Source organism: Somniosus microcephalus, chromosome 6, assembly GCF_052327205.1.
Source record: "Somniosus microcephalus isolate GS21.2 chromosome 6, FLI_Smic_1.0, whole genome shotgun sequence".
Taxonomy (NCBI): Eukaryota; Metazoa; Chordata; class Chondrichthyes; order Squaliformes; family Somniosidae; genus Somniosus; species Somniosus microcephalus.
In genome coordinates, this window is record NC_140992.1 from 189,840,161 (window position 1) to 189,984,339 (window position 144,179).

Genomic DNA, 144,179 nt, shown 5'->3' on the forward strand with positions numbered 1-144,179 from the left:
CACATTCCAGATCTGGAAAGCATAATTTGTTCCGAGAACCCTGCAGTGGTTTGCCCTGCTGTTATTTTTATTGTGTGCAGGTGAGGATGTTGGTGCTGGGCAATGGAATACTTTATCTATTTTGGACACTTCAAAGCACTCTCTTTTATCCAAAAAGCTGAGCCATACAGGCCTGTTTGATCTCGGGTCTATGCTGAATTATGTGATCTCAGTCAGGGTGGCAGCAGAGTTGCTACAATTGGACTCAACAAACCTGGGCGAGAGAAGGGAACATCAGCCACCGTGCCTGCTGGAAAGCGCATGGGTAGACTTTGAGAGCAAAGTTGACCTTGGCTATGGTGCACCCTTCTGTCTAATAGCTTTCTAGTGCTCACTGTCCTGCCTCAAACATAACAGTCACTTGGGCAAGGTGTTGAAGGGCCTTGTGGAACAGGACCTCTTCAGAATTGGCAAGCCACAAAAAGTCTAGCACAGAAAGGCAGAGTAAAGCTACCTCCTTCAGTGTGTCTTACTGCCAACCTCAACACCCCATACTGCACAAGTGTGACACTGGTCTATTTCCCACACCAACTTTCCTGTAGCCTCAGGAAGTGAGACTGCCATTGTTAGTGAGTGTCAAATTAGGGAACCAGCAGTACCAATGCAAATGCTTACACGTTTTCTCTCTCTAGATCTTTGTAGCTGTTTTGTTCCTGCTTTCTAAAAACAACAACTTGTATTTATATAGCGCCTTTAACATAGTAACATCCCAAGGTGTTTCACAGGAGTATTAGACAAAAAATTGACATCGAGCCACCTAAGGAGAAATTAGGGCAGATGAAAGAGGTAGGTTTTAAACATAGAAACATAGAAGATAGGAGCAGGAGTAGGCCATTCAGCCCTTTGAGCCTGCTCTGCCATTCAATGAGATCATGGCTGATCATCCAAATTCAGTACCCTGTCCCTGCCTTCTCCCGATATCCCTTGATCCCTTTAGCCTTAAGAAATATATCCAACACTTTCTTGAGCATATTTAATGAACTGGCCTCCACCGCCCTCTGTGGCAGAGAATTCCACAGGTTCACCACTCTCTGGGTGAAGAAATTCCTCCTCATGTCAGTCCTAAATGGCTTACCCCTTATCCTTAGACGATGACCCCTGGTTCTGGACTCCCCGGCCATCAGAAACCTCCTTCCTGCATCTAGTCTGTCCAGGCCTGACAGAATTTTATAGGTTTCGATGAGATCCCCTCTCAATCTTCTAAACTCCAGTGAGTATAAGCCCAATCAACACAATCTCTCCTCATACGTCATTCCTGCCATTCCAGGTATCAGCCTGGTGAATCTTTGCTGCACTCCTTCCATGGCAAGAACGTCCTTCCTCAGGTAAGGCGACCAAAACTGCACACAATACTCAAGGCGCGGTCTCGCCAAGGTCCTGTACAACTGTAGCAAGACATCCCTGTTCCTGTACTCGAACCCTCTTGCTACGAAGGCCAACATACCATTTGCCGCCTTAACCGCCTGCTGCACCTGCATGCTTACCTTCAGCGACTGGTGCACAAGAACACCCAGGTCTCTCTGCACTTCCCCTTCTCCCAATCTATTGCCATTCAAGTAATAATCTGCCTTCCTGTTTTTGCCACCAAAGTGGATAACCTCACATTTATCTACATTGGGCAGAAACATGGCAAATGCACTAATCACCCAACCTGTCCAAATCGTACTGGAGTTTCATGACATCCTCCTCACAGCATACCCTCCCACCCAGCTTTGTGTCGTCTGCAAATTTGGAGATATTACATCCAATTCCCTCGTCCAGATCATTAATATATATTGTGAACAGCTGGGGTCCTAGGACCGATCCTTGCGGTACCCCACTAGTCACTGCCTGCCACTCGGAAAACGACCCATTTATTCCAACTCTTCTTTCTGTCCGCCAACCAGTTCTCCATCCAAGTCAATACCTTGCCCCCAATCCCATGTGCCTTAACTTTACACGCTAATCTCTTATGTGGGACCTTATCGAAAGCCTTCTGAAAGTCCAAATACACCACATCCACTGTTTCTCCCTTATCTATTTTACCAGTTACATCCTCAAAATTCCAGTAGATTAGTCAAGCATGATTTACCTTTTGTAAATCCATGTTGACTTTGTCCAATCCTGTCACTGCTTTCCAAGTGCTCTGCTATTACATCTTTTATAATGGACTCTAGCATTTTCCCCACTACCGATGTCAGGCTTACCGGTCTATAATTCCCCGCTTTTTCTCTACCACCTTTTTTGAATAGTGGGGTAACATTAGCTACCCTCCAATCCATGGGTACTGTTCCAGAGTCTATCAAGTTCTGGAAGATGACCAGCAATGCATCTACTATTTCTAGGGCCACTTCCTTAAGTACCCTGGGATGTAGATTATCAGGCCCTGGGGATTTATCGGCCTTCAGTCCCATCAATTTTCCTAACACCATTTCCCTACAAATACTGATTTCTTTCAGTTCTACCCTTTCATCAGACCCTATGTTCCACGGCATTTCTGGGAGGTTATTTGTGTCCTCCTTTGTGAAGACAGAACCAAAATATGTATTTAATTGGTCTGCCATTTCTTTGTTCCCCATTATAAATTCCCCTGATTCTGACTGCAAGGGACCTATGCTTGACTTCACCAATCATTTTCTCTTCACAGATCTATAAAAGCTTTTACAGTCAGTTTTTATGTTCCCTGCAAGCTTACTCTCATTCTATTATCCCTTTCTTAATTAATCCCTATGTCCTCCTTTGTTGAATCCTAAACTGCTCCCAATCCTCAGGATTATTGCTTTTTCTGGCCAATTTATATGTCCTCTCCTTGGATCTTATGCTATCCCTAATTTCCCTTGTTAGCCACGGTTGAGTCACTTTTTTGTTTTATTTTTATGCCAAACTGGGATGAACAAATTCTGTAGCTCATCCATTTGGTCTTTGAATGTTTGCCATTGCCTATCCACCGTCAACCCTTTGAGTGCCATTCCCCATCAATCCTACCCAACTCGCTCCTCAGACCATCGTAGTTTCCTTTATTTAAATTGAGGACCCTAGTCTCGGAGTCAACTACTTCATTCTCCATCTTAATGAAGAATTCGATCATCATATGATCGCTCCGACCCAAGGGGCCTCGTACAACAAGATTACTAATTAATCCTTTCTCGTTACATAATACCCAGTCTAAGATGGCCTGATCTCTGGTTGGTTCCTCGACATGTTGGTCCAGGAAACCATCCCGTAAACACTGCAGGAATTTTTCCTCCACAGTATTGTTACTAATTTGGTTAGCCCAATCTATATGTAGATTAAAGTCACCCATGATGACTGCTGTGCCCTTATTGCACGCTTCTTTAATTTCCCTTTTAATGCCATCCCCAACCTCCGCCTCACTGTTTTGGAGGCCTATACACCACTCCCACTAATGTTTTTTTCCCCTTAGTGTTCCTCAATTCTACCCATACAGATTCCACATCATCAGAACTAACATCCTTCATTACAATTGTGTTAATCCCTTCTTTAACCAGTAATGCTACCTCACCTCCCTTTCCTTTTTGCCTATCTTTCCTGAATATCGAATACCCCTGGATGTTGAGTTCCCAGTCTTGGCCGTCCTTGAGCCACGTTTCCGTAATCCCAACTAAATCATATTCGTTTACCTCTTTGAGCAGCCAATTCATCCAGCTTATTACAAATGCTCCTTGCATTAAGACACAAAGCCTTCAGGCTTGTTTTTTTAACACTCTTAGACCTATTAGAATTATTATTTACTGTGGCCACGTTTGATTTAAACCGTTGATTTCTCTGACTGCCACTTTTTCTCCTTCCTATCCTTTGCTTTTACCCTTGTTTCCCTTTCCTCTGTCTCCCTGCTCAGGTTCCCAACCCCCTGCCATTTTAGTTTAAACCCTCCCCCACAGCACTTGCAAATTCTTCCCCTAGGACATCGGTTCCAGCCCTGCCCAGGTGCAAACTGTCTGGTTTGAACTGGTACCACCTCCCCCAGAACCGCTTCCAATGTCCCAGGAACTTGAATCCCTCCCCTTGGCACCATTCCTCTAGCCACGTATTCATCTGAAGTATTCTTCTATTTCTACTCTGACTAGCACGTGGCACTGGTAACAATCCTGAGATTACTACCTTTTTGAGGTCCTGTTTTTTAATTTATCTCCTAACTCCCTATATTCTGTTTTTAGGACCTCATCCTGCTTTTTACCTATATCGTTGGTGCCTATATGCACCACGACAATTGACTGTTCACCCTCCCCTTCCAAGATGTTCTGCAGCCGCTCAGACATCCTTGACCCTTGCACCAGGGAGGCAACACACCATCCTGGAGTCTCGTTTGCGGCTGCAGAAACTCCTATCTATTCCCCTTACAATAGAATCCCCTATTACTATAGCTCTACCCCTCTTTTTCCTCCCATTCTGTGCAGCAGAGCCACCCCTGGTGCCAGGAAGTTGGCTGGTGCTGCCTTCCTCTGATAAGCCATCCCCCCCAACAGTATTCAAAGTGGTGTATCTATTGGAGAGGGGGATGGCCACAGGGGACCCCTGCACTACCTGCCTGCACCTAGTACTCTGCCTGTTGGTCACCCGTTCCCTTTCTTCCTGTCCAACCTCTACCTGCGGTGTGTCCAACTCCATAAACGTGCTATTCACGATGTCCTGAGCATTGTGAACGCTCCAGTATGCATCCAATCGCAGCTCCAGTGCCCCAATGCGCTCTGTCAGTAGCTGCAGCTGGATGCACTTCCTGCACATGTAGTTGTCATGGACACAGGAAGTGTCCGAGTTCCCACATATCGCAGGAGGAGCATATCACATGGCTGGGCTGTCCTGCCATGACTTGCCCTTTAATTGATTTAATTTAAATTCAATTAATCAATCCCACTAATTACACTACAGTCCCCACTACACCAGAGAGACCTTCGAAACTATAAACCACAGAGTTAAAGTTTTAAAAAAAAAGAGAAATACTAACCAACCAATCACTTAACTGCTTCCTGGTGATGTCACACTTTAAGGAGCGTCAGAAAGAGAGGTAGCAAGGCAGAGTGGTTTAGGCAGGGAATTCCAGAGCTTGGGGCCTAGGCAACAGAAGGCACGGCCACCAATTATAATCAAGGGCGATTATAATCAAGGATGCTCAAGAGGCCAGAATTAGAGGGCAGTTATCTTGGGGGGCAGGGGGGGCCGGGACCAGGGTGGGGGGCGGTTGTGGGGCTGAAGGAGATGACGGAGATAGGGAGGGGCAAGGCAATGGAAGGATTTGAAAACCAGAATGAAAATGTTCCTCCACCTTCATTGCTATTCTCTCACTGTTGTACCTTTCCCCCTGTTGTCCTTCCATCCTAAAAGCCACTCTGTACTGAAAGCTTTATTCCTGCTATGCTTACTGCCCTATTTCCTTTTTTGGGCCTCCTGATCCCTCTCGAAGGTGAATTGTGCTCAAGGTGTGGGATCTTGATGCTTCAGTTCACCACAGTTTAATGCAGTATATAAAGCTCCCTCTGCCCAACAGTGTGCTTTAGTAATACATGTCAGTTCCTCCACTGAACCAGTGTGACATGTTCTCGTTTTCATACCAGCATACTGTGGCCTGTCCAAGATTGCCAGTTTAGAATGGTGTTGTGCTGTATGCTGATAGGCTGTCTCCTCACGAGTAGCAACCTCAACTGTCCCATCCTACTCTCACCGACCTTTCCATCCAGCGCGCCTCGGGGGGGGGGGTGCTATTCTTGCCAATCTCCTCCCTGTCCAACTCACCCCTCCAAGCGATGAACCTGTGGACTCTGGCAGTGGATCAGCCATCACCGACCCTCTCTGCATCTTCCTGCAGAATGTCCGTTCACTTGCAAACAAGGCCCTTGCCATCCATGAGCTCATCGTGGATGACTGCATCAACATCATGGCTCTGACAGAAACTTGGCTGAGGGGTGATGACACCTTACCCTTAAATGAATCCTCCCTGCCTGACTATACCTTCCACCACTTGCTCTGACCACACCGCCATGGTGGCAGTGTGGCTCTCATCACCAAATTACCCCTGGGTCTGTCCCCCTACATCTGCCACTTTCTCCTCCTTTGAGCATCTCGCCTCATTTAAAATTGTCGTTCTCTACTGCCCACTCAAGTATGATAAATTTTATCACCGAGTTATCCTCACTGCTTTCTTCCCTCAGCCTGTGCACCGAATGACTTCTCATCCTTGGTGACTTCAACCTCTTTCCTTAATCTCTCCTTCCATATGAACTCCCCAACCCATATTCACAGCCACCCCCTTGGCCTTGCCATCTCTCGTGGCCTCGCTACTCTAACTATCAATCGAAGATAAGGCCACCTCTGACCACTTCCTTGAATCACTTTCCACCCACATCCTCCTTCCCCCACCTAACTCTACTTTTTTCTGTGTCCGCCCCTGGAAAAACCTCAACACCCTCACAATTGCGCTTACGAAATCTCAACTGTCCAACCTTTGGCCCTCCACTCACGACATTTTTGCAGCTACCGATCTGCTCAACCACACCCTCACTACCACCTTTGATGTCCTAATCCCTATTAAAACCATTACTCTCTCTCATCCTGGCTGTTCCCCCTGCTATGGCCCACATCATCGCTCCCTCAAGTCCAAGGCATTCAGACTTGAACAGATATGGCCAGACAACTGGTTTAGCCATTCACCGCCAGATCTCGCTGGACTACATAAAGCAGTATCAGGTCCTACTCTTGTCTGCCAAAACTGCTCATTATTCCAGGATCATTCTGGAATGCAAAGATAACCCCCAGCTATTATTTTCTACTGCTAACCGTCTTAAACCCCTCTCCCCTGTCTCCTCCACCCTCACCTCCAACAAGAAATGTGAGGAGCTCATGGACTTCTTTCTCTCTGAGATTGAGACCATCCGATCAGCTGCCTCTACCACTTCCCTTCCTTCCCCCTAGCCCGCCGGGCTAAACTTCCTCTAAGGTTCACCCTGCCCTAGCCCTGAATTCGCATCTTTCTCCAGTTTCTCTCCGATCTCCCATCTTCACCTCTCCACGCTCATCCTGTCCATGAGACCCACTTACTGCTCCCTCAACCCTATTCCCACTAAATTGCTGACCACCCAACTTCCCTTTCTGTCTCCCATGTTAGCTGACATTGTTAATGGTTCATTCTCCTCAGGTACTGTCCCCCTCTCCTTCAAATCTGCCGTCATCACCCCTTTCCTCAAAAACAACCCTTGACCCCTCCGTCCTTGCAAACTACTGCCCCATCTCCAACCTCCCTTTCCTCTCTCAAGACCTTGAATGTGTTGTCACCTCCCAAATCCGTGCTCAGCTTTCCCGAAACGCCATGTTTGAATCCCTTCAATCAGGTTTCCGCCCCTGCCACAGTACCGAAACGGCTCTCATCAAAGTCACAAATGAAATCCTTTGTGACTGACAAAGGTAAACTATCCCACCATTATCCAGCTGGGTGGGACTGCCCTCGCCTGGTTCCATTCTTATCTAATTGTAGCCAGAAAATCACCTGCAATGGCTTCTCTTCCCACTCCCACATCATTACCTCTGGGGCCCCCCAAGGATCTATCCTATTTCTCATCTATATGCTGCCCCTTGGTGACAGTTTCCACATGTATGCTGACGACACCCAGCTCTACCTTAGCACCACTTATCTCGACCCCTCCATGGTCTCTAAATTGACACACTGCTTGTCCAACACCCAGTTCTGGATGAGCAGAAATTTTCTCCAATTAAATATTGGGAAGACCGAACCCATTGTCTTCGGGCCCCGCCACAAACTTCGTTCCCTGACCACCGACTCCATCCCTCAAGCATTTGTCTGAGGCTGAACCACACTGTTCGCAACTTTGGCATCATATTTGACCCCAAAATGAGCTTCCGACCACATATCCGTGGCATAACTAAGACTGCCTATTTCCACCTCCGTAACATTGCCCGTCTCCGCCCCTGCCTCAGCTCATCTGCTGCTGAAACCCTCATCCATGCCTTTATTACCTCCAGACTTGACTATTCCCCCGCATTCCTGGCTGGCCTCCCACATTCTACCCTACGTAAACTTGAGATCATCCAAAACTTGGCTGCCCGTGTCCTAACTCGCACCAAGTCCCGTTCACCCATCACCCCTATGCTCGGTGACCTAAATTGGCTCCCAGTTAAGCAATGCCTCGATTTCAAAATTCTCATTCTTGTTTGCAAATCCCTCCACGGCCTCGCCCCTCCCTCTAATCTTCTTCAGCCCCACAATCCCCGCCCCCCCCAGCCCCGAGATATCTGCGCTCCTCAAATACTGCCCTCTTGAGCATCCCTGATAATCACTCAACTCCAAATAGGTGGAATTTTACTCGTTGCCAGTACCTCAGAGAAGGTATTTGGAGGGAGACTAAAATAATTGCCCTTCTAAAGCAGGGGAAGAAAGCTTGTGAAGCCTCCAGCTACTGCCCGATCTCCTTACTTTGCACTTGTTACAAAGTGCTGGAGAGGCTACTGCTCCATAAACTAGGCCCCATTGTCGAGCCAACCATTCCCAAGGAGCAAGCCACCTTCCTGAGCTGCCCTCACTGCTGCGACCAAGTGGTAGCTTTAAGAACGCACATCGAAGCAGGCTTCCAGTGCCAGCTCAAGACTGCTGTAGCACTCGTGGGCCTTGTAGTGTATGTACCCGTCTACCTTTAAGAGAGCTATTGTATGTAACCGTTCACCTTTAAGAGAACTATTTTAGGTGTGGCACTACTTTGTTTGGCTTCTGTATACTGTAGTACCGACGGTGACCACACCAGTATATAAGTGTTGTGTCAGGATTTATTGGGCAGATTCGCCCTGACCTTCGAATAGTAAAGTCCTGTTTAAAGTTACTCTGGTAGTCTGTGTATTAATTAACTAAACAACCCACAGACTTTACAGTGGCGATGAGTCCGATCGTACCCTGCAGCAACAATACTTCCGAAGCAGTTAACGAGCGTCGAGAAGAGGCAACCGCCCTCGTCGTTCTGCTGGGAGAAAACTCGAGGCTGCAGAACTAGAAAGGAGGAAGAATTTAGAGACAAAGACTTCCATCAGCAACAGGCACTGACTGTCCCTTCTGCCACGGTGAGGAGTGAGCCGATCAGCACGAGAAGCAAGGCGGCCACGGTGACTGTGAGTAAGGGAAAGTAAAAAGAATAACCGGAGGATAAGGGCGGTGCACTCGACCACGGTCGAGAGGGAAAGAAGCCGGACAGAAGTCGGGTCCAGAGGCGCTGAGACTGGGGCAGCGTGGAGCAAGGAAGCCGCGGTACAGACAGGCTGGGGGACGCAACGGCGTCGTGAGACAGCTAGACTGCGACCGGCGAAAAAGGCCGGGCAGCGACCGAAGCCACGAAGCGCTGCGACCGGGAACGTAGGCGCAGGAAGAGATAAACTCAGCCGCAGCCGGGGAGGGAAGCACCGGACTGCGAGAGGGCTGGGAGGCGCGATTGGGAGCCGAGCGAGCGGGAGAGGCAGAGCCGACCAAGGGAGACTGAGCGAGAGCCAGTCCAGCGGCTGAAACTGTTCTCCGTCAACGGGGTGTACCCAGCGCCGGTAGAGCCGAGCGAGCGGGAGAGAGACAGAGCCCGAGCAAGGGGAACTGAGCGAGAGCCAGCCCAGCGGCTGAAACTGTTCGCCGTCAACGGGGTGTACCCAGCGCCGGTTGCCCTGCCGAGAAAAGGGAAAGCACTGAAGCCGACGCGCAGGCTGTGAACCTGAAAGCCAGCGGCCGTCGCCCGTGGGGAAAGTGTACCCCTCCCGCCAGGGAAGAAACGCGGGAAGCCGCCATTAGGCGGGGAAGAAGACAGAAGCGGGAAACCGCCATTGAAGTGGGCGGGGAGAGAAGATAAGCGCGGGAAACCGCCATTTTCGCGGGAACCGCCATCTTGAAAAAAAAAAAAAAAATTTTAAAGAAATAATTCGTGGTGTTTATCAGGAAGAGAGGAAGATGCCTAAGTGTGGTAACATCAACGATTTTAATTCCGAGGTAGAAGACTGGGCCACGTATGTGGAACGCATTGAGATCTATTGTGAGGCCAATAAAATAGAAGAAGATGACAAAGCTATAACCTTGCTAAACTCGATGGGCGCGAAGACATACGGGCTCTTGAAGCATCTACTATCACCAGCTAAACAGGCGGATCAGACTTTCGATGATATTGTGGCTGTTCTGAAGGATCACTTGAACCCCACACCGTTGATGTTGGCGGAACGATTCAAATTCTATGCGAGAACGCAACGGAAAGACGAAAGCAACGCAGAATACTTGGTCGAACTGCGTAGACTAGCGAAATACTGCCAGTTTGGAGGGAATCTGACAGAGGCATTGCGAGACAAGTTCGTGTGCGGATTGGCAAAGGAAGGAACGCAAAAGCGACTACTCGAAGAGAACGACCTTACACTTGACAGGGCTGTCCTTATTGCAGCATCGCACGAAGCCGCAGCGAAGGGAACTGCGGAAATGCAGCTAAAGACAGCGGCACTCAGTGTGGATCAAATTACCTCGACAACAACAAAATGTTATCGTTGTGGGAAGACAACACACGACCAGAACCAATGCTGGTTTAAGAACCAGGAATGTAGGAAATGTGGCAAACTGGGTCACATAGCTAAGGTATGCCAGTCAGGGAAGAAGACCAACAACCAAAGGACCAACAACCAAAGGAAGCCATCACAGGAAAAGTACAACAAGGTACACAAGGTGGCTGAGAAGAGTTCAGACGAACAGAATTCGGACTCGGACCCAAACGGCCAGGAGCTGGGTAGTCTGAGAATTCACAATGTGAGTAAGGAAGCTGACCTACAAACTATCTGGGTCATGCTAAAAATAGCTGGAGTCCAAGTGAAAATGGAGTTGGACACTGGATCAGCTCTATCAGTCATAAATCGAAGGGATTACCACCAGCTATTCTCACATATACCCTTAAGAGATACCAAGTTCGTATTGCAGACATACACAGGGCATAAAGTATACCCCATGGGAAAGATAAGAGTCAAGGTGAGAGATAGGGGTAAAGAACACCCAAGAATGAACTTATACGTACTACCTGAGGGAGGACCACCACTTCTAGGACGGGAGTGGATCAAGAAAATAGACATGGAATGGCACTATCTAAAAGCCATAACGAGTGAGGACTCGGTACAGACAATCAGCTCAGATTCTGAATCGGATGACGATAAGACCAACCCAAATGTGAAAGACAAGGCTAAAATGAACTTGCCGACTAAGGTTGGAAAAACGAAGGCATGCAGAAAGGCTTATGCTCCAGAGAAGAACAAAGTTTCAGAACAGATCTCCACCGAACAACGACAACATAGTTTGACAGAGAATTCTGAGTCTGTTCAGTTTAAGGACATATCCATGACGGAAGAACACCGAGCTCGGACTCAACTTTATTTCAAATTATGACAACAATTAGAACAATTGAGTTACCGTCTCGTACAAGAGATGAAAACAATGAAAAAGTTCTATGACACCGAATGGGAGAATCTGGAAAGACAACAGAAGCAGCCAGCTCAAGCAGAGAGCGACCATAGAGCCATCGTGACCAACCACCGATCACATCTCCCTTATAATGTTCAGGAGTTAGAATATTTGCAGAAAGAAGCAAATGAAGAGGAATCTTCAGGAAGCCAGGATTTTATTCCAGTTCTTCTCTACGACTCCTTGCAAGCAGAGTTTGAGAAGTTGAAGGAACAGTATGAACAGGCCCAGGCTACAATCCTGGAGGGGGTTAACTCGGCAACCTCCGAAAAGCTAGTTTCAGTGGAAGCTTATGAGCAACTAAAGGTTGAACATGAGCAAGAAGTCCAAAGGCTGCAGGAAATTCTTGATGAGCTCAAGGCCAAGACAGACTCATCGGTAGAAGTTCCATCCATAGATGAGAAATTAGAGGTGAAAGACATGGCAGAACATGAAAGTCAAGATGTCCAAGAACTCATAAAAATATTGAAGGAAACCCAAGACAAATATGAGGCGGCAATGACCGAGGTTCAACAACTTGAAGAACAGATTCAACTGGGAATTCTTTCAGTGAAAGAAAAGGCAACTGTAAGAAACACAGAGACTGTAAGAATGGCCCCTGAACATGAGCTAGAGAGCATCAAGGCGTAACTTCTCCGAGCGCTTAAAGCCAAAGTACAAGAGGAAAAAAAGGTGAAAGCATTGGAGGAAAAGGTGGATGAAATGGAGAAGACTCTGATCCACAGGGTCCCCGTGGAAGAGTTAACGGTCAGCCAACTCCTTCATATGCTGAGAGACAAGACTCTGCAATGGGAACCATTTGAACATGAGCTTCAATCTTCAAAGGGAAGGGGTTTGGAGCTCTCAAAAGTTTGGGGAATAGTTGAGGTTGCAACACAGATTTTACGGGGCTGCCGAAAGTACGCTGAATCACGTCAATGTGAACTACAGAATGTTGAAACAGCTGCTCCAGTAGAAGGATTGAATAGCCCGATCAATCAATCCCCGATGGAAGGGGAAGTATTGGAATGACAAATGAGGTCATTAGTGAAGGATTGGCAGGAAACCCAGGAAGAGCGGGATGAATATGAACGCATGAAGAAGTCTCTTCAGGAAAAATGTCTAGGGAGGGAACAACAGTCGGCTAACGTCCAGTTGGGTAAGGAAGAAGTAGCAGGCCCTCTCGCTAGACTAGCTCAGGATGACACCGAATATTACCATGACCTGTTGAGTGACACGGAATATTACGATGACTTGGTCTGCCCAGCTTGTGATGAAAACTCCCAAAGTGCAGAAATCAGGATGAAGCACTTAAAGTCTAAGGAACATAGGGAGATGGTGGCGCTACAGCTGGCAGCAGATAAGGGAGCCCCGAGAGTCTCCAAGAAGCAGAAAAGAAAAAGACGAAGCAGAAGACGATAACCATCTAAATCATTATCACTTCTATCAGATAATGCACGTGGGCCCTACGAAGGGGGCCAAATCAGTTGGAAAGTAGGAAAAATTACCAAGGCAGTCCAGCTGTTTGTAAAAGTCAGCACTGCTGGTTCAGCAGGACGGAAGTTCAAGCTGTTAAGCCAAGGGAAAGACTATTGGATGAGTCATGCTAGAAATGTGAACCGGCTACACCACAGAGATGTTGTTCGGACCGAGTCAAGACCAGAGACTGAATCTGTGAACTGTTCCCGCAGAGACTGATTCTGTGAACTGTTTCCCGCAGAGACTATATCTGTGAATTGTTTTACATGAAGTTGATTATATGTTATGTTTAATGGGGAATAAGTATGTTGTAAGCTAAAAAGGGAGGATTGTAGTGTATGTACCCGTCTACCTTTAAGAGAACTATTGTATGTAACCGTTCACCTTTAAGAGAACTATTTTAGGTGTGGCACTACTTTGTTCGGCTTCTGTATACTGTAATACCGACGGTGACCACACCAGTATATAAGTGTTGTGTCAGGATTTATTGGGCAGATTCGCCCTGACCTTCGAATAGTAAAGTCCTGTTTAAAGTTACTCTGGTAGTCTGTGTATTAATTAACTAAACAACCCACAGACTTTACAGGCCTGTCAATGGCATATGACACAGTATGGAAGTATGGACTGCCTTTCAAGCTCTCCCCCATTTTACCCTGCAGAACAACGATCCATCTTCTCAACTCTGTGCTTAGTAACCGATGCTTCTGTGTGTACTCTGGAACCCAGAAGAGCAGATATAGGACATTGAACAACGGACTCCCACAGGGTTCTGTCTTAGAACCCATATTCTTCAACTTTTACACCTATGACCTGCCCGAAACAGAGTCCTGCAAGTTCGTATTTGGACTTTCAGAAGGCTTTCGATAAGGTCCCGCATAAGAGATTAGCGGGTAAAGTTAAGGCACATGGGATTGGGGGCAAGGTACTGACTTGGCTGGAGAACTGGTTGGCAGACAGGAAGCAAAGAGTTAGAATAAACTGCTCTTTTTCCGAGTGGCAGGCAGTGACTAGTGGGGTACTGCAGGGATCGATCCTAGGACCCCAGCTATTCACAATATATATGAATGATCTAGACGAGGGAACTAGATGTAATATCTCCAAGTTTGCAGACAACACAAAGCTGGGTGGGCGTGTGTGCTGTGAGGAGGATGCCGAGAAACTCCAGTATGATTTGGACAGGTTGGGTGTTTGGGCAGAAGCATAGCAGATGCAGTATAATGTGGATAAATGTGAGGTTATCCACTTTGGTGGCAAAAACAGGAAGGCAGATTATTATCTGAACGGCAATAGAGCGGGAGAAGGGGAAGTGCAACGAGACCTGGGTGTCCTTGTGCACCAGTCGCTGAAGGTGAGCATGCAGGTGCAGCAGGCGGTTAAGAAGGCAAATGGTATGTTGGCCTTCGTAGCGAGAGGGCTCGAGTACAGGAACAAGGATGTCTTGCTGCAGTTGTACAGGGCCTTGGTGAGACCACACCTTGAGTATTGTGTGCAGTTTGGTCGCCTTATCTGAGGAAGGATGTTCTTGCCATGGAGGGAGTGCAGCGAAGATTCACCAGACTGATACCTGGGATGGCAGGAATGATGTATGAGGAGAGATTGGGTCGATTGGGCTTATATTCGCTGGAGTTTAGAAGAATGAGAGGGGATCTCATTGAAACTTATAAAATTCTAACAGGACTAGACAGACTAGATGCAGGAAGGATGTTCCCGATGGCCGGGGAGTCCAGAACCAGGGGTCACAGTCTAAGGATAAGGGGTAAGCCACTTAGGACAGAGATGAGGAGGAATTTCTTCACCCAGAAAGTGGTGAACCTGTGGAATTCTCTACCACAGAAGACAGTGGAGGCCAATTCATTAAATATATTCAAAAAGGAGTTAGATATATTTCTTAAGGCTAAAGGGATCAAGGGATATGGGGAGAAGGCAGGGACAGGGTACTGAGTTTGGATGATCAGCCATGATCTCATTGAATGGTGGAGCAGGCTCGAGTGGCCGAATGGCCCACTCCTGCTCCTATCTTCTATGTTTCTATGTATACGCTGATGACATTGCCTTGGCCACGCAAAACAAAAATCTGTCCATCACTGAGGAGATCCTGACCACTGATTTACAGAGGATGGAGGCCTACTTCTGCCGATGGCGACTTCGACCAAACCCATAAAAGACCATCACTTGAACATTCCACCTCAACACCCATCAAGCAAACCAAGCTTTGAAAGTCTCCTTTTACGGTGCAGAGATAAACCATGCCAAAAAAAACTCCTATTTAGGAGTCATGCTTGATCACATCCTGTCACATAGACAACATCTCCAGAATCTTGGGAAGAAACTAAAGAGCAGGGTCAACTTGATCCAGAAACTCGCTGGATCAACATGGGGAGCAGACGCTCAAACCCTCCGTACGGCAGCACTCACCCTGGGGTACTCTACAGCGGAGTACTGCTCTCCGGCATAGCGATCGAGTCCGCATGTCAAATCCGTTGATGCCCAGTTGAATTCTACTATGAGAATTATCACTGGTACATTTTATCGACACCAACACCTTGTCTGCCCGTGTTTACAAACATCGCACCAGCACACCTACACCGCGAATATGCAGTCTCCAGAGAATACAACTGCTACACCAGCAAAGACATGTCGATCCAGGCCGACTTGAACAACCTACCACCAACCCGTCTCAAATCTAGAAGGCCATTCAGCAATCTCTCCTCAGCCTTGATGACCGATGGCAAAATGCTTGGAAAAACTATGACATACAGAATGGATTCCCTTTAGAGGACCCCACAGTACAACTTGAAGGATCAAACCTTCCTTGCAAAATGTGGACAACCATCAAACGCCTCAGAACCGGTCATGGTAGATGCTGCCACCTTCTCCATAGCTGGAAGATTAAAGTATCCCCATCATGCGACTGCAGAGCTTGAAGGATTCGGAAATTTCATACATCTCTCCACCCGCCCCCCGCCCCGCCCCCCCCCCCCCCCCCCGATCCAAAGATTTATTTGGTTTTTAAAAGAAACCCTGGTCAGACTGAGTTTTAATATCCAAGGCACAACAAAGTGGCTGCGGTCAGACCTCGTGGCCGAAAGCCTGTCAGTTTCAATTCGGACCCTGGCAAGCTAACAGCTTGCGCATTTCAATGTCTGCAGCAAGGCGATCACGAAACCAGACAAGACTTTTGCATATGCATTGGGGACAAACCCAATTACAATCAGACCTACGCATAACGGCCATCAAGGTGTTTGCTCAAACAATCAAAATAATCAGCGGGGCCATCGAGACGGGGCTGGCCCCCATCAAATAACCTGTTGGACAAAGGAGAGCAGTTGCAGAACCGGCAGGAACCGATTACCGGCCATCCACGTCGATGGGCCAAGATCGATACCTTTTGTTTAATTCCAGCCCACTCAAATCAGACAAAAGAATGAGCTGATTAAGCATAGAGATAAGGGCTACCGAGGCGGGTATAACTAGCCTCTCGAGAAGCCATTCGCTCTCTCTCGCCTCGCCTCCTGGGCCCTGCCTCGCCATCAACCAAGGAAGAAGACCATCGAAGGAGAGCCCGTCCAGAGAGGTAGGATACCCTATCAGAGACCTTTTAATTACTGGGGTATCTCTACCTGGACGGTGAAGTCTGTGCAACAGCGGGACCACGTGACATCGGCAGGCAACAGGGCAAAGGGGCAAGGCTTTTCTTTCAACATCTCAGACCGGTGAGCATTATACTTCTGACCCATCGCAAGATAATCTAGCTAAGTGTAGAGGGTGGGAGTTAAGGGGATTGCTGAATTGTCATTTTAGCCATTTTCCCTCGATGTGCCGTTTCTCCTCCCCTGTTAAGTGTAAGTGCACTGCATTCATATCATCCTTTTGTATGGTATTGTTATCTTATTTTCTCTGTTAATAAATTTTGGTTTACTTTGTACCAAACCACTGGCCTGCTCGTTTGTCTATATCGCTATCTGCCAATAAGTCCAGGGATCAGAACTAAGGGGTGAGCGGTCCGAACCGCTCAGAGATAAGGCAGCCGGAGACATAACCGACTGGCCAAAGCAAGTAGCAAAACCCCCTACAGAATGGCGACCGGCGGCAGGACCCCGGCAGCAGTGTGCGATATAGCAGACAGTGGTGCGGACGAAGGAGCCGTAATGGAAGAGAGGTTGTCCGATTATGTGTTTAGAAAGGTGAATATCACCAAGAAGTGGATACTCACCCTATTACAGGCTGAGCATCCCATAGATGCAGCCGCCCAGTGGACGGCTAGTAAACAACATAAGGGGTCAATAGAGAAAGCAATGTGGCTTATGTGCTACAAGAAACAGGTCCTACTGTTGGACAGGGTTGTAGCAGCACATGCTGCCAAGCTTAAGAAATCGGCCCTAGAAATCCAGGACAAGGAAATAGAGATACAGGATAAGGCTTTAGCAGAGGAGAAATTGATAGTGGCGCTTCAGGCGCTAAACCAAGAAAGAGTGCAGACGGCAAAAGAACATCAAGCAAAAATAGAGCGCCTGGAGAGCTGGGTCGCTGAAGTTAAGAATAATACAAGAGCAAAAATAGAGCGCCTGGAGTGCCAGACCGCCGAAATCAAAGGTAGCGCAAGGTACAAGGTGGAGTGTTTGGAGTTCCAGGTCAGAGAGGCAAGAGGTAGTGAGATAAGGTTGCAGGACACAATTGCCCGCCTAACCCAAGAGATAAGAGAACAGGAGGAGAAGGTTAAAGAAGTAAAGGCAGCATATAGGCTGGCTTGCGACCGAGGCTTTGAGGAAGCAGATCATGGCCCCTGTAGGGAAGAGATAGAAACCTTGAGTATGGCTTTAGCGAGGGCTAAGGGGATGATATGCCTTATCAGCCCAAAGGCAGGCCAGTGGGACTTTACCAGCAACCCAAGCAGAACGGTCCCACAGGCAGCGCAAAGAGATGAGCCAGCAAGGGAACCAGAGGTTTCACGGCCACCACCCATAGCTCCGAGCTTTCAGGAGGTCTGGCAGCATAGGGGGGTGGAAGATGAAGTGGTAGGGGAGGTACAGCAGCCCCCGCTAGATAGGCCGGGGCCGGGACCGGTGTACCCACTCCGACAACGGTGGAATGGCCCGCCCGGCGATGACGACGAACAAGGAGCCGTCCAAAACCAGTTTGCGGTACCGCATGGCACCCAGCAACTCAGGGCCATGGTTAGTCACATCCCCAAGCTCTCCGAAAAGGGAGACCCCTCACTGCATTTTAGAGAGATAGAACAGGCTGCTTGCGTTAATGACTGCGATGACGCAGAGCAAGCCAAGATGCTGCTGTTTTCTCTGGAGGGTAAGCTCCTCCAGACCCTATAAGATGAATGTAAGAAGGGGCAGAAGGGATACGATGACTTAAGGGATGAGATATTGGAGGCCATGGGTATGAATGACGGCAGCCCGTTCGCCCGTGTAGAAAGAATGGTACAGCTCCCAGGGGAGTCCCCGCAGGCGTTCGCAGACAGGCTGTGGCCAGTCTACCGGAGGGCATGCCCGGGAACACCGGCACGAACGTTGATGGACCAAGACCAATTGGCCCACTGGCTCCGTTGTCTAATGACAAACTGCCTGCCCCAAATCCGAGCCCAGGCTGCGGCCTGGTTTGACCCCCGTAGCCCTCAGACTACCGAGGAAACGGTGATCCGCCAGCTCACGATAGCATAAAAAAATATAAGGGGTATCGAGACGCCCCAACCCAAGGGGAAAGTCCATGAGGTTAAACCTGGGGGCCAGAATAAGAAAGAGTGGCACCAGGAGGGAAACCGTCCCTCCCAGACTAAGCTGAACTGTTACGGGTGCGGGAAGGACGGCCACTGGCGAAAGGATTGTAAGAATCCCTGGAAGGAGAATAAGGGGAGGAATTCACTAGCCCCAGCCTAAAAGGCAGGGCCAGGTATCCCTCCCACTGCGATTGAGCCACTCCTGGAGTTGATACAGTCCCTACGATCTCTCCTCCTGGCCAGCCAGGGGAAAATAGCAGCCACCACCGGTGCTTTGACCCCGTCTGCCCCATCCAACTCCCAGCAATGACTAGAACCAGTGCAGCCTGTCGACCTGTGCCCCCGCGAAAATGCTGAGGGGAGCAGGCCCTATGTTAAGATGGGGGTGGAGACGGTGCAGGGGAGATATTCGGTGGACACTGGAGCTTCCAGCACGGTGGTCCATTCGGAAGACCTGATCAATTCACCCCGGTCTAACAAGGTCCCATTTAGCTTAATGGGATCCACAGGGAACGAGCAGGCTGGGGAAAGGTCAAAACCTTTGGCCATAGATTTAGGATCCCTCCATACCACATGGGAGGGTAACCAAAAGACCGACGAGGTGGCCAAGCAGGGGGACAGGGAAGGAGAGTTCTGGGACCCCTGTAGAGTAGGCCCAGTAGCAGCAATCCGGGACAAGGGAGGCACACAGGGGGTAGCTTTGGCCCCGGATCAAAAGCAGGTCTACGAGCAGGCAGCAGGGAGCATGGGGAAGCAGCATCAGAATACCGGTTGCTGCTCGAGCCTAACAAAAGTCACCAATGGGAGACAGGGGACCAGGTAATGGTTAGGAACTACGCCCGAGTGGGGAGTTTAGAGCCATTGTACATGGGACCCTGTAGCATAGTAGATAAAGCCAGCCCCATGGTGTATGCAGTGAAATTGCCCCGGCGCACAAAATGGTTCCATATCAACTAGTGTAAGCTGTTTAAGCCGGAGGCAAAGAAGCAGGCAGCTGGGATCCAACTCGAGGTTAGAAATCCTCAGCCTGCAGCGGGCGTGCACACACAGGCTGCACACGCAGGCGTAGTCGCGTGCGTCAAGGGAGGAGTCCCCCAGCACCTTGTTCAGACCACTCCCCCGCTCCTTTGGGATTCCGAGGAGGAGGAGCCCGAGCCAGATGGCCCCGGCCCCGCCCCCGACCCAGATTTTGAACCTGGAGGTGGAGACCCTCAGCCGGTGGCGGGAGATTACCGGTCCCCAGTTCAGGTTTGGGAGAGGAGGGACCAGATCCCCAGCCAGCGAGGAATGCGGTTCGAGCAAAAGGTCCGCTCACCAGGGTAGCCCCACCAGTAGCACTTCCTAGGAGGTCCCCTCAGACACCCCAGCCTAGGAAGGCATGGTCGCCGGCTCCCCAGTTTGAAAGGGCAACCTCCCAAGTTAAAGAGAAGTCGGAAGACAAAGGTCCCCAGCTAGCAGCTACAGACTGCAAGGGACCGGAAGTGCAGGTCAGTGCAGCCACGCCGCAGGGAGCAGCCTGCAACAGCCCAGGCAGGAATTAGGCTGGCCGCTCGGAGACGGGCGGCAGATGTATATAGTTTTAGTAGTTTAAGTTTATAGTGTTAAGTTTAGGGTGTTTAATTTAATTCTAATTAAGGTGATGGTTAGTTTTAAGTAAGCCGCCTCAGAGTATTGTCCATGTGAGTCGAGGTCGCGGGACCCGACCATACGTCACCCGAGCCAGCGAGTCTCTAGGGAACCTGGCTGTATGCTATTATGTCTATTGCAGGAAATTTTGGAATGTATGGAGGTGTAATCCTGCTCGCCCTGCTCGGGCTGAGCATCGGTAGGAGAGGGGACGTCGAGGACCACCACATCTTCGGGTGCTCGGGGAACAGGGCGCCGGTGGCGGTCGACGGTAGCGGCGTACGGGAGGCGGAGGAGACAACCGCTTACTTCCATGAGGGGACGTGGCCGGGGTGGCTGGGATCCAATTTGTCCCAGTACTCCAGCCAGACTGGGTTCACCTACGGGGAGGCCTCCCTCCTGTGCCCCAGGATACGGATCGTCACTCCCAGGATTAGCCAGATAGGGGCCGACATTTTAGATATTATGACCCCACCCTGGTGGGACGTTTTTGAAAATATAGAGGTCCCATCCTGGATCCGTATGGCATCCCACATCCTGGTGGTGTGTCAGTTAGGGATAGTTCTCTACCTGGTATGCATCCAGTGTAGGAGAAAGGGTCCCAGATTAGAGTTTAAAACTAAAAAGGTGTGGAAGGAACATTATGCCCGGGTGGACGAAGAGACACCCGTTTGAGTTTTGTGTCGCATCACTTAAACGTGATGGTCGTTGTTTGTTATTTTTAATAAAGATTGTCTCTTCGTTTCATTGTGTTATTTTAATAAAGATTGTGACTGTTTAATACTACAGAATAAAAATGTTGTAATGTACCAAGTGGTGCAGGGGTGTTGGACCCCCTCCACGCTTGGATTGTTTGTAACGAATCGTATTTGCCATCTGTAGATGCCTGTCGTACACCGCGTTTTCTCTAAGTACGGGGAATGTGGACTGAGGGATTATGGATAGGTAAATACAGGGGAAGGTTATTTGTGAGGGGTCAGAAATTTTGCTCACATTGGTAGGACACTTCAAGCAAGTTTCAGTATCCTAGGGGGGACTGAAGGATTCAAAAATTTCATACATCTATCCCCCTCCCCCCGAAGATTTATTTGGTTTTTAAAAGAAACCCTGGTCAGACTGAGTTTTAAAATCCAGGGCACAACAAAATGGCTGCGGTCAGACCTCGTGACCGAAAGCCTGTCAGTTTCAATTCGGATTTCAATTGCGCATTTCAATGTCTGCAGCAAGGAGATCACGAAACCAGACAAGACTTTTGCATAGGCATTGGGGACAAACCCAATTACAATCAGACCTACGCATAAAGGCCATCAAGGTGTTTGCTCAAACAATCAAAATAATCAGCGGGGCCATCGAGACTGGGCTGGCCCCCATCAAATAACCTGTTGGACAAAGGAGAGCAGTTGCAGAACCGGCAGAAACCGATTACCGACCATCCACGCCGATGGGCCAAGATCGATACCTTTTGTTTAATTCCAGCCCACTCAAATCAGACAAAAGAATGAGCTGATTAAGCATAGAGATAAGGGCTACTGAGAGGAGTATAAATATAGCCCCTCAGGAAGCCATGCTCTCTCTCGCCTCGCCTCCTGGGCCCTGCCTCGCCATCAACCAAGGAAGACCATCGAAAGAGAGCCCGTCCAGAGAGGTAGGATACCCTGTCAGAGACCTTTTAATTACTGGGGTATCTCTACCTGGACGGTGAAGTCTGTGCAACAGCGGGACCATGTGACATCGGCAGGCAACAGGGCAAAGGGGCAAGGCTTTTCTTTCAACATCTCAGACCGGTGAGCATTATACTTCTGACCCATCGCAAGATAATCTAGCTAAGTGTAGAGGGTGGGAGTTAAGGGGATTGCTGAAAATGTCATTTTAGCCATTTTCCCTCGATGTGCCGTTTCTCCTCCCCTGTTAAGTGTAAGTGTACTGCATTCATATCATCCTTTTGTATAGTATTGTTATCTTATTTTCTCTGTTAATAAATTTTGGTTTTCTTTGTACCAAACCACTGGTCTGCTCGTTTGTCTATATCGCTATCTGCCAATAAGTCCGGGGATCAGAACTAAGGGGTGAGCGATCCGAACCGCTCAGAGATAAGGCAGCCGGAGACATAACCCACTGGCCAAAGCAAGTAGCAAAACCCCCTACAAGCTGCCTTTTCCCTAAGCTCTGGAATTCCCTCCCTAAACCTCTATACCTCTCTTTCGTCCTTTAAGACGCTCCTTAAAACCTACCTCTTTGACCAACCTTTTGGTCATCTGCCCTAATTTCTTATGTGGCTCCGTGTCAATTTTTTGTCTTTTAACACTCCTATGAAGTGCCTTGGGACATTTTACTGCATTAAAGGCGCTATATAAATACAAGTTGTTGTTGATATTGCACCAAATCACCATGGCCTCTGTTTCTGAACCTGATGAGGGTGTTGTGCAAACTACTTTTGCAGCAGACAATGTTGCTTTAAACTGGTAAAACATTGCTGCTTTAAAAACAAACAAGAAGGGAGTGAAGTCAAAGGGGAGTGTGCTTTGCCTGTGTGGTCCCCAACAGGAGGCAGTGGTCTGGGCATACGTCCTGCCCTCCAACAGTGGTGGAGGTGTCTCGGTCCATCAGGCCACAGGTGAGGAAGGCTGGGGTTGTTAACGCAACAGTCCTAATGAAAGGGGATCGCAATTCGTGTTCTGGGCTGGCGCGTGCAGCGTCTCAGAGCCCGGCTCCCGTTGCTGTTGGTAATGGGGATAGAGCCCCGCCCCCAGTGATCACGAATTGACATCATTGGTTAGCAACGAGGAGACGCTCCAAATACAGGCCGGGGAGAGCGGGGCCGAGAGAGAAATACAGGCCAGGGAGAGCGGGGCCGAGAGAGAAATACAGGCCGGCCCGAGTGAAGGTAAGACGGGATGAAGTGGAAGGCAGAGCGGGGCGAGAAGCCCGGGCCTGTGCCCCGGCAGTCGCGCTCACTGTGCTTTGTGCTGGTCCTGTTAGACCGTCTCCCAGAGAGACCCGCAGCTGGGATACTGCACAGGGACCTGATTTCGCCATTTCCCACATCACCTTAATCCATAATATCCACCTCTACTTTATTACTAGTTCCTGTTGTATATTTTCAGCTGAGCCACTTATTATTTGTCTTTCTTTGTATCTTAACCAATGGTGATATAAACAGAAAATATACTAAGGATCTGTTGAATATAATACTTCTGCAGTGAACAGATCCAATTTAATAAATTCTGGGTTTTGTTGTTTGTGCAGCGTCTAGTGGGATCTACTTGTTGAATAAATATATTTATACGACACAAAGCTGGGTGGGCGTGTGTGCTGTGAGGAGGATGCAGTGAAACACCAGTATGATTTGGACAGGTTGGGTGATTGGGCAGATGCATGGCAGATGCAGTATAATGTGGATAAATGTGAGGTTATCCACTTTGGTGGCAAAAACAGGAAGGCAGATTATTATCTGAACGGCAATAGAGTGGGAGATGGGGAAGTGCAACGAGACCTGGGTGTCCTTGTGCACCAGTCGCTGAAGGTAAGCATGCAGGTGCAGCAGGTGGTTAAGAAGGCAAATGGTATGTTGGCCTTCATAGCGAGAGGGTTCGAGTACAGAAGCAAGGATGTCTTGCTGCAGTTGTACAAGGCCTTGGTGAGACCACTCCTTGAGTATTGTGTGCAGTTTTGGTCGCCTTATCTGAGGAAGGATGTTCTTGCCATGGAGGGAGTGCAGCAAAGATTGACCAGACTGATACCTGGGATGGCAGGAATGAGGTATGAGGAGAGATTGGGTCGATTGGGCTTATATTCGCTAGAGTTTAGAAGAATGAGAGGGGATCTCATTGAAACGTATAAAATTCTAACAGGACTAGACAGACTAGATGCAGGAAGGATGTTCCCGATGGCGGGGGAGTCTAGAACCAGGGGTCACAGTCTAAGGATAAGGGGTAAGCCATTTAGGACTGAGATGAGGAGGAATTTCTTCACCCAGAGAGTGGTGAACCTGTGGAATTCTTTACCACAGAAGGCAGTTGAGGCCAATTCATTAAATATATTCAAGAAGTAGTTAGATATATTTCTTAAGGCTAAAGGGATATGGGGAGAAGGCAGGGACAGGGTACTGAATTTGGATGATCAGACATGATCTCATTGAATGGCGGAGCTGGCTCGAGGGGCCGAATGGCCTACTCCTGCTCCTATCTTCTATGTTTAGGCCTAAGACTTGTATCCTGCATTTCTGATGCCATTAGATAAGCAACCAGAATGACCTTGCTGTTTTCTGGCATGAATCCAATTCTTTTTTCATAAACTCCTAATTTTGCAAATGTATTTTGTGATTAAAATTTTCTGCTAACCACCATACACTGCTTTTGTAATGTCTTTTGAACATGTTCAAGGCGATTGTCAATGCTTTATCCACTTCTGTATCTGCAGGTGGCAGTCATGCTTGTCCCAGTCTTCACCCTCAAGTTAAACCACAGAATTAACCCTCGAATGGTGACTGTGGGGAAATACGATGGCACACACCCCTGTCTGACCGCTGCTACCCAGGCTGGCAAGGTACTGCCACTTAAACTATTGTCACTAAGTGTGGGGCACTGAGTGAGTGTTTGAGATGGGGAGGGGTAAAGCCATGTAAAAATTTAAACACAAGTGTAAGGTGGGGGGGGGGCTTTTAACTGGTTTATGGTAATTTAGCTGGCCAGCAGCCTTTGCCTCTGAGCTCTGACCAATTCCAACCTTTTACCTGGTTTACGGTAATTCACCTGGCCAGCAGCCTTTTGCTGCTGCACTCTAAACCAATTTACAAACAGCGGTTTCGAATCACTACCCCTCCTTCAGTTCTGAGTGGAGGAACTTATAATTAATGATTTTAAAACGGACAAGTGGTTTGGATGAGAGAAAAATCAAGTTTTATTTACCTAAATAAACTACAATCAAAAGAATAAACTATACCACACGAACACAGTAATTACAGTAAAACTATATAACAGGGGGTTGCAGACGGCGAAAATGAAGGATAAAATGGCTCCAATGTTACTTAAACTATCTTAGCAATTACCCTCAAATCACCACCCCTAACTCCTGCTAGGTTGCCTTGCCGAGGAGTCCGAACACCCTGCTCACCTGTGGTCCAGCGAAGTAAAGAGAGTGATAGCTTCTCAGCAGCTATCTTTATACCTGGTGAGGTCCTGCCATTCTGCCCTGCAAAGGCTGTGTGCAAAATTCCCCGCCCAAAGGGTCCAATACACAAGAGAAAGCTGTGATTGGCTAACTCAGTGGTTAGACTGGGTTAATGTGTCTTCCGGAGCTTCCTGGGCTGAAACAAAAGGGAAATACAACTGCTCTATTGTCCAGTGCTGGGTGATTTAAAAACCCATTCAATTCTTAAACGGATCCCATTCAAGTCTCTTCTGCAGCTTAGATGTATCCACTCGATATACAAACAAATGCTAATAGCATTCAATTGCTTTGTAAACAAAGCATTGTCCTTTGTCTTCGGCCATGTGGTGACAGCCATTTTTATCCCTGGAAATTTAAAAGCACAACGCCCAGGGATTCTGTAATCAAAAAAATTAATCTTCAGAACTGTAAATTATTGCGAATTCTTACACAAGGATGACATTTTTATATTTGAGGAGTTTCTGGACAGGTAGCCAGTGTAGATCAGTGAGCACAGCGGTGATGGGTAAGAGTGCGCGATAGGAGAGTTTTGGATGAGCTGAAGTTTATTGAGGGTGAAGGATGGGAGGCTGGCTGGTAGAGCATTGGAATAGTCATGTTTGCAGGTGACAAGAGCATGGATGAAGGTTTCAGCAGCAGATGGGCTAAGGCAGGGCAGAGGCAGGCAATGTTATGGAGATGAAAGTAAGGTGGTCTTTGTGATGGAGAGGATATGTGGCTGGAAACTCCGCTCAGGGTCAAATATGGCGCCGAGGTTGCGAACAGTCTCGTTCAGCCTGAGATATTGGCCTGCGATGGGGATGGATGTACAGAGTTTATTATGGGGGCCAAAGATAATGGCCCGTAATTTCCGATAGGAGGCATCCGCACGCAGGAAGCCTCCTATCGGAAAAAAATCTACAAACTTACCTGATGGCACCCGGGGTCCGGACACTTCCGCTCCTGGGCCTCTCCAAACTCGAAATGCACAGGGCCCACGTATCCCAGGGGCGCATGCAGTTCGCAAGCGTCCCTGGGATCACGTGGGCCAGGCCAGCCAATAGCAGAAGGGATTCTCCCTTCATACTTTTGACAGATAGACCTGTCAAATATATGAATGGAGATCACCCCCAAAAACACAGTAAAACATTAAATAATTTTTTTTAAATCATGTTTTTAAAATGAGTTAAAATTACAATAAAATATTTTAAACAAAAATTTAATTTTATGAAAAAAATATTAAGATTTTTACGGGGCTAAAAAACTTTTTTAAAGTATTTTTTAAATTATAAATGAGTGAAAACATTTTTTAAACTTTTTTTTCAACTCTTATGCTGGTAAAAGCAGGCCTTATGCCTGCATTTACCAGGTGTAAGATTTCTAAGGGTTTTCAGCGGGCGGAGGTTCTGCAGAAAGCAGAACTCTTTCCCCCCCCGCAGAGGCCCTTCTCTAGGGCAGGCGTCCGATCTGTCGAGAGCTTTCTTGACAGATCGGATATGCCGGTTTTCAGCGCATGCACTTCGCATGCCTCAAACCAGCATTTCCGATGTCCCCACGGGTGTGTACACAGCCCGTAGGCATCAGAAAATATGGGCCAATAGCTTCAGTCTTACCAATGGCCAGCTGGAGGAAATTGCTGTTCAGCCATGACTGGATTTTGGACAAGCATTCTGACAACACGGGCAATGGCGGGTTCAAGAGAATGAGGAGAGTTAGAGCTGAGTGTTTTTGACTTGCATGTAGAAGCTGACCTCATGTCTTTGGATGATGTTGTCAAGGGGCAGCATGTGGATGAGGAGGGGGCGAAAGATAGATCATTGAAGGGCTCCAGAATTAACGGTGTGAGGGTGTGAAGTGAAACCATTGCTCGAGTTACTCTGGCTACGATCAGATAGGTATGAGTCCAACAAAGCAAAGGTAGACCCACTGAACTGGACAGCGGAGGAGAGGCATTGGAAGAGGATGGTACGGTTGACTGGGTTAAAGGTTACAGAGGTCAAAGAGGATAAGGAAGTTTAAACACCACAGTCACAGAGAATGTAATTTGTGGCTTTGGTTATGGCTGTTTCGGTGCTTTGGCAGGGACGGATGCCTGATTAGAGAGATTCAAATGGAGTTGCAGGAAAGAAGGACACAGATTTGGGAGGTGACATCACATTCAAGAACTTTGAAGAAAGAGAGATTGGAGATGTGGCAGTACTGAGGAAATGGAACTATTTACAATGTCAGCTAGCATGGGAGCCAGGAAGGGAAGCTCAGCAGTTTAATGGGAAGTGGGTCATGGGAGCAGGAGGTGAACATGAGTTCAGAGAGGCCATGCAGAGAAGTGGAAGAGAAACTGGACAAAGATGTGGATTCAGAAAAAGAGGGGAGCCACAGGGGAGATTTTGTTTGGTGTACACGGGGACGGGTGGAAGTAGCAGAGGCAGCTGAATGGATGGTCTCAATCTTAGTGCCAAAGAAGTCCGTGAGCATCTTCGCACGTGTTGGAGGTGAGGATACAGGGGACAGGGAAGAGGATTTTAAGTAGACGGTTGATAGTGTTCTCCAGAATTATCCTGGCCACACCATCACCATGGTGGGATAGGTGGTGGAAAGTATAGCCAGGTAGGGAGGCTTCATTAAGGCACAAGGTGTTGCCAAACATGAGCCAAGTTTCCATCAATGACAGACGTCAATGCAATTATCCACAACGAGGATCTGGATGGCAAGGATATGTGTTCACAAGTGAACAGACATTCTGGAGGGAAATGCAGAGAGGGTCACTGACAGAGTCCAACGGGCTACTGTTGGGCGGGGTGAGTGGGACGAAATAGAGGTTGGCAAGGTTAATCCCTAGCGGGTATGAAGGGTGGGAGGGTTGTTGACCGAGGAGAATGACGCAGTTGGGTTTGCTGCTCCTTAAGAGGCAGTGGTTGGTTCCTTGATGGGGTCCATCGGAGAATGCCAGGAGAGGCGCACAGCTGTAGGCCTATTTACGGGAGATTCAAGCCTGTAAAGGCGGCAGGAGAGTTGGAGGGAAGAGAAGTAATGATGGGTAGAGGTAGGGATTGGGAGGGCAAAAGTACCCAAGAGGGGAGAAATGAAAGGTAGCAGTCAAGACTAGGTCACAGGTAAGGGAGGGACAGGAGACGAGGGCTCTAGAGAAAGAAAATTGGGAGAAAAGTAATGGTCTTGGATCCGGAGTGGCAGGTAAAATGTGAGCACGAATGAAAACAGAGAATTTGCGATACATAGGCATGACAGAGATTAAAATAGACATCTCTTGATCATAAATAGAAAACCACTAGTCCCGGCGTCTTGTATCAGCGAGAGCACCAAGTGAGGGGCTGTAACTATCGCAAGGCACCGAGTGAGGATTGGTAACAATGGCAGGGCACTGAGTGAGGAGCTGTAACTATCGGGGAGGCACTGAGTGAGGAGATGCAACTGTCGGGCTGGGCACTGAGTGAGGAGCTGTAACTATCGCAGGGCACCGAGTGAGGAGCAGTAACTGTCGCAGGGCACCGAGTGAGGATTGGTAACTGTGGCAGGGCACCGAGTGAGGAGCTGTAACTATCGGGGAGGCACTGAGTGAGGAGCTGTAACTATCGCAAGGCACCGAGTGAGGATCTGTAACTGTCGCAGGGCACCGAGTGAGGATTGGTAACTATGGCAGGGCACTGAGTGAGGAGCTGTAACTATCGGGGAGGCACTGAGTGAGGAGCTGTAACTATCGCAGGGCACCGAGTGAGGATTGGTAACTATGGCAGGGCACTGAGTGAGGAGCTGTAACTATTGGGGAGGCACTGAGTGAGGAGATGCAACTGTCGGGCTGGGCACTGAGTGAGGAGCTGTAACTATCGCAAGGCACCGAGTGAGGATCTGTAACTGTCGCAGGGCACTGAGTGAGGAGCTGTAACTATCGCAGGGCATTGAGTGAGGAGCTGTAACTATCGCAGGGCACCGAGTGAGGAGCTGTAACTATCGCAGGGCACCGAGTGAGGAGCTGTAACTATCGCAGGGCACTGAGTGAGAAGCTGTAACTGTCGCAGGGCACCAAGTGAGGAGCTGTAACTGTCGCAGGGCACCGAGTGAGGAGCTGTAACTATCGCAGGGCATTGAGTGAGGAGCTGTAACTATCGCAGGGCACTGAGTGAGGAGCTGTGACTGTCGCAGGGCACCGAGTGAGGAGCTGTAACTATCGCAGGGCACTGAGTGAGGAGCTGTAACTATCGCAGGGCACCGAGTGAGGAGCTGTAACTATCGCAGGGCACCGAGTGAGGAGCTGTAACTATCGCAGGGCACCGAGTGAGGAGCTGTAACTATCACAGGGCACCGAGTGAGGAGCTGTGACTGTCGCAGGGCACCGAGTGAGGAGCTGTAACTATCGCAGGGCACTGAGTGAGGAGCTGTAACTATCACAGGGCACCGAGTGAGGAGCTGTGACTGTCGCAGGGCACCGAGTGAGGAGCTGTAACTATCGCAGGGCACCGAGTGAGGAGCTGTAACTGTCGCAGGGCACCGAGTGAGGAGCTGTAACTATCGCAGGGCACCGAGTGAGGAGCTGTAACTGTCGCAGGGCACCGAGTGAGGAGCTGTAACTGTCGCAGGGCACCGAGTGAGGAGCTGTAACTGTCGCAGGGCACCGAGTGAGGAGCTGTAACTATCGCAGGGCACCGAGTGAGGAGCTGTAACTATCGCAGGGCACCGAGTGAGGAGCTGTAACTATCGCAGGGCACGGAGTGAGGAGCTGTAACTATCGTGGAGGCACGGAGTGAGGAGCTGTAACTATCGCAGGGCACCGAGTGAGGAGCTGTAACTATCGGGGAGGCACCGAGTGAGGAGCTGTAACTGTCGCAGGGCACCGAGTGAGGAGCTGTGACTGTCGCAGGGCACCGAGTGAGGAGCTGTAACTATCGCAGGGCACCGAGTGAGGAGCTGTAACTATCGGGGAGGCACCGAGTGAGGAGCTGTAACTATCACAGGGCACCGAGTGAGGAGCTGTAACTATCGCAGGGCACTGAGTGAGGAGCTGTAACTATCACAGGGCACCGAGTGAGGAGCTGTAACTATCGCAGGGCACCGAGTGAGGAGCTGTAACTATCGCAGGGCACCGAGTGAGGAGCTGTAACTATCGGGGAGGCACAGAGTGAGGAGCTGTAACTATCGGGGAGGCACCGAGTGAGGAGCTGTAACTATCGGGGAGGCACGGAGTGAGGAGCTGTAACTATCGCAGGGCACCGAGTGAGGAGCTGTAACTATCGGGGAGGCACCGAGTGAGGAGCTGTAACTATCGGGGAGGCACCGAGTGAGGAGCTGTAACTATCGGGGAGGCACCGAGTGAGGAGCTGTAACTATTGCAGGGCACCGAGTGAGGAGCTGTAACTATCGGGGAGGCACCGAGTGAGGAGCTGTAACTATCGGGGAGGCACCGAGTGAGGAGCTGTAACTATCGGGGAGGCACCGAGTGAGGAGCTGTAACTATCGCAGGGCACCGAGTGAGGAGCTGTAACTATCGCAGGGCACTGAGTGAGGAGCTGTAACTATCGGGGAGGCACCGAGTGAGGAGCTGTAACTATCGGGGAGGCACCGAGTGAGGAGCTGTAACTATCGGGGAGGCACCGAGTGAGGAGCTGTAACTATTGCAGGGCACTGAGTGAGGAGCTATAACTATTGCAGGGCACGGAGTGAGGAGCTGTAACTATTGCAGGGCACCGAGTGAGGAGCTGTAACTATCGGGGAGGCACCGAGTGAGGAGCTGTAACTATCGGGGAGGCACCGAGTGAGGAGCTGTAACTATCGGGGAGGCACCGAGTGAGGAGCTGTAACTATTGCAGGGCATCGAGTGAGGAGCTGTAACTATCGCAGGGCACCGAGTGAGGAGCTGTAACTATCGGGGAGGCACCGAGTGAGGAGCTGTAACTATCGCAGGGCACCGAGTGAGGAGCTGGAACTATCGCAGGGCACCGAGTGAGGAGCTGGAACTATCGCAGGGCACCGAGTGAGGAGCTATTACTATCCAGGGCACCGAGTGAGGAGCTGTAACTGTCGCAGGGCACCGAGTGAGGAGCTATTACTATCCAGGGCACCGAGTGAGGAGCTGTAACTTTAGGGGAGGGGACAAAATGATGAGCGGTAACTATCAGCAAGGGGCTTTGGCTGATGTAAAATTGTCCAGGATATATGGCACAGAAACAGGCCATTTGGCGTTTATGCTCCGCTTGTGCCTCCTCCCATCTTTCCTCATCTAACTCTATCAGCATAACCCTCTATTCCCTTCTCCTCATATGCTTGTCCAGCCTCTCCTTAAATGCATCTATACTATTCGTCTCAACTACTTCCTGTGGTAGCGAGTTCCACATTCTCACCACTCTGAATAAAGAAGTTTCTTCTGAATTTCCTATTTGACTTCTTGGTGACTACCTTATATTGATGGCCTCAAGTTATGCTCTTCCCCACAAGTGGAAACACATTCTATCTACTCTATCAAAACCTTTCATAATTTTAAAGGCCTCAATTAGGTCACCCCTCAGCCTTCTCTTTTCAAGAGAAAAGAGACCCAGCCTGTTCATCATTTCCTGATAGGCATACCTTCGCATTTCTGGTATCATCCTTGTAAATCTTCTCTCCAGTGCCTCCACATCCTTTTTATAACATGGCGACCAGAATTGTATGCAGTACTCTAAGTGTGGTCTAACCAAGGTTTGATACAAGTTTAGCATAACTTCCCTACTTTTCAATTCTATCTCTGTAGAAAGAAACCCTAGTGCCTGGTTTGCTTTTTGTTATGGCCTTGCTAACCTGTGTCGCTAATTTTAGTGATTTGTGTATTTGTACTCTGAGATCCCTTTGTACCTCTACTCTACCCAGTCTCGCACCCTCCAAGCAATAAGTGATCTTCCTATCAAAATGTAAAACCTAACATTTATCTGTGTTGAACATAACTACCAATGAGGATACTGCGCCACTGTCGTTTTAAAAGTCTCTCTTTGTAATATGTGTGTGTGTTCAAAGCTGAATGTCTCATTTTTATTGTTGTTAAAACACAAGCTTGTTTTATTTTCCAATAATCAGAAAATAATTTCCAACAGTATCACTAGGTATTCGGGTTCACCTAGGTAGGTATCGGATGAATGCCTATTAAATAATCGAGTTCGACTTCAGGATAAACAATCAAGAAGTTCTTTAATGCAGGAACAGACGAAATACAGCAGGTAAGAGAGATGTATGCAGGAGAGCCGTGGAGTAGGTCTTTCCCCAGCGAGGACGCCACGAGGACTGAGTTCGCAGTCCCGTGGATAGCGTGATGATGTTATCACGCTCGGCTGCGTTTTCCCGCGCTTAGGTGGTCACGTGACCTGCGTCGTGATGTCGACGCGTTTGCCCGCGCTTGGGCGGTCACGTGACCTGCGTCGATAACGTCTGCGCGTTTACCCGGCACTGAGGCTGGCCGTTGCGGCCGAAGTCGCGAGAGCGGGAGGCCGAACTGGGCCGGCAGCCACTGCAGGAGCGGGAGGCCAAGCTGTGCCAGCGGCCGTCGCGGGAGTGGAAGGCCGAGCTGGGCCGGCTCGCATCTAGGTGAGTCACGTGATGCGCGACGTGACGTCAGTGTGTTCTTAAAGGGGCAACGGCCCGAACAGGTAAGTTATATACATACATAGTTAGGTTAAAGTGAATTAAGTACAGTATAAGTAAGGGACACTCGGTAGTACTGCCACATCACGACTTTAACAAGCAAATTAATTCTGTAACAGGCATAGGATTATATTATCATTCTTATTGTTCGCCCCCATCATGTGTGTTACAACACACACATTGAAGTGTGTGTGTGTGTGTCTGTGTGTGTCTTTCTTTCTTTCTTTCTTTCTTTCTTTCTTTCTCCTCGAACTGTGTCCTGCACTCCCACTCATGCGTCCATAATCGTGATGGCCCTCTCCTCATCAGGAATGAAAGGCCATAGCTTTAGTGACTTCCCTTCTGTCCACAAGCACTGCCCGTTGTGTGGCCGCCTTCTGCAAGTAGACATTTGTTGAAAAGAGGATTGTGAGAAAAGAAGTGTGCTGCCCAAGTGCTCAAGACACTAGCCACCTTGTGTAGATGTGTAATAAAGTAGCATTAAGGAACCTTGTGCTGGTATAGAACGTGGTGCTTGTTATAGTACTTGCTACATTTACTGGGCAACACAGTCAATACTTTGATTATAGATACACTACATATTGCCATGGGAAAACATAAAAGTGCCTAAGCACTTAGAAAAAGGAACAATTGGCAAGGTTCACTGTATTCTGCTTCTGTGTCTGCCAAATTTACAGTGAGCAGAAGTAAATAAACTTTGCAAGACAGACTACAAAATGTCTTCCTCACCAGCTCCCAGGTCTGGGCCTCATAGAATGATGCAGCACAGAAGGAGGCCCACCGTGCCTGTGCTGGCTCTTTGGTAGAGCTATCAAATTAATCCCAACCCCTGCTCTTTCCCATAGCCTTGTAAAAAAATTTCCCTTCAAGTATTTATCCAATTCTCTTTTGAATTGCTATTGAATCTGCTTCCACCACCTTTCAGGCAGTTTATTCCAGATCACAACAACTCGCTGTGTAAAAAAAAATGTTTCCTCATCGCTTCTGGTTCTTTTGCCAATCACCTTAAATCTGTGTTACTGACCCTCCTCCTACTGGAACCAGTTTATCCTTATTTACTCATTCAAAACCATTCATGATTTTGAACACCTCTATCAAACCTCCTTTTAACCTTCTCTGCTCTATGGAGAACAACCCCAGCTTCTCCAATCTCCACATAACTGAAGTCCCTCATCCCTGGTACCATTTTTGTAACTCTCTTCTGCACCCTCTCCAAGGCCTTGACATCCTTCCTAAAATGCCCAGATTTGAACACAATACTCCAGCAGAGGCCTCACCAGTGCTACAAAGTTTTAACATAACTTCATTGCTTTTGTACTCTGTTCCTCTTTTAATAATATGCTTTTTAAAAGCCACCTTCCAAGGTCTGTGTACATACACCCCCAGGTGTGTCTGTTCCAGCACCCGCTATAAAATTGTTCCATTTAGTTCATATTGCCTCTCATTCTTCCTACCAAAACATATCACTTCACACTTCTCTGCGTTAAATTTCATCTGCCATGCGTCTGCCCATTTTACTAGTATATGTCCCCCTGAAGTCTGTTACTATCCTCATTGTTTACTACATTTCCGAGTTTCGTATCATCTGCAAACTTTGAAATTGTGCCCTGTATACCCAAGTCCAGGGCATTAATATATATCAAAAAGAGCAGTGATCCTAATACCGTCCCCTGGGGACCACCACTTCCCTCCAGTCTGGAAAAACAACTGTTCACCACTACTCACTGCTTTCTGTCCCTTGGGCAATTTTGTATCCGTGCTGCCACTGTCCCTTTTAATCTTGTTCTTGCTCAGGCCAACATCCCCAGCATCGAAGCTTTGACCACGCTCGATCAGCTCCGATGGATGGGTCACATTGTCCGCATGTCCGATACGAGACTTCCAAAACAAGCACTTTACTCGGAGCTCCGGCACGGCAAGAGAGCCCCAGGTGGGCAGAGGAAACGCTTCGACGACACCCTCAAAGCCTCCTTGAAAAAGTGCAACACCCCCACCAACACTTGGGAATCCCTGGCCCAAGACCGCACAAAGTGGAGGAGAAGCATCTGGGAAGGTGCCGAACACCTCGAGTCTCTTCGCCGGGAGCAAGCAGAAGCCAACTGCAGGGAGCGCACATCAACCCAAGCACCCCACCCACCCGCCCCTTCAGCCATCGTCTGCCCCACCCGTGACAGAGACTGTAGGTCCTGTATTGGACTCATCAGTCACCTGTGAACTCATTTTTAATGTGGAAGCAAGTCATCCTCGGTTTCGAGGGACTGCCTAAGAAGGAGAAGAAGAATCCCATGGGCTTTAATTTTGCTAAAAAGTCTATTATGTGGTACTCTGTCAAACCCCTTTTAAAAGTCCATATACACATCAACCACACTACCCTAATTGACGCTCTTCGTTACTTCATCAAAGAACTTGATCAAGTTAGTCAAACACGATTTGACTTTAACAAATCAATGCTGACTTTCATTTACTAGACTGTACTTTTCAAAATGCTAATTAATTTTGTCCTGATTTATTAATTATTAATTATTGTCTCTAAAAGTTTCCCCACCACCAACGTTGGGCTGACTGGCCAGTAGTTGCCAGGTTTATCCCTCTCCCCCTTTTTAAGCAGGGTGTAAGATTTGCAATCCTCCAGTCCTCTGGCACCACCTTCATATCCAAGGAGGATTGGATGATTGTGACCAGAGCAGGTCTGGAGGTCCCACACAGGTCGCTCACTGGCTTTTCAGTGCACGAAACCGCGCATATGTGGAAATTTGACTGACCCACGCAGCCAGTTAAAGGGACTGCGTACTCCCAAAAAAATTAGAGGGAACATTGGACCAGAGCCTCTGCAATTTCCACCCTTCCCTCAGTAAGCTAGGACGCATCCCATCCGGACTGGGTGACTTTTCTACTTTGACGACTGCCAACCTTTTAAGTACATCCTTTTTATCTATTTTTATTATCCTATCCAGCGTTGCTACTGCCTCCTCCTTTACTGCTACATTGGCAGCATCCTCTTCCCTAGAGAAGACAGATACAAAGTGCTCAATTAGTACCTCAGCCATGCCCTCTGCCTCCACAAGATCATGTCCTTTTTGGTCCCTAATCGGCCCCACTCTTACTTTGACTAGCCTTTCACTATTTGTGTTTATAAAAGGCTTTTCGATTCCATTTTATGTTGGCCACTAATCCTCATACCTATTGGTGTGGTTTCCCCCAAAACTGCTTCATGAGTTTTGCTGTTTTGCCATGATAAATCACCAGTCCTAGACACTTGCATTTGGTGATACTCATGTTGCTGGCCATGACACTCTGTTCATAGCACTTGTATCAAGCTTTTTTTTTGTCTTCTAACACTCCTGTGACGCGCCTTGGGACGTTTTACTACGTTAAAGGCGCTATATAAATGTTTTTATTTGCACATTAAAAAAAATTAAATCATAATTGGAATTATGATTTTAGTTCCCTTGGTAACTGCAGTGATTGTGTATGAAATACATTAGTGATGCAGATTGCGTACAGTCAGTTGTGCAGCGGTCTTTGGGAGCAAATTTGAAAAATATTTCACACACGTTCATATTTCTGTTATACTGTAAGAAATCATAATAATGGTTATCCAGGAAACAAGTGTTAATTTTATTTTAATATTTTGAACATTTGAGATGGCTCAGCTGCTTTCTACTGTGACATTGGAGAAATTTTAGTGACATCCTATATTTCATGAGAAAATAATTTCTTGTGCTTTAAGCAGTTCCATGGTATTTGATTCACTGAACAGTAACTGTTGATATGTTTGATTTAGGTTTTCATCCATAACCCCCATATCCGTAGCCAGCGCTTTGCCTCCAACCGCTTATTGCAATGTGGCCTGGATTGCGATACCTCCCTCCTGAACATAAACCAGAGTGTCAGCTGTCTAACTGCAGGAATACTAAACCCCAGGCTTGGCTATGACATGCTGCTTGTAGGCACACAGACTAACCTGTTGGCCTATGATGTACATAACAACTCTGATGTCTTCTACAAAGAGGTAAGGTTTTAATTCATCACATTAACTGTCAGGGAGTGTATGCTACCAGGTTTAGGAAAAAAACCCTGTTTAAAGTTTCTGGACCTGTATTTTAGACAGGAAAATCTTTCCAGGACATTAGATTACATTGACCCAATTCTTGCCACTGGATGGTGTTGTAACATTGTGCATTCAAAAGAAAAGCTTTGCACTGTAGTTTTCCCTGATTCCAGCCACTGTTCCTGATATGTGAAAATTGAAAACTGATCGTAACTCTACCACCAAAAGTGTTTATAAAAAAAAAAAAAAAAAAAAATTTAACTCATGAATTTTGTGCTTCTCAATGTCTGTGCTGCACAATGGACTACTTTTTTTCCAGTGCTGGTGGTACATTTTCTTGGTTCCCTGGGAGTACCAGAGCCACCTATGTTCTGGGGTGGATGCTGGATACTTTTTCAATTTAAGATCTCCTCCTCCTTGGCCCATCCCCCAGTGACAACTCATAACTGCTCTCTTAAACTCAACTGTTTCTCTCCCTCTACTTTTTTGATCACTCAGCCAAGTCAAGTTTTCTTCCAAGTTCTTCATCCCCCTCTGCTCCATCACTGCTTGAGGTATAAAGAGGGGTACCGTGGTCAAATGCAGATCCAAGGTGTGACCACCTGATTGTTGGGCCTGAACTGATTGTGATGCTTTAGTAAGCTGTCGAACTGCAGATTAAGATCCCAGCATGGATTAAACTGTCAGTTCATTACTGTGGTTAGTTTCAGTATGAAGCTGTGAGTAAAGGGCACAACCGAGACCACTGAAAAGTCATACGCTTTTCTCTATTGCCATTATGAAAAATATGCAGGTGCAACCCAAGATTCACCATTTACCATGGCCTCTGAGACCCAAAACTGGACCCACTGCATTACCATCTCTTTTCTCTTTAACCTTCACATCTGCAAGATTTGCTGCATATCCACAAATCTTAATTCTATCAATTTCCATCACATTCCTTCATTGCTCAGTTCTGTCTGCCCAATAGACAATTAAAAAAAAAAAAAAACGTTTTTTGGGTCCTCCCATCTCTGAACTCCAGTAAGACCTTTGCTCTTGATGGTATCTCTCTCATTATCCTTAAGGTATGTGCTCTACATATCTCTCTGTCCTATCCCATCTCTTGAAGCTGCCTTAGTCCTAGTTTACTGCTCCTTCAAATTGGAAATTTACACATGTCTATCACATCCCTAAGAAAAAGGATATCTCCTACTCTTAAACTTAATTGTCTTTTCTAAACTTGTAAACTATCCATCACCTTGGAAGTTCTGACATAAACTACGATAACCAGTATGGTTTTTATCAGTATGACTGTTTCACTGGTGATCTTATGTCTGTGTTGTGTGGTTCTGCAACTCTGCTCTTGAAAACTTTTTTGTTCTATTGTTGCCAGACTGTCGATTTTAAAACATTTGGCTAAATTTGGCACCATGCACTTCTAAATGAGTTATCAAATCTATGTTCATGGCTATGTAATTTTCTCTGAAAATGCTTCAACTGTTTAGTTGTTGATAGTTCACTTTGACTTTTTTCACAATTTGGGGTTCCTGACTCCCATTCTGTTCTTTCTTCAAATCGGTGACTACCTTCACTCCTGTTTCAATCCCATCCACCCTTGTGCTGATGATTCCACTGTACATTTGTCAGCCTCCTTCAGATCACGTGCCCTCAGTGCTCACAGTCTCCAGTGCAACGGCTGAATCATTACATTTTGATCCTTCGGGCTGTTCAATGGGACAATGAAGACCAGGTTTCTTCAATTCTTCAAAGACAGACTCTTGAAAGTCATAACAAAAGCTACCACCAATTAATTTTGATGACTTTGCCCTATCTCTTATTTCACCTTGGACATCAATGTTTTCTAGCCTCACTATCTTCTCTGACCTTAAATGGAAATTCCACATCTTCTCCATTGGTAAAGCTTTGTATCCTCATTCATTGGCAAAAGCTTGTTTTCTTTATAAAGTGCCAGTCTATCCAAGACTCAAATATTACTCCCTTATCTGGAAAGTTTGTTCTAGGACACTGACACTGTGGACAGGATACTTGTAAAAGGTTGCCTCTCTCACCCCAAACCTCTTGCATACACCATTGCAAGCCTTGTCTTTATTTCATTTGACACTATTATGGTCACTCGTCCTCTGATTTTTCTTCTCTTCCTCCTTTTAAGCTCCAAATATGTGATTTGCATGCTGCTCTTTTTCACTGTGTTGAGATCAGAATTCCCTATCTTATGCATTCCCTGGCTCTCAGGAATCAACAGCTGACTCCTTTAGTCTTTCCTTCTACAATATGCAGTCTTTAAACACCAAGCTTACTGTCATGCAACTTACACTGATTTACCTTATCTCCACTTTTACTCTTTTAAGTCTTTGAACCTACCATTTTGTGATAACTATGGCTCACGTCTACCAGGTTCCAACTGTTTGGAACTCCTTTTGGCTATACCCTTGCTCCAGCTAAAGAAAGGAGAATTTCATCTCCTATGCGCTGGATTGGAACTCAGTACATACAGCTGAAACAAGTATGCTAACCCACTAAACCACTTGGCCTTTCTACGATATAATGCATTTCAATAGAAAAGTCTTTGGTTCACTGTTGCATAGAATTCCTAATCTAAGCAGAATATGAATGCAAAATTCTGATCCTAGTATAAAATGCCCTCCAATTATTATGCTCAGTGTTCTAAATATAGACAATTCACTGGAGACAGATTTAGAAGTGTAATTACTTTGGTGTAAAATATTTTTACGTTATAATAATTTAGATGGAATTGTTGAATAATTAAAGAAGTTAATTTTACTGGCTAGTCGCATAAATTCCTCAGTGCTTTAGAGGGAATGAGATGTCTGTACACTTATTGATGTCTGTACTCTGTTTAATTAAACATTCACTCCCTCCACCACCGGCGTACCGTGGCTGCAGTGTGTACCATCTACAAGATGCACTGCAGCAACTCGCCAAGGCTGCTTCAGCAGCACCTCCCAAACCCGCGACCTCTTCCACCTAGAAGGACAAGGGCAGCAGGCGCATGGGAACACCACTACCTCCAAGTTCCCCTCCAAGTCACACACCATCCTGACTTGGAAATATATCGCTGTTCCTTCATCATCGCTGGGTCAAAATCCTGGAACTCCCTCACTAACAGCACTGTGGGAGTACCTTCACCACTTGGACTGCAGCGGTTCAAGAAGGTGGCTCACCACCACCACCTCAAGGGCAACTAGGGATGGGCAATAAATGCTGGCCTTGCCAGTGACGCCCACATCCCATGAATTAATTTTTTTTAAACTGCTTGTTGGAGGCAATTTGTGGAGAGACATTTTGTAAAAGAAAATGTTTTCCCTGATGTAACGTTGTGAAGCCTGCTCTGGTAATAGCATACATTGAGTAATAAGGGGCAGCACTTTTTGAAGCTTGGTTTTTGAAGCAATCTATTGAGAAACTCCACAATTCACTTTCTCTTTGTAGGTGGCAGATGGAGCCAATGCAATAGTGTTGGGGCAGCTGGGAGAGATACCCTCTCCATTGGCAATTATCGGAGGGAACTGCACACTCCAGGGTTTCGATCTGGAGGGAAATGACCTTTTCTGGACGGTATGGAAACACAGAACTGCGCCAGGACTGAATCTCAGAATTTGGTAGGGGAGGCAGGTAGGGCAGGGCGGCACTGCACAGTGCAACATGGGGAAGAGATAGTAAATCGACCAACGAACTGGTATCCTTGTCCCAGATTAGTGTCCACATCAAAGGGATACACCTGCAAAGAGAGTTCCCTCAATAGTTTGCAGGGTGACAGAATAATTAGAAGTGTTTTGAATATTTGGGCCTGTGTTGTGTTGCAGCAACCCAATCTCAGCTTTACCACTGTGGGAAGCATGTTGGGAAAGAGACAAAATTGGATAGTGAGTCACCAAGGTCTCTTAGTCATTGGTTATAGAACAACTTTAGCAGAAGTCTGACAGCAGATTCCTATGCTCCCTCCCCAAGAAAGACAAGCACCTCCATATATTTTTAAAAAAATGTGTGTTTTGATTTGAGCAAGCAGATTGCCATTTAAGTTATATCCTATGAACCAATCAGGGCTGTTGATCGGTGCTGTGGCAAGGGCAGAAAGATTGGAGAGATTCAAACTTGGAGTTGCGGGAAAGAGGGGTTGGATTTGAGAGGTAACCACACATTCACAAAGTTTGGAGAGGAAAGGGAGGTTGGAGATGGGGCAGTAAAATGCAAAAACAGAGGAACTCTGCCACCACAAAGATGTGCTGCTGACCCCAGCTGATTTTCTGAGGCTAGGCTTCCTGACTTCCACCAGGGAGCTGCATCAGGTCTTGGTGGTCTCTGGATAAGAGAGGGAGAATGTTGGAAAATTGCAGGCCTAGGAATTAAGTTGATCACTTCACAATTTATTCATCTCCCCTCGGGAGATTTAAAATACATTCCTTCTCCACCACCCATAATAACGCCGGACACCAGGAATGCACTGAGATTCCTTGCACCCAGAGTTGCTAAGGTAAAAATGATGGGAAGTACATTGTATGCTGTATTCCCGTCACTTGTATCTCATTTTAATACACTTGCCCATATATAGTGGGGTAAGTGGGGATGGATCTTAAAGAATTTTTTGCCATGTTCCACTTTGGGCAGCTGGCATCACTTAAGCAGATAATCCCTCCCCTCATGCTTGGCTCTGCAACTGATGCTATAAATTTGCCGGCAGATAGATGTACTTTTTGAATAAAAGCAATAGTTATCATTTCATTGATACAGCCATCCCAGTCTCCCTGCCTGCTGCTAATAAATTTTTCATAGGCAGATGAAATATGTCTGGAATTGTTTTGCGTAAACTGTGTACAATCTGCTGCCAAAAGGTGTTAGTGGGCCTCTTTTGCAGCCTCCATTGGCTGATTGCCTGCTATTGGAGAAGGGTAGGGCAAGTGATTTTGCACAGTAAAACAGTATAGCGACAAATTCTGCACATTTCTACACTTAAAATGTGTAGTGTTGTTTACTGCTTGAATACCATTTTCAGGATTTTTTATTAAAAACTATGAAAGTATCAATGTCTGAGAAGCAGCAAATTTCTTGCCCTAGGGATGGATTTGAGAATCTTCAGTATTTTTTGCTGTCAATTGGAATCATTACATATACTCTGGTGTTAATTCAGTTGAATATTTTGCTTGTTATAGTGATGTTTTCATAGTGGATTCCACAGTGGTATGTTTGCAATGTTTTATCTATTGCAGAAATACTAAATTTGATGCACAATTAATTTAGCTCGCAATCACCAGATCTGATTGGTCCACGTCAAGCACTGTCGGGCCTCACAGTCCTGTCAAAACTGCCAAGCAAAGAAAACCCCACCGCTTCTTTTCTCCACTACCAACCATTTCCTCCCATGCTCTCTCCACCCTCGCCTCCAACAACAAGTACGAGTTTATGGACTTCTTTCTCACTAATGTTGAGACCATCCATTTAGCTGCCTCTGTTGCTTTCCCTCCCCTTTCACTTGTCCACCAAACCAGCTTGTCCCCAGCCTCCTCCCTGCCCTGGTCCTGAACCCGCATCTCTCTCTAGTTTCTCTACTGTCTTCCCTCATTCCCTCTCTGAGTTCATCTTGTCCATGAGTCCCACCTTCTGCTCCCTTAACTCCATTTCCACTAAACTGCTGACCACCCAACTTCCCTTTCTGGCCCCCATGCAAGCTGATATTGTAAACAGTGCTCTCTCTTCAGGTACTGTCCCCCTCTTTCAAAACTGCCACCATCTCCCCCCTTCCTCATAAAACCCACCCTTGACTCCTCTATCTTTGCAAACTACTACCCTATCTCCCACCTCCCTTTCCTTTATAAAGTTTGTCAATGTATTATCGCTTCCCAAACCCATGCCCCCCCTTTCCTGCAACTCCATATTTGAATCTCTCCAATCCGGATTCCTTGCCTGCCACAGCACCAAAACAGCCCCAACCAACGTCACAAATGACATCCATTGTGACTCTGACTGTGATGCATTACCCTTCCTCATCCTCTTTAACCTCTCAGCAACCAATGACTTGGTTGACCACATCATCCTCCTCCTACAATGCTGCTCTTATCCTATCAAGCACTAGCTCCTGCTCTTCTATCACTTGTCCTTGTTGACCTCCATTGACTCCCAGTACCTCAGCGCCTCACATTTAAAATTCCCATCCTCGTGTTTATATTCTTTCAGGGCCTCATAACTCCCTGTCCATGTAACCTCCTCCAGCTCTACAACCTCCACTGACCTTGACCTTTTGTGCATTCTGCCTCCCTTCATCCCACCATTGGTGATTGTGCTGTCAACCATCTAAGCTCCATGCTCTGAAGTTCCCTTCCAAAACCCTTCCTCTCCTTTTTTTAAGACCCTCTTCAAAACCCATTTCTTTGACCAAGTTTTCAGTCACCCCTGCTAACACCTCATCTTTTTTGACTTGGCTTCCATTTTTGTCTGATAATTCCTCTGTGAAGTGCCTTGGGACATTATTCTATGTTAAAGGTGCTATATTAATGCAAGTTGTTGTACAAACACGGGTGTGCAAGGGCACATGCACATAAACCTATTGTCCTTACAAATCTCACCAAAATAGCAGAACACATCCTTTTAAAAAGAGGGCAGTGATTTGAGATCTGGCTACATATCTTCAATATCAGTTAAATTAGCAAAAATTCTTGAAATGATTCAAGTTGGAAATGCTTGTGCCTTTCACTCAGGTCACTGGGGATAATGTCCGATCATTGGCTCTCTGTGACTTTGATGGGGATGGGAAGATGGAGGTGAGTCCACATCATCATTCAATAAAATGGCATTCTAAACAGAAAGAAATACATTGTAACAGTTAAAAATGTTCCACATCTTACTGGTGGATTACTGATTTTTGGGGTAGGGGTGCATGGATATTATTATTCACCTTGTTTGTATGTATGCATTCATACCTCTTAACTATCTCAGTTTAATCATGAACATCCCAACTCTAAACAGTGTCACTGATTAAAAGCAGTAAGGGCATGCAAACTCAAACCAGGACAATCAGCTAATTTTTCAGCTCAATAAAAATCCCCTTGCAATGGGTTGAGAAGTATGATGCAGTACTAATAACGTGTTTAATGCTTTTCACAGCTTCTGGCTGGCTCAGAGGACTTTGACATCAGGGTCTTCAAAGAAGATGAAATCATGGCAGAAATGTCAGAGACGGAAGTAAGGAGAATTCCCTCCCCAGTGCACCAACAAATTATTGAACTGTGATTAGCCACTGTAATAAAAAACTTAAACTAGTAGTTTCAGTAGATAGTTTATGCAGTGAACTCTATGTAGCAATGTCCTGCTTTTCCTCTGTGGGATGAACTTGGCTTTTAAAAGGTTATTTTCATGTCTTTCCATATATTAATGCCCCTCATAACTCTGCTGACTTAGCTGATCTCAGCCAGGCTAATGTCGAGGTCACTACAATTAGTCTCCAGGTCCCTGAGAAGACGGAGAAAAAACTCCCAGGTTTCTTGCTCCTGATATCCATTGGCTCCTGAAAAGTGCATGCATGAAAATGTCAGGTGAGGACAGAATTGTGCTCAGCTGTGATCAAATAACTGCCAGCCTTCACTGTCTAGGCATGCACCTGAAATATGGCTTCTTCAGCAAGATGCTGTTGCTCAGCTCAGTTTGTACCCCCAGCAGTACCTAGCTGAAGTTGCCTTGACTGGAGGAGGGAAGAAAATTGAAAGGGAAAATTAAAAACGTAGCCTTCTGTATCATGCACCATAGCAAGAGAATGGGTGGGTGAGATGTTGTTAGGCCTCTGCCAATGTTGCTTTCTAATAGCTGCTTTAGGTGCCAGTAGCAGTTTAAAACTCACCTGCTGGGTTTCTACATGCTGGGGAAGTAGTGATTGCTGCTGCACACTGACAAACTGGGCTGAGGTCAAGAGCACGTTCCATAGGCAGCCCCTTGCATAAAAGGGTATGAACTGCTCTAAGGCACAGCACATTGGCAACCCAAACAGATACCAGTGCATCGGGTGCTTCCAACTTGGGCAGCATTGCAGTGAAGTCTCCTGTTCTAACTGTTCAGAAATCTGTTCAAAGATCCAAGTGCAGTTGGTGGTAGTTTGACGACCTCAATGAACCTTGTCCAGAAATTCTTGTTATTATATCATTAAAGGGTGCTTTGTATCTGAGCTGCCACTGGCTAACACAGTATTGGTTGTGCTAATACATGTCCCGTGTTAGCAGGTTGGTTGGTTATTATTATTTCCATATAAAAATCAATTCCAGTTTCCACCTAGTAATGGTATGCTCATGTTTTCACTGTGTGGAGTTACAAAGCAGGACAGTATATAAGGTAAATGAACTAGTGGATGTTGGAAACCAGTAGGGCCAAAGGACCTGGCGGATGATGGAAACCAGTAGGGTCAAAGGACCTGGCGGATGTTGGAAACCAGTAGGGCCAAGGGACCTGGCGGATGATGGAAACCAGTAGGGTCAAAGGACCTGGCGGATGATGGAAACCAGTAGGGTCAAAGGACCTGGCGGATGATGGAAACCAGTAGGGTCAAAGGACCTGGCGGATGATGGAAACCAGTAGGGTCAAAGGACCTGGCGGATGATGGAAACCAGTAGGGTCAAAGGACCTGGCGGATGATGGAAACCAGTAGGGTCAAAGGACCTGGCGGATGATGGAAACCAGTAGGGTCAAAGGACCTGGCGGATGATGGAAACCAGTAGGGTCAAAGGACCTGGCGGATGATGGAAACCAGTAGGGTCAAAGGACCTGGCAATAATTTTCTCAGAGTGCTTCTGTTTTGGACTCCCTGTCAAGTATTTGTCGAGAGAGCATTGGTTTGATCAGCTAAACTAATGGTTGTATTTTTACCCCTCCAAAACACCCCATTAGATAATGAGTATTTCCTATTTGCAGGTATTCACATGTAGACATTATTCTGAGCAAGAGTGTGTCATGTCTTTCCCTTTACAGACTATCACAGCACTATGCCATATGCATGGGAGCCGGTTTGGATACGCCCTGGCAAACGGCACTGTGGGAGTGTACGACCGCGCCACACGCTACTGGAGAATCAAGGTACATTTGTAAAAGTTCGACTGGAATGGCTAGGCTTGTACTCTCAGACCTGCACAAGGTGAACAAATGCATTGGGGTGTCAAAGAAACTGGTCAACAGAAATATTGGATAAATAGACTGACTGGACAACTTGATGCTTTTTCCAAACGTGGTCTTGGGAGTCTCTGGTGTGGTGGGTTAGACAGAGATGGTATTTCCTCTCTGGGAACTGGACTGATGGGATGACTTTCCTATCTCCTGGCTGTAAGACTACTATTATGTCTGTGTGTAATTGAGACACGGACTGCAGGAGTAGGTTACAACAGATGTTTACTGAGTGGAGACAAAACTGGAACTACTATGCAAAGTTACTACACAGGCTTATATACAGGGGTGGTCACTACTGGTACTGCAGTATACAGGGGCTGCAGAATATAGTTCCTTCTGCAAAGTACATACACTACAATTCCTCCCCTTTTAGCTAAACAGTACATAACATTTGATCAATAATCAAATAACATATTTACAATTACAGTTGCTCTTTACATCAGCTGAAGTTAAGCAATTATAAGTTCAGTCTTTGAGGAGGCTTCCTGATTCTGTCTGGATAATGCCTCTTTGGGGTATCAGGTTCTTCTGGCAAAGTTGATTCGGGATCAACGTCGTTGTTTGGTTCGTCTGCTTCCAATATCATCAATTCTGAGGTAGATGCAATTGGTACTTCGGTTTCATCACCAGGTATATCGGATCGTGGTGTGGAATTGACGTTTTCCAGTGACTCTAGAATCTGGTCAGCATGGCGTCTTACAATGCTCTCTCCAACGTCCACGGTATACATTAGAGGTCCTTGCCGTGTGCAGATCGTTCCTGGCTGCCATTTCTCTGTGCGGTAGTCCCGGGCCAAAACTGGTTGACCTATCTTAAAACTCCTGGTCGGCCTTTCATTCATGTTCTGAAACTGCCTGTTCTCCACATCTCTTCTGATGTTTGGCTTAACCAAATCCAAGCGGCATCGTAGTCTTCGATTGAAGAACATCATGGCTGGAGTTTGGTTGGTAACCGCATGTGTCGCATTCCGGTAGGCAAACAAGAAGTTATCCACCTTGTGTTGTAGGGGTATGTCTTCATTACACATTGCCTTGATAGCCTTCTTGAATGTTTGAACAAACCTCTCGGCCAATCCATTGGTGGCTGGATGATACGGGGCGGATGTGTAATGCTTAACACCATTGTTCTTTAAGAGCCTCCGGAACTCTTCAGACACAAACTGTGGTCCATTGTCGGAGCAAATCTGTTCAGGCAGCCCATTTCTAGCGAATATGGTTCGTAAGACTGAGATAGTTTTTTCTGTGGTGGTTGAGGACATTTCCTCTGGCCACTTTGAGCAACCACCGCAATTAAAAACATCAAGTCCATAAATGGACCAGCAAAATCAATGTGTACCCTTTGCCATGGAGATGAGGGCCACTCCCATGGATGTAGAGGGGCTTGTGGTGGGGCGTTTTGGACCTTCTGGCATCCTGTACAGCTCTTGGTCATCTCTTCGATTTCTCTATCGATTTCCGGCCACCACACAAACGCTCTGGCTAAGTTCTTCATTTTTACTCCTCCCAGATGACCCTCATGAAGCTCATTGAGCGCACTATCCTTCAATTTGGGTGGAATTACTACTCTGGATCCACACATCAAGGTTCCTCTGCACACTGACAGCTGTTCTCTTCTCGGCGAGAATGCTGGCAACAGTGGTTCGCCATGTGCTGGTCATCCCTTCACCGTTAAATCATAGACCCTGGAGAGTGTCGGGTCATTTCGTGTTTCCTTTTCTATGTTTGCATTCATCACAGGTAGACATTCAACTATGGTCGAGTGGAATATCTCCACAGGATCCACTGCAGGTGTTTCTTCCACCATCGGCAACGGTAGGCGCGACAATCCATCAGCATTCCCATGCTGTTTAGTTCCTTTGTACTCGATGTCATATTGGTGTGCCCCTAGGAAAAGGGACCACCTCTGTAGCCGTTGTGCTGTCATTATCGGGACGCCCTTCTGAGGGTTGAAAATGGAGACAAGAGGTTGATGATCAGTTAGTAGAGTAAATTTCTGACCGTGCAGGTAGTGATTGAACTTCTTCACCCCCCACACCAGGCTGAGGGCCTCTCTGTCAATCTGGGCGTAGCTACGCTCGGCTGAAGTTAATGAGCGTGACGCAAAAGCTATCGGCCTCTCTGAACCATCAAGGAATTTATGTGACAGTACCGCTCCAATGCCGTAGGGAGACGCATCACACGCCAGTCTTATCGGTAGTGATGGGTTGTAGTGAGCCAATACTTCTCTTGAAGTGATTAGGTCTTTACTCTTCTGAAAGGCCCGCTTACATTCATCGCTTCATTTCCATGCTACTCCAGTTTGTAGTAGGGCGTTCAGTGGGTGCAGAATTGTGGACAAATTCGGCAAAAACTTATGGTAGTAATTCACCAATCCGAGGAATGACCTCAGTTGCGACACATTTTCAGGCGCTGGAGCCTTAACTACCGCTTCAATTTTGTCAGGGGACTTATGTAACCCCTCTTCATCAATCACACATGGCCACAATACGATATCTGTTTCTTAAAAAACTCACACTTGGGGCGATTGGCTCGTAGCCCAAGTTCTCTTAGTCTAGTGAGCACCTGCTCTAGGTTGGCAAGGTGTTCACTGTCATCTTCACCTGTCACTAGGATGTCGTCCAAGTAACACTGAGTCCCCGGAATCCCTTGCAGGACTTGTTCCATCGCTCTTTGCCATATCGCCGGAGCTGATGCTACTCCGAATACCAGTCGATTATACTGGTAAAGACTTTTGAGTGTTTATCGTGAGATACTTCCTAGAGGACTCTTCAACCTCCATCTGCAAATATGCTTGTGCTAGGTCAATTTTTGTAAAACGCTTCCCTCCAGATAGTGAGCCGAAAATATCTTCTATCCTCGGGAGAGGATATTGTACTGTGTGAAGGACTGGGTTCACCGTCACCTTGAAGTCCCCACAGATGCGAACCTTCCTTGGCTCCTCAGACTTATTGTTTAACGTTTTCTTCACGACAGGAATGATGGGTGTCGCCCACTCGCTCCAGTCTACCTTCGATAACACGCCTGCATTCTCCAGATTCTCCAGCTCTGCCTCGACGGCTGGGCGAATTGCATACGGTACCGGTCTTGCTTTGAAAAACTTGGGGATTGCATTCTCTTCTATTTTTATCGAGGCAGTTACGCCTTTAAGAGTTCCCAGTTCTTGTTGAAATACCTCTTTGGCGTTAGCTAAGATTTTTGACAATCGTCCAGGTGTGACGTCGTCATCCTTTTTACCAGCCACAGTCAGTGCCTGAATGGAGTGCCAGTCTAAACTTATCTTTCTGATCCATTCACGTCCCAATAACGGTGGTCCACCATCTTGCAGTATGTACAGATACAATTTCTGTATTTCCTTGCCGTTGTATTCGACAGGCACCCTTATTTTCCCTCTGGGGTATACTTTCTGCCCCGTATACGTCTTCAAGACAATGGATGTCTCTTTCAAGGGTATGTGTGAGAATAGCCGCTCGTAGTCTCGTCGATTCATGACGGTCAGGGCTGATCCTGTATCCAATTCCATTTTGACTTGGGACCCTGCTATCGTGAGGGTGACCCAAATGGTTCAGTGATCCTCTTCTGCGATTACGTTGTGAAGTTTGAGACAGCTTAGTCTCTTGTTCCTGGATTCACAATCGCTCTTCTGGTCTTCGGAACTACTGTCCATCATCTTTTGTACTTTCCTGTACTGTTCCTTAGTAGCCTTTTTGTAGCCATTGCACGAGTTTGCAGGTCTGGAAAGAAGACCAATGTGTCCCATCTTTCCACATTGCCTGCATATTTTGTCCTTGGACCAGCAGTCCTTCTGGTCATGGGTTGTTCTGCCGCAGCGATAACATTTTTCAAATCCCCGTGTCATTTCGTGGGTGCCGTATTCCTGTGGCTTTTGCTGTATTTCCGCAGCTCCCCTTGCTGCTGCTTCGTACGATACTGCCACGCTGAAAGCCTTATCTAGCGTCAGCTCTTTCTCCGAGAGTAACCTCTTCTGGGTTCCTTCACTCGGGAGTCCACCGACAAATTTGTCCTGTAGAGTATCTGTCAGTCCTGCTCCGAACTGGCAGTGCTTTGATAGCTTGCGTAGTTCCGTAAGGTAATCAGCATTGCTCTCATCTTTATGCTGATTTCTCCTGTGGAATTTAAATCTTTCTGCTATCAGCAGCGGTGTAGGATTTAGGTGTTCCTGTAGGATATCAACAATTTCGTTAAAACTTTTCGCCATCGGTTTGGCTGGAGTGATCAGGTTCCGCAATAGGCCGTACGTTCTTGCGCCCATTAAGTTTAGTAGTACCGATGCCTTTTTCTCATCGGCTACTTCGTTTGCCTTGCAATATACTTCGACTCTTTCCACATACGTGGTCCAGTCTTCTATTGCATTATCGAAGGCAGTGATATTGCCAGTCTTCGGCATCTTGGAAATCGAAGATGGCGCCTCCCGCGCTTTGCCTTCTTCCCCGATTGAACAAAATGGCGCCTCCCGCGTTTTGCCGCCTTCCCCGCTGGATTAAGATGGCGCCTCCCGCGCTTTCTGTCTTCTCTGCTGCTGCTGCTAGCGCTGTTGCTGGCGTTTTTATGCCTTGACGGCGACGCTCTATGGTCTTTGCTTCAGGGATGGATCCCCATGAGGTGGTGCAGAACTGTAGGTAAGTTCGGATCTGCTCGTCGCCAGTATTATGTCCGTGTGTAATTGAGACACGGACTGCAGGAGTAGGTTACAACAGGTGTTTACTGAGTGGAGACAAAACTGGAACTACTATGCAAAGTTACTACACAGGCTTATATACAGGGGTGGTCACTACTGGTACTGCAGTATACAGGGGCTGCAGAATATAGTTCCTTCTGCAAAGTACATACACTACAGGTACTATATTGGTTTGGGCAGTCACAGCCCAGTTCCACAGCATAAGACTGCTAATTTATGACTAATTTTCACTAAATTATCAATATCGCTCAAGGAATGCAGGCTAGCTGGCATGGGAGGTGAAGAAAACATCGCATTGATGCAGTAGGCGCATTATCTGCGGCTGGGTCTGAGGGACTTTGTTGGGACAGATTAGAGGGAGTTTTATTCTGCATCTACATGAACTGGGAATGCTAGATGCTTGAAATGGTAAGTGTTCCATTCTGCAGCATTAATGAGCATAACATTTATAAAGTTTTTAATAAAAATGTACTGATCTATGTATGAACTATCTATTTTTGTATGACAATATTTTTCATCTTTATTTCTTTCCCCTTTTTCCTTATTTGTTCCCAGCACCCCGCCAGCATTTCTTTGAACCAGGCATTGAGGGGCATGAGGGTGCAACAAGATGACTTCCTGCTGAATGTTTTCGTCTGTCAATACTGCATAATAGCACCACCAGCTGACACTCCTTCTTTAAGATCAGTTTTCATTATAGTGTATCCTGAGTTGCATTTGGTCTCGAGAGATTGAAGTATAAAAGGAGAGACCATGCAGTACTGACCTCTGATTATTGGGTGTGGCTACTGATTATTGTAAATTACATTACACAGAATTTGCACCACAGAAACAGGCCATTCAGCCCAAACGGTATATGCCTCCTCCCACTCTACTTCATCTCACCCTATCAGCATATTCTTCCATTTATTTCTCCCTCATGTACTTATCTAGCTCTCCTTTAAATTGATCTATGCTATTCACCTCAACTACTCCATGTGGTAGCAAGTTCCACATATGCTGGTGACATCTAGTAACAGGAACTTAAATATCCACTTACCTAGAGAGGTATCAAAGACAAAAGGCAGACATTAATAAGCACTTGTTGCTAGAGGCAGAGGGTAGAAAAGTGATTTTTAAGTGATCCAGGGTTGAAATTACAATCTAAAATTTTGATTTTTAAATGACACGTTACCTTACAGCCTGTTGTACCTATAATACATTACACTGTAGCAAATCAGAAAAGAAAAAAATACTACCAAGCATAAAGCTTGACCTGGCCTGACATCAAGCTTAGTCCTCTGATTGAAGCAACAAGGCAATGAAGTTTGCCTGCTGGCCCTGAGACACTAGCAGTGGTACAGACCCGTGTTTCTGTCAGCCAGTCACTTCTTCGTTTTCAGTGCTTCGGTTATCTTGACCTAATTGTATGCTTTTCATTTCTTGCAGTCTAAAAATCATGCCATGAGTATTCACGCTTTTGACTTGAACTCGGATGGTGTTTGTGAGTTAATCACTGGCTGGTCAAATGGTAAGGTGAGTTGTTGCTGTACATGTGTCACAATTAATGGGAAGGATGCAGTAGGGAACGTTGAATGGCTGGGTGGTGTTTTTAAGCTGGCGATTCAGTCTTTGGGTTCAGGTAGTATTGTAAACCACGAGGAAAAACTGAGTGATTTCTGTGGCTGAGCCCAAAATTGGATGCCAATGATATGTGTCTAATGTTTAATATGTAGAGTTTTAACTCTGACTTTTTTTCCCATCATGGGTTAGTGCCACGTGACCAGAGCTTTGCATGATGTAATGGGGCTGTGATGTAGGCCTTATGATATAACAGAGCTGTGACTCAGGGTTTTGTGGAAGAACAGGGCAGTGATTTGGGGCCTTGTGATAAAGCAGGGCATTTATTCAAGGTCTTGTGATAAAATGGGGCAGTGATTTGACCTTGTGATTCTAAACCTCTTGATATAATTGGACTGTCGCACAGGGCCTGGTACAATACTGACATAGGGCCATATCTCATATGTGATATAATTGGACTGTGACATGGAGCCTGGTATGATCTAATTGGATTGACACAGGACCATGTATGATAGAATAGGACCATGACTCCAGGCCTGATATGATGTAATTGGACTGACACAGAACCATTACATAAGAACATAAGAAATAGGAGCAGGAGTAGGCCAATCGACCCCTCGAGCCTACTCCGCCATTCAATAAGATCATGGCTGATCTGATCCTAACCGCCAATCTACTATCACAGAACCATCTCCTGAATCTAACAGAATTAGACACACGAAATAGGAGCAGGATCAGGCTACACGGCCCCTGGGCCCGCTCCGCTACCCACAGGGCCATGTCCGATCCGAACCTAGACTCATGTCCAAATTCCTGCCCGCTCCCCGTAACCCTTAATTCCCTTTACTTCTAGGAAACTGTCCGTTTCTGTTTTAAATTTATGTAATGTTGTAGCTTCTACAGCTTTTTGGGGCAGCATATTCCATGGACCTACCACCCCCTGAGTGAAGTAGTTCCTCCTCATCTCAGTTTTGAAAGAGCAGCCACTTATTCTAAGACTATGCCCCCTAGTTCTAGTTTCACCCATCATCGGGAACATCCTCCCCGCATCCACCCGATCCAACCCCTTCACAATCTTATATGTTTCAATAAGATCGCCTCTCATTCTTCTGAACTCCAATGAGTAGAGTCCCAATCTACTCAACCTCTCCTCATATGTCCATCCCCTCATCCCCGGGATTAACCGCGTGAACCTTCTTTGTACTGACTCGAGAGCAAGTATGTCCTTTCTTAAGTATGGACACCAAAACTGTACGCAGTATTCCAGGTGCGGTCTCACCAATACCTTGTACAACTGAAGCAATACTCCCTATTTTTATATTCTATCCCCCTAGCAATGAAAGCCAACATTCCATTGGCCTTCTTAATCACTTGCTGCACCTGCATACTAACCTTTTGAGTTTCGTGCACCAGGGCCCCCAGATCCCTTTGTACTTCAGTACTTTCCAGTTTCTTGCCATTAAGATAATAACTTGCTCTACGATTTTTTCCTGCCAAAGTGCATAACCTCACACTTTCCAGTATTGTATTCCATCTGCCAAATCTCTGCCCACTTACTTAGCTTGTCTAGGTCCCCTTGCAGGTTTTTTATGCCCTCCTCACTCACTGCTTTCCTTCCCATCTTAGTATCATCTGCAAACTTTGATATGTTACACTCGGTCCCCTCCTCCAAATCGTTAATATAGATTGTAAAGAGTTGGGGACCCAGCACTGACCCCTGTGGAACACCTAGTTACTGATTGCCAGTCTGAGAATGAACCATTTATCCCAACTCTCTGCCTTCTGTTAGATAGCCAATCCTCTATCCATGCCAGAATATTACCCCCAATCCCGTGATTTTTTATCTTAAGCAATAATCTTTTGTGTGGCACCTTGTCAAATGCCTTTTGGAAGTCTAAATACACTACGTCCACTGGTTCCCCTTTATCCACCCTATACGTTACTTCCTCAAAGAACTCCAGCAAATTTGTCAAACATGACTTCCCCTTCATAAAACCATGCTGACTTTGTCCTATTTAATTATGATTATCCAAATGTCCTGTTACTGTCTCCTTAATAATGGACTCCAAAATTTTACCTACCACAGATGTTAGGCTAACCGGTCTATAATTTCCAGCCTTCTGTCTACTGCCCTTTTTTAAATAAGGGTATTACATTAGCAGTTTTCAGTGTCACAGCAGTGACACAGGGTTCTATTGCTTGGGAGCCCTGACATGGCCTGAATATGGTATAGTTGCTGGCTTATTTTAAATGGTGAATTACAGAATACTTCACTCTCTTTCATGTAACATGATTAGTTGCATAATGAGCGTGTTTTCTCTCTTCTGGTCAATTTTATTCTGTCTTCCTTTCTTGAAGACATTGAAACCTTGCTGTGATACAGTTATCCGCCTTGCCAGTGAGTGTTGGAAGGCTATTTGACTTTTGTAGGCATCTCGGCCAAGCTTGTTCCTCTTTGCACCCAAAACCCATACATATGCACTTACAGCATGGGCCACTGGACAGGGATCTGTGGCCGATTTTGTCCCCTCAAGAGGCTTGTTCCAAAAATTCAGTCGTATGGCATGAGGAAATGTAGCAGCATGGATAGAATGTTGGTTGATGATCAGGAAACAAAGCGTTAGGGAAATGATTGTTGCTCGGATTGGAGAAGGATTGGAAGTGATGTGCCCCAGGTGTCAGCTCTGCTGTTCTCCCATCCCACACTTCTTTTCTTCCCGCATTGCCTGTAGCCAAAATGGCAGGCAGGCAACCTCAGCTCGGGGCTTTGCCAGTACCGTACCACCATACATCTGTCCCAAGGAATCTGTAAGAGTGAATTTGAGGTGACTGATCTGCCAGTTTTTTTTCTACCAGTAAGTTTATAGCCCCTGCACTCATTTGATGTTACATCTTTAACTTCATGGCACATGCATTGCAGCGCCAATGTATTGCACTGCCATATGTGGTGTAAGGCTTTGATGGTGACATTTTTCTTTCGCTAAAAGTAATTGATGACTGCTTGGTCTCGAGTTGTGTTTTATTGCATCCCTGTACTGTGCACTTTGTGGTAAGGCGTTTCTGTCCAGGGAGGTAGAATTGGAGAGAGGGATCCATAGTGCCACACACGCATCTGGCAGCAGCTGAGTACAAAGAGGCAGAGGCTTAGCAGCAGCTCTCCTCTTGACATGTGGCTTTGGGAAGGAACGTAAAGTAAGAGATGTGAAATACAGTTCTTATCATCTGTGTTATTGGCATTACTGTTGATGGCAGTGATCACCATTTACAGACTGTGTGTTGCCCGGCAGATTGACGCACGTAGTGACCGCACTGGTGAGGTTATTTTCAAAGACAACTTTACCTCGTCTGTTGCTGGAATTGTGGAGGAAGACTACAGGATGGATGGACAGACGCAGCTCATCTGCTGCTCAATTGAAGGAGAAGGTAAACCTAACTTCCCCCCGCCCCCCACTTGCGTCAATTCTGACCAGAAATTCACCATTAATCCCAGTGATGCTGCATTGTGCGAGAGTTTGCAGGGATGTAATTGACTATTCACTGTACCGTGGCAATCTGAAGGAGTGGAGTACATACGAACAGTGACGGGCAGGTAAAGACCATCTGGTCCATCGAACCTGTCCCACACAATTACGATATCTTGTGTATCACAATATATACTCGCTCCACCCCACCCAAAACCATGTGATCTCCTGGGAGAGGCAAAAAAACAAATTAAAAAACCCAGGCCAATTTGGGAAGAAAAAAAATCTGGGAAATTCCTCTCCAACCCTTCTAGGTGCGAAACTAGTCCAGGAGATCACTCTGGCCCTGAATTCCCTGCGGTACCTACTTTCTGTAAGAGATGATCTCCGCCCCAGCAGAAACAAATCCAGCTCTTGCTTGAGTAATGAATTAAAAGCACAAGGTTGGGGGCTCCCTGATGTAGTAGTAAGATGTACAGACCAGAAGGTATCCGCTTGGATCCCTGGTCTGTGCTAAATTGTCTGATCTCAGCTATGCTGGCTGCAGGGCAGCTGCGGTTGGGTTGGAGAAGATGAAAAGAAATCAGTCAATATTCCTGCTCCTGTTCGCTGTCCAGTGACTCTTGCTGGGTATAAATGTGTGAATATCAGGTGATACTGGGTGAGGTTTGCATTTTTCTATCCATGCCTTCAGAAGAAAAAGAGAGAAAACAGGAAAAGTTAGTTCAAATTACTTGTCTTCCGCTCTGTAGTTCGAGGTTATCTGCCTGCCGGTCGAGAGATGAAAGGGAATTTGATGGACATAAATGCAGAACAAGATTTAATCCGTGATCTGAGCCAGCGGAAACAGAATTTACTGCTCGAACTGCGTAACTATGAGGAAAATTCAAAGGTGGGTTGTTTAGCCACATGGGTATTGTTAACATCGCCAGCTGTCATTCACTGGAAACATTCTGTTAATTGTTCTAAGTCATGAGAATCAGCACACTGACCACAAACTGCTTTTTCTACCATGTTCACTCAAGTTGTTTGCTACAATAAGTTTTTCTCTGAATTTCTTTCCTCCTATCCCTGATCTCCAATGTACAATGCATCTAACCCATGTTATACCTGACTGAGATGTGCTAGATGCGACAGTGTAAAGTGATATTTAAGTCCTGCTGTACGTGGCCATGGAGTGCTTGATAGGGCCACGCATAGGGAGCTTTACTCTGCGTTAAATCTGTGTTATGCTTGACTGGGGAGTTTCAGTAACTGGTGAGGGGCCATACTGCATGAGTGACTGGCTGGCAGAGAGCACTGTGAACGCATGACTGACGAGCAATAGATGTGGCTACACTGCTAACCAAATATGTACATGTTGTATTTGTGTCAGGTTGCCTTGAGTGCCCTGGGTGGAGAAGGGGATGGACAGATAGGCATTATTCCAGCCAACACACAACTGCAGACAGGCCTATCTGTCAACGTAGACAGCACCAACCAAAGTCCTCACGTGGAGCTGAATATTTCCACATTCAATGGTGAGTCTACCTTGAGACATCTTGAGCTACAGATTGCAGGAACAGTATCAAAGAGGGTGCCTTTCTGCTTTTTATTCAAGACTAGGTGCCTTTTTTTTGGCTGCTAACTTTGAGTTTTTCAAATTAATTTGTAGCTATTTAGTATTGCAATAATTATCTTTTTATGTATTTACATTACTAAAACTTTTGAATCAGCTGATTGATTGGCTCTGAACATCGCTGTCTAGCAAGCTCATTAGTGACCCACCTGCAGCAAACCCACCATTAGGAACAATAGTTGTCTTGTCATGGATGGCACTATTTCCCATAACCATATTTCAAAGAAGAGCATGGGAGTTCCTCCCGGTGTCCTGGCCAATCTTTATCCCTCCACCAACATCACTAAAAACAGATTATCTAGTTATTATCACATTGCTGTTTGTGGGACCTTGCTGTGCGCAAATTGGCTGCCACGTTTCCTACATTACAGCAGTGGCGACACTTCAAAAGTACTCATTGGCTGTAAAGGGCTTTGGGACATCCTGAGATCATGAAAGGCGCTATATAAATGCAAGCTTTTTTTATGGAGGTTGTAGTGTATGTACTTTGCAGAAGGAACTATATTCTGCAGCCCCTGTATACTGCAGTACCAGTAGTGACCACCCCTGTATATAAGCCTGTGTAGTAACTTTGCATAGTTAGTTCCAGTTTGCCTCCACTCAGTAAAGACCTGTTATAACCAACTCCTGCAGTCCGCGTCTCAATTACACACGGACATAATACTGGCGACGAGCAGATCCGAACTTACCTACAGTCTGCACCACCTCATGGGGATCCATCCCTGAAGCGAAGTTGTCAGAGGTTGAGGCCAGAAGGAAGAAAGAGGAAAAAAAGAAAAACAATCAGAAGAAATGGGCGTCGACCGTGGGCAACCGCCTCTGATTCATCGGAGTGAAAGATTTGCAGGAGAGGCTGTCGAGAGCGGGGCTTGGTTATCCTGTCGATGGTGTTCCATCTAATCGGGCTGGTGGCAGGTAGTACACTGATCCAGCATTTTCCGTTGTTATTTCGGATTTCCAACATCTGCAGTATTTTGCTATAGTACACTGATCCTTCCTGGGCTGCGGCGGGCTAGAGCTCGATCGGGTGGCTTTTCAACGGGGCCGAGCAGCGTTGTCGGGAAGAGGGGAGAGAGAGAGAGAGAGAGGGTGGAGCACACAGGGCGCGGCCGGTGCTACGAAGCCGGGCAGCGTACAGACCCGCGAAGAGGAAGGAAAGTGTCCCGCAGGGTTGCTCCGACGACGGGGAAATAAAAGAAATTAGAAGCGCAGAAAGCCGCGAGGAGCTGCAGTTTGCCACGGGAACCGCAGAGAGCGGCGTTAGCAGTGCGGGGGGAAGTGCGCGAAGACCATAGGGCGTCGCCATCAAGGCATAAAACGCCAGCAACAGCGCTAGCAGCAGTGGAGAAGACGGAAAGCGCGGGAGGCGCCATTTTGTTCAATCGGGGAAGAAGGCAAAGCGCGGGAGGCGCCATCTTAGATTTCCAAGATGCCGAAGACTGGCAATATTACTGCCTTCGATAATGCAATAGAAGACTGGACCACGTATGTGGAAAGAGTCGAAGTATATTGCGAGGCAAACGAAGTAGCCGATCAGAAAAAGGCATCGGTACTACTAAACTTAATGGGCGCAAGAACGTACGGCCTATTGCGGAACCTGATCACTCCAGCCAAACCGATGGCGAGGAGTTTTAACGAAATTGTTGATATCCTACAGGAACACCTAAATCCTACACCGCTGCTGATAGCAGAAAGATTTAAATTCCACAGGAGAAATCAGCATAAAAGATGAGAGCAATGCTGATTACCTTACGGAACTACGCAAGCTATCAAAGCACTGCCAGTTCGGAGCAGGACTGACAGATACTCTACGGGACAAATTTGTCTGTGGACTCCTGAGTGAAGGAACCCAGAAGAGGTTACTCTCGGAGAAAAAGCTGACGCTAGATAAGGCTTTCAGCGTGGCAGTATCGTACGAAGCAGCAGCAAGGGGAGCTGCGGAAATACAGCAAAAGCCACAGGAATACGGCACCCACGAAATGACACGGGGATTTGAAAAATGTTATCGCTGCGGCAGAACAACCCATGACCAGAAGGACTGCTGGTCCAAGGACAAAATATGCAGGCAATGCGGAAAGATGGGACACATTGCATGAGTTTGCAGGTCTGGGAAGAAGACTAACGACAACAAAAAGGCTACTAAGGAACAGTACAGGAAAGTACAAAAGATGACGGACAGTAGTTCCGAAGACCAGATGAGCGATAGAGAATCCGGGAACAAGTCCTGCAAGGGATTCCGGGGACTCAGTGTTACTTGGATGACATCCTAGTGACAGGTGAAGATGACAGTGAACACCTTGCCAACCTAGAGCAGGTGCTCACTAGACTAAGAGAACATGGGCTACGAGCCAATCGCCCCAAGTGCGAGTTTTTTAAGAAACAGATATCGTATTGTAGCCATGTGATTGATGAGGGGTTACATAAGTCCCCTGACAAAATTGAAGCGGTAGTTAAGGCTCCAGTAATTGGTGAATTACTACCATAAGTTTTTGCCGAATATGTCCACAATTCTGCACCTACTGAACGCCCTACTACAAACTGGAGTAGCATGGAAATGGAGCGATGAATGTAAGCGGGCCTTTCAGAAGAGTAAAGACTTAATCACTTCAAGAGAAGTATTGGCTCACTACAACCCATCACTACCGATAAGACTGGCGTGTGATGCGTCTCCCTACGGCATTGGAGCGGTACTGTCACATAAATTCCTTGATGGTTCAGAGAGGCCGATAGCTTTTGCGTCACGCTCGTTAACTTCAGCCGAGCGTAACTACGCCCAGATTGACAGAGGCCCTCAGCCTGGTGTGGGGGGGGTGAAGAAGTTCAATCACTACCTGCACGGTCAGAAATTTACTCTACTAACTGATCATCAACGTCTTGTCTCCATTTTCAACCCTCAGAAGGGCGTCCCGATAATGACAGCACAACGGCTACAGAGGTGGTCCCTTTTCCTAGGGGCACACCAATATGACATCGAGTACAAAGGAACTAAACAGCATGGGAATGCTGATGGATTGTCGCGCCTACCGTTGCCGACGGTGGAAGAAGCACCTCCAGTGGAGATATTCCACTCGACCATAGTCGAATGTCTACCTGTGATGAATGCAAACATAGAAAAGGAAACACGAAATGACCCGACACTCTCCTGGGTCTATGATTTAACGGTGAAGGGATGGCCAGCACATGGCGAACCACTGTTGCCAGCATTCTCGCCGAGAACAGCTGTCAGTGTGCAGAGGAACCTTGATGTGTGGATCCAGAGTAGTAATTCCACCCAAATTGAAGGATAGAGTGCTCAATGAGCTTCATGAGGGTCATCTGGGAGGGGTAAAAATGAAGAACTTAGCCAGAGCGTTTGTGTGGTGGCCGGAAATCGATAGAGAAATCGAAGAGATGACCAAGAGCTGTACAGGATGCCAGAAGGTCCAAAACGCCCCACCACAAGCCCCTCTACATCCATGGGAGTGGCCCTCCTCTCCATGGCAAAGGGTACACATTGATTTTGCTGGTCCATTTATGGACTTGATGTTTTTAATTGCGGTGGATGCACATTCAAAGTGGCCAGAGGTAATAAAAATGTCCTCAACCACCACAGAAAAAACTATCACAGCCTTACGAACCATATTCGCCAGAAATGGGCTGCCTGAACAGATTTGCTCCGACAATGGACCACAGTTTGTGTCTGAAGAGTTCCGGAGGTTCTTAAAGAACAATGGTGTTAAGCATTACACATCCGCCCCATATCATCCAGCCACCAATGGATTGGCCGAGAGGTTCGTTCAAACATTCAAGAAGGCTATCAAGGCAATGTGTAATGAAGACATACCCCTACAACACAAGGTGGATAACTTCTTGTTTGCCTACCGGAATGCGACACATGCGGTTACCAACCAAACTCCAGCCATGATGTTCTTCAATCGAAGACTACGATGCCGCTTGGATTTGGTTAAGCCAAACATCAGAAGAGATGTGGAGAACAGGCAGTTTCAGAATATGAATGAAAGGCCGACCAGGAGTTTTAAGATAGGTCAACCAGTTTTGGCCCGGGACTACCGCACAGAGAAATGGCAGCCAGGAACGATCTGTACACGGCAAGGACCTCTAATGTATACTGTGGATGTTGGAGAGAGCATTGTAAGACACCATGCTGACCAGATTCTAGAGTCACTGGAAAACGTCAATTCCACACCACGATCCGATACACCTGGTGATGAAACCGAAGTACCAATTGCATCTACCTCAGAATCGGGAATATTGGAAGCAGACGAACCCAACAACGACGTTGATTCCGAATCCACTCTGCCAGAAGAACCTGATACCCCAGAGGCGTTATCTAGACAGAATCAGGAAGCCTCCTCCAAAGACTGAACTTATAATTGCTTAACTTCAGCTAATGTATATGACAGCTGTAATTGTAAATATGTTATTCAATTATTGATCAAATGTTATGTACTGTTTAGCTAAAAGGGGAGGAATTGTAGTGTATGTACTTTGCAGAAGGAACTATATTCTGCAGCCCCTGTATACTGCAGTACCAGTAGTGACCACCCCTGTATATAAGCCTGTGTAGTAACTTTGCATAGTTAGTTCTAGTTTGTCTCCACTCAGTAAAGACCTGTTATAACCAACTCCTGCAGTCCGTGTCTCAATTACACACGGATATAATAGAGGTTGTCACAAGTGAGCTTCAAAATGACAGTTTTTTTTCATTTACGTGCTTACCTATATAATTGCCAACCTTTTATAAAAAAATAAAAAAATAAAAAAATTGCCAGAAGATTGGAAGCCATTACTATGTAAACTGTACTCCAAGCCAATGGTCTCTGTGAGCAACTAATATATATGCTGCGAACAGCAACAGTAAAATTAGGTGGTGGTGCTGCTACTGAATTTTTGCAGTCACTGAACTCAGCAGCACCATCAGCAGCTGCTTAGAAGTATTTCAACCCTTGCTGCAATCCACATGTCTGCAGGGTCACAATACCACTGGTGAACTGCTCAGTACAATGGCTGCACAAACTCTGCTGTTTTGTGGTCAGAAACTGAAGAGTGTGGAGATGAACCTGGGTGAAGGTCAGTCTGTTACACCTCTGGGATATTAAGGATTGTGTTAGGTATGTTTTAGTGTTATAACTGCATTGTTCAACTTTCAATGGGGGGGGGGGGAGATGGTCAATACTGAGGAGGACTGCAACAAATTACAGGAGGATATTAATAAACTTGCAGAATGGACATATAATTGGCAAATGAAGTTTAACACAGATAAATGTGAGGTATTACATTTTGGTAGGAAGAATAATGAGGTCACTTATTACTTGGAGGGTGTGAGTCTGTGTGGGGTAGGGGAACAAAGGGATCTCAGAGTACAAATACACAAATCACTAAAAGTTGCGACACAGGTTAGTAAGGCCATAAAAAAAGCAAACCAAGCACTAGGATTTCTTTCTAGAGGGATAGAATTGAAAAGTAGGGAAGTTATGCTAAACCTGTATCGAACCTTGGTTAGACCACACTTAGAGTATTGAGTACAGTTCTGGTGGCCATATTATAAAAAGGATATAGAGGTACTGGAGAGGGTGCAGAGAAGATTTACAAAGATGATACCAGAAATGCGAGGGTATACCTATCAGGAAAGGATGAACAGGCTGGGTCTCTTTTTTTTTTAAAAAAAAGAGAAGGCTGAGGGGTGACCTATTTGAGGTCTTTAAAATTCTGAAAGGTTTTGATAGAGTGGATACAGAGCGAATGTTTCCACTTGTGGGGAAGAGCATAACTAGAGGCCATCAATATAAGATCGTCACCAAGAAACCCAATAGGGAATTCAGAAGAAACTTCTTTACCCAAAGAGTGGTGAGAATATGGAACGCGCTACCACAGGGAGTGGTTGGAGCGAATAGTATAGATGCATTTAAGGGGAGGCTAGACAAGCATATGAGGGAGAAGGGAATAGAGGGTTATACTGATAGATTTAGATGAGGAAAGACGGGAGGAGGCTCGAGTGGAGCATAAACTGGTTGGGCCGAATGGCCTGTTTCTGTGCCGTATATCCAATTTAATGTATTGAAAGTGTGGAATTTGGATCAGTGCTTGGGTAGCTTTTCTGTGGAACTGACAACTCAGCTGATTTTCTTTTTCAGTTTAGAGTTGCACACCCCTGCTGTTTTTGTCCTTATCCTATGAGGAGAGATTGAATAGATTGGGCCTATAGTCTCTGGAGTTTAGAAGAATGAGAGGTTGAGAGAATGAGAGAAACATACAAGATTCTGAAGGGGATTGAAAGGGTAAATGCTGAGAGGTTGTTTCCTGGCTGGAGAGTCTAGAACTAGGGGGCATAGTCTCAGGATAAGGTGTAGGTCATTTAAGACTGAGGTGAGGAGGAATTTCTTCACTCAGAGGGTTGTGCATCTTTGGAATTCTCTACCCCAGAGGGCTGTGGATGCTCAGTCGTTGAGTATATTCAAGGCTGAGATAGATAGATTTTTGGACTCGTGGGGAATCAAGGGATATGGGGATCGGGCGGGAAAGTAGAGTTGAGGTCGCAGATTAGCCATGATCTTATTGAATGGCGGAGCAGGCTTGAGGGATCATATGGCCAATCCTCCTAATTCTTATGTTCTTCTGCTGCTGTTTAATGTTGGGAGTCCCAATTAAAATGGGAATGTTGAGACTGAAGTATGGGTCTGTTGTTCTCCCAAGGTCTGTTGGGAGGGGATGGTTTCATTTATTTCCAATAGATGTTAAAAGTATTGAAATGAAAATCTCGTTTAAGATAAATTTTACCTCATCACTGGCCAGAATTAAGATTATTACTCTAAGGGAGGAATCTTTTGTACCTCGAGATGGGCAGTTTAAGATTAAAGTAATTCAAGCGCCTTGGCTCAATTATTTATTTGTGACGATTCCACTAGTCATTCCTTCAGAAAGTATTCCATTCAGTATGTCGGCTTATTTTCGGAGCGGTTCGTGGTGAAAAAGCATTCCAAGACTGAGGCTAGGTAAACTTGAAGCCCATAACCAGAGAGGGTTCACCAGCTCCTTAAGTTTATAATTCAGTCCTTAAATTAGAATGCACAGGAGTGCTAGTCAGAGTAGAAATAGAAGGATATTTCAGATGAATACGTGGCTAGAGGAATGGTGCAAGGGGGAGGGATTCAAGTTCCTGGGACATTGGAACTGGTTCTGGGGGAGGTGGGACCAGTACAGACCAGACGGTTTGCACCTGGGCAGGACCGGGACCGATGTCCTAGGGGGCGTGTTTGCTAGTGCTCTGGGGGAGGGTTTAAACTAAAATGGCAGGGGGTTGGGAACCTGAGCAGGGAGACAGAGGAAAGGGAAACGAGGATAGAAGCAAAAGAAAGGAAGGAGAAAAACAAAGGTGGCAGTCAGAGAAATCAAGGGTTTAAATCAAACATGGCCACAGTAAATAATAATTCTAAAAGGTGTAAGAGTGTTAAAAAAACAAGCCTGAAGGCCTTGTGTCTTAATGCGAGGAGCATTCGTAATAAGGTGGATGAATTAGCTGCGCAAATAGAGGTAAACGGATATGATATGATTGGGATTACGGGAACATGGCTCCAGGGTGACTAAGGCTGGGAACTCAACATCCAGGGGTACTCAATATTCAAGAAGGATAGGCGAAAAGGAGGTGGGGTAGCATTGCTGGTTAAAGAGGGGATTAACACAATTGAAAGGAAGGACATTCGCTCTGATGATGTGGAATCTGTATGGGTAGAACTGAGAAATACCAAGGGGCAGAAAACGTTAGTGGGAGTGGTATACAGACCTCCAAACAGTAATGTGGAAGTTGGGGATGGCATTAAACGGGAAATTAGAGACGCGTGCAATAAGGGCACAGCAGTTATCATGGGTGACTTTAATCAACATATAGATTGGGCTAACCAAATTAGTAACAATACTGTGGAGGAGGAATTCCTGGAGTGTATACGAGATGGTTTCCTGGACCAACATATCGAGGAACCAACTGGAGATCAGGCCATCTTAGACTGGGTATTATGTAATGAGAGAGGATTAATTGGCGATCTTGTGTGAGGCCCCTTGGGTCGGAGCGATCATAATATGATAGAATTCTTCATTAAGATGGAAAGTGAAGTAGTTGACTCGGAGACTAGGGTCCTGAATTTAAATAAAGGAAACTACAATGGTATGAGGCGCGAGTTGGGTAGGATTGATTGGGAAATGTTACTCGAAGGGTTGCCGGTGGATAGGCAATGGCAAACATTCAAAGTTCGCATGGATGAATGACAGAATTTGTTCATCCCTGTTTGGCATAAAAATAAATCACAAAAGGTGACTCAACTGTGGCTAACAAGGGAAATTAGGGATAGCATAAGATCCAAGGAGAAGACATATAAATTGGCCAGAAAAAGCAGTAAACCTGCGGAATGGGAGCAGTTTAGGATTCAGCAAAGGAGGACAAAGGGATTAATTAAGAGGGGGAAAATAGAGTATGAGAGTAAGCTTTCAGGGAACATAAAAACTGACTGTAAAAGCTTTTATAGATTTGTGAAGAGAAAAAGATTCGTGAAGTCAAGCGTAGGTCCCTTGCAGTCAGAATTAGGGGAATTTATAATGGGGAACAAAGAAATGGAAGACCAATTAAATACATACTTTGGTTCTGTCTTCACAAAGGAGGACACAAATAACCCCCCAGAGATGTCGGGGAACATAGGGTCTAATGAGAGGGAGGAACTGAAAGAAATCAGTATTTGTAGGGAAATTGACGGGATTGAAGGCCGATAAATCCCCAGGGCCTGATAATCTCCATCCTAGGGTACTTAAGGAAGTGGCCCTAGAAATAGTAGATGCATTGCTGGTCATCTTCCAAAATTCTATAGCCTCTGGAACAGTTCCCATGGATTGGAGGGTAGCTAATGTTACCCCACTATTCAAAAAAGGTGGTAGAGAGAAAACGGGGAATTATAGACCGGTAAGCTTGACATCGGTAGTGGGGAAAATGCTAGAATCCATTATAAAAGATGTAATAGCAGAGCACTTGGAAAACAATGACAGGATTGGACAAAGTCAACATGGATTTACAAAAGGTAAATCGTGCTTGACTAATCTACTGGAATTTTTTGAGGATGTAACTGATAGAATAGATAAGGGAGAACCAGTGGATGTGGTGTATTTGGACTTTCAGAAGGCTTTCGATAAGGTCCCGCATAAGAGATTAGCTTGTAAAGTTAAGGCACATGGGATTGGGGGCAAGGTACTGACTTGGATAAAGAACTGGTTGGCAGATAGGAAGCAAAGAGTTAGCATAAACGGCTCTTTTTCCGAGTGGCAGGCAGTGACTAGTGGGGTACCGCAGGGATCGGTCCTTGGACCCCAGCTATTCACAATATATATAGATGATCTAGACGAGGGAACTAGATGTAATAGCTCCAAGTTTGCAGACGACACATAGCTGGGTGGGCGTGTGTGCTGTGAGGAGGATGCCGAGAAACTCCAGTATGATTTGGACAGGTTGGGTGATTGGGCAGAAGCATGGCAGATGCAGTATAATGTGGATAAATGCGAGGTTATCCACTTTGGTGGCAAAAACAGGAAAGCAGATTATTATCTGAACGGCAATAGAGTGGGAGAAGGGGAAGTGCAACGAGACCTGGGTGTCCTTGTGCACCAGTCACTGAAGGTAAGCATGCAGGTGCAGCAGGTGGTTAAGAAGGCAAATGGTATGTTGGCCTTCGTAGCGAGAGGGTTAGAGTACAGGAACAAGGATGTCTTGCTGCAGTTGTACAAAGCCTTGGTGAGACCACACCTTGAGTATTGTGTGCAGTTTGGTCGCCTTATCTGAGGAAGGATGTTCTTGCCATGGAGGGAGTGCAGCAAAGATTCACCAGACTAATTCCTGGGATGGCAGGAATGACGTATGAGGAGAGATTGGGTCGATTGGGCTTATGCGCGTTTTGTTTAGAAGAACGCGAGGGGATCTCATTGAAACTTATAAAATTCTAACAGGACTGGACGGGATGACTGGATGCAGGAAGGATGTTCCCGATGACCGGGGAGTCCAGAATCAGGGGTTGCAGAGATGAGGAGGAATTTCTTCACCCAGAGAGTGGTGAACCTGTGGAATTCTCTACCATAGAAGGCAGTGGAGGCCAATTCATTAAATATATTCAAGAAAGAGTTGGATATATTTCTTGAGGCTAAAGGGATCAAGGGATATGGGGAGAAGGCAGGGACAGGGTACTGAATTTGGATGATCAGCCATGATCTCATTGAATGGCGGAGCAGGCTCGAGGGGCCGAATGGCCTACTCCTCCTATCTTCTATGTTTCTGAATGGTATTGCCAGTAATTCGTGTAACTTATCTTCTGTGTTTGTACCCACCGAGCTATTGTTCCAAACTCCACCTAGTTAAGTATGGGCAATCTTATTTGGATCTGATTGCTGTTCCCTCATAGTGCGTGTGTGTTTTTATATAGACACCATCATTCGGGCTGTGCTTATCTTTGCTGAGGGTATATTTGACGGAGAGTCTCACGTGGTTCATCCCAGCGTGCACAATCTCTCGGGACAAATCCGAATTCCCATCATTCCACCCAAAGATGTCCCAGTGGATCTGCACATCAAGGCTTTTGTGGGCTACAGAAACAGGTGAGCAGTGGGAGGGGAAACTGGATGAGCCCTCCATAGACTGGGTGATGTGTAGCTTACAGATGTCTTTATTTGATTACAGCTTATTGAACCGAACTCCAGAGTGGTACAAACAGATACATCTTGTTGACAATGTCTCTAGATTGCAGAGTTATGCTGAAGATGTGAAATATACAGTGCAATGGGGTGGCACAGCGAGCCTGCCCAGTGCACTGAGCATGGAGTCTTGGTTGTTCCTGTGTATTGTGTGTTTGGAGGCAAGCATTTTGTATCTGATCCATTGTAAAGTGTCATGATGAATATTCATTGTCTCCAGCCTATTCGCAAGAGAAATGAGAGGTATGACGCAGCTACATAACCGCCCCATGTTGGAGGGGGGCTGGGGAAATGTCTTATTGTGGTAAGGTTGCCTCACTCTTGTAACTGGAGAGCTGATACTTACTGAGGCAGTGTGTCAGTTTGGCTCACTTCCACCTGAGTCAGAAGGTTGTAGTTTCCAAGCTCTACTTTAGGATTTGAGCACATAATCCACACTGATGTTCCTGTACATACTGAGGAAGTTCATCATTGTTGGAGGTTCTGTCTTTTGGACGAGACATTAAACCAAGGTCCTGTCTACCTGTTCGGGTGCACATTCAAGAGTCCATGGAATTGTTCGAAGATGAGCAGGGAAATATCCTCATCAATATTCCTCAATTAACCAACTACATCAAAAACAAATTAACTCTTCATTTCTATGTTCTATTAAAAGGGAGGTTGATACTTGCTTGGAAGTAAGGTTATTAAGGGACATGAGGAAAGGGTAGTGAATTGGGATTAAAAAGATGGAGCTGCTATGACTAACAAAATGACAGGCTCAATGGGTTGAATGGTCTACTCCTGATCCTATGTTCATATTCATCTTGTGCTTGATATTGTGTGCAAAATGGCAGTAGTGCTCGACAGTCGATGCTCATCAAAGTAGTTCATTGTATGTGAACATTGTATGTTGCTGAGACGTGTGATAAGGCGCTTGCTTTCTCTCTATGTTGGGCTGAAATCATGTATATAGCACTGTTGTGTGTTATTAAATCCCTACCCCGGCACTGCAGCTCAGTGCAATACTGCCTCACCCAATGCATGACAATCGGTAGTGTTCAAATGATAAACTTCCTCATCACTTGTGTAAAGGTATAGAGCACAGGACAGTAGTCAGTATACTGAGAGAGCCCGATCGGGATACTGAGAGGAGCAGCTCAGAGACCAAAGTCAACATACTAACATCTCATAGAATCATAAAAATATACAGCACAGAAGGAGGCCATTTGGCCCATCTTGTCTGCGCCGGCTGACAAAGAGCTATCCACCCTAATCCCACTTTCCAGCACTTGGTCCGTAGCCTTGTAGGTTACGGCACTTCAAGTGAATATCCAAGTACTTTTTTAATGTGATGAGGGTTTCTGCCTCTACCATCCTTTGAGGCAGTGAGTTCCAGACCCCCACCACACTGGGTGAAAAAATTTCTCCTCAACTCCCCTCTCAACCTCCGACCAATTACTTTAAATCTATGCCCCTTGGTTATTGACCTCTCTGCTAAGGGAAATGGGTCCTTCCTATTCACTCTTTCTAGGCCCCTCATAATTTTATACACCTCAATTAGGTGTCCCCCTCAGCCGCCTCTGTTCCAAAGCTAAAATTTCCCAGCCCAGGCAACATCCTCGTAAATCTTCTCTGCACCCCTTCTAGTGCAATCACATCCTTCCTTTTAATGTGGTGACTAGAACTGCACGCAGTATTTTAGCTGAGGTCTAACTAGTGTTTTATGCAGTTCAAGCATAACCTCCCTGCTCTTATATTCTATGCCTCGTCTAATAAAGGCAAGTATCCCGTATGCCTTCTTAATCACCTTATCTACCTGTCCTGCTACCTTCAGGGATGTGTGGACATGCATTCCAAAGGTCCCTCTGATCTTCTGTACTTTTCAGTGCCCTACCATTTATAGTGTATACCCTTGCCTTGTTAGCCCTCCCCAAATGCATTACCTCACACTTCTCCAGATTGAATTCCATTTGCCACTGTTCTGCCCACCTGACTAGTCCATTGATATCTTCCTGCAGTCTGCAGCCACTGCCTTCATTATCAACCACACGGCCAATTTTTGTATCATCTGCAAACTTCTTAATCATACTTCCTACATTCAAGTCCAAATCATTGATATATACCACAAAAAGCAGAGGGCCCAGTACTGAGCCCTGCGGAACCCTACTGGAAACAGCCTTCCAGTCACAAACACCTTTCGACCATTACACTTTGTTTCTTGCCTTGGATCCAAATTTGGATCCAACTTGTCACTTTGCCTTGGATCCCATGGGCTTTTACTTTTGTGACCAGTCTGCCATGCGGGACCTTATCAAAAGCCTTGCTAAAATCCATATAGACTGCATCAAATGCACTCCCCTCATCGACCCGCCTTGTTGCCTCCTCAAAAAATTCAATCAAGTTAGTCAGACACGACCTTCCCATGACAAATCCATGCTGACTGTTCCTGATTAATCTGTGTCTTTCTAAATGAAGATTTATCCTGTCCCTCATTTTTCCAATAATTTTCCCACCACTGAGGTTAGGTTGACTGGCTTATAATTACTCGGTCTATCCCTTTCTCCCTTTTTAAACAATGGGACCACTTTAGCAGTTCTCTGGCACCACACCTGTAGCCAGAGAGGATTGGAGAATGATGGTCAGAGCCTGTGCTATTCCCTCTCTTCTCTTAACAGTCTGGGAGACATTTCATCTGGGCCTGGAGATTTATCCACTTTTAAAGATGCTAAACCCCTTAATACTTTCTCTTTCACTGTTTATTTCATTTAATATTTCACACTCCTCCTCCCTGATTGCAATGTCTGCATCGTCCCTCTCTCTTTTATGAAAACAGATGTAAAGTATTCATTAAGAACCATACCCATGTCTTCCGCCTCCACACACAGGTTACCTTTATGGTCCCTAATAGGTCATACTCTTACTTTAGTTATCCTCTTGCTCTTAATGTATTTATAAAACATTTTTGGGTTTTCCTTGATTTTACTTGCCAATATTTTTTCATGACCTGTCTTTGCTTTCCTAATTAATTTCACCCCTGCACTTTCTATACTCCTCTAGACTTTCTGCAGTATTGAGTCCTCGGTATCTGTCATAAGCTTCCCTTTTTTTCTTTATCCTACCCTGTATGCCCCTTGACATCCAGGGAGCTCTAGATTTGTTGGTCCCACCCTTTTTCATTAAGGGAACATACTTACTCTGAACCCTCACTATCTCCTCCTTGAATGCCTCCCACTGCTCTGACACTGATTTACCTTCAAGTTTCTGTCTCCAGCCCACTTTGGCTAAATCACCTCTCAGCTTAGTAAAATTAGCTTTTCCCCAATTGAGAACTTTTATTCCTGGTTTGTCCTTGTCCTTTTCCATAACTACCCTAAATCTAACTGAATTATGATCTCTACCACCAATATGCTCTCCCACTGATACCCTTCCCAGCTTCATTCCCTAAAACTAGGTCCAGAACCGCCCCCTCTCTTGTTGGACTTGCTACGTACTGGCTAAAAAAGTTCTCCTGAATGCAGGTAATAGTAGGGAAGTTGAAATCCCCTACTATTATTGCCCTATTTTTACACCTCTCAGAAATTTGCCTACGTATTTGTTCTTCTATCTCTCTCTGACTGTTCGGAGGTCTGTAGTACACTCCCAGCAGTGTGATTGCCCCTTTTTTGTTTTTCAGTTCAACCCATATGGCCTAAGTTGATGATCCTTCTAAGATATCTTCCCTCCTCATAGCTGTAATTGATTCTTTAATCAATATTGCGACCCCCCCCTCCTTTTTTTTATCCCCCTCTCTATCTCATCTGAAAACCCTGTAACCAGGAATGTTGAGCTGCCATTCCTTCCCTTCTTTCAGCCATGTCTCAGTAACAGCTATAATTATCATACTCCCACGTGTTTATCTGTGCCCTCAGCTCATCTGCTTTATTCCCTAGACTCCTTGCATTGAAGTATATACCATTTAGCACTGCCAAACTCCCTTGTTTATTTTCTAGCCTTTGTTTCCTCTGCCTTCCAAACTCGCTTACTAATTTTCTGCCTTCCATTTCCAGCTTTCCTTCTCTCCCTTCTGAATCCACTCTCGGGTTCCCATCCCCCTGCCAAGCTAGTTTAAACCTTCCCCAACAGCACTAGCAAACCCCGCTGCGAGGATATTGGTCCTGGTCCTGTTGAGGTGCAACCCGTCCACACTTATGAATTTCTGTATAATTCAGGAGATTATATGAGTAAATATTGCTGTAAACCTATCTTGTTGTAGGGGAGGGGTACAAAAAATATGGAGTTGTGTTCAGTGAAAGTGGACGCCGATATTGTAATATTTTTACTCAGCATGCAGTTCCACGTGTTCGAGCTGACAAGGCAGCTGCCTCGATTCTCAATGTACGCCTTACGCACTCCAGGGACTGCTTCTGAACCTCCGAGTTACGTCACCTTCACAGTCAGTGATCGTGTGCAGAGGGTGAGTCAGAGTGCTGCTGGATCACCGTGTGTATCATGGTTACTTTTTAGTTTTTGATTTAGAAACCAAGGTGAAGGGCAAGAGTCCATAGTGCAGGACATCACTAGTGTTGAGTGGGGGTGGGTGAGGGAACGAGAGTAATAAGTGTGGACGCGATCTGCCCCACACCACTGAAACATCCTAATGAGACTTGGGGAGGAATTTTAAATTCGGCGGGACCTCGATGTTGCCCACAGTTCCGAGTTTCCAGGCCGCTACAACCTCCCTCCCCGCCTCCCTGTAAATATCAGGGCATTGGTGTCTGTGGGGGTGGGGGGTAACCAGTGGTTATAATCCAGGTTATCTGAGATGATCCAGCAACAAATTAGACGTCCCTAACCACTTGTGGGGTTTTTGCGGGGGGGGTTTGCTCCACATTTCCAAAGGTCCAAATACTTAGCCTGCTTAATTACATGGTATTGTTGGTAGTTAAAAATACATCATTGAACAACATGGACATTGCTGTTTTAGGTACTGTTTAGCAGAGACACAAAGTTGAACACCATCTATGAAATAAACTCATTTAGAACATCCTCCTCTATAATGCTTCAGTAACTATAACCGCCTCAATGAGACACACCCCCTCACTATAACCACTGTGCCTTCATCATAAGCCTTGGTGATATGTGGCCCAGCATATTACAGTATCTGAGGCACACCTTTCACTATAACCAATGCACACCTCTCCAGAACATTCTCCTCGATAATACTTCACTCATTATAACCAGCTCTCAGATGCGGCCCTTACTATAACAGCCTCTGAGTCACACCCCTCACTATAGCGGGCTCCCTGTAACACACCGCTCCCTGTAATACCATCTCTGTAACATGCTGCTCCCTGTAATACCATCTCTCTAATACACCGCTCCCTGTAATACCATCTCTCTAACGCGCTGCTTCCTGTAATACCATCTCTGTAACACACCATTTCCTGTAATATTCTTTCTGTAACATATCACTCTCTAACACTCTGAATCACGATTGGATCTAGTAATGGGGAATGATCCAGAGCAGATAAAAGAAGGAAGCGTGGGGGAACTTCTAGGCAATAGCAATCCTAACATAATAAGGTTTAAAACAATAATTGAGAGAGGCTTAAGTAATACACAGACCAAAGTAATAGATTGGGGTGGGGGGGGGAAGCTAATTTTGAGGGGATGAGAATGGAACTGGGGAAGGTAATTTTGAAAAACGAGATAGAACAGCAGTGGGAAATATTTGAAACGGTGAAAATAGAAAAGCATCTAGAAACTGAAAATATAATCGTCAGCATGGATTTCAAAAGGGGAAAGTCATGCTTGACCAACCTTATTGAATTCTTTGAAGAAGTAACAAAGTAGACAAGGGCAATGCGGTAGATGTAATATATTTGGATTTTCAAAAGGCCTTTGATAAGGTACTGCATAGTAGACTCATGACTAAGGTCAGGGGACAGGTAGCAGAGTGGATAGCAAGCTGGCTACAAAACAGAAAACAGAGAGTAGGGGTTAAGGATGGCAAAAAAATGGGAAGTGGTGTTCCACATGGATCGGTGCTGGGACCACTGTTATTCACAATTTATATTAATGATTTGGACGCGGGAATCAGAAGTACAATTTTAAAATTTGCAGACGACACCAAATTGGAGGTGTACAAAGGAAGAACTCGACAAAATACAGAAAGACATGAATAAATTTGCAGAACGGGGGTGTAATTTGCAAATTAATTTCAATATAGATAAGTGTGAGGTGCTGCATTTTGGTAGGAAGAATAAGGATCCCATATAATGCTTGGATAATAAGAGTCTGAATGGGGTAGAAGAGCAAAGGAATCTCGCAGTACAGATACACAAATCACACAAAGTAGCAATACAGGTTAATAAAGCCATAAGAAGAGCAAACCAAGCATGAGGTTTCATTTCTAGAGGGATAGAATTGAAAAGCAGATAAGTTATGTTAAACTTGTATAGAACCTTAGTTAGACCACACTTGCAGTAGTATTGTGCACAGTTCTGGTCTCCATATTATAAACAGGATATAGAAACATTGATGGTGCAAAAAAGATTCAAAAGGATGATACCAGACTGAGAGGATATACTTATCAGGAAAGGTTGAACATGCTTGGGTTCTTTTCTCTAGAAAAGTGAAGATTGAGGGGTGATCTGATCGAGAGAGATAATGAAAGGGTTTGATAAGGTAGACCTGATAGAGAAACTGATTTCACTTGTGGGGGAGTCGAAACCTAGAGGTCATGAATATAAGATAGTTACTAATAAATCCAATAGGGAATTCAGAAGAAACTTCTTTACCCAAAGAGTGGTTAGAATGTGGAACGCGTTACCACAAGGAGCAGTTACGACAAATAGCATAGATGCATTTAAGAGGAAGCTAGATAAACACATGAGGAAGAAAGGAATAGAAAGATATATTGATAGGGTTAGATGAAGTAGGGTGGGAGGAGGCTTGTGTGGAGCATAAACGCCGGCATTGACCAGATGGGCCGAATGGCTTGTTTCTGTGCTGTAATGTGTTGCTCACTGTAACACCCTCTTTGTAACACACCAATTCCTGTAATATCCTCTTTAGCACATCACTCATTGCAGTACCCTCTCTGTAAGACGCTGTTTTCTGTAATACCCTCTCTGTAACACATAATTTCCTGTGATACTCTCTCTCTAACATGTTGCTCTCTATAACACTCTGTTATGTGTTGATCAATGTAATAACCTCCCTGTATTGTTCCCCTCACTGTAACACCCCGCTTCCTATATATTTTCTCACTAACTCCTAGTCCCTGTAACATACAGTTCACTCTAATGTATTGTGATGAACTGTCACAAAACACACTCTTCATGAATCCCTCTCTGATGGAGAATCCAACTTATCTCCAGCCTCCCTCACATTACTTCCAAAGATTGTGTTTTAAAGTTGCTTTCTATGTTATAAAATTTTACTTTTTTCAGCTTACAATTGAGTTATTTGCATGGTTCCAGTGATAATGCTCAACCGTTCAACTGTTGCCCAGTATCACAACTAGGTGTCGATCATAATGGCCCAAAATTTGCGGTCGGAGGCGGATGCCTCTGACCTGCAAAAAATCTACAAATTTACCTGGTGGTCCAGGAGGTACGGAGATTCACGCTCCTGGGCCTCTCCGGGTACCCGCGGGTAGAGGCCCAAGTATCCCAGGGGCGTACGCGATTCGCAAGCACCCCTGGGATCATGTGGGCTGGCCCAACCAATGAAAGAATGGGAATCCCCATTCATACTTATGGAGATTCCGTACGTACTGAACTCCCATAATTATGAATGGGGATCACTTAAAAAAAATACACGAACACATGAAGAAATTTTTTTAAATTACATATTTAAAATTAATTAATGCTATTTAATTAAATATTAAACAAATCTAATTTTGGTGGAAACAAATTGTTTAAACAGGACAAAAAATAATGAACAGGGTTTTTAATGTATAAATGAGTGATAACATTTTATTTTTCGTTTTTTTAAAAACTCTTACGCTGGTAAAAGCAGGCCTGACGCCTGCTTTTACCAGGCGTAAGAATTTCAAGGGCATTCGCTGGGCCGAAGTTGGGCAGATAGCGCGACTCTCCGCCCGCGGAGGCCCTTCTCCCAGGGATGCGGAGGATCTGTCAAGAGAACGCAACTTCAGGGTTTTCGTACATGTGCTTCACATGCCTAAACCCGGAATTGCACCTCGTATGCACCCGTAGGGGTCGCAAATTATGGCCCATTATGTAAAAGGATTATGAGGTTTTCATTCTTTAGAACAGAGAGCAGGGATGAAGCAGATGGCTCAATGATGGGAGATAAGTTTGTCTGTTACAATGATGGTAGAGGTGCTTATAGTTTGAGAGCTGGTTGATGATGTTTACTGAGTTCACACTTCCTCTATAGTGTGTAGAGAGCTGTCTGATTGTGGTTACTAAGTTGACTCTTGCCCTGTGATGTGCAGAGAGCTGTCTGATTATGATTACTGAGCTCACTCCTCTGTCTCATTTGCTGTCCCCTTTACAGGTTGTGATGTGGATGAATCAGAACTTCCTCGTACCTGAAGACATTGAGTGTCCAAGTATGCCATTGGAAGTCTGCTTCACGTCTCTGAGAGATGGTGGACAGCTGAGCATTAAAATGAATACGAATGGAGAGGTAACATTGATTTGCTAAACTAACTTTAAAAAAGAAAGTGATTTTACAAACCGAATCGCAGACCCAAAGAAGTTTACAGGACAGAAGGAGGCCATTTGGCCCATCATGTTTGTACCGCCTTTGCTAGAGTAATCCAAACTAATTACACTGCCTTGCTGTCTCGCCATAGCTCTGTATCTTCCTCTACTTCAAATGTTTATCTATTTATCCCCTAAAAGATGCAATGGCCACTGCCTCACTTGCGCCTTGTGGCAAAGCATTCCATGCTCTAACAACTCATTGTATAGAGAAATTTTTCTTAACCTCATTCTCTTAGTGGCAATTTTACATCGATGGCCCTCCTCATTAACTTTCCAATCAGAGGAAATAGTCTTTCCCTATTCACTCTATTAAAACTATTCATAATTTTAAGAACCTCTATTAAATTTCCTCTTGACCTTTGCTGCATCATTTGAAAATAGTCCAAGAATCTCAAATCTCGCCTCATAATTGTATTTTCTCATCCCTGGTATCGTCTTGATGAATCTTAGCTCTTTATGGCTTTTATGTTCTTTCTATAATGAGCTGCCTAGAACTGCACACAATACTCTACTGTGGCTTAACCATTACGTTATAAAACGACATCATTACCCTTTTGCACTTGTACTCTATATGTTATTAGATTTTCTAATGTGCGGTGAGGAAACCGCTGCTGAAATATTAACGATTCATTCCATTAACAACTGAACTTAGAAGTTACTCCCACAAATGTAAATCCCCAGTGATGGCGCCAGGGGTTTGGTAGAAAGTACGAACTCCCCAGGTGCTCCCAGCAGCTTACCCGTGTGTATTCATCACACACACACACTTTGTTTTACTCTGGACAACCGACAACTATAGACAGGAAGGCTGAAGATTACTATAGACAGGAAGGCTGAAGATTACTATAGACAGGAAGGCTGAAGATTACTATAGACAGGAAGGCTGAAGATTTCCAAGTTTCCTATTCAGGAAGACTTGTGTCACTGTCAAACTTAAAGCTAAGTTTTCACAGCTAAGTTTTCTTTATTTTTAATTTCAACGCTTATGTTTACCATTTTCACTGGAGTAGATTGTGTTGGAGCAGGTGATTGTTCAACACCTCGTCATCTTTTAACAACCGATGACAGTCATGAAGAAAGAAAGAACTTGCATTTATGTAACACCTTTTAGAACCTCAGGATGTTCCAAAGCACTTCGCAGCCAATGAAGTACTTTTGAAGTGTTGTCACTATTGTAATGTAGGAAACGCAGCAGCAAATTTGTGCACAGCAAAGGCCCACAAACAGCAATGAGATAAATAACCAGATAGTCTGTTTTACTGATGTTAATTGAGGGATAAATATTTATAGCACAGCAGGAGAATTCCCCTGCTCTTCTTCAAATATTGTCATGGGATCTTTTACATCCATCTGAGGACAGACAGGGCTTGGGTTTAATATCTCATCCAAAAGATGGTATCTCTGACAGTGCAGAGCTCCCTCAGTACTGTACTGAAGTGTCAGCCGAGATTATGCGCTCAAGTCTCGAGTGGCGCTTTGAACCCATGATCTTCTTACTCAGGCAAAAGTGCTACCACCAAGCCAAGGCTGACACTTGTGTGGAGAAATGGTGTAAGTGAGAGTAGGAATGCTTGCTAGACTTCAACCTGCTGCATATCTCATTCTTATTGGTAGATTCACATATGGGACAGCACCCGGGGCTTTCTTGGTTGCTTTTAGCTTTGAATTTTAACATATGTTGGTATATCTCTGGTTCTGTAAGGAAAGTTATCAAAGGTACAAAAATGTCCATAATACTAAAACTTTTCCATCCCCTTATAACTGGTGTTACTGAATATGTGTGATAATCTAAATCCCTGCTAGCTCCCTTCCCCTCTCCTCATTATTAAAAGCCCTGATACTGTAAAACCCTGCTAGCCCCTTCCTCCTGTTCCTTGATATTAACTACTTGATATTTACTACTGTAACACTCTGATGGCCCTCCAACCCCATTTCCTGATATTGTAAAACCCTACTATCCGTTATTGCTAAATATGCCTCCTATAGTAAAACCCTGATAGCCCCCCCCCCCCCGTGTCTGCTGTTTACTATTGATTGTCAGTGATGCAATGAAACTTTTATATAACTCATCACAACACGTCTAGTGGGGCACATTTTTACCCAAGGTGTCCAGCTGCCCTGATCAGGGTTTTCCAACATGGCATTCTTCCAGTCTTATGGCTGGATAAGGAAGATAGACAATTTGTATGCTATGACACTGAATCAACTTTCTATCTACAGCTCCAAGACCCTTCCAATGGCTTTGGGATGGCAAAACCCAGCAGGTGTCCCAGTGACACGGGACTGGGTGCAGCAGAAGTGTATCCATTCCAAAATGTGAGGATGTCTGAGCTTGTGGGGAGCATGATATTACCAGAAGGTTGTGGATTCAAGCCCCACTCTAGAGACTTGAACACATAATCTAGGCTGACACTTCAGTGCAGTACCAAGGCAGTGCTGCACTGTCGGAGGCGCCGTCTTTCAAATGAGACATTGAACCGAGGCCCTGTCTGCCCACTCGGGTGGCTGCAAAAGATCCCATCGCATTATTTGAAGAAGTGCAGGAGTCTTCTCCTGGCCAACATTTATCCCTCAACCAACACCTAAAACAGATGTTCCGGTCATTTATCATTGCTGTTTGTGGGACCTTGCTGTGCGTAAATTGCGTGTCACGTTTCCCCACATTACAACAGTGACTGCACTTTGACAGTACTTCATTGGCTGTAAGGTGCTTTAGGACATCCTGAGGTTGTGAGAGGCGCTATATAAATGCAAGTTCTTTCTTTTTAATGGATTGGTCTCCCATCTTCTCATCTGAAACTTAGTTAAAGGCTGATGGAGCAGCTCTATAGGAATTTGGAAAAGTTAACTCCCAGGAAGTTGAATTTACTCAAGTCCTTAAAAGATTTAGAGAAAAAACCCTCCATAGTAAAATCCTCCACCTTTCTCATCCTTTTTTAATCTATGTTTTTTCCATACAAAGCACTTTGCATTTAGAAATCATGGTTATGCCTCAAGGGGACAGCTGAGCCTGCAAGTATAAATATTAACGTTATTATTCCTATTACAAACCAGATGTGTTCAGAGTAAGAATATATAACAAAACAAGCTCCAAGCAGTTTTCTTTTGACAATTATTTTTGAAATATTTGTATTTCCAGGGATCCTTCAGCTCATTGCATAACATCAATCTGTTTATAGATCCACCGTGGACTGTCACTTTCCTCAGTTTCCAAACATTTGATGTTATTGAGCAGATACTTATTCTGCAGTGACTGGGGTGGTGAGGGTGGGGGAGGAAAGAATGTTCATTCTGAAAACAGGCATTGACACCATGACAGCAGACACATTCCAATATTCAGTTCACAATGTGCACCATGTATCTGTGGGTCCTTTCTTTTTATAACACTCTCACAGCTCTTGAAATGATTTCCACAACCTTTTCTATCAGTACTGGATGTAATTATTGAGCATTGACTGAAGCTATCCAGTTATTGTGAGTATCCACAAGGTCAGTCAAGTATTGGGATGCATTTCAAAGGCAAATACACGGCTATTGTGGATTTGCCTCAATGAATCAGACTTGTTGCAGCAAACATTAGCCTTTGAAAGATCTGTAACTTGCAAATTATCACCCCCTGTACAATTTCTTAAGTTTTTATATGTTCCCAGGAACCATCAAGATCAGTTTTGTGAACCAAATGTTCTTGTTCGAGCTGTGTCTGGCAGCGGCCTGCTGTTATACCACCGAACCTACGAGAAAGGTTATTTGATAACAAAAGGAATTAAGTGATTTTAACCTTGTATAACTCAATAGTGAGGCCCCATTTGGAACATTGCATGCAAATTTGGGTACCTTACCTTTAAATGGAGATTCATGCATTGGGAAAATCAACAAGGATAATTCTAGGAATCAAAATACTCAATTACAAGGATAGGCTTACAGAATTGGCTGCCTTGTTAATGAAAAATAGATTAACAGGGACCATGAGCCAAGTCTTTTTTTTAAACACCTCCCTCCTCTTCCTGACTTTTTTTCTTCCCTCTTTCTCTCCGGCAGGCATCTGCGATCGCCCAGTGCTTTCTGGTACCTTGCCCAAGTGGTTATTATTTATATGTGAACCTGACTGTAAGTTTTGACAGGCTATGCTACCTCACAGGGCATTACTGCTGAGCATGACTTTGATCCTGTCCTCACACATGAGCATCTCAAAATAAAGGTCAGGAGCAAGTACCATGGCCAACTTTACCTTGCCTAACCCGAAGGTGCTGAGGTCAATTGTAACACCACTTGGGGCGCCCAGGCTGAGATCAGCTAATTCAGCAGAGACTGCAGGGCTCAATCTGGAGGCCTTCCTGTTTGTACAAATCAGCCATGCATTGCTTTAACCAATTGAGTCATCAGAGAGTCACAGGTCTGTAAACATTCAGAGGCATGGATATTGTAGGTAGTCAGTATATTCAACTTAAACTGTGATGACAGAGTCGGGGAACACAAGGGCAAAGTTGGAAAGCCTCAAACAACATATGTAGAATAAACTCCTTGGAAAGGCAGTTAGTGTTGTGTGGATTAAATATTTAAAAAAGAACTGGGTGAATGTCTGGTTAAGAACTGATTTGAAGGCGAACAGAATAAGTATAGATGTAGAATACCAATACTGTATGAAACTCTGCAGTTGTCATCCTGTTCGCACCTCAGGGATGGCATTGATTCATGTAATCAGGGCTGAATATTATAGTTTTTAATGTTAAATTGAGATCCTCCCAATGTCTTTGACGTTTAGTGGAATTTATCTGTAGGTGTTCACCTCACTGAGGAGATTAAAGCAGTTGGGTTGAGTGGTGCAACATTTTTTGAAAGGAGGAGAGTATCATGGGTTGGCTTCTCCTTTCTCATTCCGTGCTTTCTTACTGTTGTGTGATAACACATTTTAGGGAATGATTGAAATTGCTTCTTGTTTAATGTCTCTTCTTTCACTTCTGGGACATGGCTTCAGATCTGATCCAGTGCCAGGAGATGAAGGTCTCCCCTCTCTGGCAGAGGGCATGATGGTTCTATCATTGAATGTAGGATTGTGTCAAATGACATCTCTCTGTTCCCGCTGACCTTATTTCAGAAGGTACCTGCTTTTGATGATCATTTCCACTGGCATTTATTCCCAACAAACAGGTCACCATCAGAACAGAGGATATTGACCTTGCTGGCGAAATCATTCAGTCCCTGGCATCCTTCCTGGCCATTGAAGACCTCCAGGTGGAAGCAGATTTCCCAGCTTACTTTGAGGAGCTGCGCCAAATACTTGTTCAGGTAGGTGTGCTACTCATCCAGTAACTCTACATACATACGTGCCAACTATCAGTATTTGAAGCTGATAAGTGTTTGAACCCATGGGTCAGTTTGCTAACATTTCATTAGAAAAATAAAATGCTTTTTTTCATTCAAATTGAAGGTTCTCTGAGTGAACCAAACCGGTCAGCTGAATCGATAGTCTATCAGAACCAATAAACCAGGTGTTACTTTCTCCCACTGTTGGTGGCAGGAACTTGAGGCAATTTTATTTTTAAGATGAGCTGGTGGTTTCTGAAAATTACAGTTCCAAATGTGCTTATTTATTATTTATCCACACAGAAAAGTTATATATAACAAATAAGTTGCTAAAACTTTTTTTTAAAGGAGCTTTCTGGGGTATGCCCATCTGTTGTCTTATATGAAGGTTTATTTTCTTTAAAGCTACTTGCAGCTGCTTTTTTGAAATAAGGAGGATGTCGGTGGAATCGTGAAATTGCCATGATTTGGAAATAAAACCGGGAGTGGGGCTGAAATGGTATTGATTTTACTTAATGTTTAAAAATACTGAAACTCTCGAATTTAGCATTTTACACAGCATACTACTTCGATGTGGCCTGTTTTTGGGTGAGTTGCAGCACCAGTTATGTTCTATAACTTTCAAAGCTGCACCCAGTTTGTTTATGTGCTTGTGGCGAAGGTCCCTTTGTTACCATGGAGGTCCCTTTGTAATGGTAGGGTAACTAGGGAGAGAGCCTGTGTCCCCTGTATTAGTGGCCAACACATGAAAATGTGAAGGCATTAATAATCGATTGAATATTGGGCCAAGTGGCTCCCCATGCCTGACCTGTACTTGTCTTTGTGAAAAACAATAGGTTACAAAGAAGAATACAGCACATTATAAACATCAGACTAGAGCGCTCTGTACCTGTTTCTGCAAACTACCTTTTTGTGCACTTCAGTTTTTATTTGTTTGATTGTGGCGTGTAACGATTTTATTTCCCAATACAAGAAAGGAAACCTTTTTGACAGGGACTTCAAACAAAAATTTAAATCGAGGAGAGAAACATCATATGGTGGAGTCATGCATTCGTCCACTATTGCCATCAATGGTAATTTCTAGTCTTTCGTGTTTTTAAAAATGGAAAATATTTGAAATGCACATCTGGAAAAGGAAACAAAAATGAAAATAAAGCTGTAAATGCTGGAAACACACAGTACTTTAGTCAACATCAGTTGACATACACCTGCTGTGTATTTCCAGCAGTTTCTGTTTTTCCTCTTCTATAAGGGCAAGACGGTTCAAAGTATTGGTGTGACCTTTCACCAGAACTTGGTTCTCCGGTTTTGTTTCCTTGATAATGACTAACCCTTATTCCCCACCTCCAACGCTACATAGAAAAGTATATTATTTAATTTTAAATCATTAAATCAGCATACCCTCAATCCAGGTAATCCTCAGCCTGTCTCTGGGGTCTGGGACAAGAACTGATTCGATAGTGAGATAGATTTGTCTTGAGTATAGCATATATGTATATGTTGTAAAATGTTTAGGTTCACGAGGCCATTCAGCCCATTGCTGTACAAGAGTAAGGAAGTCTTGCTGCAGTTGTACAGGGCTTTGGTGAGACCACACCTGGAGAACTGTGCACAGTTCTGGTCTCCTTATCTAAGGAAGGACATGCTTGCCTTAGAGGCGGTGCAACGAAGGTTCACTAGATTGATTCCTGGGATGTACAGTTGTACAGGGCCTTGGTGAGACCGCACCTTGAGTATTGTGTGTAGTTTTGGTCACCTTACCTGAGGAAGGACGTTCTTGCCATGGAGGGAGTGCAGCGAAGATTCACCAGGCTGATACCTGGGATGGCAGGAATGACGTCTGAGGAGAGATTGTGTCGATTGGGCTTATACTCACTGGAGTTTAGAAGATTGAGAGGGGATCTCATCGAAACCTATAAAATTCTGTCAGGTCTGGACAGACTAGATGCAAGAAGGATGTTTCTGATGGCCGGGGAGTCCAGAACCAGGGGTCACAGTCTAAGGATAAGGGGTAAGCCATTTAGGACTGAAATGAGGAGGAATTTCTTCACCCAGAGAGTGGTGAACCTGTGGAATTCTCTGCCACAGAGGGTGGTGGAGGCCAATTCATTAAATATATTCAAGAAAGAGTTGGATATATTTCTTGAGGCTAAAGGGATATGGGGAGAAGGCAGGGATATGGGGAGAAGGCAGGGACAGGGTACTGAATTTGGATGATCAGCCATGATCTCATTGAATGGCGGAGCAGGCTCGAAGGGCCGAATGGCCTACTCCTGCTCCTATCTTCTATGTTTCTATGAGAGGGCTGCCCTATGAGGTGAGATTGAGTAGAATGGGCCTATACTCTCTGGAGTTTAGAAGAATGAGAGGTGATCACATTGAAACATATAAGATTCTGAGAGGGCTTGACAGGGTAGATGCTAAGAGGCTGTTTCCCCTGACTGAAGAGTCTAGAACCAGGGGTCACAGTCTCAGGTTAAGGGGTAGGCCATTTAGGACTGAGGTGAGGAGAAATTTCTTCACTCTGAGGGTTGTGAATATTTGGAATTCTCTACCCCAAAGGGCTGTGGATGCCCAGTCGTTGAGTATATTCAAGGCTGAGATCGATTAGATTTTTGGACACTAGGGCAATCGAGGGATATGGGGATCAGGCAGGAAAGTAGAGTTGAGTTCGAAGATCAGCCATGATATTGAATGGCGGAGCAGGCTCGAGGGACCGTATGGCCTACTCCTGCTCCTATTTCTTGCGTTCTTATGGCGACTGTGTCGTCTCTCTGAAAGAGCTATTCACTTAGTCCACTTCCGCTACCCTTTCCCCACACCCTTTAATTTGTTCTTTTACATTTTTCTTTTTAAAAGCTATTTTGGATTCTGCGTCTCCTGTTTTTGGCAGGGCATTCCATATCTTAACAATTCACTGTTTTTAAAAAAAAAACAATTCTCCTAGCCTCAAGAGTCTGGGAATATGTTCCCAAGGAATGGACCTGACCCAGTACTGTATTGAAGTCTATACAACTACTTTTATTTTCATATATCCAATCCTATCAGAAGAAAACATTTTAGCAGGAAAGACAGAATTACAGTAGGTTCTAAAATACTGGAAAATGGACCAAATAAAAATCAAAATTTTCAGTTGGGTAAGCATCCAGACCCCACTAGAAAATACATTCCATGATATCAACACTCACATGCCCGGTCAGTAATTTCTGATTCCCACCACTGCTACAAACTGAGGAGGATGAAGGAAGAGTGTAGGTGGGGTGAAAACAATGTGGGGTGAGAAGAGGAGAGGCAGAGATGAGGGGCAGAGAAGGGGAAAGAGCAGAGAGGGAATGGTAAAGGGAGTAGAGGGAACAATGTAAGGGGTGAATGAGGGATGGAATCAACATTTACCTCAGTGAAGAGGGGAGAGGAGTGCCCGAGTTACCTCGGGGCTGTTACAGGAGTGGGGTTATTCAATGGAGGATCACATTCGGGAAGTGATTTTGCTCAGGGAGCTTGGGGAGAAGGGGTTCTGGGCTCGAATGCTGTCTCAGCTGGGGGTTGGTGCTGTTGCATGATTTATCCTCGCCAGGGTGGTGTGTCTGTTGCACCATCGGAGACGGGGGTGGGGTAGGGTAAAGCTGGTTGCGGGAGAGGGGTGTTTCATCTCATTTGAGGTTTTACCTCTGTTCTGCCAAGAAAGAGGGAGTTATGAGCACTATCTTTCTGAAGGCCTCGTGCATGCGTCTGGTCGCAGGTGACTTTCAATTCGATCTTAGTCTAACTTTTTCTTTTTTTAAGTTAAAGAATGATCTTGCAGAATTGTTAAAACTGCTCTGTGCTTTTGCTAAACAGATTAAAAAAAAAAAATCTTCCTGTGTGATTCCAAAGGTGTGTTTTTTAAGGATTGAGTGATCCTGTCACATAACATTGTGTCATTTAACATTATGTTCACAGTGCAGCACAGAGGAGCAATTTCTTTGGTATGTTGTGACCAAGCACCATTTATAATATGTAATAGATTCATAGCTCCAAATGTCTTGGACTGTGGGTCAGCTGCTGCTACTAAATTATATTAATGTTGAATGGTGTGGTTGGAGTTTAGTTTTAAATTTACAGATTTCAAACACTGAGGGAGATAGATGGTCCAGTGAGATGAACTGAACGAGGAAAATGTAATGGATTAATTTATAACTGGAACAGAGTTATACATTTAATTGTTAGTTAGTGGATTGAATGAATTACTTAATTTGCCATGTGGAGACCGTCAATTTGTTACAATTATGGAAGCATGAATTCATTTGAAGCGAAGATAGAACTATTTATTTAATTGCTGTTACTAGATTAGGGAATGTTACCTACTTAATTGTTTATTTTTAAGTTAGCATGCTGTGGTTGGAGATATGCTATGAGAGTTCTGAAAATAACCTTAAGAGTAAATACAATAAAATAATGTTGATAAAATAGAAAATGTCCATTTAAAACTGGATTAAAAATAATAGGAATTATTTACAATAGAGATACTTAATACAGTAACCAAAATACTTAACAATACTTAATGGCCCGGATATTCCGATCCCTACGGGTGGGTACGCGCTGTGTACATCGGAAATGCTGGTTTTGGGCATGCGCTGAAAACCGGTATTTCCAATCTGTCAAGAATGCTCTTGACAGATCGGACGCCTGCCCTGGAGAAGGGCCTCTGCGAGTGGATAGTTCCGCTTTCTGGAGACCCTCTGTCCACAGAAAACCCTTAGAATTCTTACGCCTGGTAAAAGCGTAAGGCCTGCTTTTACCAGGATAAGAGTTGAAAAAAGTTTTTAAAAAAAAAACATTTTTTCAGTCATTTATCATTTAAAAATACTTTTTAAAAAAATGTAAGTTTATTTTTAGCCCCGTAAAAAACTTTAATTTTTTTCAAAAAATTTAATTTTTGTTTAAAGTATTTAATTTATTGTAATTTCAATTAATTTTAAAAAGGTGATGGTTTTTTTAAAATTTATTTAAAGTTTTACTATTTTTTCATTGATCTCCATTCATATATTTGACAGGTCTATCTGTCAAGTGTATGAAGGGAGATTCCCTTCTTTGATTGGCTCCCCATGGCCCATGTGATCACAGGGACGCTTGCGAACCACATGCGCCTCTGGGATACGTGGGCCCTGCGCACTTGGAGCTGGAGAGGCCCAGCATCGGAACTATACGCACCTTGGGAGCCCTCCGGTAAGTGCGTAGATTTTTTCCAGATCGGAGGCCTCCGTACGCGGGAAGCCTCCGATCGGAAAATATGGCCTAATATGTATACTTTGATAATATATTAGTAAATTGCACATGGTGTCACCCAGTCAGTTGATGAACACAAGTTCTTTTATTTGAAAGGTGGTGACACAAACTCTCTACAGTGCCACATACTGGCCAGAACCTGCAACCACATGGTTATAGGCAATTGTGTACATATAGGATTTCCATTCTATGTTGGCAGTTTCAATGTTAAATGTTGATGTAAAGGCGTGACAACAGAGTGCACACAAACCAAGATTTTTAATAGTATATAGAGAATTAATCTTTAACATTTGATATTATGAAATGTTTCTGAAACTAGTAAATAGAAAAACAAATCATAATCAATTTTCCAATAGAAAATCTTTTAAGATAAATTAGGAACTTGCATTAAAGAACAGAGTCGGGGTGGCTGAGGGAACAGAGAAAAGAATCATGTGGAAATGAAGTTAAGAGCTGGAGCAGGGCAGACTGCACTCTATTCTAATAGGAGGGCTGGGGTAAATGGGAAGGACTACAGCATGGCCAATGCTGGTTTTTAAAAATACATGGACACCCCAAAGGGGGGCTGGAGGAAGTGTTGCCGACAGGTCATGCAAAAATTAAATTCATAGTTTGTGTGCCCATCAGCACCATTTGAGCTTAGCAGTCACAACCAGGCTAGGGCAAGTGGGGCCGATGCTAGTGTTTACAAAACATTAGTGACACTGCTTGTGCTTTGTTCTAAATCAGTTTTTAACTTACGATAATATTTGCATGCTCTTATCTACTTTTCTTATTGAATTGCACTGTTTTAATATTCCCCCTTTTTAACCTTTTTATTCCTCTGTTAGTTTCTTACCCCACCCCCACCGTGCAATGCGCCATTCCCCACAGGACAGAGGACCTTCTTTCAGGGCTCTGATGGGATACTGAATAATTCACTGTCTGAACACTGCTTTCACCTCTTAAGACCTTGGTTCCTATCCATTGCGACACGGATCTTGTGCTTCTGATGGGAGTCTGGGTGATGCATTGTATTTAAATACAAGACTTTCATCTCTTGGTTCAAGTCCAGTTCAGACAAGTTATGAAGATTTCTTCCTCTGATTACACAGCACAAAGAGACTCTCATATTCAGCACACATAGTGCTGATCTGCCAGGCATACCTTATGGGCCATTTGAGAGATGGAAAAAGCCACATTAAGAGGGATAATAGTACAGGTAGACTATCCTTTATCCGCACTTCCGAAAACCTCTAAAAACCGAAAGTTTTTTCGTGGAGCGTAAGTCGTGCGCACGACATGACCTGAGTGGCGCCAAACATGACAGGAGTGGTCCGGGAGCTCTGCCTTTCCCTGTGAGCAGGGCAGAGGGTCACAGAGTTCCCTCCTGGGTAGGAGATTGCAGGCCGAGCCGGGCAATGTGAAGGAGGTACCGGGAGAGTGAACCCAACAATACAGCGGCCTGTCCGATAGCTGCAGCGGCCTGTCCGATAGTCTTTTCTCTCCGCCCCCCCGACCTGATTTGCGGGCCAGCTTAGTGTAGGAGTCAGCCGATATCCGGCTTTCCCACAACTGGCGGCGGCAGTCGAGCCCCAGAACCCCTCTAAGTCAAGGAATTCAGATACGGAGCAGGGGGAGCCGGAAACCTCGATCTAACGGCAGAAATCAGCAGCCGTTTTGTTAGGTTTTTTTTCTTCCCCCTAGCATTTTCTTTCTTCCCCTAGCATTTTTTTAAACAGTCAGGCTGTGGAAAGAGTCTCTGTAGCTTAGCAACAGCTTCAGAGACGCTTCCAAGGCAGGGCCCGAGTGTTTGCAAGCTGTTGCTAAGCAACAGTGTTTGTTGTCAGATACGGAGATGAAAACCTTCTGAAATCCGAAAAATTCCGAAAACCGAAACACAGCTGGTCCCAAGGTTTTCGGATAAAGGATAGTCTACCTGTACCTCAATTATTGGTACAGTTTTAATTGATTCTTGCATAGTTTTTGTCCCTGTAATACCGATGCAGCCATTGTTTCTGATTAAATTGTATCCCATTGCTCTAGCAAATCAGTGGGAGGAATGGTTTGCACAGATATGCTGATTTGTACTGCTCTGTCCCGACAGGTAGATGACTACCATTCTGTGCATCAAAAACTTACTGCAGAGATGGCCGATCACTCTAACCTGGTCCGTAGCTTGCTGGTCCGGGCAGAGGATGCACGACTAATGGGAGACATGTGAGTAATTGATGCGGCAATGGCGAATGAGGCTCAAATGTGATATAGAGGGGTCAAAATAAACTAGTGTGGCTGAACAGTTTGTCTGCAAGACACATCCCATTGTGATGGCACTTTGTTGGGTGCAAATCATGGTGTTCAAAACTTGTTGGAAAGTCTGCCTGTAGCCTAGCAATATGAGCTAGTCTGAGATTCTCCATATTGTCAGCTGTAGGTGAATGATTGCAAGTGAGAAATTAAGTTACAAATTTACTGCCAGAAATAGCTTTGTGGAATCATCCCTGGTTCAGTGGGTAAATGTGCCAGTCATTTTGGTACTCTGCCATATAGACGATCAGGTCCCTGGTTCAATCCCTGGTCTGTGCTGAATTGGCTGATCTCTACCAGGGTAGCAATTGGGGACATTACAGTTAGTTTCAACATCCCTGGACTTGAGCAAGGGGAAAAATTCAGCCAGGGTTGGTGCTGCTGATTGCTGTGCAGTAACCCTGAAAAGTGCACGTCCATGGAGATTGGGCTCAACTGTCATGCCCTCCATTGTGTAAACAGAAACATGCACACAGCTCATAGAGGTAAGAAAACACTTGAGGGAAAAGAGTCACTATTATTTAAATATGAAAACATAAAGAACATAAGAAATAGGAACTGGAGTAGGCCATTTGGCCCTTCGAGCCTGCGCCGTCATTCAATAAAATAATTCTACCTCTGATCTCCTTCTACCTCAACTCCACCTTCCCGCACGATCCCCATATCACTGGATTCCCTTAGTTCCCAAAAATTTATCAACCTCTGTCTTGAATATACTCAATGACACAGCTCTGGGGTAGAGAATTCCAAAGATTCACAACCCTTTGAGTGAAGAAATTTCTCCTCATCTCAGTCCTAAATGGCCGACCCCTTATTCTGAGACTGTGACTCCGTGTCTAAGATAAGAAAAAGACCATTTGGCCCATTGAGTTATAAAGGCTAACATTCCATTAGCCTTTTTGCTTATTTTTTTGTACCTGACCACTACCTTTTAGTGATCTGTACATGGACCCCTAAATCACTTTGGACATCCACTGTTCCTAGCTTTTCACCATTTAAAAAAATAATCGGTTCGATCCTTTTTTGGTCCAAGATCGATGACCCCTCACTTATCTGTGTTGAAATCCATCTGCCACAGTTTTGCCCACTCATTTAATCTATCAATTTGTAATTTTATGTTCCCGTCTACACTACTTTCAAATGCCACCAATCTTTGTGTCATCGGCAAACTTGGATATATTGCTCTCTCTTGTGTTATCCAAGTCATTAATAAATATAGGGAAGAGTTGAGGCCTCAGCAGTTATTGGAAACGCCAGTGTGTGGGTTTTACAATGAGTGAGTTTTCTCCTTAACTCATCAAAGCATCAATCTACCGTGAATTTTATTGTAGGCACCGCCGTCCTCGAGTAGTAGAGCAAAACGACGGTAGCAAATCGGCAGCTTGTTTTACAAGGAAATCGGGCAGGGTGTAATACAGGCGGCTGATTCGCTATCGCCTGTTTTGCGCTATTGTCCAAGACAAATTTCACCCTCTACATATTCTCCTTTAGTTATCCTTTGAATAATTACCTTTCCCTTACACGGGAGCAATGTTGTCAGTAGGATTATGTAAAGCATAATGGTGAGAATTATTATCACAGAGCTGCACTGTCTGCATTTTTACACCTTAGTAACGCATGATGCTAGGTGTGTGAAATTTTCATGTGATGGCCACTCGAACTGTGGAAAAAGATTCAGCAATACAATATGGATCTGATTCCTCAAAACTTGAGATGTGTCTGGAGAGAAAATTTTGAGCTGTATAACACTGGGGTGAAGTGCTGGTAGGCACAGGTCTATCACTGGTTGCAAAAATGGTTGAAGTTATGAATTAAGACAACAAACATATCACATGGCAAAGTCTATTAGCCTAAATGTGTTTTCCCCCTATAGCATATAGCTACCACTACACTAAATAAAGCCAGTGGAGCAGAGAAGGCTAAGAGGAGATTTGATAGAGGTGTTTAAAATCATGAAGGATTTAGATAGAGTAAATAAAGGGAAACTGTTTCCAATGAAAGGTCGATAACGAGGGCACTGATTTCAGGTGATTGGCAAAAGAACCAGAGGTGACATGAGGAAAAACTTTTACGCAACGAGTGGTTAGGTTTTGGAATGCAGTGTCTGATAGGGTGATGGATACAGATTCAATAGTCGCCTTCAAAAGGGAATTGGAGAAAAATTGCAGGGATATGGGACTAACTGGATTGCTCTTCAAAAGAGCCGGCACAGACTCAATGGGCCGAATAGCCGCCTTCTGTGCTGTACTATTCTATGATTCTATGAAAGCACTGCTACACGTTCTCTCTAACTGTATTTGACATTCTGTTCATTGACAAGTAGAACTGAGCTTGGTTTCAGTTGTGAGCTGTTGTTTTGGGGGGAACACACAGACTATAGTATTGGGAGGGTGCACATGCCACATGTTGTTTAGCATCTTTTGAGATAACCAAGGAACTGGTATGGTGAGGACACCCACCTTTCAAAGAATGAGAGTTACTCTGCTGAGCAATCAAACTCTTTGTTTTTCATCCCTGGGCTGATTCTCTTTCTCTGTTTAGGAGGAGTATGAAGAAAGGATACATGGAACTTTACGACTTAAATCGAGATTTGATAAATGGTTACAAGATTCGCTGTAACAACCACACTGAGCTTTTGAGCTGTCTGCGAGCAGTGAATCAGGCTATACAGAGGGCAGGGCGCCTACGAGGTGAGTTAAGGGGTAGTATCATGACCTCTGCAGTAAACACGAATGGTTAGAAAGATAACTAGTAGAAATGAAAAGAGAGTGCAAACAGGGCAGATACCTGGTGGTGCGAGTTTCCAAACCTTTTTCCTGTACCTAACTCCCTGGAGACTGGTGCACGCAGGACATTAGGAAAAGGAAAATCGGCCCCACTGACTCCTCCCTGAAGTGTTCAAAAGGTGTTGGGTTAGTCTGTGATTCAGCAGAGTTTGGAGGTAGGAAAACATGGAAACCTGGTCAGTTGAGACCTGACCAAGCAAGCTGGGTGGGCTGAATTCCCTGTTCCTTTTGTCAAATTCAGCACTTAATAAATAATACGAAAAGCTACGCATTACGCACAGAGGTGTCCATTAGTAAAGGTGAAAAATACAAAGAATTGGGTGTGATTGTGAACACTCCCCAATCACTGAAAGCTTCTAGTCTACTTGAAACTGTCGATTAGACTAACCTGGATGTATATCTAGAGCCTTTGACTGTAAGTGAAACAGTTAGAATCATAGAAATTTATGGCACAGAAGGAGGCCATTCAGTCCATGTCTTTACCGGCTGAAAAAGAGCTATCCAGCCTAATCCCACTTTCCAGCTCTTGGTCCATAGCCCTGTAGGTTCTGGAACTTCAAGTGCATATACAATTACTTTTTAAACATGATTAGGGTTTCTGCCTCCGCCACCCTTTCAGGCAGTGAGTTCCAGACTCCCACCACCCTCTGGGTGAAAAAGTTCTCCTCAACTCCCCTCTAATCCTTCTACCAATTACTTTAAATCTATGCCCCCTGGTTATTTGCTAAGAGAAACCGGACCTTCCTATCCACTCTATCTAGGCCCCTCATAATTTTATACACCTCAATCAAGTCTCCCCTCAGCCTCCTCCTGTTCCAAAGAAAACAACCTCAGCCTATCCAATCTTTCCTCACAGCTAAAATTCTGCAGTCCTGGCAACATCCTCATAAATCTCCTCTGTACCCTCTCTAGTGCAATCACATCTTTCCTGTAATGTGGTGACCGGAACTGTACACAGTACTCTAGCTGTGGCCTAACTAGTGATTTATACTAGTTCATCACAACCTTCTTTAGATTTGTAATATTGCATACATCTGCCCGTTACATTATAGAGTGCAAGCTTGTGCATCACCCTCCCAGTCTCTAGTAATGCTAACTTCTGGGGAAGGCAAAAAAAAAATCCTTTGGTCAGTTTCAGGAAAACCCCGGGGAAATGTGTATTATTGTGCAATGGCCTCTGTTCAGCAAGAAACAAAATTGTCATTAATTTAAACATAGAAAATAGTCCGTTTCATGATCACTTTCTATTGACTGAAAACTGCCTGACTGCTACTTTATGTGAAAGGGTTAAACTGATTTGGTTACTATTGAACTGAAGGTGTCCTTGGCGCATTGAAGCCATTTCATTCTCTAACACTTTCTTTTTGCATCATTATCTTCCAGTTGGGAAGCCCAAGACCCAGGTGGTCTCTGCTTGCCGAGACGCCATCAAAAATAACAATGTCAATGCGCTTTTCAAAATTATTCGTGCTGGCAGTGCCTCATCCTGAAAAGGTTAATAGGTCAGAGGTTATTGACCAAGGCAACAGTGGAGCTAGAGTTGGTTCATAAACAGCGAAGAAGCAGAGAAGCAACAAATGTGCTGAGTTGATTGTGTCAACTCCAAGCCATCGCCGGCAAATCCAGCTGGGTGACCAGGACTGTCTCGAGTGTAACCGTCATATGGTCTAGATATCACTGGATCAGTGAGTAAAGTACAACAGTTACCAGCATGTCTCAAGCTATGAAAAAGGGAAATAGGATTTAAAATATAGCACTAAATGTTAAAAAAGTGAATAGATTTGGTTTACTCTGTACATCTATTCACTCTCCCAGTAACCCCGCCCACCCTCTAAGTTCCCTATCCCACAGCCATCTCCCATCCACCCTTACTACTGTTGGATCAACTGAGTAGATTCATCTAAATTATATAGGTTCGGACACTAGCTTTATTAATATTGATAGAAAGTATGAACAAGTCTATTATCTTACAAGTAGGATATGCATCGGGGTTTCAAACTACTAATCAATCCAGGCGAGTTCTCAGCACAGAATATCAACTATCTACCAGAAACCGTGCATATTTATACACTTAGATGGACAATGTCAGATGACTTGCTCTGAACCCCTCAATTCTAACAATATTGTCATATGATCCTTACGTGTCATATGCTACTAGACCAGTAGATGGCTATGTTACACCACATACACTTCATTCTCACTAGAATTATATTTCTTCTCAGTAAAACATAAGACAATTTTGCACGGTTATAAAATCACAGTTCCAGAATAATAACAACTTACACCAGACATGTTGTCCCCAAACTAGCCATAATTCTTTATACAAACTCTTCAATGCTTCTTGTGTTGTCAGTTTAAGGCATCTTATCTGCTTGCTTAGCTTTGGCCTGCAGAATCCTAACAACTTAATCTAAACCATGCGTTAGTCTCTATATTACAGAATGCACTCTCAATACAAATATATTAACACTGACTTCTGCACACCCAGTGTACATCTGTGGTTTCTACATGTCCTTTACTGTAGCCCTCTATGCTAACTATCCCATGATACCTTTTTATTGATGCCAAGCTGTTAACCTATTATTACACACTGTCCTACAACTACCCACATATCTGCAACCTTGTTCATCCCCAACCAAATTGCTACATTCCACAGCAGCCACACTCGCTTTTTCCCACCAGTCCACTCTGCTCTCACCAGTCCCCTATCAACCCAACCACCCTCAATAATCCAACATCCACTATCCTCTACTCCGCCTCAGCCATTCTTGCTATCTGCTGTTCTGTATACCTATTTAGTTCTGTCAATGTTCCAAATGAATTCTTCCCAAGATACTGTCAGCTGTCGCTCAGTTGGTAGCACTCTTGCCTCTGAGGCAGCAGGTTGTGGGTTCAAGTCCCACTCCATGAGACCTGAGCACAAAATCTAGGCTGATAGTGCAGTGCTGAGGGAGTGCTGCACTGTCGGAGGTGCCGTCCTTCGGATGAGACGTTAAACCGAGGCCCCGTCTGCTCTCGGGTGGACGTAAAAGATCCCATGGCACTGTTTCGAAGAAGAGCAGGGGAGTTCTCTCCAGTGTCCTTCAACCAACATCACTAAAACATTATCTGGTCATTATCACATTGCTGTTTGTGGGAACTTGCTAAATGCAATTTGGCTGTCGCGTTTCCTACATTACAACAGTAACTACACTTCAAAAAAGTAATTAATTGGCTGTAAAGTACTTTGGGACGTCCTGAGGTTGTGAAAGGTGCTATATAAATGCAAGTCTTTTCTTTTACTCCTGAAGGTACCAGGAAAGCAACTTTATATCTCATTTTACTGGTGTTTGCTGTCTGTACATCGTATCTTCTAGTAAATTGTAATAAAAGATGTTGAAGGGGTAAATGCTGTTGCAGACATCCGTGATTTGAGTTGAAGTTCATGGTAGCGTGACCTCCTAGTGTTCTGTCTTCCATCGATTTGCTTACTAAATGGGGAACCTATCAAGTATGGAGGGTCAAGGGGGAATAACTTAGGACAGGTTTTTTTCTCCCAGATCTTTGAAAATAGATTCTTAGGATCCAGGAAAATTATTTAATGCCCAGCTTAAAGTGAGCTAGAAGAGGAATTGGACATACAGTGGGTTGCACACTCACTGCCTTTCACCTTTTTTGAACTGTTCCAATCCAGCTCAGATGAGCTGAACATCTCCTCTGCTGGTTGTAAGGGTGCGACATGAAGTTAGTTTGGACAGCAAACATTGCTGTTACAAAGTGCCATTAATATCTTTAGTCACTTCACATGGAGGGGAAAAACAAACATCAAGTATAAATTACAAAGTTAGGAGAGGTGACCAAGGGCATTGTCAAGTATATAGGTATTGAGATGATATTTCAGGGCAGAGAGAGGGTGGAGTGGTTTTGGGAGAGAGGGTGTAGAGCTGAGACAGCTGAAAGTTCTCTCACCAATATTAGAATGGAGGAAAGGGAATATGCAGGAAGCCAGAGTTGGATGCTCAAAGAGCTTCGGAGGGGACATAAGGGTGAAAGAGGTAAGATGGGACAAGGCCATGGAGGTTATGTAGATAAGTATGAGGATTTTGAAATCAATTTGTTAGGGATTGGAAGCCAGTGTAAGTCAACAAGAGTGATGGGCAGGTGGGACAGCATGTGGACAATGCAATTTAATGATTTGAAGTTTGTCGAGGGTGAACTTGGGAGGCTGCCGAAGAAGGTGCATGAAAAATAGGGTCTAGAGGTGACAAAGGTCTGGATAAGCTGGGTGGGCATGTGTGCTGTGAGGAGGATGCTGAGAAACTCCAGTATGATTTGGACAGGTTGGGTGATTGGGCAGAAGCATGGCAGATGCAGTATAATGTGGATAAATGTGAGGTTATCTATCCACTTTGGTGGCAAAAACAGGAAGGCAGATTATTATCTGAATGGCAATAGAGTGGGAGAAGGGGAAGTGCAACGAGACCTGGGTGTCCTTGTGCACCAGTCGCTGAAGGTAAGCATGCAGGTGCAGCAGGCGGTTAAGAAGGCAAATGGTATGTTGGCCTTTGTAGCGAGAGGGTTAGAGTACAGGAACAAGGATGTCTTGCTGCAGTTGTACAGGGCCTTGGTGAGACCACACCTTGAGTATTGTGTGCAGTTTTGGTCGCCTTATCTGAGGAAGAATGTTCTGGCCATGGAGGGAGCGCAGCGAAGATTCACCAGACTGATACCTGGGATGGCAGGAATGACGTATGAGGGGGGATTGGGTTGATACTCGCTGGAGTTTAGAAGAATGAGAGGGGATCTCATTGAAACTTTTATAAAATTCTAACAGGACTAGACAGACTTGATGCAGGAAGGATGTTCCCGATGGTTGGGGAGTCCAGAACCAGGGGTCACAGTCTAAGGATAAGGGGTAAGCCATTTAGGACAGAGATGAGGAATTTCTTCACCCAAAGAGTGGTGAACCTGTGGAATTCTCTACCACAGAAGGCAGTTGAGGCCAATTCATTAAATATATTCAAGAAGGAGTTAGATATATTTCTTAAGGCTAAAGGGATATGGGGAGAAGGCAGGGACAGGGTACTGAATTTGGATGATCAGCCATGATCTCATTAAATGGCGGAGCAGGCTCGAGGGGCCGAATGGCCTACTCCTGCTCCTATCTTCTATGTTTCTATAAGGGTTTTGGCTGCAGTGTGACTGAGGAAGACAGAGGTTGGCTGTTGTAGAAGATAATGTAAGTAGGGTTATCACAGCTAGAATATGATGTTTGAAACTCAGCTCTTGGTCAAGCAAGAGACAGTGTTGTGGTGTACAGTCTGTTGCAGCCTTAAGCGAGCAGTCAGTGAGGAGACTGTTGGTGGCAAGGCACAGCGTTTTTAGTAGGTGTTGAATACAATGACTTTCATCTTCCTAATGTTCAACTATAGGAAATTTTAGCTCGTCCATGACTCAATCTCAGCCAGTCTGAGGTAGTCAAGGGAAGTGATGCAGAGGTAGACCTGGGTGAGAACAAGCCCCATGCCCCTCTATTATAATAATATCAATAAGCAACATGTAAATTAGGAAAGAGGGTGCGAAGGACAGAATTTTGGGATACCGAATCTTTGGGTACACTGAAAGTGATCGTACAAGGTAGGAGTAGCCATGGCTGGAGCAGCACTGGCTGCATTGGGCTAGTTAGAATTGGAAATAAGCATGTGCAATCTCACAAAAGTGGACCATGGAGGAGGATGATGTGATCGACCGCACTGAATGCCACCGAGAGGCAACATTCCCACTAAGCTGTGCAGCCATCAGCAAGGTCCCACATAGGTCGCTCACTGACCCTTTACATTGTAGGTACCGTGCATGCACAAAAATTTGAATGGTCCACGCATTGGAGGAGGCAGCCCGCGGTGGAGGCCGTGCAGTTTACGGGGGAGATTGGCGAGAGGTCAAGGAGGGAGACTGCCAAGATCAACCCAATTTCTAATGGACAGTGGCCCAACTTAGCACTAAACTGCCATTTAATTTGCAGATCAGAGTGGCTCATGTGGAAAGTGGAAATATATCGCTTGTGCAATATGGAGTGGCCTTTGGTAGTCAGGGCTGAGGCACGTTATGCTATACTTGACCTGAAAGTGTTTGATGTTCCTAGTGGGTGCCCAAAATGGAAAGTGTCTGCCCCCAGCACAAATACCCCATGCCTCGATGAACACAAATTCATAAAAGGCCATTTTAAAAAAACAGACATATTCTCCATCTCTGTTATGTAGACTAGGAATATTGCAGGTTCGATCCTCAGTCCATTAACTGATCTCAGCTGGGAAACCAGTAAGGACACGGTCGGTCTCGGTGCCCAGGTTAGTGAAAGGAAGGCTTGGCCAGAGTTTGCCTGCGCTGTTGCCCACTGTCGGATCACACGATGTTACTCACTCAGAGGCTACTTGAGCGAAGTACCAGAGGGTGACCAGCACCTGTGTAACTGTTCCCCAAGGGGACAATGCTAAAAGGAGGGGAGGAGAGAAAATCGCAGCAGAAAAGGTGAAGAAACCTGCACCGAGTGACAGATGTTTTCCTTGCCTTCAATGTGAGGGCCAAGACACAACCGGTTTTAATTCCACACTGATTTTATTATTTTCATAAACATAGTAATTAGGTATACTGACAGTGAATTAACTATCAATAGTGGCATTCACAGCCGTGGTTAGGTATCAGATCAACAGCAACCACAACAAAGGATCATTTATACAAAAGAAAGTATCTGAACGGCACTACGATTATCACAAAGACCAGAACATGAGACTCACGGCAACCTTTGACCTCTTCATTTTATCATTTTCCAAACTGCAGAGGAGGGGGAATAAAAGTATCTACAAAACAGTGAGTTATGGAGCCAGATTCACTATTTGCAGTGATCAGAGCAACTTATTGCATCCTGTGTTACTGAAAGCAAAAAGTACATAGACCATCTAGAACAGTTAGTTAACACACCAATGCTAGGAAATGCCTCCACATTTAAGTAGCTCAAAGTGTGATGCTTTCCCATTGCAATAGTTAAAAGAATTGAATACGAGAGCACTATTACATTGGCACAATCTAATATGTACCATGGCACTGATTGACTGGAGAAATACAGGACTCATGAAGGCCTGCGAACAGGTTGGAGAGGCTCAGGCAGCTACATTTACCAAAATAAAATTCACTGATTGTAACTCATGCAGAAAAAAAGCTGTAGACAGCCTTTTAATTAAGTTAGGCTAGAAAATCACAGACTGCTACACTGTGAAGGAATGAAGCAATCCCTACTCTTTATGTTTTAACTGCTCCATACTAATATGGAATAGAAATCCTTTTGTTGTGTGGGTTGGGTTCGGCCACGTTCTTGTTTTCGACATTCGATCGATCACCTTTTAGCATGACACCTCCATGGTGTGTGAGATGTTCGGAGTCACCTGGCCCACACTGTCGCTGCTGTTGGTTTGGGTGCAGATACGTGGACGGTGTCCCTCTACCGAGGTGGCGCTGGTCAGCGAGGCTGTGCGTGAACGAGCCAGCCGAGTCATACTAGCAGATGCCACTGAAGAGAGAGAGAGGGAAGTCACAATTCACAACATAACTCGGTAAACCCAGTATTTCAGCCAAAGGTTTAAAGTATTAGTGGAGCAGCAATCTGAGGAACCTTGCACTGAGGCTCAAGCAATGAGGGCAGCCACAGGGGGTTTGTTCAATGGTTCTTAGAAAACCAGACAATATGTGTCCCCTATAGGCACCCATACCACATTTTACATAGTTTGCCTAGAACAAAGCACGGTTGTGACATGCCATTTGGAGCGGTACTCAAAAAAGTCATGCATTTAGTTTCCAATGGAGCTTCATAAGTCTGTCATGCGAGTGATGTTACTGTCTCACAGCCTTCACGTGCAAGTTCGGGCCTAGACTCAGGCCAGTATCTACATTCCTGGCAGAGAGCAGCCAGAGTCCAGGATTGCAATGTGCATTTATTAGCAAACGTGCAGTGATGCATACCTTTTGCCCAAAGCATCCATGTAACAGCCAGAGGAGCTGTTGCAGCTCTGAAACGTGTTCCTATCTCCCACTACAGCAGAGAAGCAATTTGTTCTATTCGCTACCCTAGTTGTTACTTACTCTGTCCTTTCACCATTCACCAGCCCGGAGTGCAGGCAGGTGCCCTACTCACAGGTTTCCCCCTCTCCTGTGATCAACTCACACTGAAGGACAAGCATAACGACATCCTGCATCAAGTCCCTCCCTCCGGGGAGGTACTGTAGCTCTCGGCACTTCCCACTGACGTTCTGCCTGAAATTGGGGACTGGAAGGTAGAACTTGTGATTCTCGACATATCATCATCTACCACTCAATGTCATCAGGGCAATTTGCCAACACTGCGCCACCAGATTGGAAGGACAGTAGAATTAAATGAGAATGAATTGCCCGAGGTCATGTTTGGGAAACCAGAAATTGGAACCCCAAGGGCTCTTCTCCATGCCTCAGACTTAAGAGCATAAGAAAAAGTGAAGTCTGGAAAATAGCCATTCAGCACACTGAGCATATGCTCCGACATTTAATTCACGCAGCCTAGGATCCATCTGCGTCTTGAACTCCCGCCCCCATGTCGATTCTACAGTCCTACCTATCACTGAGTAAAGACATTTTTCTACAATCTGTTTTAAATTTATATCCCCGGTCCCACTGGGCCAACTTACCTATAAGGTAATATGTTGGGTTCATCTTCTCTATATCAATTAATGCTTTATATAACTCAGTGCACCTAGGCCGCCTCCTCATAATGTTTCTAAATTGTAACACTCGAGTTTTCCTAATCTTCTCCTCATGATTTATCACCGTTAAACTACACTTTCCAATAACTTATTTTATACTAAAACAAAAACAAAATACTGCCGATGCTGGAAATCCGATTTCCAACGTATTTAATATTTATTTTAAAAAATATATTTTTGGTGATATCTGAACTATTGTAGGCTGCTTTGGTGTGCTACTCCCATTCTATTCAGATCGTCAGACTGCTGCTAAAATGCTCATGTTAAAATGCTCATGTGCTAGAGGAGCATCGCGAGCTGAATGATTAAACTGCAACCGCCTGCAGTGGGACACATCCTGCTTTATCTAAGTGGCTCAGATCTCTCATATTTTGCTTCAAAAATACTTGAACATCTTCCACTACAGGGTCAATCTGCTGCTTATTGTCAAATAGCTAACTAGCAGTTAGTGATTTTAATTATAAGCTCCTGCAGCAAATGGAGAGTGGAGCAATCAACTGCTTAAACACTGCAGTCATTTCCCAATGAAACCAGTTACAGCAGCTGCTTCTGTCATTGTAATGCTGATTGAGATCAAAGTCTGGTTTTAAGCTGCAAATATTGAAACCCCCCCCCCCACACAAAATAATAGGTAACGTACAGCAGGTTTGTCAGCATCCGAAAGACAAGTTGACGTTGACGTTTTGGGTAGAAACCATCAGAACTGATGGTAAACCAGATCTGCCCTGGGTCTCCTTGAAACATTAACCTGGCCTTTTTTCAGTCGTGGTTGGACCGGCTGTGTATTCCCACCATGTTGTGTTATTATTTATGCCTGTCTTCCCTTCTCTAACGAAAGCAGTGAATTGAACGCTGATTATGATTGTTACACCTAAGGCTCTGAATCGGAAGATCCTTCAGATTCCCAATATCCCAACATTGGCTTTATAGTCACCTTTTGCCAATTAAAAGAAACCAGACAGGAGGATGGAATTGGCGTGGGGCAGGCACACAACCATCACGGCTTGACTTTGAGGTTTGAAATCCTACCACCGGCAGATTCTGAGACACAGGAGGACAATGGAAAACAAAGTACAATTCCGTTTTTAAAAACAAGACTTTGGTGTCTGGTTGTTGTTTTGGAAATTTCCAAACAGAACAGAGTGGGGGGCAAACTTCCTTACATTCAATGAAACAAAATGGAGGAAAGGTTAATCATAATGAAGATATTCTGCTCCCTGATGCCTCAACCACGCCGTAAATATGACTAGATAGGATACTTACTAAATGTGTTTGTGATGTCTTCTATCTGACTATCATTATTATATTCACTGTATAACCAATTGGTTCATTTCCACAAGATCCATTGGACACCTTGTTCTATTTAAGGAAATAAAATACATATAGAAATATACACACCCAAACCTCGCTGGAACTTAGAAAACACGAGAGTATTCAAGGCTCCCCAATGCTCAAGTGCGAGTGAATTTCGGTTAGAGGCCAATAATAGTAACACACAAATGTTGTGAAAGATGCGCATTGGCTGTCGCAAGCTGCAGCGAGATGGTGAGAAAGAGAACAGTTGAAGACCAAGTGACGGGCACAGATGGACAAGCACAGCTCATGCATTGCCGAGGGAAAGGGCCCGTGATGTGAAAGACAGGCTCGAGCGCAAGCAATGAAACAGTTCATGAAGAAACAGGAAACCGGTACCTGCTCCACTACTCAGTCGTCTATCCACTAAATACGCAACTGAGCGTGAAATAAGGAGGTAGGAAACAGAACGTTACAGTCTACACCAAGAATACACGTGGACTCATATCCAACTCATACAGGAACACACACAAGTACGCACGGTCTCAGCCAGCTGGGACATCTCGCTGGAATGCCCGGTTTTACTGAGGCTTTGACAGACATCTGGTGAACCAGAGATGCAGCGAGCTGCAATGATCAGGCTTGGCCCAGGACCCCATATTCCGCGTTTCACTCCCCCATTGCTCCAAGTATGGCCTAAGTTGTTATGTTAATATTACCTGTAAAAACTCAGGAGAGGGAGATCTGGTAATAAAGACAGTGCCATCCAGGCAGCAAGAAGCACCAGCCCTGAGGGGCTTATTATTCAGGTGTCTTTAGAGAATAACGTTTGCCCTATCAGCATTTCCGTGTGCCTCAGGTACTGAACCCACGAAAGCGGGCTGATTTCTGGTGTCAGTTTGAAATTACAGTATTATGGTAACATTCACACTCTACCAAATCAAACACTGTGCCCAGGACCCCTGCTGGTGCAGCAACTTGTCTGTTTGCTGAATTATTCCGCTGAACTGAACTCGCCATTTTGACTTTTTTTTGTATTGCCCAATTTATTTTCTCTTTTCTACCTTCCTCCTTAACTGGTCCAAAATGCAGGTGCCTGTATTGTGTCCCACGCCAAGTCCCACTTGCCCATCACTTGTATCCTACCCCACACTCTTCGGGTTAACTCTGCCCTCCTGTGCACCCCCTACTCCCCTTGCTTCAGCCGCCTCGACCCTACACTGGGCACTGTATAAACTTGTAATTACAGCACTCAACTTTTTGATTTAGCTCCTGTTTAAGGCTAAGTGCCACACAATAGAATTTTTTCGTGCAGCTTGATAAGTCGACATATATGCACCACTTGGTCAAGATTTATCCGGATATTCAATAACAAGTTATTTTTGATGCATTTTGTTACATCTTTATAATAAATACTAGACTTTCATCGAACGCTTTTCTCCGCAGTACGAATTTGCAATGCTCGTAATGAGAACTCGCTGGGGTAGATTTCCATCTTTCGTGGCCGGGCGTTAAATATCGCCTGGGCAGAGCACAGAACGGAATATTTGGCGAGGAGGAACGCACGCTGGGAACGGAACCGAGCGGATACTCCCGCCATTGAAATTAATAGAAGGACTATCCAGCGGGTTCTGCAAGGGGCCTGGGATCTTACTCGCCTCGTTTTCCTTTCTGCCCTCCGCACAGGCAATAAAGATGAAAACCTACCCCACTGAATCAGGCAGGGTTTAACTAAATACATTAAGGGGGGGAGATGGGGAATCTCATCGATGCAGAGCACTTTTGGGGTTAAAGTGGAGTAACCTCACTGTGAACCCACTTTCCTAACCCCTTACTCAGTGGAAATGACTAACACAAGTGATTCGAGTTCAGCTCAATCCAGATTCTTATGAGCAGCCGCCAGTTAATGTGACTAGAGAGAGAACCACTGGTCACAAAGAATATTGGCCAGCGTCTCAAAGTGCTCCTATCTTACACGACTTGTAAAAAAATTCACATGGGCAACATGAACTCATTGCAAGAAACAGACTTACAAGGAGAATTACAAGTTAAACTGAGATGTGTTACATAATCTAAATGTTACAAAGGGAGATTTTACATCGACTTGGTGCCTCTCGATCCCTGCCTTGTGGAGTTAGTTCTCTGCTCATTGTCAGCTCTTTCACTCCTTTAGAAAATGCTTGCACACGGACTGTGCTTTAACACTAACGTGGAGAATGAGCCAGGGAGCAGGCGTTATCTGTAGGAGGGTCCACTGTAGCGGCACAATGACTGGACAGTGGAATAACACTTTGAGGAGAGTGGGAGCCACCTCAATCCCCAGTTCAGGAAATCCCTGGAGCAGAATTTAATTGTAATGATAAGCAAAAAAAAAAAGTGCAGCTGCTGAAAATCAGAAAGCAAAACAAAAATGCTGGAAACTGGCAGGAGGGTCAGTAACCAGAAGACACAGATTTAAAATAATTGGCAAAAGATCCAGAGGAGATTTGGGAAAAAAATTCCACAGTTATGATCTGGAATGCACTGCCTGAAAGGGTGGTGGGAGCAGATTCAATAGTGACTTTCAAAAGGGAATTGAATAAATACTTGAAGGGAAAAAACTTACAGGGCTACGGGGAAAGAGCAGGGGAGTGGGACTAATTGGATAGTGCTACCAAGGAGCCGGCACAGGCACGGTGGGCCGAATGGCCTCCTGCTGTGCTCTATGACTCTATCAAACACTCAGAAGGACAGCCAGCATCTGTGCAGTGAACAGACAAGTTAACGTTTCAGGTATGGAGCCTTTGTCAGTTCTGACAAAGGGTCCACACCTCAGATATTGACTTGTCTGTTCCCCAAGGACACTGACTGACCTGCTTCCAGCATTTTCTGATTGTAATAATGTAGTATAAGCATTTACATATTCAGCAAATATGAATGTTACATATCAGTTTGATACATAATTTGGAGACATTTCCTCAGTCAGCATCTGGTAATGTTGCAATTAGTAACCGGTTCATGCCAGACTGCTGTAGGCAGAGCACTGAAGTTGAAGCTCTGGAAGCAGAGATGGAGCTGTTCAATGCTGCTGTATTAGGTTGTTTTTAAACCTTTAAAATGTTGTTCCTTTTCATTCAATCTTGGATTGCAAACCCTAAAACAAGTTCAAGGTAAGAGTGTTACTTACTGACAGGGTGGCTATCAAATGAAGAACAAGGGACAGAGAAAAGTACAGAAAAGGCAAATAATCACACTGAGTAAAAGAGTTCCATTCAGTAATAGCAAGAGACCCAAGACTGGTGAAGGTAAATCCGAGAAACAGGGAAGGTTTAAACACCAGTTGAATGTTTTTATTAAGCAATATAGGAGATGAAAAAGTGGCCAGATGAAAGCATCCACTTTCCTACCAGTTACTGGGAAGAAACACTACCTAATGATAATTTAAACTCTAAGAATAAAATCTAATACCAGAAAAAATAGTGAAAAGAGTCAGAGTGAGAGAGCAACCGTAAACAACTGTATTTATAAAAGATTTGTTTCATGAATACAGAAAACGGGAGGAACAATGGAAACTGCATTAAAGACTCCCAGTCAGGCAGAAATTTGGTGAACCAACAAGTGGCAAGACAGTTTGCTGAAAACCAGGTAGTTCTTGAATAGGGAGGCTGCTCTGAAAGCAAGATATAGACATCTAGACATGGCAATGCAAATGTGTAGGGCAGCCAGAAGCACCAAAGAGTTCTGCATTGAAGAACCCAGAATCATTAAGCCAATAAGTCAAGAAAGAGGTTCCGAAACAATCAAAGGAGAAATCTGAAATTCAATCCATCAAAATTAGAGGGAGGAAAAGACAATTGTGTGGAAACTCTGGGACATAGCTTAGATCTAAAATGTGTCCAGTCCTTCAGAATCCATGCATAAAATGGAAAAAAATAACCACTACTTATTACAAATCATTGAACAGACAGAATCAGTGCGCGTTATGGAAGAAAAGCCACTATTTGCTGCAAATCAAGCAAACAAGAGAAAGTGTGTGCTACTATTAGCAGTGAATGGAATGGTTATACATTTTAAACTGGAGCACAAGTGAATGACATATCTGAGCGAGATTACAGTGTAGACCTAAGTTGCAGCAGGCTAAGATAGAAGTGGGAGGATACTGCGGAGCAGTCCTACCACCTGAAGACCTACATCACGTGTACTCGCCCTGTTAAGACCCCATATCACAAACCATGACACACAATCTCACTGTGATCATACACCGAGGCACACAAAGTCACTCAGGGTATGGAACACTTAAATAGCAATGCAAGGATCCACCTCAAAATCAGGATAAACAGCCCCAGTAACACACCATGCAGAAAAGTACTGCTGGCCTGCAGGAAAAATCAAAACAGAGCGTGATGGAGGTTTTAGATATCATAAAACAATACATGAACCAATGGAATGGGTGCCCCCCATTAGTAATAGTTGGCAAAATGAAAAGTAAATTTGCTGGCACCCCATAAACATACATAGGGCCGTCAAAAGAAAACATTTCAAACTTCCAACTCATAAGCAAATTAAAGCACAGCTTGCTGATGCAAGCTATTTTAGCAAGTTAGATGCATCTACAGATTTCTGGTAACTGAAAGTGGATGTAGCAAGTTACACAAGTTCAATACCCCTTATGGAAAACATAGATATCTTTCAGCTTCCCTTTGGTATTTCTTCTGCAAAACCATCCATCTGAAGATGTTGACACATAATTTGTGTGATGTTCGTACAAAGTATCAGGAACTACTGGCAGAATCAACCCGAAGCTAGATGACCAATGCATATTTGGAATCCTCAGCTGATATTTCTTGCTGACATCCTCACTAGCCCGACATTATGAAAGTTGTAGCGATCGAGTTCGTAACATCCACAGCAAGAAAGATGTGCAGAGACTTTTAGGAAAAGCCAATTACTTGCAATAAATCCATACCAAATCTTTCAGCAAAAATATTAACTCTTCGAGAACAAAGATTCCTGAATGGACCTATGATCATGGACAGGAAGAAACGTGGGAAAATTTAAGGAGCTGCGCCTGCAAGAACCAGTTCTGAAGTCCTACCATCCTGAGAGGTTAGTAACAATTGCAGCAGATGCATCACCAATAGGATTCTGGGCCATGCTGGCAGAGTGATGAGTTGTCACAAACTGGGTGGGGCATCAAATAGCTGTTCCTAGAGTGCTCTGAACAGCCGCTTTAAAGTATAAAGCGAAAGAGCAAAGGAAGATTGGGACTTGTGTATCTCCCTTTATAACCTTTAGGACTGTGTACTGATCCTGGGAAAGTTGTGATCAATTAATATCCCCTTTATAATGTGACAAATGGCCTCCTCCTCGACACTGGTGCTTTGTGAAGTGTAGTGTTTAATTTTAATAAGATTTGGAAACCAATTATTTCACACAGTTTGATTTCCCCAGTTAATTTGAAAACCACAACAAGTCCCTCTAAACGTTTTTCAAGGTGGTAAAGGCACGCTCCACTGCTACGCGTAGAGTCTTATCAGTGTATTGATCAATCCTTCTCTGTCAATAAACCTTTTAGATACAGGCATACGAAATATAACCATAAAGTTATGGCAAGTACACATTTAGAGCAGCGTGAGAGCAAACAGACACAAGGAGAAACACAGAGCCAATAGGAGCACTAGTGCACACAATTAGTACAGAGACAGGGACCCCACCACACAGAGAGCGAGCATGTAATCAGATACAATGGAATACCGGCAGTTTGAATATCACACCACAACACAGCAGATGATATATTACAATCACAACTGTCAACCATTCCCCACTTATCAATCTTACATTTTCCCCCAATGTTTCCAAGCGCCTTGTTAATATCTCATGCCACAAAACCAGACACACAGGCTCACTGTGAGTAAACCCCATGGTGAACAGTCTCAGTGAGTAAACCCCATAGTGAACAGAGTCTCACTGTGAGTAACCCCCATGGTGAACAGTCTCACTGTGAGTAAACCCCATGGTGAACAGTCTCACTGTGAGTAAACCCCATGGTGAACACAGTTTCACTGTGACTAAACCCCATGATGAGCACAGTCTGACTGTGAGTAAACCCCATGGTGAACAGTCTGACTGTGAGTAAACCCCATGGTGAACACAGTCTCACTGTGAGTAAATCCAATGGTGAACACAGTCTCACTGTGAGTAAAACCCATGGTGAACAGTCTCACTGTGAGTAAACCCCATGGTGAACACAGTTTCACTGTGAGAAAGCACCAGAGTGAACACAGTCTCATTGCGAGTAAACCCCATCGTGAACAGACTGAATGTGAGTAAACCCCATGGTGAACAGTCTGACTGTGAGTAAACCCGAAGGTGAACAGTCTGACTGTGAGAAAACCCCATGGTGAACAGTCTGACTGTGACTAAACCCCATGGTGAACAGACTGACTGTGAGTAAACCCCATGGTGAACACAGACTGACTGTGAGTAAATCCCATGGTGAGCAGTCTCACTGTGAGTAAACACCATGGTGAACACTCTCACTGTGAGTAAACCCCATGGTGAACAATCTCACTGTGAGTAAACCCCATGGTGAACACAGTCTAACTGCGAGTAAACCCCATGGTGAACAGTCTCACGGTGAGTAAACCCCATGGTAAACACAGTCTCACTGTGAGTAAACCCCATCGTGAAAAGACTGAATGTGAGTAAACCCCATGATGAACAGTCTGACTGTGAGTAAACCCGATGGTGAACTGTCTGACTATGAGAAAACCCCATGGTGAACAGTCTGACTGTGACTAAACCCCATGGTGAACAGTTTCAGTGTGAATAAACCCCATGGTGAACACAGTCTGTGTGTAAATCCCATAGTGAACACTGTCTCGCTCGGAGTAAACTCCATGGTGAACAGTTTCACTGTGAGTAAACCCCATGGTGAACAGTCTGACTGTGAGTAAACCCAATGGTGAACACAGTTTCACTTTGAGTAAACCCCATGGTGAACACAATCTGTGTGTAAATCCCATAGTGAACACAGATTCACTGTGAGTAAACTCCATGGTGAACAGTTTCACTGTGAGTAAACCCCATGGTGAACAGTCTGACTGTGAGTAAACCCAATGGTGAACACAGTCTCACTTTGAGTAAACCCCATGGTGAACACAATCTGTGTGTAAATCCCATAGTGAACACAGACTCACTGTGAGTAAACTCCATGGTGAACAGTTTCACTGTGAGTAAACCCCATGGTGAACAGTCTCACTGTGGGTAAACCCCATGGTGAACAAACTCTCACTGTGGGTAAACCCCATGGTGAACCATCTCACTGTGAGTAAATCCCATGGTGAATAGTCTCACTGTGTGTAAACCCCATGGTGAACACAGTGAGACTGTTCACCATGGGGCTTACTCACAGATAGACTGTGAGTAAACACCTTGCTGAACATAGCCTCACTGTGAGTAAACCCCATGGTGAACATAGTCTTTCAGTGAGTAAACCCCATGGTGAACAGTCTGACTGGGAGTAAATCCCATGGTGAACAGTCTCACTGTGAGTAAACCCCATGGTGAATAGTCTCACTGTAAGTAAACCCCATGATGAACACAGTCTGTCTGTGAGTAAACCCAATGGTGAACACTGTCTGACTGTGAGTTAACCCCCATGGTGAGCAGTCTCACTGTAAGTAAATCCAATGGTGAACACAGTCTCACTGTGAGTTAACCGCCATGGTGAACAGTCTCACTGTGAGTAAACCCCAAGGTGAACAGTTTCACTGTGAGTAAACCCCATGGTGAACACAGTCTGTCTGTGAGTAAACCCCATGGTGAACAGTCTGACCGGGAGTAAATCCCATGGTGAACAGTCTGACTGTGAGTAAACCCAATGGTGAACACAGTCTCACTGTGAGTAAACACCATGGTGAACACAGTCTCACTGTGAGTAAACACCATGGTGAACACAGTCTGCCTGTGAGTAAACCCAATGGTAAACACTGTCTGACTGTGAGTTAACCCCCATGGTGAACAGTCTCACTGTAAGTAAATACAATGGTGAACACAGTCTCACTGTGAGTAAACCCCATGGTGAACAGTCACACTGTAAGTAAACCCCATGGTGTACACAGTCTGACTGTGAGTAAACACCATGGTGAACAGTCTCACTGTGAGTAAACTCAATGGTGAACACAGTCTCACTGTGAGTAAACAACATGGTGAACACAGTCTGCCTGTGAGTAAACCCCATGGTGAACACCATCTGACTGTGAGTTAACCCACATGGTGAACAGTCTCACTGTAAGTAAACCCAATGGTGAACAGTCTCACTGTGAGTAAACCCCACGGGGAACAGTCTCACTGTGAGTAAACCCCACGGGGAACAGTCTCACTGTGAGTAAACCCCATGGTGAACAGTGTCTCATTGTGAGTAAACCCTATGGTGAACACTGTCTGACGGTGAGTTAACCCCCATGGTGAACACACTCTCACTGTGAATAAACCCTATGGTGAACAGTCGCACTGTGAGTAAACCCAATGGTGAGGTCTCACCATGAGTAAACCCCATGTTGAACAGTTTCACTGTGAGTAAACCCCACGGTGAACAGTCTCGATGTGAGTAAAACCCATGCTGAACACAGTCTCACTCTGAGTAAACCCCATGGTAAACAGTCTGACTGTGAGTAAACCCCATGTGAACAGTCTGACTGGGAGTAAATCACATGGTTAACAGTCTCACTGTGAGTAAACTTAATGGTGAACACAGTCCCACTGTGAGTAAACCCGATGGTGTACACAGTCTGTCTGTGAGTAAACTCCATGGTGAACACTGTCTGACTGTGAGTTAACCCCCATGGAGAACAGTCTCACTGTGTGTAAACCCAATGGTGAACACACTCTCACTGTGAGTAAACCCCATAGTGAACACAGTCTCACTGTGAGTAAACCCCATGGTGAACACTCTCACTGTGAATAAACCCCACGTTGAACAGTCTGTCTGTGAGTAAACCCCACAGTGAGCAGTCTGTCTGTGAGTATACCCCATGGTGAACAGTCGCACTGTGAGTAAACCGCATGGAAAACAGTCTCACTGTGAGTAAATCCCATGGTGAACAGTTTCACTGTGAGTAAACCCCACGGTGAACACAGTCTGTGTGTAAATCCCATAGTGAACACAGTCAAACTGTGAGTAAACCCCATGGTGAACAGTCTGACTGTGGGTAAATCCCACAGTGAACAAACTCTCACTGTGGGTAAACCCCATGGTGAACCATCTCACTGAGTAAATTCCATGGTGAACAGACTCAGTGTGTCAATCCCATGGTGAAATGTCTCACTGTGAGTAAACCCCATGGTGAACACAGTCTAACTGTGAGTAAATCGCACGGTGAACAGTCTCACTGTGAGTAAACCCCATGGTGAAAAGTCTCACTGTGAGTAAACACCATGCTGAACATAGCCTCACTGTGAGTAAACCCCATGGTGAACACAGTCTGTCTGTGAGTAAACCCACGGTGAACAGTCTCACTGTAAATAAACTCAATGGTGAACACAGTCTCACTGTGAGTAAACACCATGGTGAACACAGTCTTTCTGTGAGTAAACCCCATGGTGAACAATCTGACCAGGAGTAAATCCCCTGGTGAACAGACTCACTGTGAGTAAACCCAATGGTGAACACAGTCTGTGAGTAAACCCCATGGTGAACAGTCTCACTGTGAGTAAATTCAATGGTGAACACAGTGTCACTGTGAGTAAACACCATGGTGAACACAGTCTGCCTGTGAGTAAACCCCAAGGTGAACACTGTCTGACTGTGAGTTAACCCCCATGGTGAACAGTCTCACTGTAAGTAAACCCAATGGTGAACACAGTCTCACTGTGAATAAACCCCATGGTGAACAAGTATTACTGTGAGTAAACCCGATGGTGAACAGTCTCACTGTGAGTAAACCCCATGGTGAACAGTCTCACTGTGAGTAAACCCCATGGTGAACAGTTTCACTGTGTGTAAACGCCACGGTGAACAGTCTCACTGCGAGTAAACCCCATGGTGAACACAGTCTGTCTGTGAGTAAACCCCATAATGAACACTGTCTGACTGTGAGTTAACCCTCATGGTGAACAGTCGCACTGTGAGTAAGCCCAATGGTGAACAGTCTCACCATGAGTAAACTCCATGTTGAACAGTTTCACTGTGAGTAAACCCCATGGTGAACAATGCGACAGTGAGTAAACCCCATGGTGAACAGTCTCGCTGTGAGTAAACCCCATGGTGAACAGTCTGACTGTGAGTAAACTCCATGCTGAACACAGTCTGACTGTGAGTAAACCCCATGGTGAACAGTCTGACTGTGAGTAAACCCCATGGTGAACAGTCTGACTGGGAGTAAATCACATGGTTAACAGTCTCACTGTGAGTAAACACCATGGTGAACAGTCTCACTGTGAGTAAACCCCATGGTGTACACAATCTGTCTGTGAGTAAATCCCATGGTGAACACTGTCTGAATGTGAGTTAAACCCCATGGAGAACAGTCTCACTGTGTGTAAACCCAATGGTGAACACACTCTCACTGTGAGTAAACCCCCATGGTGAACCGTCTCACGAGTAAACCCCATGATGAACAGTCTCCCTGTGAGTAAACCCCATGGTGAACAGTCTCACTGTGAGTAAACCCCATGGTGAACAGTTTCACTGTGTGTAAACACCATGTTGAACAGTCTCACTGTGAGTAAACCCAATGGTGAACAGTCTCACTGAGTAAACCCAATGGTGTACAGTCTGTCTGTGAGTAAACCCCATAATGAACACTGTCTGACTGTGAGTTAAACCTCATGGTGAACAGTCTGACTGTGAGTAAACCCCATGGTGAACAGTCTGACTGGGAGTAAATCACATGGTTAACAGTCTCACTGTGAGTAAACTTAATGGTGAACAGAGTCTCACTGTAAGTAAACACCATGGTGAACACAGTCTCACCGTGAGTAAACACCGTGGTGAACAGTCTCACTGTGAGTAAACCCCATGGTGAACAGTTTCACTGTGAGTAAACCCCATGGTGAACACAGTCTGTGTGTAAATCCCATAGTGAACACAGTCAAACTGTGTAAATCCCATAGTGAACACAGTCAAACTGTGAGTAAACCCCATGGTGAACAGTTTCACTGAGTAAACCCCATGGTGAACAGTTTCACTGTGAGTAAACCCCATGGTGAACAGTCTGACTGTGAGTAAACCCCATGGTGAACAGTCTTACTGTGGGTAAACCCCACGGGGAACAGTCTGAACAGGAGTAAATCACATGGTTGTGAACAGTCTCACTGTGAGTAAACCCAATGGTGAACACAGTCTCACTGTGAGTAAACACCATGGTGAACACAGTCTCACTGTGAGTAAACCCCATGGTGAACCATCTCACTGTGAGTAAATCCCATGGTGAACAGTCTCACTGTGTGTCAATCCCATGGTGAACAGTCTCACTGTGAGTAAACCCCATGGTGAACCCTGTCTCACTGTGAGTAAATCGCACGGTGAACAGTCTCACTGTGAGTAAACCCCATGATGAAAAGTCTCACAGTGAGTAAACACCATGCTGAACATAGCCTCACTGTGAGTAAACCCCATAATGAACACTGTCTGACTGTGAGTTAACCCTCATGGTGAACAGTCGCACTGTGAGTAAACCCAATGGTGAACAGTCTGACCATGAGTAAACCCCATGTTGAACAGTTTCACTGTGAGTAAACCCCATGGTGAACAATGTGACTGTGAGTAAACCCCATGGTGAACAGTCTCGCTGTGAGTAAACCCCATGGTGAACAGTCTCGCTGTGTGTAAAACCCATGCTAAACACAGTCTCACTCTGAGTAAACCCCATGGTGAACAGTCTCACTGTGAGTAAACCCCCATGGTGAACCGTCTCACTGTGAGTAAACCCCATGGTGAACAGTCTCACTGTGAGTAAACCCCATGGTGAACACAGTCTCACCGTGAGTAAACCCCATGGTGAACACTCTCACTGTGAGTAAACCCCATGTTGAACAGTCTGTCTGTGAGTAAACCCCACGGTGAACAGTCTGTCTGTGAGTAAACCCCACGGTGAACAGTCTCACTGTGAGTAAACCCCATGGTGAACAGTCTCACTGTGAGTAAACCCCCATGGTGAACCGTCTCACTGTGAGTAAACCCCATGGTGAACAGTCTCACTGTGAGTAAACCCCATGGTGAACACAGTCTCACCGTGAGTAAACCCCATGGTGAACACTCTCACTGTGAGTAAACCCCATGTTGAACAGTCTGTCTGTGAGTAAACCCCACGGTGAACAGTCTGTCTGTGAGTAAACCCCACGGTGAACAGTCTCACTGTGAGTAAACCCCATGGTGAACATAATCTGACTGTGAGTAAACCACATGGTAAACAGTTTCACTGTGAGTAAACACCATGGTGAACACAGTCTGTGAGTAAACCCCATAGAGAACACAGTCAAACTGTGTGTAAATCCCATAGTGAACACAGTCAAACTGTGAGTAAACCCCATGGTGAACAGTCAAACTGTGAGTAAACCCCATGGTGAACAGTTTCACTGTGAGTAAACCCCATGGTAAACACAGTCTGTGTGTAAATCCCATAGTGAACACAGTCAAACTGTGAGTAAACCCCATGGTGAACACAGTCTGACTGTGCGTAAACCCCATGGTGAACAGTCTCACTGTGGGTAAACCGGACGCTGAACAAAATCTCACTGTGGGTAAACCCCATGGTGAACCGTCTCACTGTGAATAAATCCCATGGTGAACAGTCTCACTGTGAGTAAACCCCATGGTGAACACAGTCTGTCTGTGAGTAAATCCCATGGTGAACAGTCTGACCGGGAGTCAATCACATGGTTGTGAACAGTCTCACTGTGAGTAAACCCAATGGTGAACACAGTCTCACTGTGAGTAAACACCATCGTGAACACAGTCTGTCTGTGAGTAAACCCCATGGTGAACAGTCTCACTGTGAATAAACTCAATGGTGAACACAGTCTCACTGTGAGTAAACCCAATGGCGAACACAGTCTCACTGTGAGTAAAAACCATGGAGAACACAGTCTGTCTGTGAGTAAATCCCATGGTGAACAGTCTCACTGTGAGTAAACCCAATGGTTCGCACAGTCTCACTGTGAGTAAACACCATGGTGAACACAGTCTGACTGTGAGTAAACCCCATGGTGAACACAGTCTCACTGTGAGTAAACCCAATGGTGTACACAGTCTGCCTGTGAGTAAACCCCATGGTGAACACTGTCTGACGGTGAGTTAACCCCCATGGTGAACAGTCTCACTGTGAGTAAACCCCATGGTGAACACAGTCTCACCGTGAGTAAACCCCATGGTGAACACTCTCACTGTGAGTAAACCCCATGTTGAACAGTCTGTCTGTGAGTAAACCCCACGGTGAACAGTCTGTCTGTGAGTAAACCCCATGGTGTACGCAGTCTCACTGTGATTCAACCCCATGGTGAACAGTCTCACTGTGAGTAAACACCATGTCGAACAGTCTAACTGTGAGTAAACCCCATGGTGAACACAGCCTGACTGTGAGTAAACCCCATGGTGAAAGGTCTGTCTGTGAGTAAAGCTCATGGTGAACAGTCTGACTGGGAGTAAATCCCATGGTGAACAGTCTCACTGTGAGTAAACCCAATGGTGAACACAGTCTCACTGTGAATAAACCCCATGGTGAACACAGTCTGACTGTGAGTAAACCCCATGGTGTACGCAGTCTCACTGTGGAAAAAACCCCATGGTGAACACAATATTACTGTGAGTAAACCCGATGGTGAATGGTCTCACTGTGATTAAACCCCGTGGTGAACAGTCACACTGAGTAAACCCCATGGTGAACAGTCTCACTGTGAGTAAACCCCTTGGGGAACAGTCTGACTGGGAGTAAACCCCATGGTAAACACAGTCTGACTGTGAGGAAACCCGATGGTGAACAGAGTCTGACTGGGGTAAACCCCAAGGTGAACAGTTTCACTGTGTGTAAACACCATGGTGAACAGTCTCAATGTGAGTAAACCCCATGGTGAACACAGTCTCACTGTAAGTAAACCCCATAGTGAACAGTCTCACCGTGAGTAAACCCAACGGTGAAGAGTCTGACTGTGATTAAACCCCATGGTGAACAGACTGACTGTGATTAAACCCCATGTTGAACCGTCTCACTGTGAGTAAACCCCATGGTGAACAGTCTCACTGTGAGTAAACCCCAAGGTGAACAATCTGACTGTGACTTAACCCCATGGTGAACAGTCTGACTGTGAGTAAACCCCATGGTGAACAGTCTCGCTGTGAGTAAACCCCATGTTGAACAGTCTCACTGTGAGTAAGCCCCATGGTGAACAGTCTCACTGTGAGTAAACCCCTTGGGGAACAGTCTGACTGTGAGTAAACCCCAAGGTGAACAATCTGACTGTGACTTAACCCCATGGTGAACAGTCTGACTGTGAGTAAACCCCATGGTGAACAGTCTCGCTGTGAGTAAACCCCATGTTGAACAGTCTCACTGTGAGTAAGCCCCATGGTGAACAGTCTCACTGTGAGTAAACCCCTTGGGGAACAGTCTGACTGGGAGTAAACCCCATGGTAAACACAGTCTGACTGTGAGGAAACCCGATGGTGAACAGTCTAATTGTGAGCAAACCCCATGGTGAACACAGTCTCACTGTGAGTAAACTCTATGGTGAACAGTCTCACTGTGAATAAACCCAATGGTGAAGAGTCTGACTGTGATTAAACCCCATGGTGAACAGACTGACTGTGAGTAAACCCCATGGTGAACAGTCTCACTGTGAGTGAATCCCACAATGAACAGGCGCACTGTGAGTAAACCCCATAGTGAACAATCACACTGTGAGTAAACCCCATGGTGAACAGTCTCACTATGAGTAAACCCCTTGGGGAACAGTCTGACTGGGAGTAAACCCCATGGTAAACACAGTCTGACTGTGAGGAAACCCGATGATGAACAGTCTAACTGTGAGCAAACCCCATGGTGAACACAGTCTCACTGTGAGTAAACCTCATGTTGATCACAGACTCACTGTAAGTAAACCGCATGGTGAACAGTGTCACTGTGAGTAAACCCCATGCTGAACAGTCTCACTGTGAGTAAACCCCATGGTGAACAGTCTCACTGTGAGTAAACCCCATGGTGAACAGTCTCACTATGAGTCAACCCCATGATGAACAGTCTCACTGTGAGTAAACCCCATGCTGAACACAGTCTCACTGTGAGTAAACCCCATGGTGAACAGTCTCACTGTGAGTAAACCCCATGGTGAACAGTCTCACTGTGAGTCAACCCCATGCTGAACAGAGTATCACTGTGAGTAAAGCCCATGGTGAACACAGTCTGACTGTGAGTAAACCCCAAGGTGAACACAGTCTCACCGTGAGTAAACCCCATGGTGGACACAGTCTCACTTTGAGTAAACCCCATGGTGAACTGTCTCACTGTGAGGAAACCCCACGGTGAACAGTCTCACTGTGAGGAAACCCCACGGTGAACAGTCACCCTGTGAGTAAACACCATGGTGAACAGTCTCACTGTGAGTAAACCCCAAGGTGAACAATCTGACTGTGACTTAACCCCATGGTGAACAGTCTGACTGTGAGTAAACCCCATGGTGAACAGTCTTGCTGTGAGTAAACCCCATGTTGAACAGTCTCACTGTGAGTAAGCCCCATGGTGTACAGTCTCATTGTGAGTAAACCCCATGGTGAACAGTCTGACAGGGAATAAATCCCATGATGAACAGTCTCACTGTGAGTAAACCCCATGGTGAACACAGTCTCACTATGAGTAAATCCCATGGTGAACACAGTCTGACTGTGAGTAAACCCAACGGTGAACAGAGTCTGACTGGGGTAAACCCCAAGGTGAACAGTCTCCCTGTGTGTAAACACCATGGTGAACAGTCTCAATGTGAGTAAACCCCATGGTGAACAGTCTCACTGTGAATAAACCACATGGTGAACAGTCTCACTGTGAATAAACCCGATGGTGAACACAGAATCACTGTGAGTAAAGCCCATGGTGAACACAGTCTGACTGTGAGTAAGCCCCATGGTGAACACAGTCGCACTGTGAGTAAACCCCACGGTGAACTGTCTCACTGTGAGTAAACCCCATGGTGAACAGTCTGACTGTGAGTAAACCCCATGGTGAAAAGTTTCACTGTGAGTAACCCTCATGGTGAACATTCTCACGGTGAGTAAACCCCACGGTGAACACAGTCTGACTGTGAATGAACCCCATGGTGAACAGTCTGACTGTGAGTAAACCCCATGGTGAACAGTCTGACTGTGAGTAAACCCCATGGTGAACACAATCTAACTGTGAGTAAACCCCATGGTGAACACAGCCTCACTGTGAGTTAACCCCATGGTGAACAGTCTCACTGTGAGTTAGTTCCATGGTGAACAGTCTCACTGTGAGTAAACCCCATGGTGAACAGTCTCACTGTGGGTAAACTCCATGGTGAACAGTCTCACTGTGAGTAAACCCCATGGTGAACACAGTCTCACTGTGATCTGACACTAAGATGCAGCAACCTCATGCCAGTAGGATTGCAGTAATCACTCTGGCTGCATTTAGATATTTCCTTTGTAAATAAAATTGAAGAGAAGATGAAACACATTCACACCCAGTCATGCATAATGAGCTTGGGTGTTAGCTCCAGCTCATCTGATACTTACTGTAACCCATGCCCTGCAGAAAGTACTTGAAAGCCTCTGTCAGTTTTCCAGGCTGTTGGAACAAAATGTAAACATGAAAAAAATGGTACCAGCTGGAGGACATTCAACATAAAATGATAAATAAATAAAATACAACGCCCGATCGCATCAAAACATCTTAAAGTGTTTCACACAATGGAGTGTAGCGAGTGCTGCTACACAAATACATGGCAGCTATTCTGCACCAGCGAGGTCGCATAATCAGCAACCAGACAAATGACCAATTAATTAGTCTGGTGTTTTTTGGTGGAGGGAGGAATGTTGGCCGGGATATTGGGAGAACTCCCTGCTCTTCTACAAATGTTGCCATTTTTAACACCTGCCTGAACCATTGGAACAGGCAGATAGATGGGACCTTGATTTAATTCTCAATTGTGTCAAATCTGCACCTCCTCAGTACTGCCCTGGAGTGTAATCCTGAGTTATGGGCAGAAATTTCATCCGGGCTTCTCCTGCTCCACCACCATAACTTCGGCGCAAACCTCGTTTACATGTTATGCTCCTAATTCTTGGAGCTTGAACCTGCAGTCTTCTGACTTGAGGAGAAATTCAAGCTGGGAAGTAAGTTAGAAAAAAGATGTGTGTATATGAGAATCTGGGCGGAGAGAGTGTGAACTACCAACCTGTGTGATCTGGGGCAGACCACCAGAGTCAGCCATCTGAAAAATAAAACACAGTTGGGTAGTACCACAGAGCGAGAGGAAACAACAGTCTTCTGCTACATTTCTTCAGCAACTAAGTTATAATTATCCAGTGCTGTCCACAGCTCATAGTGACATTCAGGTATGGACCTTACCTCTACGATTCAACATTCTAGGATTTCCAAAATATTCTACCTACTTCATTTGTGTAAGTGAGTCCCTTCAATCTGCATGGTTCTGTTGGGTGAGTGTCCCATTACTGTGTGACTGGATTGGATGGATGTCCCATGAATCTATGGGTCTTTTAGATTGTGTCCCATGGTAGCCTCGATCTATTCGGTCGGTGTCCCATTTCAAGGCTGAATGAGTGTCCCATGGCAGCCTGGGCTGGTTGTGTGAGTGTACAATAATAGGGAGAATGTCTAGTTGCAGTTTAGATCTGTTGGGTAATGGCAATTTATTGGGCGAGTGGCCCATAATGGCCTGGCTTTGTCAAATGTCTGTCCTGTGACATTGTGAATTTGTTGGGTAAATATCCCATGCCAGTGTGAGTATGTGACATGATTGTTTAGCTCTGCTTGATGAATGATGCCCATAGTTGTGTAGCTCTCTGGAATAAATAAGGCCCATGATTGTCTGGATCTGGTGAATGAATGAGGCACGTAATTTCCTGGCTCTGTTGGATGAATAAGACCCATGATTGCCTGATTCTGTGGAATTAATGAGGCCCTTGATTGACTAGTTCTGTTTGATGAATGAGGACCATGAACGCCTGGCTCTGTTTGATGAATGAGGACCATGAATGCCTAGTTCTGTTGTCGAAGTACTGGAACTGTTTTCTTCTTCTCAGAGGGAGGCATTTCTCCCTCACCTTAAGTCAACTGAGTGAAAAAGGAAACCTGATAAAGAAATGTTCCCAGTATAGGGAATCAGCAAGGTGAAAGATGCCTGGTAGAAGTACTTATTCAAGAAAATATTGCATGACTGGGTGAACTGTCCACATTGTTTAGAAGAGAAGAGGTTCCTCATCTAAATGCAAAAGGAACCAATGGACTCAACCACTATAAAGCCAAACTAATGAATATGGCAGCTGAGTTGCTGAAGCATAATGTTTAATAGTCAGCAAGAAATTAAAGCAAAGTGAACAATATCCAGTGTGTATGTGAAGCCAGAAGTCCCAGCATCTAATTCAGCCCCAAACCATTGACCCTCTCCTGAGGTGAGTGATAACATTAAGACATTATTCAGTACAAACCCAGGCTTCTCAAATCTGCCTCAAGTGGGTCTATATTCTTCTATTTGATCCAATTTTTCCCCGCCTGTTATTAAGGCATTGACTTCATGCTGGGGTACAGTTTTATGGGTACTGAACGCCCTCCAATACCTCACTCAATTAGCCATTCTTCAGCAGGCTATTCAACTGAGGAGGATTTTATAGCCAAGTCCAATTCTGTCCTCATCGTTACATGTACTTCCAGCAGGTACCAATGGATAGTGATTGGCTGACTTTACCCCCTCCCTAACCCTGGAGCACTAAAGCCAATTGTTGTACTTCTACCACCATCCCACCCAAGATCAATTAACTCAGCACAGACAGGATATAGAATCTAGGTTTATTTCTGTTCCATTGGCTTAACGTCACATTGGGAGCTGCAACTCCCAACTATGCCACTAGGGCAGCTAGATCTTGTTCTTTACATAACACTATCTACCTTGAGAAGTAGGGTGATTATTCAGGGGCTCCTTGTGGCGTTAAATCCCATCATGGCAAATTGTGAAAATGAGTTCAATAAATCTGATAATTTATTGGCTAGCACCAGAAAAAGTGGCCATAAAAGCTGCTGGTTTGTTGTAAAAAACCAACTGGTTCATTAATGTCTAACAAGGAAGGGAACCAGTCACCCCTACCCGGCCTAGCCTACGTGCTTGACTCTTAATGCCCATAGGATATCGAGGGATAGGCAATAAATGCTGCCTTGCCAGTGTCATCCACATCCCAAAAACAAAAGACCATCAATAAATATGAAGTACAAGAAATAAAAGGGTCTCTATCTGAGGTTAGACCCATGGCACCCAATTATCTTGCACCTTTACATCTAATGCTAATCTGGGCTAATTTAAATCAACTGTGAAGAGATTGGTCACTCTCTGGTATTCTTAATTGGAAATGGCCCCTACTTGTGTGAGATTACAGCCAGTCCAGGATGTTCAATACCTTAAGAAAAGTTGTCTGAGTTGGGTCCAGCTTGGAGTTGCATTCCACCTGGGAATGAGAAGGCAGTATATTAGTATAAAAGCACGATGAATGATAACATCAACTCAAGATTGTGTGGACAAACTGAGTATGAGCACTAATTCCACCTCCCAAAACGAAGGAAGAACTGCTCTGGTCAATATGTGTAGCAACATAGTACATAGGTGGGCGTGTGTGCTGTGAGGAGGATGCAGTGAAACACCAGTATGATTTGGACAGGTTGGGTGATTGGGCAGATGCATGCCAGATGCAGTATAATGTGGATAAATGCGAGGTTATCCACTTTGGTGGCAAAAACAGGAAACAGATTATTATCTGAACGGCAATAGATTGGGAAAAGGGGAAGTGCAACGAGACCTGGGTGTCCTTGTGCACCAGTCGCTGAAGGTAAGCATGCAGGTGCAGCAGGCGGTTAAGAAGGCAAATGGTATGTTGGCCTTCATAGCGAGAGGATTCGAGTACAGGAGCAAGGATGTCTTGCTGCAGTTGTACAGGGCCTTGGTGAGACCACACCTTGAGTATTGTGTGCAGTTTTGGTCGCCTTATCTGAGGAAGGATGTCCTTGCCATGGAGGGAGTGCAGCGAAGATTCACCTGACTGATACCTGGGATGGCAGGAATGACGTATGAAGGGAGATTGGGTCGATTGGGCTTGTATTCACTAGAGTTTAGAAGAATGAGAGGGGATCTCATTGAAACTTATAAAATTCTAACAGGACTAGACAGACTAGATGTAGGAAGGATGTTCCGATGGCAGGGGAGTCCAGAACCAGGGGTCAGAGTCTAAGGATAAGGGGTAAGCCATTTAGGACTGAGATGAGGAGGAATTTCTTTACCCAGAGAATGGTGAACCTGTGGAATTCTTTACCACAGAAGGCAGTTGAGGCCAATTCATTAAATATATTCAAGAAGGAGTCAGATATATTTCTTAAGGCTAAAGGGATCAAGGGATATGGGGAGAAAGCAGGGACGGGATACTGAATTTGGATGACCAGCCATGATCTCATTAAATGGCAGAACAGGCTCGAGGGGCCGAATGGCCTACTCCTGCTCCTATCTTCTATGTTTCTATATATTGATGAAGTTTCACTCTGGTCAGTATTTGTAGCTCAAAAAGAATAAGTATTTGCAATTTTGCTAGAAATGCTAACCAGAGGAAATCTTCATAGTACATGTACGTGCCACTACTCACATCAACCAGACACTTCTTCCCTCACTGTCAGTTGCCTTCCATTTATTCTCTGCTTATTGTGGGTCAACTTGCAGCCACATGCAAAATAATAAATTAAAAATATTAGGCCCAGAAATTCAGGTCGGGGGCTTCCCGCAGGTGCAAGCCCCCGACCTGCACTTACCTTGCGCGCCGGCCGTTGAGCTGTGGGCCCGTGTGGGATTCCGATCCTGGGCCTCCCCCAACTGCCGGCGCGCAGTGCTTGTGTATCCCAGGGGCGCAGTTAGTTCGATGCGTCCCCTGGGATCACATGGGCCATGAGGAGCCAATCGGAGCAGGGAATGCTCCATTCATAAGTTTGACAGGGAGAGCTGTCAAAACTTATAAATACTACGGGCCCCAAAACATCACTAAATCTTCAAATAAATTTTTAAAAAACATCACATTTTTAAAATAAACTATAAATTACATGAAATAACTATTTTAAACAATAATTTAAATTTTTGAAAAAAATAATTTTATTTTCTTACGGGGCTAAAAATAAACTTACCTTGCTTTAAAGTATTTAAAAATAATAAACCTGTGGAAAAAATGTTTTAATTTTAATTAATTCACCACTTACCTTGTAAAAAGCAGGCCTTATGCCTGCTTTTTAAATGTGTAACCTCTGGAGACTTACCCTCCCAGGAAAACCTGTAAAAAAACCGGAAGTTCGATGCGCACGCGCAGCCTCTCCTGCGCACACGTTCGACCTCTTAACTCCTGCTTTCAGGGGAAGGAAGTGCTGGTTTTCCGCGCATGCGCAGTGCATGCAGGAAACCGGCACTTCCATTGGGCCTACGGGTGAGTACCCCGTGCGTACTCACCCGTGGAGACCCGAAGTTAAGTAGCACGCACGTCCTGCAAGTGTCACACTTACATCCTACGACACTTCCCCATCACATTTTGTTGATAACACGCCTATTACCAAACAACAACCCCTCCATCTCATACTGTGTAACGCCATGGGAGATCTATATATATATTTATCTATGTATATTCCACAACCAGAATAATACTTAACTGATTTCTCTGGATGCCATGTTCCAAACTTTTGTCCAATTGGACTGATGATAATTAAAATATTACTTAGGAGCTTCAACATAAGTCTGCAATACTAGCAGACAAACTCTTAGCACTATTTTATTGGAGGACTTAACCCTTTTAAAAATAAACAGATTAAGGCTTGTAGTAACCTCGCTGAACAATGTCATACATAACCCAACCAAGTGTGAAGAGTTAAGGGAAAGGGACATCAGTAGCAGTGCTCAGATTTGTAGTGGAGGACACGGAGAGAGGGGGGATAACCCATGGCAGAAAAATGTGGGAGTAGCCATCCCCCTAGTGGTTGCACCAATGCATAGATTCCCCCATAATTAACTTGTGAATGCAGTGTTCCTGAGTTTCTAGCATTTCACAATTAACCAGCACAATTAGCGATAGCTTCTCTTTCTTAAAGAAAACTAATATGGAGAAAATACCCTGCAGTTGACCCCAGCCAATGAGTGTGATGCAGAGTTGCTGTCTATACTCACCACTCCTTCCTCTGCTGGGGAATTGTCTCCCACCACCAGCATCACCGGACATCTGAAATACAACAGACGATCAGCTCGCATTCTCCAGCCTGCAGGCTGCTCACAGACAGCCTGGCATCAGTCAATGCACCGTGTCTGTGAAGCCATTTCTCATATTACAACGGTAAGTAGAGCACTTGAAAGGGCTCAGAGTGATGAAGTGAGGGCTCCCACCCACACTTAGCCCAAGTGCCAAGTTGTGAATTGCAACCATATTGAAATGGGGAGCTGGTCCAGACAGACGGAGCAAAGAGAGGAAAGGACAAATCAGAGGGTTTCACCGCAGGTAACCTTGGTGTCCCTCCACTCCGACAGAGGAGGATGTGGCAGTTGGGATGCTGCTGGTCAGGAGGCAGCAATGGGTGCCCCGACAGGCCCATTGCAGATTGCCGGGAGAGGCACAGAGGGTAGTTGTGGGCTTATCCAAGAGGGATTCAAGCCTCGGACGGCAGCAGGAGAACAGAAAGGCAGAGAAGTAGTGATGGGTTGTGGTGGAGCAAATTATCCAAGAGAGGAGGATTAACAGATGACGTGACTGGGAGACTAAAAGGGATAAAAAAAGGGAAATTGAAGTAATGGGCTCAGATCTGGAGAGGCAGCAAAAATGTGCACACGAATGGACACAAGGATTTCAGATAACATAGGCATAGCAGAAATTAGGAGAGACATATCCTGGTTATAAACAGGAGAGGAAGGAGAAAATATTAAAGTGCCCAAAATTAAAACCATCCCTCACACTGGGGTCGGTGACGGGGATATTCCCCTTCACTCTGGGGTCAGTGATGGGGATATTCCCCCTCACACTGGGGTCAGTGATGGGGATATTCCCCCACACACTGGGGTCAGTGATGGGGTTATTCCCCCTCACACTGGGGTCAGTGACAGGGATATTCCCCCTCACACTGGGGTCAGTGATGGGGATATTCCCCCTCACACTGGGGGCAGTGATGGGGATATTCCCCCTCACACTGGGGGCGGTGACGGGGTTATTCCCCCACACACTGGGGTCGGTGACGGGGATATTCCCCCTCACACTGGGGGCAGTGATGGGGATATTCCCCCTCACACTGGGGTCAGTGATGGGGATATTCCCCCTCACACTGGGGGCAGTGACGGGGATATTCCCCCTCACACAGGGCTCAGTGATGGGGATATTCCCCCTCACACTGGGGGCTGTGACGGGGATATTCCCCCTCACACTGGGCTCAGTGACGGGGATATTCCCCCTCACACTGGGCTCAGTGACGGGGATATTCCCCCTCACACTGGGCTCAGTGACGGGGATATTCCCCCTCACACTGGGGGCAGTGATGGGGATATTCCCCCACTCACTGGGGGCAGTGATGGGGATATTCCCCCTCACACTGGGGTCGGTGACGGGGATATTCCCCCTCACACTGGGCTCAGTGACGGGGATATTCCCCCTCACACTGGGGGCTCTGACGGGGATATTCCCCCTCACACTGGGCTCAGTGACGGGGATATTCGCCCTCACACTGGGCTCAGTGACGGGGATATTCCCCCTCACACTGGGGGCAGTGATGGGGATATTCCCCCACTCACTGGGGGCAGTGATGGGGATATTCCCCCTCACACTGGGGTCGGTGACGGGGATATTCCCCCTCACACTGGGCTCAGTGACGGGGTTTTTTCCCCCTCACACTGGGCTCAGTGACGGGGATATTCCCCCTCACACTGGGGGCAGTGAGGGGGTATTCCCCCTCACACTGGGGTCGGTGACGGGGATATTCCCCCTCACACTGGGGTCGGTGACGGGGATATTCCCCCTCACACTGGGGTCGGTGACGGGGATATTCCCCCTCACACTGGGCTCAGTGACAGGGATATTCCCCCTCACACTGGGCTCGGTGACGGGGGTATTCCCCCTCACACTGGAATCGGTGACGGGGATATTCCCCCTCACACTGGGCTCAGTGACGGGGATATTCCCCCTCACACTGGGGGCAGTGACGGGGATATTCCCCCTCACACTGGGGTCGGTGACGGGGATATTCCCCCTCACACTGGGGTCAGTGACGGGGATATTCCCCCTCACACTGGGGTCAATGACGGGGATATTCCCCTTCACACTGGGGGCAGTGACGGGGATATTACCCCTCACACTGGGGTCGGTGACGGGGATATTCCCCCTCACACTGGGGTCGGTGACGGGGATATTCCCTCTCACACTGGGGTCGGTGACGGGGATATTCCCCCTCACACTGGGCTCAGTGACGGGGACAGTCCCCCTCACACTGGGGTCGGTGACAGGGATATTCCCCCTCACACTGGGCTCAGTGACGGTGATATTCCCCCTCACACTGGGGGCAGTGACGGGGATGTTACCCCTCACACTGGGGTCGGTGACGGGGATATTCCCCCTCACACTGGGGTCAGTGACGGGGATATTCCCCCTCACACTGGGGGCAGTGACGGGGATATTCCCCCTCACACTGGGCTCAGTGACGGGGATATTCCCCCTCACACTGGGGTCGGTGACGGGGATATTCCCCCTCACACTGGGCTCAGTGACGGGGATATTCCCCCTCACACTGGGCTCAGTGACGGGGATATTCCCCCTCACACAGGGCTCAGTGACGGGGATATTCCCCCTCACACTGGGCTCAGTGACGGGGATATTCCCCCTCACACAGGGCTCAGTGACGGGGATATTCCCCCTCACACTGGGCTCAGTGACGGGGATATTCCCCCTCACACTGGGGTCGGTGACGGGGATATTCCCCCTCACACTGGGGTCAGTGACGGGGATATTCCCCCTCACACTGGGGTCGGTGACGGGGATATTCCCCCTCACACTGGGGTCGGTGACGGGGATATTCCCCCTCACACTGGGGGCAGTGACGGGGATATTCCCTCTCACACTGGGGTCGGTGACGGGGATATTCCCCCTCACACAGGGCTCAGTGACGGGGATATTCCCCCTCACACTGGGGGCAGTGACGGGGATATTCCTCCTCACACTGGGGGCAGTGACGGGGATATTCCCCCTCACACTGGGGGCAGTGACGGGGATATTCCCCCTCACACTGGGGTCGGTGACGGGGATATTCCCCCTCACACTGGGCTCGGTGACGGGGATATTGCCCCTCACACTGGTGTCGGTGACGGGGATATTCCCCCTCACACTGGGGTCGGTGACGGGGATATTCCCCCTCACACTGGGGGCAGTGACGGGGATATTCCTCCTCACACTGGGGGCAGTGACGGGGATATTCCCCCTCACACTGGGGGCAGTGACGGGGATATTCCCCCTCACACTGGGGTCGGTGACGGGGATATTCCCCCTCACACTGGGCTCGGTGACGGGGATATTGCCCCTCACACTGGGGTCGGTGACGGGGATATTCCCCCTCACACTGGGGTCGGTGACGGGGATATTCCCCCTCACACTGGGGGCAGTGATGGGGATATTTCCCCCTTACATTGGGGGCAGTGATGGGGATATTCCCCCTTACACTGGGGGCAGTGATGGGGATATTCCCCCTTACACTGGGGGCAGTGATGGGGATATTCCCCCTTACACTGGGGGCAGTGATGGGGATATTCCCCCTTACACTGGGGGCAGTGATGGGGATATTCCCCCTTACACTGGGGGCAGTGATGGGGATATTCCCCCTTACACTGGGGGCAGTGATGGGGATATTCCCCCTTACACTGGGGGCAGTGATGGGGATATTCCCCCTTACACTGGGGGCAGTGATGGGGATATTCCCCCTTACACTGGGGGCAGTGATGGGGATATTCCCCCTCACACTGGGGGCAGTGATGGGGATATTCCCCCTCACACTGGGCTCAGTGACAGGGATATTCCCCCTCACACTGGGCTCAGTGACGGGGATATCCCCCCTCACACTGGGGTCGGTGACGGGGATATTCCCCCTCGCACTGGGCTCAGTGACAGGGATATTCCCCCACACACTGGGTTCAGTGACGTGGATATTCCCCCTCACACTGGGGTCGGTGACGGGGATATTCCCCCTCACATTGGGGGCAGTGATGGGGATATTCCCCCTCACACTGGGGGCAGTGACGGGGATATTTCCCCCTCACACTGGGGGCAGTGACGGGGATATTCACACCAGGACAGAAATAGAGCAGGATGTAAGAATAAGGAATGATTCAGTGTTTTGGAATTTTGTGACAATAAATGGAATACAAGAGGGTGTGAGTGTGGACAGACTGCGATTTTGGAGAGGATGATAATCCGAGGGGAGGGGGAAGGGCTGAATACTTACTGAAGTGTCTTGGCATTGGCCACAGTTCCACGTCTGTTCATTTCCAGGTCCCTGCGACTGTGGAGAAGAAGAAGCTATTCAGACAATTATTATTTTTAAATATGAGTCATATTTTGGTCCCATTTTCATGTCTTCAAAAGTGAATGTGGGGCCACCTGTGCCGCGATGTTTACCGGGGTGCTGGCTGCCTCACAGGAGAGGAGCTTGTGCTGTGCTCTCCTCCCCACTGAGGGGCCACAGGATCTGCCGAGAAGCCGCGTCCTACACGTAACCTCAGCTCAGAGATGGCGAAACCCAGCTGATGTCAGGGACTGCAAACCAATCTCATGAACCTCCGAGATGTTCGTTGCACGTGACCCCTGCAGCCACAGTGCTGAGCTGCTGTTGCAACAAAGAGAAGTTTACAAGGTCATACCAGCACAACACCAAGCAGGAAACTGGAGTGAACAGGTCCAGTCAGAGAGCTGGCACCAGCACCAGCATGATGGGCTGAACGGCCTCTTTCTGCACTGTCATTTCTGAAGATTCAAATTTGGAGCAAGGTATGCAATTTGTAAATGTAAACAAAGCTACAAGTTCATTTTATTAAATATAATGGTTCTAAATGCCCATGAGCCTATAGTTTTGATCTCACCTTGGAAAAGCTATCAGATTTTTCCATTTTTACTATAATTTAAAAAAAATTGATGGTGAAATTTGTGCTCAAGGTAAGGGGTGTCAGCCCTCACTGCTCAGCCCTAACTTTAGGCCAATATTACCTGTACTGAGCTAGGTCTGTGGAAGTGTTGCCTGTACTGAGGTGTGTCTGTGACAGTATTGCCTGTATTGGGGTGTGCGTGTATGACACTGTTATCTCTATTGAGGTGACTGTGACAGTGTTAACTGTACTGAGGAGTGTCATTGATGCTGTTACCTGTACTGAGGTGTGTCTGTGACAGTATTGCCTGTACTGAGGTGTGTCTGTGACAGTATTGCCTGTACTGAGGTGTGTCTGTGACAGTATTGCCTTTACTGAGGAGTGTCTATGATGGTGTTACCTGTTGTACATGTTCCAGAAGAGCTGCAGATTGCTCTGGTTGATGTTAGCTCCTATCTGCTGTCGGAGGCTCTGCACCAGCTCCGTATTGTTCATCAGTTCCTCCTGAGACAGGAGGTAGAAACACCGTTACACACCACTCTACTGACTACAGACTCCACCTCCTGCTTTTGCCAGAAAAGTTCTTCTCTTTCTTCCCCTCTTCTCTTGAAGGCATCAATGCCCTGCTGGGTACCACTGCAAAGGCACAGGCTGCCCTGTGGTACCTCACCCAAGTGGGCATTCTTAGGGCACTGGATCAGTCAGCAATCAGAAACCGGGCCCTAACTGATTTCCCCTCTCAATTCAATTCAATTCAATTCGCTTTATTGGCATGACAAGTTACATCTTATGTTGCCAAAGCATCGGAAAACATTCATGTTTGTTCACAAAAATACAGATCTATTCATACAGTGTATAAACAGATATATCCCTGAGTGTATAAATATACTTTCATATAATTTATATATACTCTTATCTTATCTTTAGTGGTTGTCCCTCTGTTTATGGCAAGCTGTAACATAGTGTGCCGCTAGTGTTATGCAACTTCTCTCTTCCCCTAGTAGGTATGGGAGTTTTTGGTCGTCATTCAATTTTCTGAATTCCGGGCATATTTTTGTAAATTTTGGGTAGAAATTCTCCCTTATGCCCTGATATTTTCTACAAGCTGTGAGGAAGTGCATCTCTGTCTCCACCATTCCCTGACTGCAGTGAGAGCATATCCTGTCCTCTCTTGGTAGCCGGGTCTGCCTGTGTCTACCTTTTTCGATCGCCAGGCTATGTTCACTAAGTCTGTACATTGTCAGGATTTTTCTCAGTTTGCTGTCCTTTACCATGGTCAGGTAATCAGCTATGTTGTATTGTCTGTTTAGGGCCAAGTAGCAATTGAGTTTGCTTTGGGTTTTTGTTGTTTCTGCCCAATATGTCAGATATTTTTCCTTTTGCTTAGCGACGATTGTGTTGGGTCGAATTCTTTGTGTTATGCTGTCACTGTCCTGGGGCTGGTTATTGTTAGTAGTGTTAGTAGTGACTTCACTGAGTCCCAGGACTAGTTGACTGAGGGTATTCTTCTTTATGGTCAGCTCTTGGCATTTCAGGGCGTCGTAGTGATAGCATTGGGGGTTGCTCATTTGTAGGTGATTCCAAAATTTGGTGGCTCTTTTTTGGATAGTGATTATTAATGGATATTGGCCTAGTTCCGCCCTGCATGCATTGTTTACTGTTTTCCTTTGAGTCCGGAGGATACTTTTACAGAATTCTGCATGTAGGATCTCAATTGGGTGTTTGTCCCATTTTGCAAATTCTTGTTGTGTTAGCGGTCCCCATACCTCACTGCCATAGAGTGCAATTGGTTCAATTACTGATTTGAAAATTTTTAGCCAAATGCTAATTGGGATTTCTATTTGGATTGATTTTTTAATGGCATAGAAAGCCCTTCTTGCTTTCTCTTTCAGTTCATTCACAGCCAGTTTGAAGTTTCCCGTAGAACTGATTTTTAAGCCCAAGTATGTGTAGTTAGTGGTTTGTTCAATTTTGGTTGTTCCTAGTGTGAAATTCATTTTGGGTCCCTGATGTCTGGATCTTTGCTGGAACACAAGGACTTTGGTTTTTTGGGGATTTATTGTCAGGGCCCAAGTCCCCCCCACCCCACTCTCTCAGCCCAGGGTCCTTGAGCCCAATTGTAGTCCTTATTTGGCCATCCCAGCTCATATCAGCTAATTCAGCAAAAGAAGCACTTACATTTATACAGCACCTTATCACATCTCTCAGACACATCTCAAAATGCTTCACATAAAATGAATTACTTTGAAGAGTAGGGATTGTTGCTTGATAGGCTAATGTGGCAGCAATTTTGTGGACAGCAAGATCCTACAGATAGTGAAGACCATTAATCTGTTTTTAGTGATGTTGGCCAGGATGCCAGCACACACCAGGAATCAAACATGCAAACACAGGTGGTTTACTGTTACCCAGAGCTTCATCATTCGGGCTTTCGAGTGAGCACAAACTACTTTCTGATTTCTATTCAATAAGGACACCCTGCTGAAAGTCTAGAGTTGGATGAACTCCAACATGCACAGCTGTAGCCAGCCATAGACTTAGACTTGGGTGTACAGGACACAATTTCAAAATTTGCAGATGACACAAAACTTGGAAGTATAGTGAACAGTGAGGAGGAGAGTGATAGACTTCAGGAAGACATAGACAAGCTGGTGAAATGGGCGGGCTCATGGCAGATGAAATTTAACGCAGAAAAGTGCGAAGTGATACATTTTGGTAGAAAGAATGAGGAGAGCATATATAAACTAAAGGGTACAATACTGAAGGGGGTGCACGAACAGAGAGACCTAGGAGTATATGTACACAAATCGATGAATGTGGCAGGGCAGGTTGAGAAAGCAGTTAAAAAGTCTTAGGGGATCCTGGGTTTCATGATTAGAGGTATAGAGTACAAAAGTGTGGTTCGGCCCCAACTGGAGTATTGTGTCCAATTCTGGGCACCACACTTTAGGAAGGATGTGAAGGCCTTAGAGAGGGTGCAGAAAAGATTTACGAGAATGATTCCAGGAATGAGGGACTTCAGTTACGTAGATAGACTGGAGAAGCTGGGGTTGTTCTCCATGGAGCAGAGAAGGTTGAGAGGAGATTTGATAGAGGTGTTCAAAATCATGAGCAGTCTGGACAGAGTAGATAGAGAGAAACTGTTCCCATTGGCAGAAGGGGCGAGAACCAGAGGGCACAGATTTAAGGTGATTGGTAAAAGAACCAAAGGCGATGTGAGGAAAAACTTTTTTACTCAGCGAGTGGTTAGGATCTGGAATGCACTGCCTGAAATGGTGGTGGAGGCAGACTCAATCACGGCTTTCAAAAGGGAGTTGGATAAGTGTCTGAAGGAAAGAAATTTGCAGGGCTATGGGGAAAGGACAGGGGAGTGGGACTAGTTGAAGTGCTCTTGCAGAGAGCCAGCATGGGCTCGATGGGCCGAATGGCCTCCTTCCGTGCTGTGACGATTCTATGATAGATCACCCAGCCCAGGATACAGGGTAACAGCAGAATAAATAGGAATGCTTCGTTGGGGTTTTATACAGTGGGGGAAAATGGGAATGTTAGTCTGAACTTTTTTGTCTGAATCAGGTAAACTTTAATCCACTTGAGCATTTAAATCTCAGTCTGAACACTGAAACTGAGGACAGGTGTCAGCTGTGGCTCAGACTGAACACTGAAACTGAGGACCGGTGTCGGCTGTGGTTCAGTCGGTAGCACACCTGCATCTGAGTCAGAAGGTTGTGGGTTTAAGTTCCACTCCAGAAACCTGAGCACATAATCTAGGCTGACACTCCAATGCAGTACTGAGGGAGTGCTGCATTGTCGGATGTGACGTTAAACCGAGGCCCCATCTGCCTTCTCGGGGGGCCATAAAAGATCCCATTGCAGGGGAGTTCTCCCAGTGTCCTGATCAATATTTATCTGTCAACCAACATCACTAAAACAGATTATCTGGTTGTTTATGTCATTACTGTTTATGATACCTTGTTGTGTGCAAACATCAAAAGCAATTCATTGACAGTGAAGCACTTTGGCACATCCTGAGGTTGTGAAACGTGCTGTGTAAATGCAGGTTTATTTTTTGCTTGCTTGCTTTCTATTGATGTACCAGCCATCATCTTGAGTGAAAAAATATTTGGAAATAGCCAGTTTTCATTTCAAATAGCTCAGCAAATAAGCCAATATTCTGGACTTTTCAATCACCTCCAATCCTAACTCTTATACTGTATCCTAATTCTCACATTGTTTATTAACCCTTACACTGTAACTACCACACTGTATCATTGCTACCTCACTGTATCCTAACTGTCGCATCATATCCTAACTCTTACACTGTATTCTAACTTTTACCGTCTAGTAAAATCTAATGCAATGTCTTGTTTTGATCATGCCTTCTATCTCTGATATAAATGTAGCCAATCACACCTGGAGCCTTCATCAGTCTGCACCCTCTTGAACTAACTTTATCTCTGATGCCAGCTCTATAAATGTGCTGTTTGATGTGCTAAATGCAACTTTACCAAAAAGTACTTTCAACTGCTGTCATTCTACCTCTCCTGCAGCCACCCCTTCTGGTCCCTGCTAAATCTGTCTCTTGCAACTATCTTCGAATCCACCCCTTCCAAATGATAGTACAGTTGCAAGCTCTATCTGAGAAAGTTGATTTTTGAAATTCACTTTTCTTCTCCAATTCTTATGTCAATGCTCTTGATAAAGAACCTCCATTGCTTCATTCTGTTTGACCTTATGACTGGAGTGGGCCTTTGGCGTAGCGGTAGCATCCCCACTGCTGGGCCAGAAGGCGTAGGGTTTCGAACCCCGCTCCAGACAGTCCCGGCAAGTGGAGTCGGAGCTCCGGCTCTAAATTCTGGGTTGACATCCAGCGGGATACTTGCGTCCGTGGGTGTGGGTGGCCCCCCCCCTCGTATGGGTTGTGGGAGCCCGCAAAACCCTCCCGCCATAGGACTAACCACCCTAATGGCTGGTACGAAGATGGTTACGGTCATGGAAGGAGCGTTAATCGCGGCCAGAAATCCTTCCACCACTTCATACAGTTCCCCAAAGGGAACAGTATGAAGACACGTACGATGACGACCTTATGACTAACATTGAGCTTTATCCCTGCCTGCTCGGTCAAATCTCTGATCCCGTTGTTCTCAAGATGTGTGCCTTTAATTTACCCCTGTACATTGTCACCACTTCACGATCTCTTACTCCAAGTCCACTTTCCCTTCTCCTTGAAAACGTCACTTATGTTCATCTTATCTCTAAGGAAACCCTTACCCTTCTCCACTTTTATCTACTGTCCTATTGTTTTGTATCTAAAGTGTGGGAGATGCTGTTAACTTTCAAATTATCCACCACTTAAATAATTCTGGCCTTAATCCGTGATTTCCAATGCGAGTTTTGGTACGGCTCTCCCACTGATGATTATGTTCTCCATGTTACTCATCTCTGGAACTCTGCTCTTGAACACTTTGTGATCATCTATCACTGCACTGAACATCTCCAAAGCCTTTGACAGAACTTGGTACTGTGCATTTTTAAACAAGCTTCATTATATGGTCTCCACCAAAACTATGTTCATGACTACCTAATTCTCTCTCAATCACCCTGGGCTATAGTTGATGGCGCATCCTTTATCTGTTTATTCTGTCCTCTATCCTGCTCTTTTCCTTCATATCGGTGACCTTCTTTATTTAACATCCAAGCCTATCCACTCTTTTGCTAGTGATTCCACTGTACATTCCAGTCCCTTCAGATCACACAGCTTAGGTTCAATGGTTCAATCACTACTTCTTTTCTGTGCTCTTTGATGAGGCAATGATAATATTGTTTCTTTCAACTTCAATTTTTCCATGTCTAACCAACCTTTGATACTCTAACAATATTATTCCTTAATCTACCCCTATTCTTTGTCTATCTCCTCTGATCTTAAATGGAACTCTTAGATTTTCTCCATCTCTAAAATTGCCTCCAAGTTCGATTTCCTCATTCATGCCGAACACTTCTTTGCTCCTCAACATTTCAACCCACTGTGAAACCCAAAGTCTGTCCAAGACTTGAATCTAACTCCCATATCTGGAAAGGCTTGATCGGTCTGGTCCCTCTTTTATCCCCTTAGAGAAGGTAGAAAAGGATTGGGCTCTGAAATTCCACAGGGCTACAACAAGTCTACCCTCGGCAGGAGACTCATGAATACCCCAGAGAAATGGCAGAAACAGCCGGTGGCAGCCCCATGGAATTTCAGGGCATTGCCATCTGGTAAGGAAGCCCTCTGTCATTTCTGGCATCCAAACTCTCTGTCTTTTCAATCTGTCTCGTTTCCCTGTTTTATCCTGATTATTACGGTCGGTGCTCCTCTGAATTTTTTTCTCTTGTTCTCCCTAGGCTCCAGATATGCAATCTGACGTAGTCTGCCTCACCCCACATCCTCAGTGAGTTGAATCCAAGACTCATCATATGTTAATCTTTCCCAAGACCTCTTAACTGTAGAACTCCCTACCTCCATCAGTGTTTCCTCCCTGTTACAATCTTCAGGCTTTTAAACCCAAGCTTAGCATCACGACATCCTGATTCACCTCATTTTCATTTTTCACCGTCCAAACCTGGTGTTCCCTACACCCTGGACCTTGGCCTTTTACTTTGGAGGCTCAACTAAAAACAAGGTGGCCTGCCCGACAAAGCCTTTCAGGATATGTTAGGAGTTAGATAGATGACATATAGAATGATACAGGCTGTGGACTTATTTAGATCAAGACATTGATTTTAACCCTAGTCACTACCCAACGGAAACCAAGCAAGTGGGCAGCTTAGAGCGAGCAGGTTACTTCCCCGCTCAGGACCTGACCCTCTCCCACCACTGACACTCTTAACCTGCAGGGTTCTGCAGGCGGATGTGGTGCACGCCTAAAGTGGGCGGGGGCCTCATGCATTTATGGAAATCGGGGTCCTGTTACGTCAGGACCCCGATTGTAATGTGAGCCGGGCCTGAGCGGGGAAGCTACCAGATGAAGGCGGGTCAGCCGCTGTCGGGTTGGGCGAAGCGGCCCCTCAAAGTTAAGTGAAAAACCTTCCTTGTGCAGCCAGGAGGAGCAGGATTACTCCTTTGAGCCCCACAAGGAAGGTTGTGGCTTCCTAACCGCCCCCCGCATTTTTACCAACCCCAACTTCCCTTGAGCGAGAGCCCCCTGAAACCCCCTCGCCACGACTTACCTGTTTGTCGGCGAGCCTTCCTTTGGTGCCTGCCTCCCTTGGGTAGCTGACCTTCAGCACGTAGATGAGATCCAGGAGTTAAAATCACCCGGGCCCTAAACCTAGGTCAGTGAGTGTGTTTTCCACTCGCCCTCTGCCCTCCCCCACTCCCAGGGTAAAATCAATCCCCTAGTGTTTGTTTTTCAGAGTGAAATACGTCAACATCTAAAAACAATTTCTTTTAAACAAAATCAGCGCATCTCGCTCCAAGTGAGCGAAATTTGACAGTTCTGTGATGGGACCGATACATCTCAAACCGCCCCATCTTTATTGCATTAGGATGATGAAGCTGTCTTATTAGGTCATCAGCTGATACTGCAGGGAGCCAAACCACTGCTGCTCTTGAAGTATCTGCTTACCTGGCTGCAGAGATGAGATAGGACAGTGTCAGGGAGTGAGCTGGTCAGACCCGAGAGCTGTCAACAAACAGAAGAGCAATGAGCTTCACTCAGCATTCTCCATTCTCCTTGAAGATGACATTCCCCCGTACACAGCCACCCATATGCTCCACTGTCCAAGCTAAAGCTTCAGAGACATAACAATGTGAAATCCCCAACCCTCTACATTGACCACTGAAAAAAGACCATTTATTCACACTGGTTGAGTGTGAAGGGTCTCACAAAATTTACCCTTGTATATAAACCATCTGAACAACTCAATTAGATTCCAGCCTGTAACTCACTTCTGGGTATCCATTATTCTGTATATAAACTATCGGAATCACTCGATTAGATTCCAGCCTGTATCTCACTCCCGGGTATCCATTATTCTGTATATAAACTATCTGAACCCCTCGATTGGATTCCAGCCTGTAACTCACTCCCAGGTATCCATTATTCTGTATATAAACTATCTGAACCCCTCGATTAGATTCCAGCCTGTGACTCAGAGATTTTATTACAGGCATTTCAAATAGTCTGAGAGTAAATTCAGAATGCCACGCCCCCTTATATCCAGCCCAAATTGGTCAAGGACCATGAAGATGATTAGTGACGATATTAGTTGCAGTTCACTGACCTTTGTTGCCGCCCAGTCAATCCAGCCCTTCCCGCAGGGGTCAATATTGACGAGGACCATCCCCTCCACCAGATCCGGGAAAATTAACTGAAAGAGCAGACAGCCAAGTGAGTCCAGAACGACCAGCGAGAGAGAGACCCCAACGCAAAAGAGAGAGAGAGAGAGAGAGAGAGAGAGAGACCCCAGTGAGAGAGAGAGAGAGAGAGACCCCAACGAGAGAGACCACAGCGAGAAAGAGAGAGAAACAGAGACCCCAACAAGAGAAAGACCCCAGCGAGAGAGTGAGAGAGAGAGAGCTCCAACGAGAGAGAGAGACCCCAGCGAGAGAGAGACCCCAGCGAGAGAGAGACCCCAGCGAGAGAGTGAGAGAGACACCAGCGAGAGAGAGACCCCAGCGAGAGAGAGACCCCAGCGAGAGAGAGAGAGAAACCCCAGCGAGAGAGTGAGACCCCAGCGAGAGTGAGAGAGACCCCAGTGAGAGAGAGAGAGACCCCAGTGAGAGAGAGAGAGACCCCAGCGAGAGAGAGAGCGAGAGACCCCAGCGAGAGTGAGAGACCCCAGAGAGAGCGAGAGACCCCAGCGAGAGCGAGAGACCCCAGCGAGAGAGAGAGACCCCAGCGAGAGAGAAAAAGAGTGAGAGACCACAGCGAGAGAGAAAAAGAGTGAGAGACCCCAGCGAGAGAGAGAGCGAGACCCCAGCGAGAGAGAGAGCGAGACCCCAGCGAGAGAGAGAGAGAGAGCGAGACCCCAGCGAGAGAGAGAGAGAGCGAGACCCCAGCGAGAGAGAGAGAGCGAGACCCCAGCGAGAGAGAGAGTGAGACCCCAGCGAGAGTGAGAGAGACCCCAGTGAGAGAGAGAGAGACCCCAGTGAGAGAGAGAGAGACCCCAGCGAGAGAGAGAGCGAGAGACCCCAGCGAGAGTGAGAGAGACCCCAGTGAGAGAGAGAGCGAGAGACCCCAGAGAGAGCGAGAGACCCCAGCGAGAGCGGGAGACCCCAGCGAGAGAAAGAGACCCCAGCGAGAGAGAAAAAGAGTGAGAGACCCCAGCGAGAGAGAGAGCGAGACCCCAGCGAGAGAGAGAGCGAGACCCCAGCGAGAGAGAGAGAGAGAGCGAGACCCCAGCGAGAGAGAGAGAGCGAGACCCCAGCGAGAGAGAAAAAGAGTGAGAGACCCCAGCGAGAGAGAGAGCGAGACCCCAGCGAGAGAGAGAGCGAGACCCCAGCGAGAGAGAAAAAGAGTGAGAGACCCCAGCGAGAGAGAGAGCGAGACCCCAGCGAGAGAGAGAGCGAGAGACCCCAGCGAGAGAGAGAGCGAGAGACCCCAGCGAGAGAGAGAGCGAGACCCCAGCGAGAGAGAGCGAGACCCCAGCGAGAGAGAGAGAGAGCGAGACCCCAGCGAGAGAGAGAGAGAGAGCGAGACCCCAGCGAGAGAGAGAGAGAGAGCGAGACCCCAGCGAGAGAGAGAGAGCGAGACCCCAGCGAGAGAGAGAGAGAGCGAGACCCCAGCGAGAGAGAGAGAGCGAGACCCCAGCGAGAGAGAGAGCGAGACCCCAGCGAGAGAGAGAGAGCGAGACCCCAGCGAGAGAGAGAGAGAGCGAGAGAGCGAGACCCCAGCGAGAGAGAGAGAGAGAGCGAGACCCCAGCGAGAGAGAGAGAGAGAGAGAGCGAGACCCCAGCGAGAGAGAGAGAGAGAGCGAGACCCCAGCGAGAGAGAGAGAGAGAGAGAGCGAGACCCCAGCGAGAGAGAGAGAGAGAGCGAGAGAGAGAGAGAGAGAGAGCGAGACCCCAGCGAGAGAGAGAGCGAGACCCCAGCGAGAGAGAGAGAGAGAGAGAGCGAGACCCCAGCGAGAGAGAGAGAGAGAGCGAGACCCCAGCGAGAGAGAGAGAGAGAGAGCGAGACCCCAGCGAGAGAGAGAGAGAGAGCGAGACCCCAGCGAGAGAGAGAGAGAGAGCGAGAGAGAGAGAGAGAGCGAGACCCCAGCGAGAGAGAGAGCGAGACCCCAGCGAGAGAGAGAGCGAGACCCCAGCGAGAGAGCGAGCGAGACCCCAGCGAGAGAGCGAGCGAGACCCCAGCGAGAGAGCGAGCGAGACCCCAGCGAGAGAGCGAGCGAGACCCCAGCGAGAGAGAGAGCGAGACCCCAGCGAGAGAGAGAGCGAGACCCCAGCGAGAGAGAGAGCGAGACCCCAGCGAGAGAGAGAGCGAGACCCCAGCGAGAGAGAGAGCGAGACCCCAGCGAGAGAGAGAGAGCGAGACCCCAGCGAGAGAGAGAGAGCGAGACCCCAGCGAGAGAGAGAGAGCGAGACCCCAGCGAGAGAGAGAGAGCGAGACCCCAGCGAGAGAGAGAGAGCGAGACCCCAGCGAGAGAGAGAGCGAGACCCCAGCGAGAGAGAGAGAGCGAGACCCCAGCGAGAGAGAGAGAGCGAGACCCCAGCGAGAGAGAGAGAGCGAGACCCCAGCGAGAGAGAGAGCGAGACCCCAGCGAGAGAGAGAGAGCGAGACCCCAGCGAGAGAGAGAGAGCGAGACCCCAGCGAGAGAGAGAGAGCGAGACCCCAGCGAGAGAGAGAGAGCGAGACCCCAGCGAGAGAGAGAGCGAGACCCCAGCGAGAGAGAGAGAGCGAGACCCCAGCGAGAGAGAGAGCGAGACCCCAGCGAGAGAGAGAGAGCGAGACCCCAGCGAGAGAGAGAGAGCGAGACCCCAGCGAGAGAGAGAGAGCGAGACCCCAGCGAGAGAGAGAGCGAGACCCCAGCGAGAGAGAGAGAGCGAGACCCCAGCGAGAGAGAGAGAGCGAGACCCCAGCGAGAGAGAGAGAGCGAGACCCCAGCGAGAGAGAGAGAGCGAGACCCCAGCGAGAGAGAGAGAGCGAGACCCCAGCGAGAGAGAGAGAGCGAGACCCCAGCGAGAGAGAGAGAGCGAGACCCCAGCGAGAGAGAGAGAGCGAGACCCCAGCGAGAGAGAGAGAGCGAGACCCCAGCGAGAGAGAGAGAGCGAGACCCCAGCGAGAGAGAGAGAGCGAGACCCCAGCGAGAGAGAGAGAGCGAGACCCCAGCGAGAGAGAGAGAGCGAGACCCCAGCGAGAGAGAGAGAGCGAGACCCCAGCGAGAGAGAGAGAGCGAGACCCCAGCGAGAGAGAGAGAGCGAGACCCCAGCGAGAGAGAGAGAGCGAGACCCCAGCGAGAGAGAGAGAGCGAGACCCCAGCGAGAGAGAGAGAGCGAGACCCCAGCGAGAGAGAGAGAGCGAGACCCCAGCGAGAGAGAGAGAGCGAGACCCCAGCGAGAGAGAGAGAGACCCCAGCGAGAGAGAGAGAGCGAGACCCCAGCGAGAGAGAGAGAGCGAGACCCCAGCGAGAGAGAGAGAGCGAGACCCCAGCGAGAGAGAGAGCGAGACCCCAGCGAGAGAGAGCGAGCGAGACCCCAGCGAGAGAGCGAGCGAGACCCCAGCGAGAGAGAGTGAGCGAGACCCCAGCGAGAGAGAGAGAGTGAGACCCCAGCGAGAGAGAGAGAGCGAGACCCCAGCGAGAGAGAGAGAGACCCCAGCGAGAGAGAGAGAGACCCCAGCGAGAGAGAGAGACCCCAGCGAGAGAGAGAGAGAGACCCCAGCGAGAGAGAGAGAGACCCCAGCGAGAGAGAGACCCCAGCGAGAGAGTGAGAGAGAGACCCCAGCGAGACAGAGAGAGAGAGAGACCCCAGCGAGAGAGTGAGAGAGAGAGAGAGAGAGAGACCCTAGCGAGAGAGAGAGAGAGAGACCCCAGCGAGACAGAGAGAGAGAGAGGCCCTGCGAGAGAGAGAGAGAGAGACCCGAGAGAGAAAGAGAGAGGGACCCCAGCGAGAGAGAGGGACCCCAGCGAGAGAGAGGGACCCCAGCGAGAGAGAGGGACCCCAGCGAGAGAGAGGGACCCCAGCGAGAGAGAGGGACCCCAGCGAGAGAGAGGGACCCCAGCGAGAGAGAGGGACCCCAGCGAGAGAGAGGGACCCCAGCGAGAGAGAGGGACCCCAGCGAGAGAGAGAGACCCCAGCGAGAGAGAGAGACCCCAGCGAGAGAGAGAGACCCCAGCGAGAGAGAGAGACCCCAGCGAGAGAGAGAGACCCCAGCGAGAGAGAGAGACCCCAGCGAGAGAGAGAGACCCCAGCGAGAGAGAGAGACCCCAGCGAGAGAGAGAGACCCCAGCGAGAGAGAGAGACCCCAGCGAGAGAGAGAGACCCCAGCGAGAGAGAGAGACCCCAGCGAGAGAGAGAGACCCCAGCGAGAGAGAGAGAGACCCCAGTGAGAGAGAGAGAGACCCCAGTGAGAGAGAGAGAGACCCCAGTGAGAGAGAGAGAGACCCCAGCGAGAGAGAGAGCGAGAGACCCCAGCGAGAGTGAGAGAGACCCCAGTGAGAGAGAGAGCGAGAGACCCCAGAGAGAGCGAGAGACCCCAGCGAGAGCGAGAGACCCCAGCGAGAGAGACCCCAGCGAGAGAGAAAAAGAGTGAGAGACCACAGCGAGAGAGAAAAAGAGTGAGAGACCCCAGCGAGAGAGAGAGCGAGACCCCAGCGAGAGAGAGAGCGAGACCCCAGCGAGAGAGAGAGAGAGAGCGAGACCCCAGCGAGAGAGAGAGAGCGAGACCCCAGCGAGAGAGAGAGAGAGTGAGACCCCAGCGAGAGTGAGAGAGACCCCAGTGAGAGAGAGACCCCAGTGAGAGAGAGAGAGACCCCAGCGAGAGAGAGAGCGAGAGACCCCAGCGAGAGTGAGAGAGACCCCAGTGAGAGAGAGAGCGAGAGACCCCAGAGAGAGCGAGAGACCCCAGCGAGAGCGGGAGACCCCAGCGAGAGAAAGAGACCCCAGCGAGAGAGAAAAAGAGTGAGAGACCCCAGCGAGAGAGAGAGCGAGACCCCAGCGAGAGAGAGAGCGAGACCCCAGCGAGAGAGAGAGAGAGAGAGCGAGACCCCAGCGAGAGAGAGAGAGCGAGACCCCAGCGAGAGAGAGAGACCCCAGCGAGAGAGAAAAAGAGTGAGAGACCCCAGCGAGAGAGAGAGCGAGACCCCAGCGAGAGAGAAAAAGAGTGAGAGACCCCAGCGAGAGAGAGAGCGAGACCCCAGCGAGAGAGAGAGCGAGACCCCAGCGAGAGAGAAAAAGAGTGAGAGACCCCAGCGAGAGAGAGAGCGAGACCCCAGCGAGAGAGAGAGCGAGAGACCCCAGCGAGAGAGAGAGCGAGAGACCCCAGCGAGAGAGAGAGCGAGACCCCAGCGAGAGAGAGAGCGAGACCCCAGCGAGAGAGAGAGAGAGAGCGAGACCCCAGCGAGAGAGAGAGAGAGAGCGAGACCCCAGCGAGAGAGAGAGAGAGAGCGAGACCCCAGCGAGAGAGAGAGAGAGAGCGAGACCCCAGCGAGAGAGAGAGAGAGAGCGAGACCCCAGCGAGAGAGAGAGAGCGAGACCCCAGCGAGAGAGAGAGAGAGCGAGACCCCAGCGAGAGAGAGAGAGCGAGACCCCAGCGAGAGAGAGAGAGAGAGAGAGAGCGAGACCCCAGCGAGAGAGAGAGAGAGAGAGAGCGAGACCCCAGCGAGAGAGAGAGAGCGAGACCCCAGCGAGAGAGAGAGAGAGCGAGACCCCAGCGAGAGAGAGAGAGAGAGAGAGCGAGACCCCAGCGAGAGAGAGAGAGAGAGCGAGAGAGAGAGAGAGAGCGAGACCCCAGCGAGAGAGAGAGCGAGACCCCAGCGAGACAGAGAGAGAGAGAGAGCGAGACCCCAGCGAGAGAGAGAGAGAGAGCGAGACCCCAGCGAGAGAGAGAGAGAGCGAGACCCCAGCGAGAGAGAGAGAGAGAGCGAGACCCCAGCGAGAGAGAGAGAGAGAGCGAGAGAGAGAGAGAGAGCGAGACCCC

General features: G+C 46.2%; 2 protein-coding genes across 9 annotated transcripts in view; one reads left to right on the forward strand and one right to left on the reverse strand.

Annotated features, from left to right (window-relative positions):
- The first annotated feature begins 22,824 nt into the window (after window positions 1-22,824).
- On the forward strand, window positions 22,825-96,065 carry bbs2 (Bardet-Biedl syndrome 2). Of its 4 annotated transcripts, none has more exons than XM_085991052.1 (18): window positions 22,825-22,923; window positions 24,729-24,854; window positions 36,859-37,086; window positions 40,579-40,704; window positions 43,839-43,901; window positions 44,245-44,322; window positions 46,093-46,197; window positions 52,408-52,494; window positions 55,827-55,962; window positions 56,753-56,892; window positions 57,376-57,520; window positions 68,067-68,238; window positions 72,640-72,769; window positions 76,825-76,956; window positions 82,185-82,322; window positions 89,692-89,804; window positions 92,433-92,581; window positions 94,061-96,065. In XM_085991052.1, exons 2-18 carry the CDS (start codon window positions 24,738-24,740, stop codon window positions 94,165-94,167), a joined length of 2,166 nt encoding a protein of 721 aa, XP_085847178.1. In that variant the 5' UTR covers window positions 22,825-22,923; window positions 24,729-24,737; the 3' UTR covers window positions 94,168-96,065. The 4 variants fall into 4 exon arrangements, with proteins under 4 accessions (XP_085847178.1, XP_085847177.1, XP_085847175.1 ...); XM_085991049.1 differs by lacking the exon at window positions 22,825-22,923 and adding an exon at window positions 22,989-23,193; XM_085991051.1 differs by lacking the exons at window positions 22,825-22,923; window positions 92,433-92,581; window positions 94,061-96,065 and adding exons at window positions 22,983-23,193; window positions 83,314-83,413 and having other exon boundaries at window positions 89,692-89,785.
- A 3,187-nt stretch (window positions 96,066-99,252) lies between these two features.
- The window catches only part of ndrg4 (NDRG family member 4), a 461,376-nt gene continuing 416,449 nt past the window's right edge, over window positions 99,253-144,179 (reverse strand). For 4 of the 5 annotated variants that reach the window (XM_085991057.1, XM_085991055.1, XM_085991053.1 and 1 more), the window contains 10 exons: window positions 138,325-138,411; window positions 137,667-137,723; window positions 130,469-130,572; window positions 129,432-129,488; window positions 125,137-125,188; window positions 122,354-122,401; window positions 120,121-120,156; window positions 119,459-119,510; window positions 103,135-103,173; window positions 99,253-100,220 (listed from right to left, as the gene is read on the reverse strand). In XM_085991057.1, the coding sequence (XP_085847183.1) occupies window positions 100,054-100,220; window positions 103,135-103,173; window positions 119,459-119,510; window positions 120,121-120,156; window positions 122,354-122,401; window positions 125,137-125,188; window positions 129,432-129,488; window positions 130,469-130,572; window positions 137,667-137,723; window positions 138,325-138,411 (699 nt within the window). In that variant the 3' untranslated portion in view covers window positions 99,253-100,053. The remainder of the gene's footprint in view (window positions 100,221-103,134; window positions 103,174-119,458; window positions 119,511-120,120; window positions 120,157-122,353; window positions 122,402-125,136; window positions 125,189-129,431; window positions 129,489-130,468; window positions 130,573-137,666; window positions 137,724-138,324; window positions 138,412-144,179) is intronic. The other variant, XM_085991054.1, reaches the window with a different exon arrangement.

What these genes read in the sequence shown, in the direction of transcription:
- bbs2 (XM_085991052.1), top strand. Translation starts at nt 24,738, where the DNA reads ATGCTTGTCCCAGTCTTCACCCTCAAGTTAAACCACAGAATTAACCCT. An exon ending in CTGCTACCCAGGCTGGCAAG is followed by an intron (nt 24,855 to 36,858) that starts GTACTGCCACTT and finishes TGTTTGATTTAG; the next exon opens with GTTTTCATCCATAACCCCCA. An exon ending in TCAGTGATCGTGTGCAGAGG is followed by an intron (nt 72,770 to 76,824) that starts GTGAGTCAGAGT and finishes TCCCCTTTACAG; the next exon opens with GTTGTGATGTGGATGAATCA.